The sequence below is a fragment of the Gossypium raimondii genome, chromosome 1, assembly GCF_025698545.1.
Source record: "Gossypium raimondii isolate GPD5lz chromosome 1, ASM2569854v1, whole genome shotgun sequence".
Classification (NCBI taxonomy): domain Eukaryota; kingdom Viridiplantae; phylum Streptophyta; class Magnoliopsida; order Malvales; family Malvaceae; genus Gossypium; species Gossypium raimondii.
In genome coordinates, this window is record NC_068565.1 from 3,735,629 (window position 1) to 3,841,025 (window position 105,397).

Consider the following 105,397-nt stretch of genomic DNA (forward strand, 5'->3'; position numbering starts at 1 on the left):
ATAATTCTTATAATATCTTTCATTGAATCCTTCAATAGTAATCGACTCAAGTCAAGTTATTTAAAGTGATAGCTTTAAGTCCTTCGATATTTAGATTCAAGTCCAGCAATGTACAATTAAAATGAACGAGTCTTCGATCTTATCATCTGCTGCGATTATTATTTATATTTGTAAAATAATTTTTCTTTCAAAAATAATTATTGATGGTATAAAAATAATTTAAGCATAATAGAAAAATTAAAATCAAAATTTCTACTCTCTATTAATATAACCAAATCATTGTTTCGTCATGGTGGTGGGAAGCTTAAAAGATTCCCGCACTGACGTGCAATCATTAAACCAAATGTCAACTGAAGCAGACCTCCTCTTTTATCTTCAACATTGGTTGATATTGAAGAATTTATGCTGTAGAAAAAGGGAAAGGTAACATCGTCTTCCACGGTAGCTAATTTTGAAAAACTTTATAATTATCTGATTTGAATCGCTTTTCTGTTCTTTAGGCTTTGAATCTTACTGGCAGCAAATTGGTAAAATCAGACGCTTTGCAACTTTTGTCAGGTAAGCTTATCTTTCATTTTAAAGGCTACTTGAGATTAATCTGAGTTCATCACTTGTTTCAGCTATGGGTTTTGAGGGAATTTCAAATCTCACTTCACCTCTTTTGAGTTTCCTATCACAACAACCTCAGCTGTTATAGCTTTTGTTTCACCTATTTTGTTGCAGCTATATGGTATTTCACTTGATTTCATAACAATCTTATCAAAATTTTTAAGGCAGTATCAAGATTTCCAGAATCAAAATTTTCATATTTCTAATAGATATAAAATTTCTTAAAAGCATTAGATATTTTAAAATACTGAAATTTATAACATATTAAAATTTTTAAGGGAGATTATTAGATTTATATAAGACGATATTAATGTTGGGATTAATACACGCGGTTCTTGTTGGTGACTTGGTGCCTGTTTTCCCTAATTTTATCTTCAGAATTTTCTTTTTCCTGCTCGTGTGTGTTCCAATCACATGTACCAAATTTTCTAACACTATAATAATATTTTTAATTGCTATAAAAATTTCTAACCATAATCCAAGATTTCTAATGGACTACCAATATTTTTAATCGATATCAAAATTTCTAAGAGTACCTTTCAGTATACCAAAAAATCTAACCAAATACTGAAATATATAAAATGATACTAATATTGCCGATTGAGTCTTAGCTTGATTAGTATAGATATTATTACTAATACGGGAGGATGTGGATTTGAGTATCTTTGAAGTGCATTATCATTATATTTATGGGTTGAGGAGAAGCTATAGATAATTTACATCAAATTTTTATGAGTGTTTTCCCAAATTAATCCGTAGATCTTTAAATATTTTGGTATTAACTTATCCCTTCAAAACTATTGGTATTACTTAAAAATTTGGTACACCTTAAAGAAATTTTGGTACCCTTCAAAGATTTCAGATATTTTAGTTTCCTTTCAGATTTTTGTATAGGATATATGAACCAAAATTTGATCCATACTAACAAATTTTGGTGTTATAATTTTCATAATTTCATTGAAAATAAATTGTGATATAAGAAGATTTCCTAATATGTAAAAAAATTGTAACACATTAAAAATAATAATTTTGGTGCATCAAAAATTTTAATACGTAAAAGAATAAATTTTAGTTTATTGGTAAACAAAATTTTTAATCATATACTAACATTCTATCGTAAACCAATATTTTTAAAGTAATACCAAAATTTTAACATTAAAAATATTAAAATTTTTAAGGGTACCAAACTTTCTATTGTAGTATTAATTTCTAAAGGAATACCAATATTTCTAACACGATATCAATATTTTAAAGGGATACCAAAATTTTAATACGGTACCAAACTTCTAATACGATACCAATATTTTAAACATATACCCAAATTTTAAATGTAGTACCTAACGAAGCACTAAAATATTTAAGGAAATAATTGGATAACCGACAGATTTTATTTTATATGAAAACTTATGGTAAACACTCTCAAGGAAGCATGCTCGGGAATCTTTGGAGTAAAATATTATATCTAAACAAGAAAGTTACTTGTATTATTAATACAACTTTAAAGTTTTTAGACATGTAGTACGTGTTATTTTGATTTAGTTACATAATGAAGACCCGTTATGCTAATGGGATTGTTTTAATTAGATTTACTGCGATATTTTATTCATGTTTCCTCTTTTATATTAGTAGTGAATCTTAACTATATATCTAACCTTTTCTAAAGTCAATTCTTATTGAGAACCGTTAATTATGATGAGATTAAAAAAGTGTGTTATACATGTGTGTATGGCATATATGTACGCACAAAAAAATAAGTGCGACTAATGCATGTACTTATTGTTATTGCATTGCAGAGTATTTGCTCAGTTATGGATCTTGTAGGACCAATTTTTGATGTGCTAAATTGCCTAAGAGATCCAGCATGTACATACATAGATCAACATAGAAATCTTGAGGAAAGGATGAATGATCTTCGAGCAAGAGTAGACCAACTAAATGCTACCAAGAGAGATGTGGGATTGAGAATAAAAGAAGAACTTCGATGGGGAAGACTTTTAAGGGAAGAAGTAGAGAAGTGGATTCTTGATGTGCAAACCATAAATGATACAATGCGGGACATTAATGAAAGAATGCAAAATGTGTCTTGTTTTTCACGTGCAAGCCTTGGAAAACGAGTTTCCCAAACAGTTGAAGAAGTGGATAAAATTATTGAGCGAGGCAAGTTCACTGAAGCTCTAGTAATTAATGATCCATCTACTGTTGGAGTGGCTTTTCAATTGGAACATTTAGAAGGTGAAACCATGGTGAAATCAGACATTTGGAACTATTTGATGAGTGATGAAATTGGAATGATTGGAGTTTGTGGAATGGGCGGCATCGGGAAAACCACTATCATGAAGCATATATACAATCAACTATCGAAGGAGATTAAACCTTTGTTTGATGTGATCATTTGGGTCACTGTTTCCAAGGAACTCAACGTCACCAAACTGCAACAAGACATAGCAAATGGTATGAATATTGGAGCTCTTCCAGAAGTTGAACCAAAGCGTGTATCAGTGTTAATGGAGGAATTGAGACGAAGAAAATATGTATTGATCTTAGACGATGTTTGGGAAAAGTTCTCTCTGGCGGAAGTAGGGATCCCTAAGCCGACATCTAGCAATGGGAGTAAGTTGGTATTAACTAGTAGATCGATTGATGTTTGTAGATCTATGGACTGTAAGATAGTCAAAGTGCATCCACTTTGTAATGAGGAGTCCATGAATTTATTCTTGGTTCATACCGGGCATGGGGTTCTAAAGGTTCCATCTTTGGAACAAATTTTGGGCGATATTGTTCGAGAGTGTAATGGGTTACCCCTTGCCATAGCCGTAACAGCCGGGAGCATGAAGGGAATATATGATATTGCTGAATGGAGGAATGCAGTAAGGGAGTTACGTGACCATGTAAGAAGTGTGAAGGGTACAAATGATGAAATATATAGGCGATTAAAGTTTAGTTTTGATCGTTTAGGAGATTTCAACATCCAAAATTGTTTCCTTTATTGCTCATTATATCCAGAAGACTATATAATTCCAAGGATGGAATTAATAGAATACTGGATAGATGAGGGATTTCTTGAAATCGGGAGTCGAAAACAATCATATGATAGGGGTGATACTATATTAAATAGGTTGGTAAACAATTGTTTGTTGGAAAAAACTATAGGAGGTGTGAAGATGCATGATGTAATGAGAGACACAGCATTGTATATCAAACATTTGGGCTGTTGAAGTTGGTCAGCATGAAGCCAACACTCGATTCCATACAGGCCATGAAGACCAAGCAAAGCTGGAACAGATGCAAGGGCTGCTGATGCAAGCTCATTTTGTTCATTTTGTTATATTTAGTTGATGAAATGAGTGTTAGTTCATTTCTAACTAAGTTAGCTTTCTGATTGATGTAATTAGCTTATGTATGAGCTGTAAACACAGTTTTGTATAAGTTTACAAGCTAAGATTTCAAGTTTCTATGAGTGGAGGTAGGTAATTACTTGTTGATTTTGACAAGCCTTATGCTTGAGTTATGTACTGGCTTCAAGCCATTGTTTTATGTATGAACCAAATCAGTTTTGTTCATCAATATTCTCTCAAATTTCCCCAGCTTATTCTCTTCTTTCTTTAACTCGAAATTGTTTGTTTGCTCAGCAAGTTTCGAGGCTTGCTCGACAAGATACTTGCTGAGTCTGCTTGATTCTGTTGTTGCACCAACAATTGGTATCTAGAGCTTATTTCTTAAGGGACCTGTTATACAAATCCATGGCTTCATCAAGCTTTTCACCAGCTGCACCTCAAGTATTCAATGGAGAAGGCTATCACATATGGGTGGTCAAAATGAAGACTTACCTGCAGGCTTATGATCTGTGGGAGGTGGTCAACTCGGATGTTGAACCAGAACCACTTAGAGGCAATCCAACAGTGGCTCAGATCAGGCAGCATGCTGATGAGAGGACCAAGAGGCACAAGGCCATGTCTTGCATTCAGAACTCAGTGTCAGATGTGATTTTCACAAGGATTATGGCCTGTGAATCACCAAACAGAACTGGGATAAGTTGCAAGAAGAGTTTCAAGGACAGAGAGGACAAGGCGACAAGCCATCTTGAATTTGAGGAGAGATTTCGAGAATTTAAAGATGAAGGAAGAAGAAACTGTCAAGCAATATTCTGACAGGATTATGGCTGTGGTTAATAGCATCAGGCTCCTTGGAGAGCAGTTTAATGAAGCTAGGATAGTGGAGAAAGTAATAGCAACTCTGCCTGAGAGGTATGAGGCAAAAATCTCATCTCTCGAGGACTCAAGGGATCTGTCCACCATTTCCCTGACTGAGTTGATCAATGCTCTATATGCTCAAGAGCAGAGGAGAGCAAGTAGTGGAAGAGCATCAAGAAGGTGCCTTTCGAGCAAGGACAACATCGCCTACAAAGGCAAGAAGGCACGGAGAGACAAGCCAAAGAATGATGTTTGAGAAGAGAAGGTCAAACTTGCAAGCTTTGTAGAAGGGTGGTCATCCGAAGAAAAATCTTGGTTCAATCCAGATCTTGTGTGTCAGCATTGTAAGAAGAAGGGTCATGTTGAGAGAGTTTGCAAGAGCAAGACCAAATCAAGACAGAACCAGTCTCAACAGATGAAAGCTGAGGCTCGAGTAGCTAAGGAGGACAGTGACCAAGAGGAGCAAGTCTTTCTTGTGTCATGCTCACCGCTCAGAAAGGCTCTCATCTGGTTGGCTCCTAGACAGTGGATGCACCAATCACATGACACCTGATGCTGCAATCTTCAAGTCTTTAGACAGAAACTGTAGAACCAAAGTCAAAATTGGTAATGGGCACTTTATTCAAGCTGAAGGCAAAGGTGATGTGCTGATATGCACTCCACAGTGCCAAAATGATCTCAAATGTGCTCCGGTGCTCGAAATTGATGAAACCTACTCAAAGATAGCTCAATTGTTGGAGAAAGGTTACTCTGTGGTGTTCAAGGACAAGCGATGCCAAATCGGTGATCCAAGTGGATCCAAGCGATGGCGATCCCTATGGTGATAAGAGCTTTGTGGTTGATGGACAAAGAAGTCGACATTGCCTACATGACCACATCGATGAATCTAAGTTGTGGCATCAAAGGTGGGACATGCCAACTTCGGATCGATGGCGAATGGTCGAGAAGACTGGCTGAAAACTTCATCAACTCGGTGGACCATGATGATGTGTGTGAAGTGTGTCACTAGGAAAACAGCGATTGCCATTTCCATGAATCAAGCCCGAGAGCCTCGAAAACTCCAACTGGTGCACATCGATGTGTGTGGCCCTATGAGGACGAGTCACTAAGTGGAAACAGTATTTCATCTTGTTTGTTGATGATTTCTCTAGATATTGCTGGCTTTACTTCTTAAAACAGAAATCAGAAGTGGCCACTGTGTTTTGGAAGTTTAAAAGCCGCTGAGATGAAACAGTTGCAAGTGAAGACCATAAGGTCGATAATGGGACCGAGTACACCTCACTCGGCCCAAGCCTTCTGTGATAAGGCAGGCATCAAACACCAGCTTACCAACACTTATACACCTCAACAGAATGGTGTAAGTGAAAGGAAGAATAGGAGCTTAATGGATATGGCCAGGTGCTTAATGATTCAGAAGAATCTGCCTAAAGCACTATGGGCAGAAGCAGTTAACACTGCAACATACATTCAAAATAGACTTCCAACCAAGGCTTTGGATCAGAAGACTCCATTCGAGGCCTGGTTTGGCTTCAAGCCATCACTGGCTCATCTGAAGGTCTTTGGATGCATATGTTACACACATGTACCTGCTGTTAAAAGGGACAAATTGTCTGAAAGGGCTCGACCTGGTCTTCTGGTGGGCTACAGCACTGTTAAGAAGGGCTATAGGATCTTGGATCCTTCAACAAACAAAGTGTCGAAGGCGAGGATGTGGTATTTGATGAAAGGTCATGTTGGGCTGGAAAGGCATGAACACGAGGAAGTTTCAAGAACTTACTGACAAACCAAGTCGAGCGAACAAAGTGTTCTGAAATGGACATTGATGATGAACCGTCGGAGGAACAAGATCAATGACCGAGATTTATGAAAGGGCTCATATAGCCATATTTGAACCAAGTAACTTTGAAGAGGTCAAGCTCAACAAGAGTGGAAGCAGGCAATGGCTGAGGAGATCAGCATGATTGAGAAGAACCAGACCTGGGAATTGGTTGAAAGGCCAGTCAAAAGGAAGGTGATTGGGGTGAAATGGGTGTACAAAGCCAAGCAGAATGCTGATGGAACCTTGAACAAACTGAAAGCAAGGTTGGTTGTCAAGGGGTTCAGTCAGAGGTATGGCTTGGACTACCTGGAGACCTTTGCACCAAGTGGCTGTGCTCGACACCATCGATGCGATTGCCTTAGCACCCAATTTCGAATGGAAAATTCATCAACTCGATGTGAAATCAGCCTTTCTGAATGGTTTTTTAGATGAAGACATCTATGTTGAACAACCACAAGGGTTTGAAATAGCTGGGAGAGAGCATATGGTCTACAAATTGAAGAAGGCCCTATATGGCTTAAAACAGGCTCCAAGGGCCTGGTACAGCAGAATCGATGGCTACTTGAGTGATCTGGGATTCAATCAAGCAAGAGTGAGCCAACATCAGTATGTCAAGAAGCAAGGGACACAAACACAACTCATTGTGTCCCTATATGTTGATGACCTGCTGGTGACAGGAGGAGATCGAGCAGTGCTGGTTAATTTCAAGACCAAGATGCAAGAGGTGTTTGAAATGTCTGATCTTGGGAGATGTCCTATTTTCTTGGAATGGAGGTGACTCAAGCACGAATGGGATATTTTAAGTCGAAGAGCTTTGCCACAAAGATTCGACCAAGTTCTCCATGCAAAACAAAAACCAACTAAAACACTGTTGTTGTTGGAGAAAAACTATCGAGCCAAGGAGATTTTGAGAAGGTATGTGAAACTACCTCTGGAGTCTAGTTGGTTGTTTGCTATACTTGACCGCCACTAGACCGGACATAATGTATGCTGTAGGATTGCTCTCAAGGTTCTTGCATTGTTGCAATGAGAAGCATTTCAGTCGCCAAGAGAGTGCTCGAGATATGTCAAAGGCACTTTGGACTATGGCTTAAGGTACAAGCAGGAAAGGAAATCTAAATCTAGTTGGGTACACCGATAGTGGTAATTTGGATCGATAGATGACATGAAAAGCACCTCGGTATGCTTTCAACCTTGGTTCACTATGTTCTCTGGAGCTCGAAGAAGCAAAGTCTGGTGGCACAATCTCTGCTGAAGCGAGTATGTGGGCAGACAGAAGTCTCATCAACCAAGCCATTTGGCTTAGGAAAATCTGGTGATTTGAATATGGATCAAAGGGAAGCAGAGATCTTCGTGACAATCAATCTATCGTTGCAATTGCCAAAAATCACATGTTCCATGGAAGAACAAAGCATTTTAGCATTAAGCTATATGTTGTTCGAGAAATGGAGCAAGCTCAGAAGTGAAGCTAATTCACGCAATTCAGAGGACCAACTTGCGAGACATTTTGACTAAAGCCCTTAATGTCACAAGGTTTGAGCATTTAAGAAGAAAATTAGGTGTTTGCACCATGCTAACCAAGGAGGAGTGTTGAAGTTGGTCGGCATGAAGCCAACACTCGATTCCATCTGAGCCATGAAGACCAAGCAAAGTGGAGCAGATGCAAGGTCATTGATGCAAGCTCATTTTGTTCATTTTGTTATATTTAGTTGATGAAATGAGTGTTAGTTCATTTCTAACTAAGTTAGCTTTCGATTGATGTAATTAGCTTATGTATGAGTCAAAACACGCTTTGTATAAGTTTACAAGCTAAGATTTCAAGTTTCTATGTAATTAGTGGAGGTAGGTAATTACTTGTTGATTTTGACAAGCCTTATGCTTGAGTTATGTACTGGCTTCAAGCCATTGTTTTATGTATGAACCAAATCAGTTTTGTTCATCAATATTCTCTCAAATTTCCCCAGCTTATTCTCTTCTTTCTTTAACTCGAAATTGTTTGTTTGCTCAGCAAGTTTCGAGGCTTGCTCGACAAGATACTTGCTGAGTCTGCTTGATTCTGTTGTTGCACCAACATGGGCCCTCGTTTTATGGTAAAAGCTGGCATCAGATTGAAAGAATTACCAAGTACGCAAGAGTGGAAAGAAGATTTTGAAAGGGTTTCATTCATGATGAATAAGGTATCAGACATTCCTCCAAGCTTGTCACCCAATTGTGAAAATCTTTTGACATTATTACTGCAGAACAATAAGTCCTTGGGAAGGATTTCAGAATCATTCTTTCAGAACATGCATAGTCTCAGCATTCTTGACCTTTCTTATACCAATATCCAACAATTACCAAATTCAGTGTCAAATTTGGAAAAGCTTAATGCATTGGTGCTTCATGGATGTGAAATGTTGAGATATTTGCCTTCATTAGAAAAGCTTAAGGCTTTGAGAAAGCTGGACCTCCGTGATACAAGTATTGAAAAGGTGCCTGAAGGTTTGGAAATGTTAGTAAATCTAACATATCTTGATTTAGCTACCAAAAGCTTAAAGGATTTGCCAATCGCAATCCTTCCTCGGCTTTCCTATCTGCAATGTTTGATTTTGTACGTTGAATCGTATACTGTAAAAATGGATGGATTGGAAGCAGCAGGTTTAAGGAAACTAGAGATATTTGAAGGGCGGTTCAGTGAGTTGCTAGACTTTAATACATATTGCAAATCTATAAAAGGTCAAAGACTCGCTTCTTACTTGCTTGTTATGGCCCCAGCCGAAGCTAAGTTTGATGTCAACGAGAGACGCCAACTATTAGAGTATGATGGTTGTAGGGTCGAAGCCCCAGAAGTAATGAAAGTGGTTGTGGCAGACAAAGGTACGATCAAATCAAATCCATATTACTCATTTGTGTGTAATGTGTTGGGTTCAAATTTGTGGAGGCACACCTAAGAATAGTACAACTCTCTGTTAATGATCAAGTAGCATAATCTTTAATATTTAAGAATGTTAATTAAAGAAGTGAAACAGCAATGTAATGATTGATTAGTTATGTCTCCACTTGTACATGATAATAATTATAGTTGTCCTATCAAAATTTGAGTTTGACTTTTGTGAGCATGTCGTTTATTTATATACTCATTTTTAATCATTGAAGGTGTGGAATCTGTGTCCTTTGATCTGGAAAAAGTACTAGTGAAAGGGGTTGGTGTGTGGGAAACTGTCGAATTTAAGTTGCGACAACATGGCTATTATGGGGTCATTTCTAAGGCTGAAAGTTCACAGTTTCCAGTTTTTTTACCCAAGAAGGAAGTAATTTTAAGTGGATGCCATATCCAAAAGGAAGATCCAATGGTGCTCCCAACTGATCTTAGGGTTCTGAGAATTTCTAAATGCCACAATGTGAGAAGCTTAAACGATATCTCATTGTTCTTCCTGCAAACAAATGAGTTGAGGTTGTGTTCAGTTGAAGATTGTAAAGGGATGGAATCCGTGCTGGACTTGTCATCATCTTCCTCGCCATGCAGCTCATTTGAGAAGCTTGAGTACTTGTGGCTTAAAAGGTTGGATAACTTGCGTGTGCTTGTTAAAATAGAAGCATCAGTTTCTATTCCCAAGTCACAGCCTCTGCCAGGCATATTTTCCCCTCTTAAATCAATTCTGATCAAAGGATGCTCAAACATAAAGCAGTTGTTCCCATTCGAGTTAGCCCATGACCTCCAAAACCTAGAGAAACTGGTGGTTTGTGAGTGTTGGCAAATGGAAGAAATAATAGGACCTAAGAAAGAGGAAGAAAGGTCTGAAGGAAAAGGAACAAAAGCTCGCACGGAATTCAGTCTTCCCAAACTAAAGAAGTTAGTATTGAAGAACTTACCAATGCTGAAGAGCTTATGCAGTTCAAGTGGGACAATGATATGCAAGTCTCCTATGGAAATTCAGGTACTGGAATGTAGGAATCTGAAAAGGATGCCTCTCTATCCTTCTCCTTTCCATGACACAGACCAATCAACTACTTTCTTTATCGGAGTAATATACATATATCCGAAGGAATGGTGGGAATCAGTAGAGTGGGACCATCCCAATGCTAAGCAGGATCTGCTACCTTACTTGGTAATGCTATAGCGCTACTGGAAGCCTTTGTACTTGATAATAAACTTCAATTTGGAGTTAATAAATCATGTTTGTACTTTGATCATCTTGATTTTAATTAATTTGCATCATTTCATTATTTGATTGTAAGTGTATTTTCTCATCTTGCGAATTGGAATTAATAATCTATAACACTCTAAACATGGCCTAGATGTTTAGCCCAAGTCCGGAGGGTTACATCATCGATACTCAAATACCACATATATATAACACAATAAAACTGAACCATACATCGCATAATGTCCATCACAAAGATTAGTTAAGTAAATAATCTTCCAAAAGTCATATTTCATAGTTTACCAAAATTCCTAAAGTAGTATTTGAACAAAAGATAAAAGCTTGACCGAGCTCCCGCAGCGTCGACCCATTCAAGACTGAGAACCACCTGAAATCCAACCAATAGTAAAGTGATTTGTAAACTCAGTGCATAAAGAAGTTTGTTTAAATAGACACATTTATCATATAGTGTCTTTATTCAAAGATTCGATCTGGTAACAGAAGCATTTCTAGTTCAAATTTGAGGCAAATTAATTACAGATGCAAAAACAATTCCAATTTCTTATACAGAACAGATCAGAGTCAGATGCAGATATTCCTAACCCCCATCCGCTACACACCATCTTCGGTCATCCCAACACACCAATAAAGGCGTTCAATGCCTAGCCAACCCTATACACCATAGATTGTTTGTTTGACATGTTTATAGAAATGCAGCTTAGCTGCTAGATTGTAATGCAACGAAGCGTCAGAATCATAGTTATACTTATGGTGTCTTAGCTACTAGTTTAGAACAAATTACTTCCTTCTTCACAATATCTCAGCCCCTGTAGACACAGAGTACAAATATCCACTATGTATTCAATTATTTCAAATTGTTTCACAAGTAGATAACACAATTCAATATCAGATTAAGTATCACAATGCACATACAGGTATGGAATTCATGCATAAGTCATAAAGTATCATAGAGTTCTTATTCAGTTAAATTCAGACTATTCATACCATGGGGACGTCAATATCAGTCTTAAGTAACATTTACGGCCTCAAAAATGGCTTTCGGGCCTTTTTTATACACCACACTACCTGGACACATGCCTACATGACCAGGGCACACGCCCATGTCCTTGCCCATGTGGTTTTAAAACATAAATAAAGAGTTATACGACCTGGACACACAGCCGTGTCCTTGCCCGTGTGATTCACACGGCCTGGGCACACGTCCATAAGCTATCTCGTGTGGTCCTAAGTCAAAAACAGGGAGTTACGCAGCCTAGACACATACACGTGTCATTTGCCCGTGTAAACCCTATACTAATATTACCAGACATGGTCTGAACACAAGCCCATGTGCGTTACCCATGTGGTTCCAAATTGATGAACAATGAGTTACACAGCCACCCACAGAGCCTGCCACACTGTCATGTGGGGTCAACAACCACTATTTTCGACGACCGAAACTTGCAAAAATTAAGGTTTTCGGCACACACTTGGTCTCGCTTTGACAGAAAAACAATGCAGAGACTACCCGAAACTTAATTAACCATTCGACAGTCAATCAATTGACTAAAACGACTAGATAACACAAACGTTAATACTCAATCAATTATGCCAAATAAATCGACACCAAGAAACTTTCAACAACGAATGCTTTCCGACGATTCAACAGTGCTAAATCGGCACAACACATGAATGGTCACTTCCCTCCGTACTCACGCCTAAGGGAACAAAACAACTAGTTATCAAAAAGTTTAAGTAAAATAATCAAAGCAATCCCAATTTAACAATATAACAAAAAACTAACAAAACTTCTTAAAAGTTGAAGGATTCCGACAGAACTTACACAGAAATCTCCCAATAACGTAAAGGTCTCACTAATTTCCGATATTCACTTGTTGAACACAATCAAAAAGGTGAAGAAGAAGGGGAAAAAAATTTTAATGATGTTTTTGTCTTAACTACCAACGTAACAAAATTTTAATGATGTTTTTGTCTTAACTACCAACGTACTTTCGACAACAAGCAAAAATTCTTCTAATTCTTATAGTGGGATTCAAACTCAAGACCAAACAAAACATAAACAAATGATCTTAATCAGTGAACCAATAGGCTCATTCTTAACATAGATTTGTACAGAATTACACTTAACTATGTACTGCATGGATAAGGGTTGTTCTAAAAGAATTAAACTTTTAACTATGCAACTCGAGCTCCAAACTACAAACACAATAGCAAAACACAGAACCACAGATACAAAATTTTAATTACTACAGATTCTCACAATTAATTTCTCAAAATTTTGGGGCGTTACATAATCTAAGTTGTTTGATTTTCTCTTTTTTAATGATTTTGCCCATTTTGTGAGACTCATATCAATTATATTTTTTTACAAGATAAGTCCCTGAAAAGATTGAAATAGGGTAAAAGGATTGCTGGGATTTCAATTTTATGTGTATGGATCATATTATTCAATTTCTTAGGATTAGAGCTCATTTATTTATTAATACTAGATTTATGGCACACCTAATAATGCAAGTTTGGTTACAATGATAAAGTTAATTCACATCATGCGTGAAGTTTTAAATTCAAATCTCTTTATAGTTCATTTTATTAATTTATATTATATAGAACAAGACAAAAATACTCTCGTAAAAAAACTTAAAATATATATAGAAGTGAATATTTTGATAATTTCATAATTAAATTGATACATAGTTGACTCGTGACACCAATTAAAAAAATATCTAAAATAAGTATATAAATAGATATAGATGATAATTATAATAATAATTTAGGCATTAATTTCAAGGTGTTGTTATATCCAATACTCAGCACCAAGAGGCTTTCAAGCTATGGAGAAGGTCCAAAACACTATCTACTCCTTGCATCTGATGGTGGGTTCATGTTTAGACTGCTTGCTTTATATAATCTTTGTAAAACTTAAATAGTTAAATTGGAGTGCACCTTTAGACTATTTCTTACACATTGTAATTAAGGTAGTGTTTTTATTTTTATTTTTTTAACATAACTACGTGGTGAGTTACGAATAACTTATAAAGATAAATCTTGTGAAGCATATGTAAGTTTTGCATGCAAAAAGAATTTTAAAGAGTTACGAATACATCATAATAATATTTTTAAGATATTCTAATTATTAATTGTCAAAAATAAGATATCAAAAAAAAGTAATGTTGTTAATGCCATTCAGGATAGATTATTCGGAAATTCCAATTCCGTTTTAGTTAGAAGAATCCATCAACGCTTGACAAATTATAAGACATTGGAGACTACAACATATTCCTCGAGAAGAAAATTAAAATCACAAATAATCTCATTAAGATGGTTCATGACAGGAGAACAAGATTATAATTGTTTGGAAGTTAGTTTTAGAAGTGATGATCTAGTGCAAGACGGTCCCACAAAAGTGACGGTTGGCTAGAGTCAGGTTTCTCTAAATCGTAAGTCTAAAATCTAAGTGGAGCTGGTGGTCGTAGGCGTCCTCTTCCACTATAACTGGCTTATTCTATTCAAGAAGGATCACCTAAAAGCATAGGATTGAACCAAGGAGGACCGAGATAACCGGAGGCTGGAATCTCTCAATCAAAAACTCTCTTTTCTCAATTATGTTTCTCTTTACAATTTCAATTTCAATTTATACAATTTCAACCCCTTCATATTTTTAATTCTATTTTTTTGTTTTTTTCCAAATACGTCGCTTTTTCTTGGGCACGACTGTGCTCGGGATCTCGAGGAACAAGACGTTGTGCAAATTCAGTCCCTGAGGATTTGACCCTACATCCCTTATACTATTCTTTTTCGTTATTTCATTGGGATAGGTTATTTTTTGTGCTCTCAACGACACATCAATATTATAACAATAGAGGACCAAATTATGTTACATTAAAAACGTACATAGATTAATTTTTAAATTTCAGCATAATAGAGGGACCAAAACTAAATTTGACTTGTTTACTAATATAATAGGGTAAACTACACTACAGTTCACCAACTATTGTCCTATTTGTTTTTTATCACCCTACTATCTTTTTTTTTAAATTTGGTCATCTAACTATTGCACCTTTTCTTTGTTGGTGACCCAACTATCAAATTTTTTTTTTAATTTGGTCACCCAATTAATCAAGATTTTTTTTTGTCTATTTCCATTAAGTGTCGTTAAATATTTGACGAAAAAATGATATGATAATTAAAAAATTAGTATAATAACAAATTTAACTCTCAATTTACATATTATATTAATTTAGTCATACTTTTAAAAAATTAATCCTCAAATTTTACCTTTCATCTTTCACTTCCCCACCGCTACAACCATAGTTTCCGCCACCTTTCTCCTAAAAGATATTTTAAAAATATATTCAAAATTTACAACTGCATGTGAAAGCACCGTTGAATTTAAAGCTGAACTCAAATGGTTAATTTCATGAAGTTGGTTTGATCCAACAGTTGTACAAAGCTCTTCCAAATGAGTTTTCTGTTCTGTAGAATTTGTGATCAAACATTATTTTGGTTTAACACCCATGTAGGATTCTATATGAAAGACATCTAATAAAAGAATATATTCATATGTTTTTAAAGCACCTTGAAAGCCAACAAGATAACGAGTTAGCACCGTTGTAGGCCTCTATAATGATGAACTAATAATGGAACAAAATCACGGATGAGAGGACAGGTTAGCCAACACTGCCTTGGTTTCTTTTCTTTTTTTCTTTTTTTTTTTTTTGTTTAATCGCTAACTCTTCCTTGGTTGTAAAAGAAAGTTGTTTTTGGTATTAATATCTAACCTATTTAAAATTCCCCTAGTATTAATTAATATTGGTTAATAAGTTGGTGGCAGACAAAGGTCGGTGGAGCTCAGCTAATACCTACTTTCCACCAAAGCTGTCGACAGCTATGTGCAAACTCAGGGAAAACTTTTTTTTTAGAAAAAGTGTAACAATTTAGATCTGGTCTAGACGTTATTGTCGAATTCAAAAATGTCACAAGGAATAGGTTTTGAAAATTGAGTTGTTTCGATAAACCGTTCAACTTTTATTACTCATTTTCATTCATGATTATTACTAAAAATGTCATAAAATTAGTTCATTTGTCAAATCACATATTATAGCAGAGGTTTAATAAAATCGATACATTTTGGAAATCCAGTTTGTATTTTTAGCAAAAAAAAACCTTTATTTGTGTAAACCCGTCTTTTTCATAAAACATTTTATCGAAGCAGCAAATTATCAAACAAACAAAAAATCAACAGTTAAAAATAGGGGTGAGCATTCGATCGAATCAAATTGAATCGAATCGAAAATTTTCGAGTTAATCGAGTTTTCGAATCTCATTTTATCATCCTAACTTTATTTGAAGTTTTCTCGAATCAAGTCGAGTGAGATGGAATTCGAATCGAATCGAATCGAATATATTTATTCGAGTTAAATTTTAAAAAATAATTTTGGGTCCTTGTAACCACTATCACCCATCATAATAAAATTTGTCCACCTTAATCAAATTTTTATTAACTTTCATCACCTCATAATTTTTTTATTAATTTTTTTATATATTGGTTAGCTTCTTTGCTTGCTTTAGTTGTTTAAATTATCTTGAGTCTTGTCACTATGTATTTTGGAATTAAAAATATATTAAATGTAAAAATATGATTTTTTTAATAAAATTTATTTTAAAAATAAAATGTGAAATTGATACCAATATAAAATTTTAACACGAATATTTTATGGTATAATTAATAATTCAATTTTAATATAAATATTCAATATGACTAAACAATTCAATAATATAAATAATATAAAATGTGAAATTTAATTTAATAATATAAATAGTAGATATAAATAAAATTATTACTATTTATGTTTAGTGATTTTTTTTGGATAATTTTGATTTTTTATTTGAGAGTAAAGGGTGAGAAGTAAAAGTTTAGGGAGAAAATAAAAAGTTTGGGGAATAAAAGTTTGAGAGAAAGTAAATAGGGGGGAGTAAAATTTTGGAGGAAAAATATTAAAAAAAATTGGAGCGGGGAGGGTTTGGGGTAGATGAGAGGTGGGATGGGAAGGGAATAAAAGTTTTAGGGGAAAAGTGGGAGGGAGTAAAAATTTTGGGGGAAAATAAAAGGTTTTGAGGGTTTTTGGGAGTAAAATTTTGAGAAAAAGTAAATGGGAGAGTAAAATTTTGGTGGGAAATGGATTTTGGGTAGATTGGGGGTTGAGAGGGGAGGGAAGTAAAAGTTTTGGGGGGAAGTGGGAAGGAGTAAAAGTTTTGAGGGAAAAGTAAAAAGGTTTGAGAGTTTGGGGTAAAAATGTAAAATATTATAGTTTGATATTCAAATTATTCGAATTATTCGAGTTATTCAAATTCGAAAACTCAACTGGATTCGAACTCGAAATTTGAAAAAAAAATTTAAGTTGATTCGAATAACTCGATTAACTCGAATAACTCGATTCGTTTAACTCGAAATTCGAATTTTTTTCTATTTTTTTGAGTCGAATCGAGTTTTGCTCACCCCTAGTTAAAAACATACAGTCCAAAGAGTCCTAGAAATTACAAACTCTCAAATGAATCCAAAATTTTAAATAAACCATAAATTACTAAGTTCAAATAGTTTACAGTCAAATGGTCACCACTGAGTCTCCGCCGCACTGATCCGCCTAAGTCTATGGATTACCTGAACAGAATAGATAAACAGATGTAAGTTTTCGTAAACTTAGTGTGTAACCCAACAGAAATAGGCATACAATTTATACAGAAATCACATATACATTCAGATTTAGATCGGACCTAAGTCCTTTATAGAAACAGATAACAGAATCAGATATACAGAATCCTACTCCCATCCTCTACACACCATCTTTAACCATTCCAACACACTATGTGGGGTTAAAAATACCCACCCATCCCTACACACCGTATTGTGTCATTACGACACGTATCAAATAATATGTAACCAAGCTGCCAGAAAATAGGCGAGGGTCACCATTTAGAACACTTCCTCCATATATACAATCCTACCCCAAAAACAGTTACAAAATACGGATTCAAATACAGATATAGCATACTTATCATGCTTGTGTACAAATATCAAATATACACATATTAGAATAGTCAGACATGCATAAAAAGTGTCCTACTAAGAGTATACAATCAGAATATCAAATCGCATAATCGAGGGTTTGGTTAGCCCTTACCGACCCCACGGTAAGCCCACAGTCGATCGGAACGACCTGAGCGACCCTAGGGAAAATTTTAAAAATTTGGGCTCACATGCTTGTATGGCTTGTCCGTGTAGGCCCACACGCCTAGATTGGCCTTGCTCATGTGGCCAACACGGTATGGCCTAAAACTCATACACCCATGTATCATGCCCGTGTGGTCCACACGCCTAGCTTGGCCTAGGCCATGTGGCCTACATGGCCACACTCACATCATCACACGGTCATGTCTTGCGCACGACCATGCTTTCGTAGAACACAAGGCTGTGTCTCGCACACGGGCAACCACACAGCCAGGCACATGCCCTTATAGCATCAATAGTAAGGTTTCTCGATCTCGATTTTCTACGTTTCAGGTACACACCTGGTACGTTTCTGATGCAAAAACACTTTTAAGGTCCTCGAAACCTAAGAAAAGCACAACTACCGATTTAGCAGTCAATTTACAAATCGAAAAAAAACCCAAAATAACACTGAAGACGTACCGAAAACACGAATAGACCCTAGCGCGATTTAAACTGCTAGAGTAAACCTTCACCGCTCACCACCTTAACCTACACCACGAATTGGCAGAAATCAATCTCCTAACTACTCACCATTTTGCCGGAACAACAGATATAACCCTAACCAGCGTTAGAAAATAAAAGTTACAGAATACTCAAAACTTCACTTACCAATCAAACAGGGAATGACGAAATTCTCAAAACGCAAGGATTCAACAGCAGACTAACATAATAGGAAAAGGAATGAAATACAGAGAAAAAGGGAGAAGAACTGACGTCAAACTTTTCTTTGGAAGAGAGATAAAATTCTTAACAGAAGAAAAATAAAAATAAAAAGATATTCCAAATATCCATTATTTTTCTCCTAGTAACCCACTACTCATAACTCTCAGAATTTCAACTCAACAGAAATTCTATCAGACCTCCAAGCAAAAATTAACACCTTCACTACCACAGGAATTCAAACACAAGACCTCCAACACAACAAGCCCCCTTACCACTCGAACCAACAAGCTCATTCTAATAGAAATTAACAGACAATTTTAAATAAGCCTACTAGGCAAGGGTAAGGCCAGGGTTAGAAAAAAAAAACAAAATTTGGCAAAGGTAAGACTTGAACCCAAGACCTCGTACACCCACCCAAAACACTTAGCCACTAAAGTAGATACACATTTATGTCAAATATTTACAAAAATAGAAATAGCTAATTCAAGGCGTTACAAAAAGGTGGAGGGAGAGATGGAGGCAATAATGGTGGAGGCGATGGGGAAGCGAAAAAGAATAGTAAATTTTGAGTATTAAATTGAGATTATTTTTAAAAATTGAAGTTTAAATTTTTAAATTATAATTAAATTGATATAATATATAAAATTAAGAGTTATATTTATTATTATATTACTTTCTCGTCTAACACTTAACAGAAATATACTAAAAAAACAATCTCATTTGGTTCGATGAGAAAAAAGAAGCAATAGTTAGATGACCTGTAATGCAATTTTCCCATATTATTAAAAGATGTGGGCCTCCTATAATGTTTTATAATGGGGGAATGTAAAATTCCGAGACTGCCCTGCAATCATTTAATCAAGTCAACATAAGTCAAGCTGATCTCCTTTTATTTTTCAACATTGGCTGCTGAAATACCAGTAGATTTCTCATGATTTAGGCAAACAATTCCAGAGTTGATATTAAAGAAAAAAAAAGCAGCAGAGACGGTGAAGCAGCGCCGAGATAACATCCATTTTCCACAGTAGCTAAGTATATTTCTTAACTCTGAATCAATATCGGATTTGAATCGCTTTTCTGTGTAGTAGGTTTTGAATATTACTCGCAACAAATTCGTATAACCAGACGCTGTTCTCGTTTGCTTGATCTGAGTGTAATATTTCAGGTAAGCTTTTCTTTTATTTTAAAAGCTCAGATTTGAGAATAATCTGATTTCTTCTTTGCTTAAGCTATGGGTTTTGGAGGAATTTCAAATCTAACTTCTCAGATTTGAGTTTCGCAACAATCTTAGTTTTTATAGTTTTTTTTTTTAATTTGAAGTCATTCAACAATTTTACATAATATATTTACTCATCCATAATAATTAAGGTTGAGTTTGGATGGACGATTGGTTGCAGTGCGGTGCATTTAATTTACTTTTTGCCTCACGCTACAGTATCGCTAAAGTATCTAATCTCACCGCTACCACTATTTTTACACTAACCGCAGATAAACGCACCGCCCATCCAAACTCACCCTAAACCTCCTCTGCTTTCCGCGCTGTGTTTTGGGTCTTCCGGCCTCTTTGACTTTTTGTCTAGCATTTTTTTTGTACAACTTTTGAGGACTTTGGTCCACTGTGTGTAACTTCTTTTAATGAAAGTCTTTCATAAAAATATATAGGTAAGCTACTTCTTAGTCATTTTTATTTTGATGATTTTTAAAAAAAAATTGTTAATTTAGTTTCAAAATAGAAATTAATTAAATTAATCACTTTACTGTTAAATAGTAACAAAAATTAACGATACATTTTCACATTAATCACTCTAAAAGTAGGATAAACTACCCACCCATCACTCTAAATAAAGGTCATTGCTACTTTGATTTACCCAAATATATATTTAAAAGTGGATAACATCAATCCTTGAATTTTTATTCATGTTAGTTTTGTGATTTGACAACTGTTTTCAATTTTAGTCCTTGCGATGATATTAAATTATGGTATTTTACCACGTTATTACTTAAATTTTAAATAAAAATTATAATTTTTAGGTGAACATGACATAATATTGAGGTGTCATGTTATCATATAAATCAAAATTGTCAAATTTCGAGACTAATGTGAAAAAAATATAGACAATAAATAAAAAAGTTGTCAAATTCAAAGATTAATGTTGTTTTATCCTATTTAAAAGAATCTTAATTTAAGGTTGCGATAGTTTATAACTCATTTTTAAAAATTAGTTTATATAAATTAATTTAAGGTGTGTTTAATAAATAATTAAAATTTTCAATATTTAAGACCTATTTGGACAACACAAAGTATTTGGATGAAAATATAATTATTAGGTAGTAATTACACTATTTTGTAATTACAAAGAAGTATAATTTTCTATCGTGTTTGGCTAATAAAGTGTAATTATTATTTATCAGTCATGTTTGGTAGTACAAGTTGTAATTATAAATTGTAATTACACAATTACATAATTTATCTTTTTAAAAATATTAAATAATATAAAAATTAAACGAGTAAGAGAAACTGAAATCAATTATCATATGTAATATGTTAGTCCAAGAAAGTAGTCGATAATACTATTACTAATAAAAATAACAAGAAAATAAACATAATCGCTCTAGCATTTTATATTTGTTGGGTTATCTCTTTTTAACGTTTAACATTTAACATCATCTAAATCTAAACATGTACCATTAAGATTATTAAGATCTTCTTCCATGTATTCTTAAAATATAGATTATCTTAATTTCACCTATGAGCAGGGCGAAACTAGAAAGTTTTTTTTAAGGGGCGAAATTAAATTGTAATTTTTACGATAGTAAAAATGTAATTTAACAATTTTAATAGTCTATAACTTTAAAATATTTAAAGGATTAAATCAAATTTTTATCATTTTTAGGGGGCAACGTGCAATTTTACCTTTACTAATTTAAAATTTTAAAATCTTAGAAGGCCTAAATGAAAAATTTTCTATTTTAGAGGGGTCGACCCCTACCAACCCCCCCTAAATTCGCCTCTGCCTATGAATGAAGTTGTGTAGCATGCAACAAGCTAATACAATCTAACTTTTTTTTATGCTTTACCAAAGTGATGTTAATATGAGTATTTTTTTTAAGGATAGTAAATGCATTTTCAAATATATTTCGAAGCTTTGAATGTCTAAAACTAAAAGGTCACAAGTTGCCACAAGTGCTTATCTGATTTCATTCTCTCAAATGGTACTATACCCTACAATATGATGCAATAAATTTTTTTGTATTTATATAACTAGCATCTATCACATGATATTTGAATCGAGTTAAAATAACTTTTTTATAATACATAAATTAGGTTAAAATAATAGAAAATTTATAATATATAACTTTTATAGAAAAGGAAGTGTTCGGAAACTTTCAAACCACTTCTTATAAATAATATTTTTTCTGTAGCTTTATAAAACTATTTTATAAATATGACAAAAATTATAACACTTTTTTATAAAAAAAGTATATTATTTTATAATATATAATATGAAAAGTTTTGTCTGTAACCTTTTGTCATAATTTTTATAAATATGTTAATTATAACACTTAAATAAAATCTATATTATATTTTATAATATACTTTTATCATAACTTTAGAAATTTTATAGTAATTAAATCATATAATGTTTTGTTACAATTTTATAAAATATACATAAATCATTTTTATAATATATATATTTTAAAATTTATAATATAACTTTAGAAATTTTTTGTCATAATCACCCCAACACTTATATGTGTTTATATATATAATAATTTTTTATAACTTAAACTTGTATAAATATAATTTTAAATTTAAATCATGAATGAGTGTTTGAAAGTCATAGGGTAATTAAATTTGAGTGTGAATACCTGTGTAATTACTCCAATTCTCACCCGATCCTTAAGAATTGAAAAGTGTAATTAGATGCTCCAATTACATTCAATTTGATAGGACCCATCAATAATAATGGTTATCCAAACATACCATCCTTGTACAATTACAAGTAATTATATTCAAATTCAATTATTAGGTGACTTTTCAAATACTACATTAATATTTTAAACGTGTTTGATAGTCATTTTAATTTTTACTTATTATAAAAATTTCAACAAAAAGTGTTGAATAAAATAAGTAGGGATAATCAATAATGCTTAAAACAATATATATATATATATTATCAAATTAGGAAAACCTACTTGAAAATCTTGAAAAATTAATATTTATCTTATAAAATTCTAAAGAAAAAAGAGAATAAGAAAAATATTGAAGTGATGAATATTAATTTCTTTTATATAAATAAAATATTTTTATAGCAAACAATTTTTTTCTATTTTTATTTTTGAAGCCACTTTGAGTCCACGATCCTTTATTGACATCGCCCACATATTAAAAGTATAATATAAATAAAAAACAAATATATAACCTTTCTCTATTTTAATTATTTTATCTACATAATTTAATTTATTTAAAATATAAATAGTATGATATTTTAATTGATTAAGCTTTAGTTCGATTAATATGAGTATTATTGTCAATGCAATAAAACGATAATTTGAGTGCCCATCCTTAATTTTTATAATTTCAACTAAATTGAACCCAAGCAAGCATAATCTCTTCAATCATGGTTTAGTCAAATTTGAGATTAGTCTTTTAAATTTTAATTTGACATAATTTATCCTCTACTTTTATAATATTATTTGTTAGTCTAAATAATTAATATCGATTAATTATTTCAACTAAAATGCTAATTTAATTGTTTCTCAAAACATTATTTCACACTTGATCAGTTGGAAGTGTGTTTTAAGAAAAAATCTACTTCAATTAATTAGTTATTTGAATTAGCCAGTGATATTATAAAAATAGAGGACCAAATTATGTTACATTAAAAAGTAGATGGATTAAGTTTTAAATTTGAGCGTAATAGAGGAACCAAAATTAACTTTGACTTGTCTATTAATATAATAGGGTAAACTACACCACAAATCACACATTTATTGCTCTATTTCTTTTTGGTCACTCAACTATCATTTTTTTAATTTGATCATCTAACTATTGCACTTTTTTTTTGTCACCCAACTATCATTTTTTTAAAATTTGGTCATACAACTAATTGAAATTATTTTTGTTTGTCCATTTCCATTAAGTATCATTAAATATTTGAGAAGAAAATGACGTGACAGTTAAAAATTAGTATAATAACAAGTTTAACCCCAACTTTGATATATTATATTGATTTATTATTATATCAATTTTAATTTCATGGCACTTGACAAAAATATACCAAAAAAAAATCTAATTTAATTAAATGAAAAAAAGAAGGAGCAATAATGTAGTTTACCTATATAATTATAAGATGTGGGCCGAACCTAACGGCCTATAATGTATTATCAGGAGGGAATGTAAAATTCCGAGACTGCCCTGCAATCATTTAAGCAAGTCAACTGAAGTCAAGCTGATCTCCTTTGATTTTGCAGCATTGGCTGCTGAAATACCGGTATGTTTCTCATCACTTAGGCAAACCATTCCAGAGTTGATATTAAAGAAGAAAACAGGAGACAGGGTGAAGCAACGCCAAGGTAACATATATTTTCCACAGTAGCTAAGTATATTTATTTGTTAACTCTGAATCAACATCTGATTTGAATCCCTTTTCTGTGGAGTAGGTTGCTCGCAACAAATTCGTATACTCAAGACTTTTTCTCGTTTGCTTCATCTGAGTGTAATATTTCAGGTAAGTTTTTCTTTCATTTTAAAAGAAGGAAGACGATGGGTGTGGGCTTGAGAATAATCTGATTTCTTCTTTGTTTTGGAGGAATTTCTAAAATCTGACTTCCCAGTTTCGCAACAATCTTACCTTCTATAGTTTTTTTTTTTTAAATCTTAAAGTCATTGAACAGTACAATATAATGTATAATAAAATATAATATAATAGTTAGAGTAGATTATATAGATCCATAATAATTAGACCTCCTCTGCTTTCTCCGGTCTGTGTTTTCCGGCCCCTTAGACTTTTGTCTAGCATGTTTTTTTTTTGTACAACTTTTGAGAACTGTCCTCCACTGTTTGTAACTTTTTTATAATGAAAGTTTCTTTCATAAAATAATCATAATCATAATTAGAAACACGTATTATTTGTTTGGGTGAGAGAAGAAGACTATATAATATATAATATATTTGAAATTACCACGTGATGCGCTCTTGTTATAGGTTGCATGTCCCACATAATAAGTTGAAGGTGATATTCAAATTTATCTTCAAACAACAATGAGGCTTTGGACTAAGAGTGAGTTTAGATGGGAGGTGCGTTTAACTGCGGTTAGTGTAAAAATAGCGATGGCAGTGAGATTAGATACTGTAGCAATACTGTAGTGTGAGACAAAAAGTAAGCTAAACGCACCGTACCGCACCTAATCGCCCATTCAAACCCACCCTAAATCATGTAAATAACTTTAAGTACTAAGAATATTTTATGTATGAAAATGGAAAAGTAATTATTTTTCTTTTACTCTTAGAATTTTTCTTCAACTTTATAGTTTTTTTTTTAAATTTTATAATTTTTTTATGATTTTATATATTTTTAAATTTTAATTTCCAAATAATGCTCCCACATGTTTTATTCTGACGCGTCATGTGACGGTATACTATTGCCTATGCCAATGAGTTACTCAAGTATGTTTTATTCTGACGCGTCATGTGGCGGTATACTATTGCCTATGCCAATGAGTTACTCAAGTATCTAAAAAAAGAAGTGTAAATTATACTAGTATTCACTCAACTCTTAGACTTTTTTTTTGTCACTTAACTATAAAAAGTTATAAAAATAGTAAATTTTATTTTGGTCATTCAACTATGAAAAATTATAAAATGATCACCAAACTATTCAGTTATGTCTTTTTGGGTCACCAACTGGTTAATGGTGACAACTTTTAAAATTTTCATAATAGTAACTTGAATTCTTAACTTTTATAAATTATGTCAATTCAATCTTGATCCTAAAAGAAATTAACCTTCAATATTTACACATTCTATAATTTGGTCCTTTTTGTTTGCAATTTTACTTTTCTTTAGACCCTTTCATATGAAATACTAAAAAATAAATTTATATGAAATACTAAAAAATAAATTTATATGAAATACTTAAAAATAAATTTATCACTACATTTGATTGAAAATATACAAAAATGGGAACACCAAAAATCTAAGATAATAATTTTCATCTTTTCTCATTCTTTTAAAATTAGCCCCAATATCATAAAGAAAAGTAAAATTACAAAAAGAAAGACCACATTACACAATGTGTAAATGTTGAGAGTTAAATTTACTATTATGTCGGTTTTAAAAGGTGTCAGCATTAGCTAGTTGGTGATTGAAAAACTATTTTGTAACTTTTCATAGTTGGGTGACAAAAAGAAATTTACTAATGGTTGAAAAATCATTTTATAATTTTTATAGTTGAGTAGCTACTAAAATAATTTTACTCAATTCAATTAAGATATTTTTTGTCTACTTATTAACTCGGACAATTTTTTACAATTTTACTTTAGAAGACAATAACACAATGCCACATGGCAGCCTCAAATTACAACATTTGGTAAGCATTAGTTAAAAATAATATAAAATAGAGATAAATTGAATAATAAAATATGAAGAACAAAAGTGTTGTTTTCATTGGTTTCTTTCTATTTTCCAAGTTATTAGCACCTCATAACAAATATCTGTCATACTTTTCTTTGGGTGTAGTAATATTTGTTCTACTTTTGTTCACAGCTTCAACGACTCTGCTTTCAGATTTAGAGTTGGAGCATTCTCTTTGAAGAAAGGAGCACGCCTTTTGAACCTCACATTATAATCTTAATCTTAAGGAGTAACTCTCTAACCTTTTCATAACTTTCCTTTAATTTCATTTATTATTCGCTCAACTGTATTCTCTACCACTTAGCCGATTTGTTATGTGAATTCAGATTAACAACAATGGCTTGGGAGCTCTGTATCGGGACTGCTTCTAGTGTCGTGGCAGCATTGTTGTTAGACTATTTAGTGAAGCCGATCGAACGTCGTATTCGTTACTTATTTCGTGCCAAGCTTCCTAACTTAGACTTGGTCACATCTAAGAATCACGTGGATTCAAAATCTTCGTATGCTGCTTTCAATAAGATCATGGAGGCATTGAAGGATGATAAAGTAAAAAAAAAATAGGGGTGTGGGGGATGGGAGGGGTGGGCAAAACCACCTTAGTAAAAAAGGTGGTTGGTGAAGCCAAAGGATTTGATCGAGTTATAACGGTCACTGTGTCCGAAACTGTAAATATTGAAAAATTACAAAACAAAATTGCAGATGACATAGACTTGAATTTTGAGAAGAACACTGAAGGCGGCAAAGCAACAGAGTTATGGAGTAGATTGAGAAATGGAAAGTTTCTCGTAATCCTCGATGATCTATGGAACGAGTGGGATGATGATGGGGATTTGAGAAAGATAGGTATTCCATTGGTTAAAGATGAAAAGGGTTGCAAAATCATCTTGACAACACGCAACTGTAATGTTTGCCAACATATGGAATGTGAGGAGACAGTTCAAGTGAAGGTTTTGGAAGATGATGAAGCATGGGCTTTGTTCGAAATGAATGCAGGTCTCAAGAACGCTGATTCGCGTGTTATTGGGGAGGCTAAGAAAATTGCAAAAGAATGCAAGGGCTTACCTTTAGCCATTGTAACACTAGCAAAGGCTTTAAAAGGTAAAGCTCTTGAGAGGTGGAAAGATGCACGAAAAAAACTTGAAAGAAGTGGATTAATGGAGATTCCAAGCATTCAAACAGAGAGAGAGAAAAATGCCTACATTTCTCTTCAGATCAGTTATGAGCATTTGAAGGACAAGATGCCCCAAACATGTTTCTTACTGTGTGCATTATATCCTGAAGATCACTCAATTAACGTAGAAGACTTGGTGCGATATGCTTAGGGTTTGGACTTATATGATAAGGCTAATTCCATTGAAGAAATAAGAATTCAAGTCTTGAGCGTCATCGATCACCTTAAAGATTGTTGCTTGTTAGAAGATGGAGATGATGGAAGGTATGATCCCTAAACTCTAGGGCAAAACTAGACATATTAGCCCTTTTTATTAATTGGTATTTGGGTATACTAAGAAGTAGAATTCAGGATAGAGTTTTCTTGCTAAATCCACAAACTTACCCAAATTTAAGAATTTTTAGTTTCGAACATGAAAGTTATTATTTCCCTATAAATAGTATATATCTTAAATTTTAATTTTAAATATTTTTTAACTATTAAAATAGAAGTTAGTATTTGATACATTACTAATGTATTTTTCTTATTATTTCCTTATTGCTAATGATTGAGATATATATATTATAGCTAAATTTCATATTTTCCTTCTTCTTTTTGCTTTATTAGTTCCTTTTCTTCCTAGTGTTCCTTTTCTAGTTTCTTTATATTTTCATCTCCTAAAATTTGTATTGTAATAATAAAATACTGTTAAGCGATATGGAGATGTTAAAAGGTATGATACTGGCAAAGCTGCACATATACATATATCTGTCCAAATTATTACTTTCATGAGTTGACATTTCCGTATCTTGAGAGCTTCTTTTACGGAAAATATCTTTTTTTCTTCATGAAAACTAGATTTATTTTCTGAAAAATGATATCGGCTTTTAATAAATGTAAGTAATTTTTATTAGTAATTTAAGTTTATATAAAATTAATTTAAAAATTCATATATTATTATATTAATAATAAAATTTTATTTTATAAAAACATTAAATTATTAATTTCAAATATTATAATTTTATTATTAAACATACATATTTGTCTTTAACCACATAATAAATTATTAATATAATTGATTCTTTTAGTAAAATTATTTAACATTAAAATTTTATTTTAATGATAAAATAACATTAATAATAATTTTAAAATTTAAGTAATCTTCTTAATAATTTATTGAAAAAAAATATTTTGACAATAAATATTTAGTAATACATATTTTATATTATAAAATATTTTTATTTTAATAAAATAAATACAAATATTTGTTTGAATCCTACTTCATTTCATTTAGCCGGTAAAACAAGAAAATTCTTTTAGGATTACAATTTTATCATTTTAATAGTTTATATCTTTATAATTTTTAAAAAATTAAATTAAATTTTTATTATTTTATGGGACAAAAGTATAATTTTACTTTTTATTAAGTTTAAAAATTTTAAATTGACCAATGAAAAATTTTTTATTTCAAGGAGGATCGGATTCTTGCTAGCCCCCTAATTATGCCCCTAGCCATTATATGTTTTGTTCTCTCTCCACCCTCCCCAATATATAACTTCAAAATAAGTTTTAATTAGAATAAAAGGATTAAAATGCCATTCATATGCAAATATATGTCGAAGGAAAGCAGCTCTCCATGGTCTGTATTCTTTTTTAGTCAACAATAACCCTAACTCATAAAATATTTTCAGGAATCTTGAGATAATTTTCAGACATCACATGATATATATATATATATCAATTTGAATCCTGGTGTTTGAGGGCCATTTGTATTCCTTGTTTCTTTGCTCTGCATTTTCTCATCTCTGTTTAAGATTCCCATTGCAACCGTTCTCACCATCTTTTTTTCTTTTCACGAAAAATTAAAATCTGGTCTTTCCTTTGTTTTCATCTTCTTTAGTTTGATTTCCAGTCTCCTCCTTTTAACAGGAAACGGAAGAAGCTACCTCCTTTTAAGTTCTTCAAATAAAAAATATGAATAGAATATTGACAAGTAAATTGATATAATAGTCATGTTGACAATGAATTATTGATGATGGATCAAATATTAATAAAATTTTAAACATACACAACTTGACATATTTTTTAATCTTTTCATACTATTATATTATTATTTATTTTATGTGACATAAAAATAAAATAAAATAAAATTATAATACAACTGTATTCTCTTTTATTTTGGCTTGACTAGGTACGTTAAGTTACATGACATAGTTCGTGATGTTGCTCTATGGATTGCATCAGAAGAAAAAAGTGGTTTTATGATCAAATCTAGATTGGAGTTGCTAAATAGAAGCTCTGAATCTTGTAAAGCAATCTCATTGTTGGACAGTGAAAAGAAAAATTTTCCTAATAGCTTGATTCTTTCGAAGCTTGAGATCCTATTGCTTAAGAATTGTAATGTACAAGGTACATGTTTTCTAGAAATGGGGGAACTAAAAGTTTTAAGTCTTACAGTTGTAGATGGTTCTACGGGGGTTATTTCTTTATATGCTCTTTCGTCCCTACAAAATCTTCGTGCTCTACATTTGGAGAATTTTGATGACTTTTCGTTCCTTGGAAACTCAAGGAAACTTGAGATTCTAAGTTTGCGTCGTTCAAATGTAAATGGTTTGGCAGATGAATTAGAGAGGTTGAAAGATCTAAAGATGTTGGATCTTACCGATTGTTCATTTTCCTCAAGCTTTTTCCCTAATGTCATTCGAAGGTTATCTCAGCTAGAGGAGTTGTACCTATCAATCATGACAAATGATATCTGTCTCGCGATAAAATCTTTGACCAGATTAACGAGACTAAATCTTTGGGTAACTTCTCTTCATTTTCCTCCAGACTTTGAGTTTCCTAAATTAGAAAATTACAAGATACGCATAAACCATAGCAGCAGCGGGCTTGATAATCGTTTTGAGGAAGCAAGATCCTTGAAAGTTGAGAAAGTGTTTCCTTACAATGCAGATTCCCAATTACTTGGGAAATTAGAGTCTGTTGTAGTGTCAGGTATCAAGGATGAGTATGTAGAATGCTTGACTAATAAAACACAACAAAAGGTGTCGGTATCAATGATCTAACGAAACCTAAAACGAGTGACAATTAAACACTACAGCAATCTAAAAGTGGTATTTCAAATGGAGGAGGTGGAAGAAAATGAAGCTCCGCTCCTTTCAAATTTAAAGATTTTACGTCTTAAACACTTGCCAGGTTTGAGTTGCATATGGGAATTGCCAACCCAACATGTAAGACTTGAAAGCTTAGTTGAATTGACTATACAACACTGCCCACGTTTGAAATCACTCTTTTCACTTTCTCTTGCTCAAAGTCTCGTACTCTTGGAAGTACTTGACATAGGATACTGTGATGAGTTGAAGCAAATAGTGACAGAATTGGAAGGTGACGAAGGAGAAATATCGGCCATCAATTCTCATACTTCTTTGTGTTTCCCAAAGTTAACAGAGCTGTACATATCTACTTGTGATGGTTTGGAGTATATTTTTCCGACATCACTGGCATCACATGGGCTTCAGGGTTTGACTCTTGACATACGTGGTTGCCATAAATTAAAGCAAGTGTTTAGAGTTGCCAATGATAGTATGCTCCAATATCAGCAGTCTTTGAAATTGTTATCGTCCTTTTCAATGTCTGATTGCCCTCTATTAACTGATTCGGTTGTTCATTTAGAAGCTGAGAAAGCTTGCATAGAGGTACATTCTTTTTCTCCCTTTCTAATTACATTATTGAAAATTTTTTCTCATAAAGGATGCATAACTCATATTGATTTTACAACAAAATGTTTAAGATATTTTAACCATACTACAATTAGCACTGTTATGCATGTGGAAGTAAATAATACAAAAATAATAATTATTGGTGGTTCAAAAATATCATTAGTTCTTTTTTTATATAAAAAAATACGATATCAATAATCTTGTTAATATATATTATTTTACCCTTTTTTGGTTGTGAATAATAAAGTAGAATGAATCTCATTCTTTTAACTTTCACTGAAAACAGAGTTAAGCATATCCATATGCACAATTATATATTTATTTGTATTCCACAAATGCATTATTTTATTACACAAAACCATTTTTATGAGTTTGATTACTTTAGCTTTTCATTTTAAGGAAGTTATATTTTTACGTTTTCATTAGATGTACATTACTCTAATTGATATATATATATATATATATATATATATAATTTGTGTTTTAATTAAGGATGATGATTTACGTGAATTACGATCAGGGTGTTCGATTGTCAGCATTCAAGAATTCTTTCAAAACTTCGAAACAACTTCGATTATCAATAATTAAGAATCATAATATGGTTCCAGAAGCTAATGAAGATGGATTAAATGGAGTAACTTCACTTAAACTTTGGGGTTGCAAGGATCTTGAATGCTTGGTTGATACCACCGCTACTGCAACAAAGAATGGGCCAACTTCAGCATTCACTCATTTGGAGACATTATTTATAGCAAAGATGCCTCGGTTGGAAGCCTTATGCAAGGGTCAGCCTCCACAAGGTTTCCTCAAAAACTTGAAACATCTGGGAATTGTAGACTGTTGTAAGTTGAAATCCCTTTTTTCTCCTTCCCTTATTCAAAGCCTAGTGCTTTTAGAACAACTCGAGATACGATGCTGCGACGAATTGAAAACTCTTTTCGCTGATCCGGAAATTGATGGTGAAATAGAATCAAAGACTTCTTCCCTTCCTCTCCGCCTGCCCAAATTGAATACTCTTTACATCAGAGCGTGTGCAAAACTGGAATATGTTGTGCCAATCACCTTGGCTCAAGGTCTTCCTGCTCTTGAATGGCTTTGGGTTTCTGAGTGTGATGCATTAAAGCAAGTATTCGGCATGCCAAATGAACAAAATGAAGTTCATCACCATAGTAGCCTGCTCCTTCCAAGTCTACAAGATCTAGAACTTGATTGGTTACGAAACTTGACTAGTTTTGTCCCAAAAAACTATATTGTCAAAGCACCATCTTTGAAAAGAATGAAAGCTAAGGGTTGTTCTAAAGTGATGAACCTTCCCATTCAACAAGCCAACAATCAGCTGGAGTTAACGTTAGAGGTACACCTTTCTTACTCTTTTTTCCTTTTCTGGATTTTTTTTATTTGATTTTTCTAATTATTAAACTTTTTCATACCATGCCCCTCCCAACCTTAAAATTGAGCTTAAAAAATATATAAAAATAGTTGTATTTGCTGTTTATAATTATCATATATCTTGTTGGTAATTGTTATGCCAATCTGTTGTTATATATATATTTTATGATACCAATATGTTATTATATTAATCTAATATTTAATTTATTCTTTCATTAATTAATTAATGATTTGTTTTCATTTATGTGATGAATTACAATTAGGAAACTGGATTTCGGTATTCAAAGAATTGTTATGCAATACAAACGATCTTATTCTCTACAATATTGGAGATCACAAAAATCTCGTCCCAGATCTTATAGATTTGGAACATTTAGACGGATTAACTTCCCTCTCTATTAACAACTGGCAAGGTGGTGAATGCTTGGTTGATATATCCCAAGCAATGATGGATTTCAAGTACAATGACCAATCTCCCAAGTGTTTCTTGCAAAATCTCAAAATTTTGAGAGTTTTTGATTGTGAAAATTTTTCAAAGATATTTCGAATGGATGATGGAATAGAATCAAATGCATATTACTTGTCAAACTTGGAAATTCTAGAGATTAAAGGATGCTCGAGTTTAGAATATGTCTTCCCACATGCTTCAGTTGGAGTTTTTTCTCATCTACGAAGGATAGAACTTGCTGACTTGAGAAACTTGAGGAGTATTGTTGGAGGAAACAACTTTTTGGAAATTTTATATATCTTTGAAAGTTCAGTGTTTACAAATTTTACTTTTCCTAAAGAAGTTAAGAAGTGTGGTTCCTTAAAGGTACTTTCCTTTTCAGTTTTGTTTTCTTAATTCCTTTGTTTTATTTATTTCTTTCTTTCAAAAAGTTTTGTATTTCATTTTATTAAAATCTAATTTCCTTAGAAAAGTGGAAAGTCTCTAATGCACAATTTGTCAATTCATGTAATTAAAAGTTAAAAGAAAACCAAATATGAGAGTGCCATATTTACTTGGTTGATATTGAAAGAACTTAAAAGAATAACACTTCCATATACTTTTATGCAGGAGTTGGCCTTCATTATGGAAGATATAGACAGTGAAGATGTCAATTTGAGTGATATAGTAAACACTCAGTTGATACAAAAATCACCAGATTTCGAATATATAACTTTGGGGAACTTTGAACAATTGTTTCTGCTTCAGGGTGGATATATCATGTCAAGTCTAGAGAGAATGGATCTTCATAATGTGATTACGTTGCAAGATATATGGAAGGGTCCTATCCATGTTGAAACCAATCTTAGAGAACTAACTGTTCACTATTGCAATAACTTGACATACATCTTTCCAGAGACGCTCATTCCATATTTACCACAATTAAGCATCCTAAACATAGCGTCATGTGAGAACTTGAAGCAAATAAGTGGAAATGATGACATTTTACCATCTTCATCATCATCACAAGGTCCTCAATTGGAGATGAAAATGGTATTCCCTCAGTTACAGAAAATAGAACTTGAAAATTTGTCAAAGATCGAGAGCTTCAGCCCCGTGGGTTATCATCTGGAATTCCCATATTTGCATTCGCTTAACATTAAGAAATGTTCCAAGATGATCACAATTTTCAGTGCAGATTATTTTACATTGACTGTGCATGCTAAAACTGATCAGGTAGTTATCCTCCCAACACTCTTTTACTTGAGTTTTCCACTATTGTTTCTAATATATATGAAATTGAGTAATTTTCATTTTGTTTTTATTTTATTCTCAACGAAATTTAATTTGTTACGGAATGAAGGCATCTCAGCTAAATGATACCAGTCCCTCACGGGAAGATATAATCTGGAAAAGGAGAAGACCTACCTTACTACCTCAGTATAAAGAAAAGAAGAAGACTGAAGAAATTTCACCCTTTAAGTGAAAAATGTTGCAAAAATCATTCTTGAACCTAAATCACGTCAATTGTACCAACAGTCAACACTAGTTAATTAACTAGGTAAATATGGCATGACCATTTACCCTTCTTCTCGCCTTGGTTTTTTGGTTCTTTTTATTTTTCTTTTTAGTTCTAATTATTACTTATTTATTGGTTATGTTTTTCAAAGTCTGATCGATCGAGTTGCTTCTTTTATGGAATATCTACTCGTTCTTTATTTTTTTGTACAGAGTTTGATGCATTTGCACCTTGAAAAGCATTTTTAAAACACCCATTGGTTAATTTTTGTTGCAATGAATAAATTAATTTGTTGATTTTGTTTGACAGAAATAAATGAGCATTTAAAAGCTAAAATCTTGACAGAAATATTTGGTACGTCCAAGGCATAGTTTATTTACTAAGTACTGATTTGTTCGGCTATATATATATTCTTTTTCATTTATTGGGCAGGATTCTACTTTGAGGGATTACACACTATGCCAGCCCTCTAATTTAGGGGACTGCATCATCTCTACCGTAATGGTGGTGTTGCTAATTTGCCTGCAATCAAAGAGAAGTATGGTCAGTACATGGTGAGTAGGTGCTCCATCTTTACTGGGCAAACATTTTTACATCAATGCTATATAGTTAGCTTAAGTTTTTCATAAGAGCTTGATCAGAATTTCAGACCTTGTTCGCTTAAGTTTTTCATAAGTGCTTGATCTGAATTTCAGACCTTGCTTCAAGTGGTGAAGAGTGGGAATGGGCAAGTTCCATTACTGACTATTTATTGAAACCATTAATGTCTTCTCTAGTAACAAAAGTCCTACTGCAAATGTATATTGTCCTGAAATCTGTCATGTTATTGAATTGTGCAAGATTATGTGGAGCTTTAAGTATTATGTGGAGTCTTTGGTTCCATTGGAACCTTTTTGCATGGCAATCGAAAAGTGCTTCAACCGCTCATATCCTAGCATTTTCTGTCTCTTTTATGTAAGATTGGAATGATGTATGACGAACTATTGATAAAGTTCAAGAGCCTGGAGCAGTTTCTGGTGTTGTGGGTTCATGCTGGTCAAAGCCGCCTGTGGAATGGGTGAAGTGCAATATTAATGCCACGTTATTTAGGGAGGAGAATGCTGCAGGCTGGTCTGCTGTAGTCCGTGATGCAAAGGGTCATGTTAATCCAATGATGGCTCCTAAAGTTGCTGAATTATACATGGACATTTACAAGAAAAGCTTTGAATCCATACAAAACCATTTCACTTACCTAACATAAGCACTTTAGTATGGACCCAAATAATTAATGTATCTAGAGGGTAGTACATAACCGCAAGGTAGTAGCCCCACAAGAAATACAATAACAGAACTAATATTTCGAAAATGTATACAAACCTCATACATATAGTTCTTGTCAGGAAGATTTCTAAGTTATCTTATTTCTGTTCTGCTTATAAATATATCATATAATGGATCAATTCAAGAGATAGGACTTAGAATTAGGTGTATGGATTGAGATTTTAGTTATCGTTTTTCTTTTTCTTTTTAATCATTCCTTATATGTGTTTTAAGTTATTAATGAAATATTTCCTTTCAAAATGTATATACCTATTTATTATTTATCATCATTATAATGATTAAGTATTATTAAGAAAGTTGATTTTATATTTTTAATATAATTTTGTCATTCACTAATTAAGTGGATGTACATTATTTATAATATATAAAACAATTTCATACTAAATATTTAAATAATTCCATTTTTAAAGATTAATTCATTTAATAAAATAGTATTAGTATATTTTATATTAAACATTTTATTTATATTTGAATAAAATTAAGTTTACTAAAATTTGATATAAGAAAATGTTATACAACATCTAATTTAATTTATTATTGTTCAATCCATAGACAAACACCTATATCTACCATTTATAAAAAGAATTAAAATTATATCTGTAATGTTATTTAAGCTCTTGATGGAGTTGGTGTCACGAATCAGTTGGGCATCAATTCAGTTAGAAAAAAATAGAAATGTTCTTCTGTAATGAAAATAAATCATATTTGTCGAAACTATTTTTTTGAAAAAGTGGTCGACTTTGATTTTGAAAACGAAAACGAACATGAGAATCGTCACCGATCCTTTTTTTATGAGGTGTGATCGGGTCACCTAAGCGGTTTGATTTACTAAAACAAAGACTTTTGGTCTACAAAATTCAGGAAATGGGTTCGGGAGTCGGTTACACACGAGGAATGATTACTACCCTCGTAACGCCCGACATTAGTAGCTAGTTGATTAATTAAAGTTTTAGTGCCGAAATTTAAAAATTCGAAAGAAGTTTGAAACCGATCCCTCTTTTGCATAACGATATTTTTATTTAAAATCATTTAATTAAATCCAAACTTATATAAGAAGCTTTCTTATTTCGAGTTAACAAAAAGGTCATGTCCCGTAAGTTAGGACATGACATCTCGTATTCTCGAAAATAAAATCGCTCGTCATATAGTTATTGTTTAAATCTCATGTATTTTAGTTTTAAAATGTATGTTCAATTATTTATATTCAAGGAGAAAGTCGAACCCCGTAAGTTAGGGCACGACTTCTCAGATCTCCAAATATTGAACATTGCCTTAATTTTAAAATTTCCTTCATCGAGTAACGACAAATGTAATATCTAAAACGATATGTATCTATCTTATTTGGGCATAATACAACAATGGGTGAATATGTCTAAACATGATTCATGACGTGATTTTAATGAAATAAGATAAAATGGTAATGTAGAAAATGGAACAATGATATACGAATAAAATGTTGCGCTAGTAAATGACAATAATATGAACTAATAAAACAATTCATAATAAATATAATGGCGATAATCACATAATATATACTACTCTAATACTAATATGAATAATCAAAGAAAATAAAATAAATAATAATAATAATGACAAAATATGTGCAAAAAAAAAGGGCAATACTGAGTTTTAAATATAATAAGAACGAGGAAATAAATAAATGAATGAATATAGAGGAAAATAGTTTATAAAATATTGAAAATAACGGACCAAATTAAAATATAAATGAAATTAGGGAGCAATTTGTAATAAAATACATAAATAGATAATGATAATAGATAAATAAATAAAATAAATAAATAGATGCCTGATAAAAATAAAGGAAAGATTTGAATATAACAAAAAGCAAAAAGAAAATACTAAATAAACAGATAAATAAATAAATAAATTATTTGAATAAATAAAGGACCTGATTGTTACCTAAATTAAATTAAAAGGATAAATTAAGATAAAATAAATCAACAAAAGACTAAAATGAAAGGCACGAAAACGAATGAGGACCCAAGGAGCAATTATCCCAATCCCCAGCACACGTGTCCTTTCTCTAGGAGATCAGCGAATTGAGGACTTAATTGAAAGCGGGATAAAATTGAGTGGTAAAATCTTTAAAAATAAAAAAAATAGTGAAATTAGGACTGAATTAAAACAACCAAAAAGGCGGAAGGACAAACACGCAGATCCTGGAGTGGGTCAGGTCTGTTTTTAGGTCGGCCTCAAAACGAAGCCGTTTTGAGGCTCTTGGGGCCTGGGCGAAACGTCTCCGTTTCACTGCTGCTATTTAAGTTAATTTTTTTTCAAAAATCTTATTTCTGCCTATGATATTATTTATTTGAATTAGCCTATGATATTATAAAAATGGAGGACTAAATTATGTTACATTAAAAAGTAGATGAATTAATTTTTAAATTTGAGCATAATAGAGGAACCAAAATTAACTTTAACTTGTCTATAATATAATTGGATAAACTATACCACAGATCACCCATTTATTGCTCTATTTCTTTTTGGTCACTCAACTATTATTTTTTAATTTAATTATTTAACTATTGCACTTTTTTTGTCACCCAACTATCATTTTTTTAAATTTGGTCATACAACTAATTGAAATTGTTTTGTTTGTCCATTTCTATTATGTGTCGCTAAATATTTGACGAAAAAATGATGTGACAGTTAAAAATTAATATAATAATAAATTTAACTCTAACTTTTATATATTATATTGATTTATTATATCAATTTTAATTTCATGGCACTCGACAAAAATATACCCAAAAAATAATAATTTAATTAAATGAAAAAAAGAAGAAGCAATAATGTAGTTTACCTATATTATAAGATGTGGTAGGAAACTAACGGCCTATAATGTTTTATCACGAGGGAATGTAAAATTCCGAGACTGCCCTGCGATCATTTAAGCAAGTCAACTGAAGTCAAGCTGATGTCCTTTGATTTTTCAACGTTGGCCGCAAACCATTCCAGAGTTGATGTAAAAGAAGAAAACAGGAGACAGGGTGAAGCAACGGCAAGGTAACATATATTTTCCACAGTAGCTAAGTATATTTATTTGTTAACTCTGAATCAACATCTGATTTGAATCGCTTTTCTGTGGAGTAGGTTGCTCGCAACAAATTCGTATAATCAGACGCTTTTCTCGTTTGCTTCATCTGAGTGTAATATTTCAGGTAAGTTTTTCTTTCATTTTAAAAGAAGGAAGACGATGGGTGTGGGTTTGAGAATAATCTGATTTCTTCTTTGTTTTGGAGGAATTTCAAAAATCTGACTTCCCAGTTTCGCAACAATCTTACCTTTTAGGTTTTTCTAAGGGTAAATTATAAAAATAATCACTGTTTTTTATTTAGATTACATTTTAATCACCTATGTTTGAAATGTTATGTTTTAGTGACTTACGTTATTATTCTGTTACGAAGTAATCACTCTACCGTTACCTCCCTAACGACAGTCTTACGTGGCAATCCAAATAGATTTTAAATGCCAACTTGAATGTCCAGTTGCTATTTGCTAGGATGAAAATATATTTTTAATTAAATAAACTTAATATGGACTGCCACATAGGACATCCAAGTTGGTATTTAAAACTCATTTAGACTGTCACGTAAGACCACTATTAGAGAGATAACAGAGCTTAACGGTGGAGTGACCACTTCGTAACAAAATGATAACGTAAGTGACTAAAACATAACATTTCAAACATAAACGACTAAAATATAATCTGAGGCAAACAATTAACTATTTTTGTAATTTATCTTTTTTTAATATTACAGTCATTGAACAATTTTGCATCTCATAATATAATAAGTAGAGTAGATGATAGAGAAGATCCATATATAATAATTAGACCTCCTCTGCTTTCCCCATATGTGTTTTCCGGCCTCTTAGACTTTTGTCTAGCAAAATATTACAACTTCTACTTTCCATAAGTAATGGATTAGTATTTATATTTTAATTTGATTAATTTAAGCCATTCTTAATTCCTGTAATTTTAAATTATTAAATATGATTAAATTATTTTATTTAATTAAATCACTTTAATTATATTCAATATAAATATATTTTACTTCATATAATTCATACAAAGTAACATTACTAAAAATAATAGCATAATTAACATATACCAATTATTTTATCATTCAAATATAGTGCTAATATTTTTTAATAATTATTGAAGTCTTCATTATTCAATGTACTATTCATTAAATTTTATATATGAAATATAAAATACTTATTATATAATATAAATTAATTTAATATAAATATTAAATTTTATTTACTATTCTAAATTTTAGCAGAATCAAATTTTTATAAATTTTTTTATTTATAAGTATGATAAATTTTATTATCAAATAAATTTGTTTAACCAAGCATTTTAGTAAATTTAATTTTTTATAAATATAATTAATCTTATAAATAATAAAATATTTAAAATGGTAAATTTAATAACATAACGAACAATAAAAATTATATTGATTAGTTCGAATCTAAACTCGTATTTATATATATTAGTCTTTAACATCATGTGCAATGTTTATATTTTTATTATTCTTTTACAATATTAAAGAAGTACGTATGTTTGTTTAAAAGATGAATATATCTCATATATTGATTTCCTTATCTTTACAAAATTAATTAAAATATTATAATAAAATAATTTAGTATAACATATAAAATAAACTAAATAAATGTGTGATCATAATGAATGAAGATTATAATTTTGCATCATTATCGATTCAAATGATCTTTCATCTCTTTCTTATCCCGTTGTCATTTGACAATCACTTGAAACTTCCTTCAAAACTTATTACTTTAATACACAATATTTTTAGATAATTAAAACTTATCAATCTAACAGTCTTCATTAACTTTTATTGAGATTTTATCTATTACTAGTATACCTATCATACCCATATTCGTGTGAAAATATTTAGAATGCATGTGACCGTATTTTCAAATGAAAAAAAACTTTATTATTTTAAAAAATATTTTAAACTCGTACTTTTATATATATCAAACTCGTACACATCTATATTATTATTATTATTTTGTACAAGAGGGACATGCTACAAAATTGATATGAATAAAATCATAAAAGAATTTAAAATGATAAGATATTACTTATTGACTAAATTGAATAGTTTAAGTAATAATGAAAATATAATTAAAGATGGATTATTTTAACAATTGTTATGATTTAAATAAAGGTAAAATAACAACTCTATCTTAAAATTTATGATTAAATATTAAATTTCAAAAATAAAAAGTATTTAAAAAAATTAGATTAAAGTTTGATTTAATTTATATATGCATACTAATAATATATAAAATTAAGGGTAAACTACACTTATGGTCACTTTTGTTTGATTTAACAATGTCTTTATCATTTCTACGGAGATAATACCAACTCTAACAACCATACTTTTTGCTACAGAGATAATATCAATTTCAAGCCCTAGTGGTCTCGTGTCTTAATCAATTTTTAGCTCAAGCATTGGATAGAGATTGCAGGTAAAGGATATGGCATTTTATATTTCAAAATTTGTCAATTGAATAAAAAAACAAAATAAAAGGTATTTTTGAAAGTAATTTTTTATATAAAATCTTTAAAATGTTTTTTTTTACTTTTAAAATTTTAAAATTTATATTTACTTTTTAAAATTTTAAGAATTTTTAAATATTTTTACAATTTTAAAATTCAAACTAAAATGACAAATTTTGTAAACATTGAGGACTAACTATGTTGAAATTTTAAAATTTAGTATCAAATTAGTAGAATGTGTAAATATTGAAGGGTTAAATTTTTATTAGGCCAATAAAATAAAGTCACGTTAGACTAACTCACGGAAGAATGACTAAAATATTTAATTTCAAAAATTAAATAATTAAAACAATAAAATTAATAGTTGGGTGATTGAAATAGAACAATATAAATAGTTAGATGACTATTCTTGTACTTTACAACTAAAATATTAATTTAATTTAGGTTTAACATATTTCTGTAATTTTGTTAATCAAATTGTAAAAATATTTAGTAATTGTTGGTCTAACCAAAATAATTTAATAGTTTCACAAAAAAAGTTTAATAATGAAAAAAGAAAATAAATTTTTTAAAAATTGTAATAATAAGAAAAATATTTTTTAATAATAAAACACAAAAGAATTTACAAAAATACTGTCATACAAAAGGAAAATTGTAATTAAATATTTTTAATATTATTTTAAAACAATTTATAAAAATAATTAAACATTTTAAAAAGTCAAGATGCTTTTAATTCAATCAAAGTACTTTGCACGTTGTATCGAAAGTATATTATTTAAATTTTATAAGTAAAATATTTTTAAATAAATAAAAAGCACAAAAGAAAATAATTTAAATATAATATGTATTTTTCTTGTAAAAGAGGAAAAATAAAAGAATTCATAAAATGATATGAAAAGGAAAAGTTAAATAAATGCTTTATAATATTATTTTAAAAGAGCTCATAAAATAATTAAATATTTTAGAAGAATATTTTAGTTTTTCTTATTACTTTTTGGAGCTGACGCATAATTTATAGATAGATAGATATATAATCATACCCTAAAAATCTATCCTTTATAAGAGCTAAATGTAGTTGTTATTATTACCTTGCAGAGTGTTTGGTGAATTATGGAATTTGTAGGACCAATTTGTGAAGCGCTAAAGTGCTTAGGAGATCCAACATGTACATACATAGAGCATCACAGAAAACTTGAAGACAGGATGAATGATCTTCTAGCAAAACAACGCCAACTAAAAGCTATGAAGAGAGATGTGGAGCTGAGAAAAAATGCAGAGCTTCGATTGGGAAGATGTATAAGGCAAGAAGTAGAGAACTGGCTTCTAGAAGTGCAAACCGTCAATGGCAAAATACAGAACGTTGATGAAAAAATGCAAAATGTGTCTTGTTTTTCACGTGGGCGCCTTGGGAAACAAGTTTCCCAAACAGTTGAAGAAGTGAAGGAAATTATTGAACAAGGCAGGTTCACTGGAGCTCTAGTAATTGATGATCCATCGACTGCTGGAGTGCCTTTTCAGTTGGAACATTTGGAAGGTGAAACCGCGGTGATTGCAGACATTTGGAAGCATTTGATGAGTGATGAAATTGGAATGGTTGGTGTCTGTGGAATGGGCGGGATCGGGAAAACCACTATAATGAAGCACATACACGATCAACTATTGGAGGAGACTAAATCTAAACCCTTGTTTGAGAAAATCATTTGGGTCACTGTTTCACAGGACTTCAACATCGCCAACTTACAAGAAGACATTGCAGATGCTATGAATATTGAAGATCTTCCGAAATCTGAACAAAAGCGTGCAGCTGTGTTAAGGAACAAATTGCGACAAATAAGGCATGTATTGATCTTAGATGATGTTTGGGAAGGGTTCGTTCTCGAAAAGGTAGGGATCCCTGAACCAATATCCAGCAATCGGAGTAAGTTGGTATTAACTAGTAGATTGAAAGAGTTTTGTAAATCTATAGGCTGTCATGAGATAGTCGAAGTGCCTCTACTTTCCAATGAGGAGTCCATGAATTTATTCTTGGTTCATACCGGACATGAGGTTCTAAAGGTTCCATCTTTGGAAAAAATTTTGGGCGATATTGTTAGAGAGTGTGATAGGTTACCCCTTGCCATAAAAGTAATAGCTAGTAGCATGAAGGGAATAAATGATGTTGTTGAATGGAGGAATGCATTAACAGAGTTACGTAACCATGTAACAAGTGTGAAGGACACAGATAAAAAAATATACGGGCGATTAAAGTTCAGTTTCGACCGTTTGAAAGATTCGAATATCCAAAATTGTTTCCTTTATTGCTCACTGTACCCAGAAGACTATAGAATTCCAAGGGTGGAATTAATAGAATACTGGATAGACGAGGGATTTCTTGAAATGGGGAGTCGACAACAATTGCATGATAGGGGTCATACTATATTAAATAGGTTGATAAACAACTGTTTGTTGGAAAAGGCTGGAGATGATGTTAAGATGCATGATGTGATGAGAGATATGGCATTGTATATCAAACACCTTCATTTTATTGTAAAAGCTGGCACCGGCTTGGAAGAATTACCAAGCAAGCTAGAATGGAAAAAAGATGTTGAAAGGGCTTCATTCATGATGAATAAGGTATCAGAAATCCCTCTGAGCTTGTCACCCAATTGTGGAAACCTTTCGACCTTATTACTGAAAAAGAATATGTCCTTGAAAAGGATTTCCGAATCATTCTTTCAGCACATGCATAGTCTCAGCATTTTTGACCTTTCTTATACCGGTATCGAGCAATTGCCCAATTCCGTATCAAACTTGGAAACGCTCAATGCATTGGTGCTTCGTGGATGCAACAAGTTGAGATATGTGCCTTCACTAGAAAAGCTTGAGGCTCTACGAAAGCTAGACCTCCGGGGTACAGGCATTGAAAAGGTGCCTAAAGGTTTGGAAATGTTAGCAAATCTAACATATCTCAATTTATGTACTGAAAGCTTAAAGGAACTGCCAATTGCAATTCTACCTAGGCTTTCTTGTCTGCAATGTTTGGTATTATATGTTAAATCAACTTGTATAAAAATGAATGGATTGGAACTTGCCAGATTAAGGAAGCTAGAGGTTTTTGAAGGGAGATTTAATGAGTTGATAGACTTTAATGCCTACACCAAGTCTATACAATGTCAACAGCTCACTTCTTACTTGCTTGTCATGGCACCACTTGAAGCCAAGTTTAACGTCAAACAACGTGTAAAAGGCATAAATTGTATTTACCGTTTCAAGTTGTTGAATGTGGACAGCAACAAAGGGAGGCAGAAGGCGATGCTGCTCGCGAGCGGGCTCCAAGGTACGGATGCAATCAAATCCATAAAAATTCAATAGAGTAGGGACCATTTAGAAGGCTGATTAAGGTCAGTGCGGGTAAGTTGGTAGTCCCAACTGTGTTGAATGTCATCGTGTGGCGCTGTGGAGACTGTATCTCCACCCTGCTGCATACCATGTTTTCTGACTGGACCCTTAAAGGTCCAATGCCACTCACCGCACACCCCTTCCCATTATATCTCCTAATGCTTTATTATTATTATTATTATTATTATTATTATTATTATTGGACAAGCCTTTATTTCTCTCCCCCCCCCCCCCCAATCTTCTTGTTGTTTGTTGGTTTTTTTCCCTTTTATTTATTCATGGCTTTTATAGTTAATTATTTAGTTATAAATTAATTTATAAAATTATCACAGTAAAGGTTTAGAGTAAATACTTTACACATATAATTAATTACACAAAATAGCTTTATAATTAATTAATTACATATAAGAGTAAATAGCTTTACACATACTATCGATTTTGGTTTTATTGTGTTATAGTTACTTGTATGTAGAGCAATTAAACTGTCTTTTACAAACCTTTTGAATTTCACTTAAACCAATTATTTAAATTCTAAAAAAATCATATATGAATCTACCAAGTGTATTTTATAAAGTTGTACTAAAAATTATATTATTTAAATTTAAAAATTATAAAATTATGCTAAAAATTATATTGTAAAAATAATTTATATGTTATAAAAAGTCTTACAATCTACTTTTTAATTTTTAAGTTATGAAAAAATTTATATAATTTGTAAGAAATGTTATGAAAGTTATTGAGCACTATATAAATTTTTATAAATATTTTATATTATAAAATTTATATTATTTTTACCTGATTTATTTATTATAAAAATAGTTATAGCATAAATTTTATCCAAATTAAGTTTATTTAAGTTTTATAATCAAAACTAAATTATAAAGTTTGTAGTAATAATAATAATGATTTACTTATTTATTTCAACATTATATATTTACAAATTATGTAGTTTTCATTCTTTATAAGTTTATTTAAGTTGTTATTTATTTGAACACTTAAATTTTACATTCCAACTAAATAAAATAATTTTATATCCACCGTAATTCTATTATGAAACATAATATATTATTCCACGAACTAACTACACCTTTAAATTTTTATTTATTTATGTTCCTGTGCTTTAATACGGTATGGTGGCAGGTGTAGTACCCTTCAAAAAATTGATACAATTGGCAATAGTAACACTAATGATTAATTATATTAGAAATTTAGTTTGATAAGTTATATCATTATTGATTGGTGAAGGTGTAGAAACTATTGGCCTCAAAAGAAATACGATGATTCTGGAAGTGTGTGGTGACTTAGAAATGGAACCCACTGAAATTGCGGCAAAGTGGAAGAAAGGAGGTATAGAAGTGCAGCTCGTGGATGAGCTGTGGGACTTTACCTTTCTACCTATGAAATATGTGATATTAAGCGGGTGTCCGATAGTGTTGGAACAAAGAGACAATAACAGGCTGTTTTGTATCTTGCTTGAATAGCAAGCCTCGAGCCTTGGAGAAGAAACAAACTCGAAGCAAAAACAGAAAATGAAACTAGCTAGTGAATAATGTAAAAGAGAGAAGAAGATTGAATGAAAAATGAGTGATATTTTCATTAACCCACAACAAGACATTAAGCCATTACATATTTAGGTCAACAAGTAAAACAAACAAGTAATCACCTAATCAACTACCTAACTCCACTAATTTGCATTGAAACTTACAAGATTAGCTTGTACAACTTGCATTCTTGACTTTTCACCAATCAATATCAAAACATTTACCTACTTAGTTCAACATGAACTAGATTACAAAACAATCAAAATGGAACTAAAAACGACAAGTGGATTGGCGCTTCAAACTTCATTCTTTGCACACAATGGCACCACCGCTGTCGCTATTTCTTCGAGCATGACCACCTTTGCATGTCGTGCATGGCCACCTTTGCATGGGAACTAAACTTAACACTCCTCCTTAGTTTCCATGCTAGTAACACCTAATTCCCTTTTGAATTTAACAAATTTAGACACATTGAGTGCCTTTGTGAAGATATCAGCAATTTGAACTTCTGAATTGCAATGAATCAGCTCGATTTCATGAGCTTGTTCCATCTCCCTTATAACATGCAACTTAATGTTGAAGTGCTTGGTTCTACCATGAAAAATGGGATTTTTTGCAATTGCAACAGCAGATTTGTTGTCACAATAAATCTCTGTTGCCTCTTTTGGTTTTGGTTTAAATCACTAAGATTTTTCTAAGCCATATGGCTTGATTCACGCAGATGCAAAGAAGAACATATTAAACCTGCATTGTTGATTGTGCCACCGACTTTGTTTCTTAGAACTCCAAGAAACATGCCCGAGCCAAGACTAAATGCATATCCGGATGTGCTCCTCATGTCATCACTCGATCCAGCCGACCACTATCAACATAGCCTATCGACTTCATGTTTTCAAATTTTTGAACAATACACCATGATCAATGGTGCCTTTGATGTACCTTAGCACTCTTTTATCGCTTGAAAGTCTTGATCATTGCAGCAATTCATGTATCTCGATAGCACACTAACAAAGAAACATGATATCGGGTCTTGTTGCGATCAAATACAACAGACTACCAATGAGACTCTTGTACATAGTCTCGCAAATTGGTTCACCACTCCTTGCCTCGAAAGCTTCACTCCAACGACCATTGGTGTGCTTGTTGGCTTGCGTTCTTCATAGAGAACTTATCCGGGATCTTCATAGTAAAAGAACTCGACTAAGAAAGATTCCTTTTCTTTGCTTCACTTCCATTCCAAGGAAGTAGTTCATTCTGCCTAAATCAGACATTTCAAACATTTCCATCATTTTTATTTTGAAATCTTCGAGCATTCTTCTATCTCCTCCAGTTACCAATAAATCATCAACATAGAGTGACAGGATAAGCTGAGTTTCAGCTTGGTTCTTCTTCACATACAGTGTTGGTTCACTGGGACTTCTCTCAAATTCCAAACTGAGCAAGTAAGAGTCAATTCGAGCATACCAGGCTCGAGGAGCCTGTTTCAGGCCATATAAAGCCTTTTTTAGTCTGTACACCATGTGTTCTTTGCCAGTGATCACAAATCCTTGAGGCTGCTCAATGTAGATCTCTTCTTCCAGGAAACCATTGAGAAATGCAGACTTAACATCAAGCTGATGAATGGTCCACTGATGTTGAGCGACCAAGGCAACTATCATTCTAATCGTGTCAAGCACAGCTCTTTGGTGCAAATGTTTCGTGTAGTCCGACCATACCTTTGGCTAAATCCTTTGACAACAAGCCCGGCTTTTAGCTTGTTCGATCGCCATCGCATTATGTTTTACTCGATAGACCCATTTTACTCCAATGGTCTTCTTTCCAGCAGAGTTTATCAACTAGCTCCCATGTCCGGTTCTTCTCAATCATGTTGATTTCATTGACCATAGCTAGTTTCCACCTTCATCCGCCTCACCTCTTCAAAGCGCTAGGTTCGCTATTGTAACTGTGCCCTTTCATAAATATCATCTAGGGCCTTGTGCCTCTCACAGCACATCATCAACATCCATTTTGTGTCCTAGTCGCTCAAGTTCACTTGATTAGGCACTAGGTCTTCAAGCGCTTCGCTCATTTTCTCCCAATTCCAAAGAGCTTTTTCATCAAAGATGACATCTCTCGCTCACTGGACTTTGTTTGTCAAGGGATCCGAACCTGTAGCCCTTCTTGACCGAAATGTAGCCTACTAGAACACTGGTTGAGCCCTTTAGAGAGCTTGTCTCTCTTTGTTCTTGTATTTGTGCATAACACAGCAACCAAACACCTTCAGATGTGCCAAGGAAGGCTTGAATCGAACCAAGCCTCGAAAGGTGTCTCGGATGCAAGAGCTTTGGTAGGAAGCCTGCTCAAGGTAAACAAAGAAGTGTTATTGCCTCACCCACATGGTCTTGGCGTTTCTTTTCAAACAGAGACATCCGCCATATCCATCGCTTCGTTCTTTCTTTCAGCTACCCCATTCTGCTGAGGTGTGTAGACATTTGTAAGTCGATGTTTGATACCAAAGATCATTGCAAATGGCTTGAAATCGAGTGAAGTGTACTCAGATGCCATTGTTCATCTTATCGATTTGACTTGCAACCTTTGTTTACTGTCTCTCTGCTAGCTTTTAAACTTCACAAACACTTGAGCTACCTCGGACTTGTGTTTTAAGAAGAAAATCCAACAAAACCTTGTAAGATCATCAATGAAGAGGATGAAATACCTATTTTTCTTTGAGTGATTCATCCTCATCAGGCCACATACATCGAGTGCACCAGTGCAGTCTTTCAAGAGCTCTCCAAGTGAATTTGTAGGAAATGGCGTCTTGCTGTTTCCCCATCCGCAAACTTCACATACATCATCATGCTCCATCGAGTGGTGAAGTTCTCGCCAAACCCTCTTTGGCCATTCGAGCCATTGATCCGAAGTTGGCATGTCCAAGCCTTTGATGCCAAAGCTTGGAGTCATCAACAGAGGTGTGTATCTTTGAGTTTGAGTCATTTGCCCAGTGAACCTCAAAGCATTTATCAGTCATTTTGATCATCATAAGGCTTGATCCACTTGGATCGAGAATGTGGCATTGTTTGTCCTTGAACACAACAGAATAACCTTTCTCGGCGGTTGAGCTATCTTTGAGAAGGTTTCATCAATCTCGCACCAACAAAGACATTTGGAATGATCTTGTTGCTGTGGGAGTACATATCAAGACTTCTCCTCTTCCTTCAGTCCTTATAAACTGACCATTTCCAACCTTGACCTTGGTTTTATAACTTCTATCCAAGGTTTTAAACAAGGAGGCATCTGGTGACATGTGGTTAGTGCAACCACTGTCCAACAACCAGCCTTTTGAGCATTTCTTCTCATCAGCTAAGCAGGAAACAGCAAAGACTGTTCTTCTTGGTCACTACTGTCCTCAGCTACTCGAGCTTCAACCTTTGACTGCTGAAATTGATTCTGCCTTGGCTTACTCCTGTTTTTACAGACCCTTTCAACATGGCCCTTCTTCTTGCAGTGTTGGCATACTGCATCTGGCCTAAACCAAGATCGACTTGGATGACTGGCCTCTTGCAATGTCTGCAGGCTGGTCATTACTCCTGCGATGTCGTCCTAGGCTGTTTTTCCAAGGCCTTTTGCCTCTTGGAGCTTTGAAGCTCGAGGCTTCTCTGGCCTTGGCATTGAATGCACCTTCCTGGTGATCTTCAGCTCTGCTAGCTCTCCTTTGTTCCTGAGCATAGAAAGTGTTGATTAGCTCAGTCAAAGAGATGGTAGCAAGGTCTCTTGAGTCCTCTAAGGAGGATATCTTGGCCTCATATCTCTCAGGCAAAGTGGAGAGGACCTTTTCCACAATTCTTGCCTCATCAAAGTGCTCACCAAGGAGCCTTATACTGTTAACCACTGCTATGATTCTGTCTGCATACTGCTTCACTGTTTCTTCTTCCTTCATCTTTAGATTCTCAAATCCTTCTTAAATTTAATAGCTCTTTGTTGCCTTGTTCTCTCGGTGCCTTGAAACTCCTCCTTAAGCTTATCCTAGGCTGCTTTTGGAGTCTCACAGGCCATAATTCTAGTGAAGATGACATCTGATACACAGTTCTAGATGCAGGACATGGCTTTATGCCTTTTGGTCCTCTCATCAGCATGCTGCCTTATCTGAGCTACTGTGGGATTAGCCCTCAGTGGTGCTGGCTCAGCATCTGTGTTAACAACTTCCCACAGATCAAAGGCCTGCAGTAAGTCTTCATCTTGACCACCATATGTGGAAGCCATCTCCATTGAAGACTGGTGGGCCGGTGAAAAACTTGAGGAAGACATTCAGCTTTCTTAGTTTAATACAACAGGTCCACTAAGAATGAAGCTCTAGATACCAATTGTTGGAACAAAGAGACAATAACAGGCTGTTTTGTATCTTGCTTGAATAGCAAGCCTCGAGCCTTGGAGAAGAAACAAACTCGAATCAAAAGCAGAAAATGAAACTAGCTAGTGAATAATGTAAAAGAGAGAAGAAGATTGAATGAAAATGAGTGATATTTTCATTAACCCACAACAAGACATTAAGCCATTACATATTTCAGTCAACAAGTAAAACAAACAAGTAATCACCTAATCAACTACCTAACTCCACTAATTTGCATTGAAACTTACAAGATTAGCTTGTACAACTTGCATTGCTGACTTTTCAGTCAATCAATATCAAAACATTTACCTACTTAGTTCAACATGAACTAGAAGATAGGAAGAGAAGATCCAGCAGAGCTCCCAAGTGACGTTAGGACTCTGAAAATTTTTGGGTGCCACAATATCAGAAGCTTAAGTGATATGCCCTTCTTTCAACAAACAACTGAGTTGGGGTTCTGTATGATTCACGATTGTAGAGGGATAGAATCTGTGCTTGATCTGTCGTCACCATCCCAATCATGCACCCCATTTGAGAACCTTGACCTCTTGTGGCTTGAAAATTTAGAGAACCTTCATGTGCTTGTTAAACTAGCAGAAGCATCCGTTGTTTCCACATTGAGTTCGTATCTATTCCAACCATCTTTTCCCATCTTAAATCATTTTATATTGAAGGATGCTCAAACATGAAGCAGCTCTTTCCCTTTGACTTAGTACATGACTTCCAAAACCTAGAGAACCTCATAGTTCGTGGTTGTGGACAAATAGAGGAAATAATAGGACCAAAAGAAGAGGAAGAGAATCACAAGGGAAATGGAAGCAAGCTCCAACAAAGTTCACCTTCCCAAAGTAAAGGAGTTAGAATTGACGTGCTTACCAGAGTGAAGAGCATATGCAGTTCAAATAGGAAATGGTATGCAACTCTCTTAGGAAAATTAAAGTAAGGGACTGTCTGAAGCTAAAAAGGATGCCTCAGATCTTCCTCTTTTCAAGATACACACCAATCAGCTCCTTCGCTCATCCTTTCGAAAGAATCCGCATATGTCCAAAGGAGTGGTGGGAATCAGAGAGTGGGACTATCCGAATGCTAAGGAGGTTCTGCGACCTTGGTTGAACTCAGTATTAGCTACTGGAAGCCTTTGTTGTTCAAATCAAATTCGGATCAAGCTAAACAATGAGTCTTCATTTGTTGCTTTTATTTCTAGAAAATAATTTGAAGATATTTTATTCTACCAAAAGAAAACGGAAGACCTACAAGAAGAGGATTATGATTAGCAAAATAGAAACCAAAGAGAACAAAAATATTACTAGTGTTTAAAACAAATTTCAATAAAGCAGGTCTCATTTGCTTCTTTGTTTGACCCGATGACTAGGCTTGCTCTAGAACCCTTGAGATTCTCATTATGACATTAATGATTTGAATGAATGAACAGCCCCTTTTTCTTCTTTATTTTGTAACAGCAAGCTTTAAGTTGATATAAATATGTTTTCCAATGTAGTATTCTTGTTTGCTTAGATCAATGTCAAAAACCTTGCCTCTAATGCTTCCCTTTCTTCTCCACTTTTTTTTTTTTTTGAATTCTTTGTGGGGTCTTATTAAATACAGGTTGTTTATGCCATTCTAAAGCTAGCAAAGCAGTTGGCTTGACAATCAAATCTTTGAGAAACAAATCAACCCAACTCATCACTGTACCTTCATTCTTTTGTGGTGGTTCTATCTTTGATGTGGTACTTCGTCGGATGCATCCTTCTCTTGTGGTTTTATCTTTAATAAATGAACTTCAATTTGGTTTCAATGTGATTGGATTGTTGATGTTGTAATTCAACTTTGTACTTGATAATCCTGCTTCTAGTTTGCATCATTTTTTACCATGTGGTTGTGTTTCCTGTGGCTTAATTGTCTCATTTAATCTTGGAACTTGCACATTTATAAATATATTGAACCATCCCACAGGTATATACCACTTCCTGAAATGGTGTTTTATTTAGGTGGCCTTTTTGCTATTGTGAACCATCCCAATGCTAAGCAGGATCTGCTACCTTACTTGGTAATGCTATAGCGCTACTGAAAGGCTTTATCCAAAACTCTATCTATTCCTTGCATCTGATGGTGGGTTAATGTTTAGACATAATCTAGATTTGGATTTGATTAAATGAGCGTTTATCTAGATTTGGATTTGATTAAATGAGCATTTATCTAGATTTTTCAAATTAAATTGATTTGGTTTCAGAATTAGAATAAAAAGCTAGTTTTGAAATTTATTTTATTTAAGTTGGAATGTATTTTATTTTGAGTCTAATTTAATTAATAAAATAATTTTAATTTAATATATTAAGTCAAGATTTTAGTTGATTAAGCAATTTATTAGTGATTAATGGAACTAGTTCAAAAATTTATCTTAACTGAAATAATTACATTAAAAAATTAAAATATCATAGAGTGAACATGATATAGTTTACTCTTTTTCATCCTACTTATGAGTCTTCTTGAATAGTTTCATTATCATCACAATTTGCATTCATGTAGTTATATAACTCTACTTTTAGTTATCCATAATTAATTTTTAAATATATATATAACAATGAAAAGTTGAGAAATTTAAAAAAAAACTTTTGTTGAGGCTATAGATCAAATGGTTATATTTGTTAAATGACTACTCCAACCGTTAAAACTATCTTTGTGAAAAAAATAAGCTTGATCAAGATTGTATACAAGAGCTAGAATTGAATTACTCAAATAATTTAAATTGTTTTAAAAAATTAATCAACTTTAATAATTTCTTTTGAGATTAAAAACTTTAATCAATTTTTAAAAATTAAATTTTATCCATCCCTAATCTTTTAAATATAAAGAAAGACTCTAAACAGAGTTTTTTTATTAAAAAATTATAAGATGATAGATAGCTACTTATCATTAAATGTAGAAAATATTAAATTACTTTTATTTTATTAAAAATTAAAATAAATTATTTTTAAAATGAAATAATCAAATTACCCTATGTATCTTTTATCCAAAACAATCTACAATAATATAAAATATTATATTAATAAAATTAAAATTAATAAAACAAATAATCTTTTAAAATCAATATTTACTTTTGTTAAACAATATAATTATATTCGATACTTATATTTATCAAATAATTTTTAATATAAATTTAAAACTTATAAAATTTAAGGGTAAAATTCAATAGTTAAATTTTAATAATTAAAATTTTAATTTATCATTAGATAATGTAATAAACAACAATAATATATAAATAATGAAAGTCAAATATTACGCTCATTGTCTTCCATTAAAGAAAAGTTACACTCACGGTTTTTCAGTGATATTTCAGATTTATTTTTAATTAGTTTTTAATAATACAATTTTTTTATCGTAATCAAGATATCCACAGTTGATGCAGTTATTAATCTCTTTGCGCAGTAAGCAATGTATTTTTAACTACAATAATTAGTATATTCGTTATTTAAATTATTGAAGATAATTAAATTATATTATCTTATTTAAAAATCAAACTTATAATAATAAAAATTTAAATGATAATTAAAGCATTTGTATTATATTTAATGTAGAATATAATTTTACTTCATTTAATTTATACAGAACAACATTACTAAAAATAATAATATAATTAACATATAAAAATTATTTTGTCATTCAAATGCAGTGCTAATAAAAAATTCTTAATAATTATTAAAAATTGTAAAAATTATAATAAAAAGTAATATATCATAGGGTCATATATAAAATCATTTAATAAAAAATTTAATCTTCACAAAATTCCAATCTATCCCAAATAAAGTCATAATAATAATAATAATAATAATAATAATAATAATAATAATAATAATAATAATAAAAGCTTGGCTCATACAACACACAAGTCGAGTAAATCTAAAAAACCTTTAAGAAAAGAAGGCACAGAAAGAAACCCTAGAAACCAAGAGTGCTATCCTTGGGATCGCAGCGGTAACAGTGGCTGCTGCGGCTTGGGATGATGGAGAGTGGTGGTAACGATGGGTTGGGAGGAGACGAGATCTCCCTATTAACAGAGGAGCTTATTCAACTTTCGGTAAAGAATTCGATGGTGGAACCAAACGGGACTTTTTCTCTAATATGCTCTATATGGACTAAGAAATCTTATAATCAGGAGAGCTTCAAAGCACAGATAAGGAGTATTTGGAAAACAAAGAAGAAATTCGAGATTTAAGGGGTAGGACAAAATCTCTTTACGATATCGTTTGAATTAGAAGAGGATATAGAGACGGTCTTGGAAGGTCAACCATGGTTGTTTAGGAAGCAACTAATCCTCTTTGATCGATTGAGTAAAGCAATGGCGAGAGATCAAATTAGGCTTGTTTCATCTCCGTTTTGGATTAAAATCGGGCCTTGCTTACCAGAGTTTGACAAAAAAGATCTGCTACATGTTGTAGGTGTTACTTTTGGAGGGGTGCTCAGATCTGAAATACTGGGTGAGTTTTGCCGTCTTAGAGTGAAATTAAATGTGCAGAGATCCCTTCGTAGGGTATTTTTGTTTCAATAGGGAATGGAAATAAGTTTTGGATTCCATTCAAATATGAAAAGCTGTCGACTTTCTGCTTTGGTGTGGAATGATGGGCCATAGTCTTCATGATTGTACAGAAATCGCACCTGCAGAGAAAAATAGAATTAGAGAGGATTCACCTTTTTCTTTAGCTTTAAAAGCAGAATTAAATCTGGTTGAAAGGGAGAGTCTAAAGCTAAATGCCCTAGCAAAGAAAATACAAGCACAATGTTCGTATGTTGGACAATCTACAAAAAAACAGGAAAAGCCTTTATATAAGGAACAAAGTAGTGGTATGATAAGAGAACTACAAGATGATGCTTGGTTGACAACAAAAGCATCAGATTTAGAGATACAAAAGGAGGAAGGAAGCAACGAAGGGAACAATGAAGATAACCACGCCAATAGATCGACTTCAGCTAGGAAAACCAGTTGGAAACGGATGAAATTAATATGAGTAATGAGGAATAATGAAATAGAACGCCAAGTGCATAAAAGGAAATTGACAGAGATCACACAGGATGAGTACGAAGTAGGAGAGACGCAGGCAGAAATACAAAAAATGGCAAGATATGGCGGACAGGTTCTAACAAATGAGACTGAAACTTATTCGCTAATGGAATATTCTAATCAGAATGGATCGGCGGCTGCCAATGGGCCAGCCGACCGGACGCAATGAAAATCATATGCTGGAATGTCCGTGGATTGGGGAGTCCACGGGCAGTAAGGAGACTTCGGCTTCTACTGAAGCAAAACAATCCCCAAATAGTCTTCTTGATGGAGACTAAAGTTAGTGAAAAACGTATGGAGGTAATTAGGAGGAGGTGTGGATTTACGAATCGGCTTGAAGTAGGAGCTGATGGTACGCGAGGTGGGATTTGCTTAGCATGGAGAGAGGAGGTCCAGGTCAATCTTAAAACCATGTCAACTAGTCATATTGATGTGTAAATAAAATAAGAAGGGGTTCATAAAGAATGGAGATTTATAGGTTTTTATGGATCACCTTACGCACAAAATAAAAATGCCTCATGGGATCTACTAAGGAACTTGGGGCAGGAACGAGAGTATCCATGGTTAGTGAGCGGCGATTTTAATGAAATAGCTTATTCATTTGAAAAAAGAGGAGGTCAGCCTAGTGAGGAAAAGAAGATGGTAGCATTTCGTGAAGTTCTGGAAGACTGCCAACTTATTGACGTGGGATACTCAGGAATATGGTATACATGGGAAAGGGGAAATCTACCAGAGACAAACATCCGGGAAAGATTGGATAGAGGTGTTGCGAATGAAAACTAGATGAAATTATTTCCAACGGGCAATATACATCATTTAACATCTTCACTTTCAGATCATTGTCCTCTTTTAATACACACAACTAATGAAAGTAGACTTATGAGAATTCCGTGTTTCAAATTCGAAGCATGGTGGACCACAGATGAATCAATCGGAGAAGAAATTAGGAGATCATGGGAGTCATCAAATGGATCGGTGTGTGAGAAGATTGAACGATTATAGATCAACTTGTCAAAGTGGGCAAATTCAATAAAAAAGAAACGGAATGGGCTGGTGGATACAATTACAAAAAAACTTGAAGATTTAATGATGAAGGAACCAGATGAAGATACTATGATACAGATTGTTGACGCGAATTCATCTGAGTATGGAGACCGAGAAGGAGGAGATGTATTGGGAATAGAGAGCACGGGCTAACTAGCTGAGGTTAGGGGATAAGAATAAAGCGTTCTTTCACAAATATGCCTCTATGAGGAAAAGAACCAACACCATCAACAGGCTTAATAATGATGAGGGTTAGGGGATCACTGAAGAAGCAGAAATAAATGAAATAGCCACACAGTACTTTCAGAAGTTATTCTCAACTATGGTGTTGGAGATTTTTCCCACCTTTTAACAGGTATTAAAAATAGTATCTCTCCGGAAACCAACACAACCCTTTTAGAATAGTTTACGGCAGAAGAGATTTTTCTTGCAGTAAAGGGAATGGGTGCTACTAAAGCTCCAGGTCATGATGGATTTCTGGCCCTATTTTTTCAAAAATATTGGGGCATTGTTGGAAAAGATATCGGGAATTTCTGTTTGGAGGTTTTAAATAACGGGAAAGGTGTCGAAGAGTTAAATCTAACAAGGATCACTCTTATACCGAAGAACTCAAATCCTACAAATCTGGCTAATTTTGGACCAATTAGTTTATGCACTGTTATTTATAAAATAATTGCCAAAGCCATTGCCAATCGTCTTCAAGGAGTTATCGGAAGTTGCATTGATAGTGCCCAGAGTGCTTTTGTCCCAGGAAGGCTTATTTCGGATAATGTTTTGATTGCACATGAGCTTTTACATGCACTCCGACAAAAAAGGCAGGGGAAAAAAGGATTCATGATGATTAAATTGGACATGAGTAAAGCCTACGATAGAGTCGAATGGATTTTCTTGAAGGAAGTCATGATTCGGTTGGGTTTTGCGAAGGAATGGGTGTCATTAATCATGAGATGTATTTCTACAGTCTCTTATGTTCTGACCACAAATGGGAGAGATGGAAGAATTTTTAAACCTACCAGAGGACTCCGGCAAGGTGACCCACTTAGCCCTTTTCTATTTCTTATTTGTAGTGAAGGACTATCGACCTTAATCAGGATTGCCACGAGATAGGGGCTGATTAAAGGGGTGAGAGCTAGTAGAAGAGGTCTGACAATTTCACACTTTTTATTTGCAGATGACTGCATTTTGTTTGGTAAAGCTACTGACAACAGCGCAAGGAATCTAAAAGCTATTTTACAGGAGTATGAGTTTTGTTCTGGCCAATGTGTCAATTTTAACAAGTCTATGATCTTTTTTAGCTCTAATATAGAGGAAGGTGGCAAAAAGAGGATATTGGTTGAAATGGGAATTAGGTGTTCGAATAATATGGAGAAATATTTAAGATTGCCGAACATGGTTAGAAGAAGGAAAAAAGAATCTTTTCAGAATCTTAAAGACAGAATAAAGCAACGCGGTTTTTATCTCAAGGAGGTAGAGAGGTCTTCATTAAATCCGTATTACAAGAATTCCAACTTATGCCATGACATGTTTTCTATTGCCAAAGTCACTTTGCGGTGAATTCGACAGTTTATTTGCTCGATTTTGGTGGCAAAAAGGTAAAGGTAGGAAAGGGATTCACTGGTGTCAATGGGACTATTTGTGTAGGCCTAAAGAGGAGGGTGGTATGGGTTTTCGAAATATGGCGCAATTTAACATAGCATTACTGGCTAAACAAGGGTGGAGGATTATGAATAATTAGAACGCCCTCGTTACACAAGTATTTAAAGCAAAATATTTTCCGGAAAATCATTTTCTAAACTCCCGGTTAGGAAATTCATGTTCTTATGTGTGGAAAAGCATTTGGGCAGCCAAAGATTTATTAACAAAAGGGCATTGTTGGAGGGTGGGGACGGGAACTAATATATCTATTACTGACGCTTGGATTCGAGATTCAATTAACTTTAGATTATCATCAGAAATTAACTCTTTGCATGAATCTAATGTTGCGGAGTTGATTGACAGTAAAAATAGAAGCTGAAAAGTAGAGTTGATCAATAATACCTTTGCGGAAGAAGATGCTGCAAGAATCCTCAGAATCCCTCTGGCACAAACACCGCACAAAGATTTTCTGTTTTGAGGAGGTGAGATGTCGGGTGAATTTAAGGTCAGAAGCGCCTACAAACTATTACAGAGATCGATTGACAATCCTAGAGCTTACGCTTTACAAACCATCTACAGAAATTTCTACAAAAAACTTTGGAGCCTAAATCTACCAACAAAAATAAAGGTCACAATATGGAGGTTATCGTGGAACTATTTGCCTACAAAGGTGAACCTTCAGCATCGAAAGTTAACAGTTGACCAAAGTTGTCCTCGTTGCGGTGAAGGAGCTGAAACAATAAATCATCTTTTTCGTGATTGTCCTATTACAAATGAGGTATGGAGAGCATTATCATTTCAGAACATTATTATGAATCAATGTGAGGAGTTTATACAGTGGATTACCTGGGTGCTAGAGAAGCTTAACCTTTATCACAGTAGACTCTTCTGTTGTGCACTCTGGGCCATATGGGGAGACAGGAACAAAAGAGTACATGAAGGAAAGGTTAGTACCGGAAAAGGAGTAGCAAACTTTATCAACAGCTATATGGGTGAGATTACTAGCCTTGAAAGAAGGGATCAGAATTTTACCGGGGGAAAATAAGATGGAAGAGGCCACAGGGAGGGTTCATTAAGATCAATTTTGACGGGGCCTTCGATAAAAGCCAGAACCGCTCGGCCTCCAGAGTTGTGGTCAGAGATTCAGAAGGACAAATCCTCTTATCATGTACAGAAATCCATGAAAATATCTCATCGGCATTCGCTGCAGAAGCAATTGCCTGCCGGAAAGCAGTCCAAATAGGAACCGGAAAGGGATGGCAGTTTCTGATTTTTGAAGGAGATTCCCTCGCAGTTATCAAGAAATGTAATATAAAGGGTCAAGATAGATCAATGATAGGGACATACATTCATGATATCAAACAGCAAATATATGGGCTTGAGAAGATAATATTTCAACATGCACCAAGATCGGCAAATAATCTAGCACATATTATAGCAACAGAAACGCTAAAGAGAGGAGAAGAAATATACCTGGATATGGGTGTTCCGGAATACGCTGAGGAGCAAGCTCGATACGATGTGAGAAATGAACCAGACTAGGAAGTTTTCAGGGGAGGAAGGTTGAAGGACTGGTAAGCCTCAGAACAGGAATGAATCGATTTACTGGGCATACATAGAAAATGGAATCGTCGAAATGAATAGACATGACAAAGAGATCAGAGGACAGCAGTTTCTGATTGGGTAATGGATCGGTGCACTTATTGCCGGTTCTAGAATCATCTATTTTAATATTTCGGTTTTTTAAGGCCATATGTTTTGGGCCGTGTTTTTAGGTTTTGATATCAACTTACTTTGTTATAGGCTGGTCTTGTTAAGTTTTTGGTTTTTCTCCGTTTGAACAGTATATATTTATTTGTTTAATAAAGCCCAATCCAGAATTTATATAAAAAAAAGTCATAATAATAAATTTCTTGATATTAATCAATAAAGTTTAAATATATATATATATATTATCAAATTAGGAAAACCTACTTGAAAATCTTGAAAAATTAATATTTATCTTATGAAATTCTAGAGAGAAAAGAGAATAAGAAAAATATTGGAGAAAGTGATGAATATTAAAAGAAAAGAATAAGGAGTTTTGAGATTTTGTGTAGGTTGTGAGTGATATTAATTTTTATATAAATAAAATATTTTTATAACAAACAATTTTTTTGAAGTCACTTTGAGTACAGGATCTTTTATTGACTTCGCCCACATATTAAAAGTATAATATGAATAAAATATATATAATCTTTCTCTATTTTAATTATTTTATCTACATAATGTGATTTATTTAAAATATAAATAGTATAATATTTTAATTGATTAAGTTTTAATTCGATCGGTATAAGTATTATTATCAATGCAATAACACAATGGTTTGAGTGCCCATCCTTAATTTTTATATATAAAAGATTTAATTTATAATTTCAACTAAATTGAACCCAAACAAGCATAATCTCTTCATGGTTTATTCAATTTTATTATCTTTAAATTTGAGATCTAGTCTTTTGAATTTAAATAAAACATAATTTATCCTCTACTTTTATAATATTATTTGTTAGTCTAAATAATTAATATCCATTAATTATTTAAACTAAAATGCTAATTTAATTATTTCTCAAAACATTGTATCACACATGATCAGTTGGAAGTGTGTTTTAAGAAAAATCTACTTCAATTAATTAGTTATTTGAATTAGCATATGATATTATAAAAATAGAGGAACAAATTATGTTACATTAAAAAGTAGATGGATTAATTTTTAAATTTGAGTATAATAGAAGAACCAAAATTAACTTTGACTTGTCTATTAATATAATAGGGTAAAATACACCACAGATCACATATTTATTGCTCTATTTCTTTTTGGTCACTCAACTATCATTTTTTAATTTGATCATTTAACTATTGCACTTTTTCTTTTTGGTCACCTAACTATCATTTTTTAAAATTTGGTCATACAACTAATTGAAATTATTTTTGTTTGTCCATTTTTATTAAGTGTCGTTAAATATTTGTGAAAAAATGACGTGACGGTTAAAAATTGGTATAACAATAAATTTAACTCCAACTTTAATATATTATATTGAATTATTATATCAATTTTAATTTCATGGCACTTGACAAAAATATACCCAAAAAAATCTAATTTAATTAAATGAAAAAAAGAACCAATAATGTAGTTTACCTATATAATTATAAGATGTAGGCCGACGCTAACGGCCTATAATGTTTTACCACGAGGGAATGTAAAATTCCGAGACTGCCCTGCAATCATTTAAGCAAGTCAACAGAAGTCAAGCTGATCTGCTTTTGGCTGCTGAAATACCGGTATATTTCTCATCATTTAGGCAAACCATTCCAGAGTTAATATTAAAGAAAAAAACAGCAGACAAGGTGAAGCAACGCCAAGGTAGCATTTTCCACAGTAGCTAAGTATATTTATTTGTTAACTCTGAATCAATATCTGATTTGAATCGCTTTTCTGTGGAGTAGGTTACTCGCAACAAATTCGTATAATCAGACGCTTTTCTCGGTTGCTTGATCTGAGTGTAATAGTTCAGGTAAGCTTTTCTTTCATTTTAAAAGAATGAAGACGATGGGTGTGGGTTTGAGAATAATCTGATTTCTTCTTTGTTTTGGAGGAATTTAAAAAATCTGACTTCCCAGTTTCGCAACAATCTTACTTTCTATATATATATTTTTTTAATCTTAAAGTCATTGAACAGTAGAATATAATATGTATAATTAGAGTAGATTATATAGATCCATAATAATTAGACCGACCTCCTCTGGTTTCTCCGGTCTGTGTTTTCGGGCCCCTTAGACTTTTGTCTAGCATCTTCTTTTTTGTACAACTTTTGAGAACTGTCGTCCACTGTTTGTAACTTTTTTATAATGAAAGTTTCTTTCATAAAATAATCATAATTAGAAAAACGTATTATTTGATTGGATGAGAGAAAAAGACAATATAGGCAAGCTACTCATATTTTTTTTTTAAATCATTTCAAAAAAAAATTGTTAATTTAGTTATCTGAACATAAAATTAATTAAATTGACCAATAAGTGGTAATAAAAGATTAACTGTACATTTTACCTTAATCACTCTAAAATTTAGATAAATTATTCTTTAGTCACTGCATATAAAAACTATTGCTACATTGGTTTACCCAATATATATTTAAAAGTGGATAACATTTTACCTTACATAAAGATAAATTCCTATTATCACAGCTTTTCTCGTTTGCCTCATCTTTGTATAATATTTCAGGTAAGCTTTTCTTTTATTTTCAAAGATGAAAGACTATGGGTGTGGATTTGAGAATCATCTGATTTCTTCTTTGTTTAAGCTATGGTTTTGGAGGAATTTCAAATCTGACTTCCAGATTTGAGTTTCGCAACAATTTCTAGTTTTTTCTTTTTTAAATTAATTATTCCGTCATTAAATGTAACGAAAGACTAACAACGTATTTTCACATTCATCACACTAAAACAAGGGGTTGTTACTGCTTTGGTTTAACCAAATATATATATTTAAAAGTGGATAACATTTGATCTTATATTTTTGTATACATTAGTTTTGTAATTTGATAACTTTTCTCAATTTTGATAATTGCAATGATATTAAACTATAGTATTCTACCATGTTATCACCTAAATCTTTTTTATAAAATTTATACTTTTTAGATTAATGTGACATAATATTAGAGTGTCATATTATCACATAAATCAAAATTGAGAAATTTGTCCAGTTTCAAGATTATTTTGAAAAAGGAGTATAGAGACTAAGTTAGAAAGTTGTTAAATTCAAAGATTACATGTTGCTTAATCCTATTTAAAAAGAAACTGCAATCATTTATAACTTTTTTAAATTACTTAATATAACTCAATTTAGGATGTGTTTGATAAACCATTTAAAATGAAAATTTTAAATATTCAAAGTCTATTTGGACATCACAAAATATTTAGTTGGATATTTAATTTTAAAAATTGGGTGGCTAAAAAAATTAATAGTTGATTGACCAAGATATATTAAACTAAATAGTTAAATGAATATTCATAAAATATTTATTAATTTAAATTTAATATATTTCTGATAAGCAAATTATAAAAATATTCACTATTCGTCTAACCAAAATAATTTACGTGTTTAACAGAAAATTATATTTTAATTTAAAATTTAATAAGAAAAGCAATTTATTAATGAAAAGGAAATGACAAAAAATTTAAGCTATAATAATAAGAAAATCATATTTTAACAATAAAACACTAAAATAAATTCACAAAAATAATAATAAAAGGAAAAGCTAATTAGACATTTTAGAAAGTTAAAATGTTTTAGTTCAATCAAAGTACTTTGCACGTTGTATCGAAAGTATATTATTTAATTTTTATAAGAAATTTTTTTAAATAAATAAAAAGAACAGAAGGAAAAAATAAATATAATAAGAAAAATTATTTTACAGGAAAAAAATAATTCATAAAAATTATACGAAAAGGAAAATCAATTAAATACTTTATAATATTATTTTAAAAGAACTCATAAAAATTAAATATTTTAAAAGGGTAAAAATGTTTTATTTAAATATTTTATATACGTATTTTAGAAGATTTTATATATTTTGGAAGAATATTTTATTTTTATTACTTTTTGAGCTGACAATTTATATATTGATAGATATATAATCATACATTAAAATCTATCCTTCATAAAGAAGTAAGTGTGACTAATGGACGTAGTTATTATTACTACATTGCAGATTATTTGGTGAATTATGGAACTTGTAGGACCAATTTGTGAAGTGCTAAAGTGCTTAGGAGATCCAACATGTACATACATAGAGCATCACAGAAAACTTAAAGACAGGATGAATGATCTTCAAGAGAGACTAGTCCGACTAAATGCTATGAAGAGAGATGTGGAGCGGAGAATAAACGCAGAGCTTCGATGGGGAAGACTTTTAAGGGAAGAAGTAGAGAAGTGGCTTCTAGATGTGCAAACCGTCAATGATACAATGCGGGACATTGATGAACGAATGCAAAATGTGTCTTGTTTTTCACGTGCACGCCTCGGAAAACGTGTTGCTCAAACAGTTGAACAAGTGGAGGGAATTATTGAACGAGGTAGGTTCCCTGAAGCTCTAGTAATTGATAATCCATCTACTGCTGGAGTGCCTTTCCAATCGGAACATTTAGAAGGTGAAACCATGGTGATAGAAGACATTTGGAACTATTTAATGAGTGATGAAATTGGAATGATTGGAGTATGTGGGATGGGTGGGATCGGGAAAACCACTATCGTGAAGCACATATACTATCAACTATTGAAGGAGACTAAACCTTTGTTTGATAAAATCATTTGGGTCACTGTTTCAAAGGAGCTCAGCATTCCCAAATTACAGCAAAACCTTGCAAATGCTATGAATATTGTAGGTCTTCCAGAATCTGAACCAGAGCGTGTAGCAGTATTAATGGATAAACTGGGACAAAGAAGATATGTATTGATCTTAGATGATGTTTGGAAAGAGTTCTCTCTGGCAGACGTAGGGATTCCTAAACCAACCTCCAGCAATGGGAGTAAGTTGGTATTAACCAGTAGATTGATTGAGGTTTGTAGATCAATGGACTGTAAGGTAGTCAAAGTGCCTCCACTCTCCAATGAGGAGTCCATGAATTTATTCTTGAAGCATGCTGGACGTGGGGTTCTAAAGGTTCCATCTTTGAAAGAAATTTTGGACAACGTTGTTAAGGAGTGTGATGGGTTACCCCTTGCCATTGCTGTAATAGCTGGGAGCATGAAGGGAATATATAACGTTGAAGAATGGAGGAACGCTTTAAGAGAGTTACGAGACCATGTAAGAAGCGTGAAGGACACAGATGTTGAAATATATGAGCGATTGAAGTTCAGTTTCGATCGTTTGGGAGATTTAAAAATCCAAAGTTGTTTTCTTTATTGCTCACTATATCCAGAAGACTATATAATTCCAAGGAAGGAATTAATAGAATGCTGGATAGATGAGGAATTTCTTGGAAATGGGAGTCGACAAGAGTTGCATGATAAGGGTCATACCATATTAAATAGGCTGGAAAATAATTGTTTGTTGGAAAAGGTTGGTAGAGATATTGTGAAGATGCATGATGTAATGAGAGATACAGCATTGTATATCAAAGGTTCTGGCTCCCGTTTTAAGGTACAATCTGGCATCGGACTAAAAGAACTACCAAGCAAGCAAGAATGGGGAGAAGATCTTGAAAAAGTTTCCTTCATGGTGAATAACGTATCTGAGATTCCTCCGCACTTGTCACCCAATTGTGAGGTTCTTTCTACCTTATTATTGCAAAAGAATGAATCATTACAAAGGATTTCAGAATCGTTCTTTCAACATATGCATAGACTCAGCATTCTTGATCTTTCTTATACCAATGTCAAGCAACTGCCAACTTCTGTGTCAAACTTGGAAAAGCTCAAAGCATTGGTGCTTCGTCGATGCTACAACTTGAGATATGTGCCTTCACTAGAAAAGCTTGAGGCTCTAAGAAAGTTGGACCTCAATCGTACAGCTATTGAAAAGGTGCCTAAAGGTTTGGAAATGTTATCAAATCTAACTTATCTTAATTTATGTACTGAAAGCTTAAAGGAGCTGCCAGTTGCAATTCTACCCAGGCTTTCTTGTCTGCAATGTTTGATGTTATACGTTGAATCAAGTCGTATAAGAATGAATGGATTCGATGCTGCCAGATTAACGAAGCTAGAGAGATTTGAAGGGAGATTTACTGAGTTGATAGACTTTAATGCCTACACCAAGTCTATACAATGTCAACAGCTCACTTCTTACTTGCTTGTCATGGCACCACTTGAATTCAAGTTTAACGTCAAACAACGTATAAAAGGCATAAATTGTGTTTACCGTTTCAAGTTGTTGAATGTGGACAGCGACAAAGGGAGGCAGAAGGCGATGATGCTCGCAAGCGGGCTCCAAGGTACGGATGCAATTAAATCCATAAAAATGCAATAGAGTAGGGACCATTTAGAAGGCCGATTAAGGCCAGTGCGGGTAAGTTGGTAGTCCCAACTGTGTTGAATGTCATCGTGTGGCGCTGTGGAGACTGTATCTCCACCCTGCTGCATACCCATGTTTTCTGACTGGACCCTTAAAGGTCCAGTGCCACTCACCGCACTCCCCTTCCCATTATATCTCCTAAAGCTTTATTATTATTATTATTATTATTATTATTATTATTATTGTTGGACAAGCCTCCCCCCCATCCTCTTGTTGTTTGTTGGTTTTTTTCCCTATTCAAGGCTTTTAGTTAATTATTTAGTTATAAATTAATTTATAAAATTATCATAGTTAAGGTTTAGAGTAAATACTTTACACATATAATTAATTACACAAAATAGCTTTATAATTAATTAATTACAAATAAGAGTAAAGAGCCAGAACATAATAAATTCTAAAATATAAGCATAAGAATAATATATATAAATATATAAATAAATCAATAAATAATCGAATAAATTGCCATTAATATATAATCATTTTTAATCTAAAATAATGTGTTAACGATTAAAATTTTAAGATTTTAAATGTTAAATAATGTTATTAGGACAAAAAAAGGTTAAATAATATTAAAATAAATATAAAACAACAAAAAATTTATTTTTAAGTATTAATTAATGTGAATATGTTATTATCAATTTTTTTTATTAATTTCCCATTACTTATAGTAAAACTACTATTTTGCATAAAATATTTTAATAAAATTTATTTATGACATAAATGTCAAATTATTTAAAATTACGTTACACTCAAACTTTAGTTTGCCATTTGTATTTGTTTTGTTAATATAATTTACTCACTGCCACTTGTTTTTATTATCTAACTTCGTATTATCGATTTTGGTTTTACTGTGTTATAGTTATTTGTACATAGAGCAATTAAACTCTCTTTTACAAACCTTTTCAATATCACTTAAACCAATTATATAAATTCTAAAAAATTATATATGACTCTACCGAGTGTATTTTATAAAGTTGTACTAAAATTATATTATTTAAATTAAAAAATTATAAAATTATGCTAAAATTATATTGTAAAAATAATTTATATGTTACAAAAGTCTTACAATCTTTTTTTTTGAAGTTATGACAAAAATTATATAATTTGTAAGAAATGTTATGAAAGTTATTGAACACTATATAATTTTTTATAAATATTTTATATTATAAAATTTATATTATTTTTACCTGATTTATTTATTATAATAATAGTTATAGCATAAATTTTTATCCAAATTAAGTTTAAGTTTTATAATCAAAACTAAATTATAAAGTTTGTAATAATAATGGTTTACTTATTTATTTCAACATCATATATTTACAAATTATGTAGTTTTCATTCTTTATAAGTTTATTTAAGTTATTATTTATTTGAACTATTAAATTAAACCAAATAAATAATCTTATATTCACCCATAATCCCATTATGAAACATAATATAATATTCCACAAACTAACTACACCTTTAAATTTTTATTTATTTATGCTCCTGTGCTTTAATAAGGTATGGTGGCAGGTGTAGTACCCCCCAAAAAATTGATACAATTGGCATTAGTAACACTAATGATTAATTATATTAGAAATTGAGTTTGATGAGTAATATCATTCTTGATTGGTGAAGGTGCGGAATCTGTTTGCTTGATCTCTAAAGACAGGACGATTCTGGAAGTGTCTGGTGACTCAGAAATGGGACCCACTAAAATTGCGGCAAATTGGAAGAAACGAGGTATAGAAGTGCAGCTCATGGATGAGCGGTGGGACCCTACCTCTCTTCCTATGAAATACGTGATATTAAGCGGGTGTCCGATAGGACGAGAAGATCCAGCAGAGCTCCCAAGTGACGTTAGGACTCTGAAAATTTTTGGGTGCCACAATATCAGAAGCTTAAGTGATATGCCCTTCTTTCAACAAACAAATGAGTTGGGGTTCTGTTCGATTCACGATTGTAGAGGGATAGAATCTGTGCTTGATCTGTCGTCACCATCCCAATCATGCACCCCATTTGAGAACCTTGACCTCTTGTGGCTTGAAAATTTAGAGAACCTTCATGTGCTTGTTAAACTAGCAGAAGCATCCGTTGTTTCCACATTGAGTTCGCAGTCTATTCCAGCCATCTTTTCCCATCTTAAATCATTTTATATTGAAGGATGCTCAAACATGAAGCAGCTCTTTCCCTTTGACTTGGTACATGACCTCCAAAACCTAGAGAACCTCATAGTTCGTGGTTGTGGACAAATAGAGGAAATAATAGGACCAAAAGAAGAGGAAGAGAATCACAAGGGAAATGGAACGCAAGCTCCAACAAAGTTCAGCCTTCCCAAATTAAAGGAGTTAGAATTGACGTGCTTACCAGAGCTGAAGAGCATATGCAGTTCAAATAGGGAAATGGTATGCAACTCTCTTAGGAAAATTAAAGTACGGGACTGTACGAAGCTAAAAAGGATGCCTCTGTATCTTCCTCTTTTTCAAGATACACACCAATCAGCTCCTTCTGCTCATCCTTTCGAAAGAATCCGCATATGTCCAAAGGAGTGGTGGGAATCAGTAGAGTGGGACTATCCGAATGCTAAGGAGGTTCTGCGACCTTGGTTGAACTCGTATTAGCGCTGCTGGAAGCCTTTGCTGTTCAAATCAAATTCCGGATCAAGCTAAACAGCGAGTCTTCATTTGTTGCTTTTATTTCTAGAAAATAATTTGAAGATATTTTATTCTACCAAAAAGAAAACGGGAAGACCTACAAGAAGAGGATTATGATTAGCAAAATAGAAACCAAAGAGAACAAAAATATTACTAGTGTTTAAAACAAATTTCAATAAAGCAGGGTCTCATTTGCTTCTTTGTTTAACCCCGATGACTAGGCTTGCTCTAGAACCCTTGAGATTCTCATTATGACATTAATGATTTGAATGAATGAACAGCCCCTTTTTCTTCTTTATTCTGTAACAGCAAGCTTTAAGTTGATATAAATATGTTTTCCAATGTAGTATTCTTGTTTGCTTAGATCAATGTCAAAAACCTTGCCTCTAATGCTTCCCTTTCTTCTCCACTTTTTTTTTTTTTTTTGAATTCTTTGTGGGGTCTTATTAAATACAGGTTGTTTATGCCATTCTAAAGCTAGCAAAGCAGTTGGCTTGACAATCAAATCTTTGAGAAACAAATCAACCCAACTCATCACTGTACCTTCATTCTTCTGTGGTGGTTCTATCTTTGATGTGGTACTTCGTCGGATGCATCCTTCTCTTGTGGTTTTATCTTTAATAAATGAACTTCAATTTGGTTTCAATGTGATTGGATTGTTGATGTTGTAATTCAACTTGGTACTTGATAATCCTGCTTCTAGTTTGCATCATTTTTTACTATGTGGTTGTGTTTCCTGTGGCTTAATAATTGTTTAATTTGATCTTGGAGCTTGCACATTTATATATATATATTGAACCATCCCACAGGTATATACCACTTCTTGAAATGGTGTTTTATTTAGGTGGCCTTTTTGCTATTGTGAACCATCCGAATGCTAAGCAGGATCTGCTACATTACTTGGTAATGCTATAGCGCTACTGAAAGGCTTTGTACTTAGATCATCTTGATTTTAATTAATTTGCGTCATTTCATTATTTGATTGTAAGTGTATCTTCTCATCTTGCGAATTGGAGTTAATAATCTAAGTTGTTTGCTTATCAATTATACCTTTTACAAAACAAGTCCAGGAAAAGATTGCAATTAGGGTTACAGGATTGCTGGGATTTCAATTTTATGTGTATGGATCATATTATTTAGTTTCTTAGGATTAGAGCTCATTTATTTATTTATACTAAATTTATGGCAGACTCAATTGTGTAAATTTTGGTTATAATGATAAAATTAGTTCGCATAAAGTTCTAAATTCAAATCACTTTATAGTAATTTTTATTGATTTATATTATGTAAAAAAAAAGACAAAATCACTTTCATTAAAAAATAATTTAAATTAAATATGGGTGAATATTTTAATAATTCCGTAATTAACTTAATACCTAAGGAATTGATATCCAAATCACTTGTTATATCAATTTAATAAAGTACTTAAAATAAGTATACACAGATGACAACTACAAAATAATTTAGGCACTAATTTCAGTGTTGTTATATCCAATACCCAGCACCTAGAGGCTTTCAAGCTGTAGAAAGGGTCCAAAACTCTATCTATTCCTTGCATCTGATGGCGGGTTCATGTTTAGACATAATCTAGATTTGGATTTGATTAAATGAGCGTTTATCTAGATTTTTCAAATTAAATTGATTTGGTTTCAGAATTAGAATAAAAAGCTAGTTTTGAAATTTATTTTATTTAAGTTGGAATGTATTTTATTTTGAGTCTAATTTAATTAATAAAATAATTTTAATTTAATATATTAAGTCAAGATTTTTAGTTGATTAAGCAATTTATTAGTGATTAATGGAACTAGTTCAAAATTTTATCTTTAACTGAAATAATTAAATTAAAAAATTAAAATATCATAGAGTGAACATGATATAGTTTACTTTTTTTCATCCTACTTATGAGTCTTCTTGAATAGTTTCATTATCATCACAATTTGCGTTCATGTAGTTATATAACTCTACTTTTAGTTATCCATAATTAATTTTTAAAATATATATATAACAATGAAAAGTCAAGAAATTTCAAAAATAAATAAAATAAAATACTTTTTGTTGAGGCTATAGATCAAATGGCTATATTTGTTAAATGACTACTCTAACTGTTGAAAAAAATCAGCTTGATCAAGATTGAATACAGGAGCTAGAATTGAATTACTCAAATAATTTAAATTGTTTTAAAAATTAATTAACTTGAATAATTTCATTTGAGATTACAAAAAATTAAACAATTTTTTAATAAATTAAATTTTACCCATCCCTAATCATTTAAATATAAAGAAAGACTCTAAACAGATTTTTTTTATATACATTTTCAACCAAGTTGAAGCTAAACAAACATAATCTCTTGAATCATGTTTCAGTCAAATTTATTATTTTTAAATTTGGTGAAGTTGGTTTGATCCAGCAGTTGGCAAAGCTCTTCTAGGCAGTAATAAGCCAAATGTGAGGGAATTTAAAATTCCGAGACTCCCCTGCAATCATTTAAACAAGTCAACTCAAGTTAAGCTCATCTCCTTTTATTCTTCAACATTGCCTGCTCAAATACCATTATTTTTCACATCATTTAGGCAATAAAAGAAAAAAACAGCAGACACGGTGAAGCAACGCCAAGGTAACATAAATTTTCCAAGCTAAGCTTATTTATTTGTTAACTCTGAATCCATATCTGATTTGAATCGCTTTTCTGTTTAGTAGGTTTTGAAACAAATTCCTATTATCACACGCTTTCCTCCTTTCCCTCATCTTTGTCTAATATTTCAGGTAAGCTTTTCTTTTATTTTCAAAGATGAAAGACTATGCCTGTGGATTTGAGACTCATCTGATTTCTTCTTTGTTTAAGCTATGGTTTTGGAGGAATTTCAAATCTTACTTCCACATTTGAATTTCCCAACAATCTCTAGTTTTTTTCTTTTAAATAGAAATAATCAAATTACTTATTCTGCCATTAAATGTAACTAAAGACTAACAACGTATTTTCATATTAATCACACTCAAACTAGGAGTTGTTGCTACTTTGGTTTACCCAAATATATATATTTAAAAGTGGATAACGTTTGACCTTATATTTTTGTTCACGTTAGTTTTGTAATTTGATAGCTTTTCTCAATTTTGATCATTGCAATGATATTAAACTATGGTATTCTACCATGTTATCACCTAAATCTTTTATAAAAATTATACTTTTAAATAAATGTGATATAATATCGGAGTGTCATATTATCACATAAATCAAAATTGAAAAATTTGTCCAGAGACTAAGATAGAAAGTTGTCAAATTCAAAGATTACATGTTGCTTAATCCTATTTAAAAGAAACTGCAATCATTAATTATAACTCTTTTTTAATTACTTAATATAACTCAATTTAGGAAGTGTTTGATAAACCATTTAAAATGAAAATTTTAAATATTCAAAGTCTATTTGAACATACAAAATATTTAGTTGGAAATGTAATTACATTAGATTCCGCAATTAACAAAAAAAAAAACTAAAATATTTAATTTTAAAAATTGGGTGGCTAAAACAAAAAATGAATTGTTGATTGACCAAGATATAATAAACTAAATAGTTAAATGAATATTCATAAAATATTTATTAATTTAATTTTAATATCTTTCTGATAACCAAATTATAAAAATATTCACTATTGGTCTAACCAAAATAATTTACGTGTTTAACAGAAAAGTATATTTTAATTTAAAATTTAATAAGAAAAATAATTTATTAATGAAAAGGAAATGACAAAAAATTAATCTATAATAATAAGAAAATCATATTTTAATAATAAAACACTAAAATAAATTCACAAAAATAATAATAAAAGGAAAAGCTAATATTTAGACATTTTGGAAAGTTAAAATGTTTTAGTTCAATCAAAGTACTTTGCACGTAGTATCGAAAGTATATAATTTAAATTTTATAAGAAAAATATTTTTAAATAAATAAAAAGAACAAAAGGAAAAAATAAATATAATAAGAAAAATATTTTACTGGAAAAAAAAGAATTCATAAAAATTATACGAAAAGGAAAATCAATTAAATACTTTATAATCTTATTTTAAAAGAACTCATAAAAAATTAAATATTTTAAAAGGGTAAAAATGTTTTATTTACATATTTTATATACGTATTTTAGAAGATTTTATACATTTTGGAAGAATATTTTATTTTTTAATACTTTTTGGAGCTGACACTTAATTTTGTTGGTGCAAAGAGGCAACAGCAGACTGTTTTCTGTCTTGCTTGTATAGCAAGCCTCGAGCCTTGCTGAAGAAACAAACTCAGAAGCAAGAACAAAAAAAAAATGCAAATGGAAAACAAGATAAAAGAGAGAGTTGTTTGAATGAAAATGAGCTGAAATTTTCATTGACATTTTAAACAAGGCATTAAGCCATTACATATATCAGTCAACAAGTAAAACAAACAAGTAATCACCTAATCAACTACCTAACACCACTAATTTGCATTGAAACTTACAAGATTAGCTTGTACAACTTGCATTACTGACTTTTCAGTCAATCAATATCAAATCATTTACCTACTTAGTTCAACATGAACTAGATTACAAAATAATCAAAATGCAACCAAAAAAAAGATCGGCAGCTTCAAGCTTCAGTTGCTGCACACCATGGCACCACTGCTTGCTGCCATTTCTTCCAGCATGGCCACCTTTGCATGTCGTGCATGGCCACCTTTGCATGGGAACTAAACTCAACACTCCTCCTTAGTTTCCATGCTTGTAACACCTAATTCTCTTCTGAATTTAACAAATTTCGACACATTGAGTGCCTTTGTAAAGATATCATCAATTTGCACTTCTGAATTGCAATGAACCAGCTCGATTTCATGAGCTTGTTCCATCTCTCTTATAACATGCAACTTAATATTGAAGTGCTTGGTTCTACCATGGAAGATGGGATTCTTTGCAATTGCAACAGCAGATTTGTTGTCACAATAAATCTCTGTTGCCTTCTTTTGATTTTGGTTTAAATCAGCCAAGATTTTTCTAAGCCATATGGCTTGATTCACAGCAGATGCAGCAGCAACATATTCAGCTTCTGCTGTTGACTGTGCCACTAGACTTTGCTTCTTTGAACTCCAGCAAAACATGCCAGATCCAAGGTTGAATGCATATCCAGATGTACTTCTCATGTCATCACACGATCCAACCCAGTCACTATCGACATATCCTACTAATTTCATGCTTTCAACCCTTTTAAACATCACACCATGATTAATGGTGCCTTTGATGTACCTCAGCACTCTTTTTGCTACTTGAAAGTGTAGATCTTTGCAGCAATTTATGTATCTGGATAGCACACTAACTGCGAACATAATGTCAGGCCTTGTTGCAGTTAAATACAATAGACTACCTATAAGACTCTTGTACATGGTCTCGCAAACTGGCTCACCATCTTCCTGTCTCGATAGCTTCATTCCAACAGCCATTGGTGTGCTTGTTGGCTTGCAGTTCTTCATTAAGAACTTATTTAAAACTTTCATAGCAAAGGAACTCTGGCTGAGAAAGATCCCATTTGCTGTTTGCTTCACTTCCATTCCTAGGAAGTAGTTCATTCTCCCTAAGTCAGACATCTCAAACATTTCCATCATTCTCTTCTTGAAAACATGCAGCATGTTTTTGTCTCCTCCAGTTACTAACAAATCATCAACATAGAGTGATAGAATAAGCTGAGTTTCAGCTTGATTTTTCTTCACATACAATGTTGGTTCACTGGCACTTCTCTCGAACTCCAAACTGAGCAAGTAGGAATCAATTCGAGCATACCAGGCTCGAGGAGCCTGCTTTAGGCCATACAAGGCCTTTTTCAGCCTGTAAACCATGTGTTCTTTGCCAGTGATCACAAATCCTTGAGGCTGCTCGATATAGATCTCTTCTTCCAGGAAACCATTGAGAAATGCAGACTTAACATCAAGCTGATGGATGGTCCACTGATGTTGAGCAGCCAAGGCAACTATCATTCGATCGTGTCAAGCACAGCTCTTGGTGCAAATGTCTCCAGGTAGTCCAGACCATACCTTTGGCTAAATCCTTTGACAACAAGCCTGGCTTTTAGCTTGTTCAGACTGCCATCTGCATTCTGTTTTGCTCAATATACCCATTTTACCCCAATGGTCTTCTTTTCAGCAGGTTTATCAACAAGTTCCCATGTCTGATTCTTCTCTATCATGTTGATTTCATCGACCATAGCTAGTTTCCAGCCTTCATCTGCCTCAGCCTCTTCAAAACTGCTAGGTTCTGCTATTGCAACTTGTGCCCTATCATAAATATCATCTAGGGGCCTTGTGCCTCTCACAGGCACATCATCAACATTCATTTCAGGTCCTAGCTGCTCAAATTCAGCATGATTTGGCACCAGGTCTTCTGAAACTGCTTCTGGTTCATTTTTCTCCCAATTCCAGCAAGCTCTTTCATCAAAAATGACATCTCTGCTCACCTGGACTTTGCTTGTCAAGGGATCCAGAATCCTATAGCCCTTCCTGACTGAGCTATAACCCACTAGGACACCTGGTTGAGCCCTTTCAGATAGCTTGTCCCTCTTTGCTGCTGGTATTTGTGCATAGCATAGGCAACCAAACACCTTCAGGTGTGCCAAGGAAGGCTTAAAACCAAACCAAGCCTCGAAAGGTGTCTTGGATGCAAGGGCTCTGGTAGGAAGCCTATTCTGAAGGTAGACAGCAGTGTTTACTGCCTCGGCCCACATGGTCTTGGGCAGTTTCTTATCAAACAACAGGCACCTGGCCATATCCATCAAGCTTCTGTTCTTTCTTTCTGATACCCCATTCTGCTGAGGTGAGTAGACATTTGTAAGCTGGTGTTTGATACCAGCATCATTGCAAATGGCTTGAAACTGAGCTGAAGTGTACTCAGTGCCATTGTCTGACCTTATCGATTTTAGCTTGCAACCTGTTTCTGTCTCTACAGCAGTTTTAAACTTCACAAACACTTGAGCTACCTCAGACTTGTGTTTTAAGAAGAAAATCCAGCAAAATCTTGTAAAATCATCAATGAATAGGATGAAATACCTGTTTTTGCTGAGTGATTCAGTCCTCATCGGACCACATACATCAGAGTGCACCAGCTGCAGTCTTTCAGTAGCTCTCCAAGCTGAATTTGTAGGAAATGGCAGTCTTGCCTGTTTTCCCTTCTGACACACTTCACACAGATCATCATCATGCTCCACTGAGCTGGTAAAGTTCTCTGCCAAGTCCTCTTTATCCATTTGAGCCAATGATCTGAAGTTGGCATGCCCAAGCCTTTGATGCCAAAGCTTGGAATCATCAACAGAGGCTGTATATGCTGACTTTGAGTCATTTGGCCAGTGTACCTCAAAGCATTTGTCAGTCATTGTGACTGTCATAAGGCTTGATCCACTTGGATCAGCAATGTGGCACTGTTTGTCCTTGAACACAACAGAATAACCTTTCTCGAGCAATTGAGCTATGCTGAGAAGGTTTCTGTCGATCTCTGGCACTAACAACACATTTGGAATGATCTTGTTGCCTGTGGGAGTACATATACCAGCACCTCTCCTTTTCCTTCAGCCCTTATAAACTGACCATTTCCAACCTTGACCTTGGTTTTGCAACTTCTATCCAAGGTTTTAAACAAGGAGGCATCTGGTGACATGTGGTTAGTGCAACCACTGTCCAATAACCAGCCTTTTGAGCATTTTTCTCAGCAGCTAAGCAAGAAACAGCAAAGACTTGCTCTTCTTGATCACTACTGTCCTCAGCTACTCGAGCTTCAACCTTTGGCTGCTGAAATTGATTCTGCCTTGACTTGTTCCTGTTTTTACAGACCCTTTCAACATGGCCCTTCTTCTTGCAGTGTTGGCATACTGCATCTGGCCTGAACCAGCATCTGTCTTCTGGATGACCAGGCCTCTTGCAATGTCTGCAGGGCTGGTTATTGCTCCTTGCAGCATCAATCTTAGGCCTACTTTTCCAAGGCTTTTTGCCTTTATGAGCATTTATGCTCGAGGCTTCTTTGGCCTTGGCCTGAAATGCACCTTCCTGGTGATCTTCAGCTCTGCTAGCTCTCCTTTGTTCCTGAGCATAGAAGGTGTTGATTAGCTCAGTCAAGGAGATGCTAGCAAGGTCTCTTGAGTCCTCTAGGGAGGATATCTTTGCTTCATATCTCTCAGGCAAAGTGGAGAGGACTTTCTCCACAATTCTTGCCTTATCAAAGTGCTCACCTAGGAGCCTTATGCTGTTAACCACTGCTATGATTCTATCTGCATACTGCTTCACTGTTTCTTCTTCCTTCATCTTCAGATTCTCGAAATCCCTTCTCAAGTTCAACAGCTGTTGTTGCCTTGTCCTTTCAGTGCCTTGAAACTCCTCCTTAAGCTTATCCCATGCCTGTTTTGGAGTCTCACAGGCCATAATTCTGGTGAAGATGACATCAGACACACAATTCTGGATGCAGGACATGGCTTTGTGCCTTTTGGTCCTCTCATCAGCATGTTGTCTGATCGATGCTGCCAGATTAACAAAGCTAGAGATATTTGAAGGGAGATTTACTGAGTTGATAGACTTTAATGCCTACACCAAGTCTATACAAGGTTAGGAGCTCACTTCTTATTTGCTTGTCATGGCGCCACTTAAAGCCAAGTTTAAAGTCAATGAGGTGACCCTAGAATTAACGTTTATGTGTGACGGTGTAAGTGACAGCAGATCAGTCTTGGAACTGGCGAAAATCATAGTGGCAAACAAAGGTACGATCGAATCAAATCCATATTATGTTAATCTACTTCTATGATATTAATTTGGTTAGTGCTGATATCCATATTCATTTTTGTTATAAAATTTTCTATTCACCATGTATCGGGTTAACTACAAATACAGTATTCAAATTAAGGGTGAAAATTGAAATTAAATTATATATTTTAACAATAATAAAAATGTAATTTTATTATTTTGATAATTTTTATTTTTATACTTTAGGGGACACGGCTGGCTTCGCCACTTATTCAAACTGTACTAATATGTGATTTGGTACCAAAATAAAAAATAAAAATTGCATTTAGCCACTTGAGCTTTCAAAATTTTTATTAATCTGGTCCAAACAATAATCAAACCTGCTTATATATGTCGCATCAAAATCAGTTTTCAACATTTCATAATCACATTTTGAGGAAATTGAAACATGAGAAATGCTTTATAAATATAGAATCTATTAAATCCAATATTCAAGTATAATTTATAAATACTCTTTTATGCAGCTAAATATTGAATATGTGTGGAATTTGTGTCATTTGTATATTCGCATTTTATTTATTTTGAGTATATATACCTTTTATTTTTTTCGCATTTTTTAATGGTTGAAGGTGTGGAATCTGTGTACTTTTATCGAAAAAATGATTTAGTGGAAGTGGTTGGTCGGGTGGATCCTGCTGTAATCTTACGTAAGCTGGAAGAATATACCTTTGCTGAGTTAGTGTCTGTGGGTCAAATTAATCCGCCTCATTTACCCAAGAGAGTAATTTTAAGTAGATGCCAGATCCGAAGAGAAGATCCAGTGGTTCTTCCTACTGATCTTATGTCACTGAGAATTTTGGAATGCCACAACGTGAGAAGCTTAAGCGATATCTCCATATTCTTCCAACAAACAAACCAGTTAAGGTCCTGTTCAGTTGAAGATTGTAAAGGGATAGAATCCGTTCTCGACTTGTCGTTGTCGAACTCGCTGTGCACTCCACTTGAGAATCTCGAGGACTTGAGGCTTGAAAGGTTGGATAATTTGCATGTGCTTATTAAATTAGAAGTATCTGTTTCTATTTCTAGGTCACTGCCTCTACTAGGCATCTTTTCTCATCTTAAATCATTCGTGATTAAAGAATGCCTAAACATGAAGCAGCTCTTCCCATTTAAGCTAGCAGATGACCTTCAAAACCTGGAGAAGCTGGTGGTTTGTGATTGCGTACAAATGGAGGAAATAATATCATCAGAGGAAGAGAATCAAGAAATAAACACTCCCAAGGAATTCAGTCTTCCCAAATTAAGGAAGTTGGAATTGAAGAACTTACCAGAGCTAAAGAGCATATGCAGTTCTAATAGGACAATGGTATGCAATTCTCTTCGGAATATTGAAGTATCGAAATGTACGAATCTGAAAAGGATGCCTCTACATATTCCATTTTTCCAAGAAACAGACCCATCAGTTCCTTCTGCTCATTATCTCGAGGCAATCTGCATACATCCAAAGAAGTGGTGGGAATCAGTAGAGTGGGACTATCCAAATGCTAAGGAGGTTCTGCTACCTTGGTTGGTATTGATATAGCACTGCTGGAAGCCTTGGCCGTTCAAATCAAATTCCTGATCAACCTAAACAGTGAGTCTTCATTGTTTTCTTTATATCTAATGGTTAGCCCCCTTTTTCTTCTTTATTTCTAACGGCAAACTTTAAGTTGATTTACATATGTTTTACCAAATTATGCTTGTTGGCTTAGATCAATGTTGATAACCCTGCCTCTAATGCTCCATCTTCCTTCCCCAGTTTTTTTAACTTGTGGTTTAATCTGTTATAGAACTCCAATTTTGCTCTAATATGGTTTGAATGTTAATGTTGTAATTCAACTTTGTACATTATAATCTTGATTTTAGCTTGAATCATTTTTGGCTGTGGTTGCATTTCCTAATCTTATAAGTTGAAGTTAATATAAGTTGCTTGCTGCTGGGTTTTATCCTTCTTCTGTCCTTTTAAGATTGGCCATTAGTGAGACTGAAGTCAATTATATTTTTTGTAAAAGAAGTTAATATAAGTTGTTTGCTGATGGGTTTTAAATTCCCTGGAAATTCAAAAATATTATTTCATGGTACAAAGGCCTGAAAACCTTCTAATTGACAAAATTCCTTAGCCAAAAACCTTTCTCATTCTTTCCTTTGCATGTAAGATAACATTGTGAACTAAGACCCTAGAAGGCCAATAAACATTATTAAATACATACATCAATAAAAGAAAAAGAGAGAAAAACCCAGAAACAGAGAATTGCTTTATGCAACCCTAGAAATTATGACTTACTTTTCTGCATATCTTGGTTCATGTATGATAATATATGTTGTTTCCAATGTGATGATTTCGTAAACCTCAACCAAATCAATCAAAATAGGAGAAAAGCATCTGAAAACCAGAAGAAGAAGATGTCTCTAAGCCCACCTAGAGCAAGGATCAATGGTGCGGCCCCTGGGAGGAACTACCGGCTTTACTGGTGCTACCACTGCCATCAATCTGTCCGGATTGCTTCTACAAATCCATCGGAGATTGTCTGCCCTCGATGTTTTGGGCAGTTTGTTTGCGAGATGGAAATCAACAGGCCTAGGATGGTTGTTGATTTCACTGCTTTTGATCCATCCCCTGAAGCTCGTCTGTTGGAAGCACTCTCTCTTATTATGGATCCTCCTATCAGGCTATTCAGTCTTGGTAATTCTGATAACCAAGAACCTCGGGGCAGGCCTTGGTTGAGACATCGGAACAACTTACTAGAATCCGGAGGTGAAAATCGGCCTCTGGAGCGTCTTCGTAGGCACAGGAGCCGGAGTATAGATGGAACTGATGATAGAGACCAAGGACCTGAATCTCTAGGTCATCCTAGGACTTGGATTATTGTTCCACCGCCGGGTCCTTTTGGCCTAGGCCAAGCTGGACCAACTTTTCCACATGAAATCCCTGGACGCCCTGCTCTGGATCCAAGGAGCTTCTTTTCCGGACCAGGACTGAATGAGTTGATAGACCAACTAACACAAAATGACAGGCCAGGAGTACCCCCAGCTCCGGAGTCAACAATCGACGCAATTCCAACTGTAAAGATCACGAAATCGCATCTACGCAATGATTCGCAATGTCCAGTCTGTAAGGAAGAATTCAAGGTTGGTGAAGAGGCAAGAGAGTTGCCTTGTAACCATATATACCACAGCGATTGTATTGTGCCTTGGTTAAGGCTTCACAATACTTGCCCCGTTTGCCGCCATGAGTTGCCTGTTAGGAGCACCGATGAACAATCCAGCAATGACAGTTTCTCCGAACCCGAGGTTTCTTCCAGCAGAAGAGGTTGGAGGCTTAGGCAACTGGCTAGTAATTTGTGGCCTTTCCATCGGAGGCATCAGAGAATAAACCCAGAGACCTATGGAACCCCTGGTAATTAAAATTTATTCTAATTGATTTCACTTTATACATGCAACATATATTGTATCTAAAGAAGAAGCTTGAATTTGATTTAATTTTGTGCAAACATTCACTTTTGCAAAGATGATCATGAAAATCTTGAAACTGAACATAATCAGACTTTTTATCATGCAGCCATTAATTAGCTTATAGTATTGCTATTAATAGACACTGAAATCCTGTTTGAATATGTTTTCCAGCAGTTGAATCAAGGTCGCATGGGTGCTGTATTCTTTAGGATTTTATATGCAGCTGTTCACTTCAAAATTTGAGTATTTTATTCAATTTCATAATTGTTTGATATCAACTTCTAACTTTACAAAAAAAAGTCATTTTAGCATTTCATTTAATTTTTTTTAACCCTTAAATTTGTGTTTTTTTCAAATCACCCAAAAATACAAGTTTAAGAGATGGAAAATTAAGTGAAAAGTAAAAAAATTATAAAATTGGTGGCCAAAAAATCATTATACCTAATGAATATTACATGACACTTCTCTCATTGAGGCCAATAGCAGCTACCATGGCCTTTTACTATAATCATATTCCTTTGTTAATTAAAAAACCGTCTGTCATTATACTACAGGTTACAATATAACATTGAAATATTGTTTTAATTTTTTAGTTGTTTTAAATTGGAGGGACTATTCTAACCCTATCAAATCAATTTAACCTTCAATCCATTTTTTACCCATTGCTGCTATAATATCCTCCGTTTATTTTGAGCAGCAAAGTACGAAATTGTTTGAGAGATTATAAGTAAATTAAACATATTTGAAGGGTTAAAAGCCAATTTTGGTGCATTAAAATAATTGTACCATTTTTGAGTTAAGGCTATTGCCGGCTCCGTTCGCCACTATTTACTATTGTAAGTCGGCTTGTGTCGGTACAAGTGCATGAGCAGACTAAATGAATACGAGCATCTAGTTTATTTTTCCCATGAACTTTAATCGATATTGAAACAGGTATGAATTCCATGAAAATTCATAATATACCGTAATTAGGGTAAATAAAATTGATTTAATTTGAACAAATAAAAAATTTAAATTTCAAGTTAGTGGAATTAAGTTATTCAATTTTTTTAATCAACTCGAATGGATAATTTGAGTTTCAAGTTCGAGTTAAGTTAAATTTTACCATTTGAATAATTCGAATAATAAATTAGTGTAAATGCCCTTTTGATCGCTGTTAATTTTAAAATGAGCGAATCGATCTCTCTCAACAAAAATTACAAAATAAAATTCAAAATAAACAATCTAAATTTTATATTTTTAAAAATTTTAAAAATTTTAAAAATTCTAAATAATATATAAAGGAAATTACTTTTTTTTTAAAAATTAAATAATAAATTTTAAAACCTAAATAAATAAATTAATCACTCGATTTTATCTAAAGCAGCAAAAGAAAGGAAGACTGCAATGAAAGGGAGAGAGGAAAACTTTTCTTAATAAGGACAATGGAAACATTTGAATCATATATATTTTGTAGCTCCACCCGTAGTTTAATCGATAGTTTTTGTATTGTTAGGGGGAAAATTGCCATATAAACAACAAAACGTTAACTGTGTTCTTAATGTATATAATATATATAATTATGGTTGATATATCGTTTAGCAAAAATTATATATACTTGTAATATTTTTAGAATATAGTTGAATTCATCAAACTCTATTCAATCATTTTAATTAAAAATTTTAAAATTTTAAAAAATATTTTAAAACATCCGATTTAATTGATTTATACTAATTTTTAGCATAACTGATTTAATACTATTCTCCGGATTAGTCCGATCCAATCCAAATGGTTAATTTTAGAATTCTTTAAAATTAAATGCAAACAATTAACTGAGTTTAGGATATGAGCTCTGTTCTGTATAGTAATGATGTGGTTTTGGATTGTAAATCTCCCTTCTCTTGATCTGCTGAACTTTAATTGCTTCTTTCTTCTTTATTTATTCTTGGTTCTAACCAACGCTGTTAATTTATTAAAAAGAAAAAGACACTTTTGTTTGCAGAAGATAAAATAATTTGTAAAGCCAACACATGAATTAGGTGTAATATATAAAATAAATTTTAGTCAACGGACTTAATCGACTTATTACAAGAAATTGGTGTTGCAAACAGTATAAACAAAGTAACCATTCTAGTAGCTTAATTTCATCTACATTTCGACAATGAAAGGAACATTGGTGTTGACTTGGATTCTAATCATCTACCTCTCCCAAATAGCAGTGCAGAGCCAGTACTACTCGGAGATCCTACCCTATGATCCCGAGCCGGTCAAGGTCACCAATCTTCACTTCTATTTGCACGAAACTCTGAACGGTCAAAACCCAACAGCAGTGAACATAGCCCAAGCTAACATTACCAATAATTCATCGGTGCCATTTGCCACCCTAGCTGCCGTTGATGATATTCTCAAGATAGGTCCTGAGGATAACTCTGAGGTGATCGGAAATGCTCAGGGACTTGGACTCTTGCTTGCTGGAAATACAACAACCGGTGTGATGTACTCGGATTTCGGATTTACTGCGGGTAAGTTCAACGGCAGCTCTATAAGCATATTTTCAAGGAATACGATAATAGAGCCAGGGCGTGAGGTTGCGGTGGTCGGAGGAAGAGGAAAATTCAGGATGGCAAAAGGGTTTGCACTACTTACGACTTACTTTCTAAATGCCACCGCTGTCATTATTGAATTTAATGTCACTGTAATCCATTACTAAATGTTATTTATAGATTCAATTCTTTTACATTGTGCAAAAGTCATATGATTCTACTTCATTTTATTAGAATAAATGTATGGAATATATACATATTGATGTGATTAAAAATTAAAAGAAACTAAGTGGACATTGGTGTGTTTCATTCCTTTTGCTCAATATATCATGGAGTGAATTCAATTCCCCATAAAATTATTCAGCAACAAAGAACATATAAAAAGAAATCTAATACTATGAAAGTAAAAATAAAAATAAAACTTCTTCAAATCTCTAAATTTTGGGAAATCTCATCGTACAACAAAATAAAATTTTCATATCATAAATATATATATATATAGATAATTCATATCTTTCTACAAGTTATGGCCACCTTTACCACGATGATAAAAATTGAAAACCACAATTACTCTAGCCACATGGGTCAAAACAAAAATCATTATTTTAAACTAGTGTCGCGGTTGAAATTGGTTTCTAATAGCAAAAAACATGTTGACGTGGCCAATATTTAACCCTTATCGGTAAGACCAAAACATAACATATCAAGAGCAATTTAAAAAATACAGATAAATTAGATAACTCGTAATGTGTCTTAAACATGTACAAAAAATTATTCAATATATTAAAACATAATTCAATAGCATTTTTCTCAAAATATATTCTATATACCAAAAAACACAATTCAATAATGTACTCAAAAATTAATCATGAATAAATAAGCATGAAAATATAAATTCTGATAACAAAAACATAATTGTCGCAATTCAAGAATCATACTTGCATATTTAACCAGATTTTCATAAAACATGAACAAAATTCATATATGTCTGAAGTTGATTTTCGGGAGTTAAAAGCTGGAGGAATATCGATCAATTTCAACTAAAATTTATTTGATTTTCATATAAAATTTTAATAAATATATATATTTACATAAATTTCTTTTATTAACATTATAAGTATGCTATAACCTTGAAGTAGCCGATGTTGTTCTTCAAAAGGTTCTTACAATAATAGAGGTTATCATAGTTTAATGCCGATAATTGAAACACTCTTATCTATAGCCATACAATCGTTGGCTTTTCTTCATAACGATGTTTCCTACAGCACAGAAGTTGGAGCAGACATTGTTGTCTGGTTTAGTTAATTTCAATTGGTGGGTTTATTTGGTAGGGTCAATCAAGGCTTTTCTTCATGACGATGTTTCATTGGCATCCTTTGGATTCTTCAATAATTCCCAAAGAATGTACACCTTATTTTGTCCCTACCAATTGCTTTCACATTGTTCATATCCCCTTAGATTTCAAATACTACATTTTAATGCAATCGCTTTATTCATATATAATAATCTAGAATTAACCCCTAGGATCTAAAGTTTTTTCAATAAATTTTGTGTGGTGGCATGATGGGCAGGGTGTACACTACCCCAAATATGGTTTGGGTTCGAGTTGTGCTAGTTGCGTTGTTGTTAGGTTTTGTCCTCTTCTTGTAATTCACCAAAAAAATTTTAATTAATTATAATGAAATTTAATTTTAAAATAAATATTATTGAATACTATTTTATTTAAAAATAAAATATAAATCTAATTTTCCCTATTGGCATTAGGTTAGCTATAATAAATACTAAATTAATTGGTTAACAAATAGTAATAGGAAAATATCAAGAATTCTGTTAACAGAAATATCAAAAGTGACTAAAATGAAAACAAATAGTAACAGGAGAGCCTAAAATAATAAGAAAACATTTTGAGTGCCTAAAATAAAAATTTATAAAAGTTGAATGGTCATTTGTATAATTTACCTAATTGAATACCATTTTGGCTTCATAATGACTTGGATATAACTTTTATATATGGTTATAGAGAGAATGAATTGTATGAAACTGTGATTCCACGTCATTCTGATCCCTTTCCAATATGAGAATGATAAATCAAATTTTTCCTCTTGATTTTTAGAATTTTAGTCGGATTTGAATATTTTTAGGAGAAAATAGCTGAAAATCAAGAGAAAAAAATCTGATTTGTCATTCTCCTGTTAGAAAAGGGTAGGAATAACGTGGAATCATAATTTCATACAATATATATAATCCAATTGAATAAAAATTAAAGGTTAGAATATTTTGTTAGTCTTGATAAAATTTAAAATATATAACATTATCTATTTAAATATATAAAATATAATTTATATATTCAATTTAAATTTTACAAATAATTAAAATGAATTACTTAAATAATATTCAAAACTTATATTTCATATATAAAAATATTAATAATGAGTTACAATAAATTATTTTTATATTTTATTGAAATATCATAATACTAACGAATTTGAACATTATTCAAATACACATTTTTACCGTACAATATCATTTATAAAATAAACATTTTACTTCTCAAAAATACCTTCATAGCAATATTAAATACTTAAACCTTAAACCAAATTTTTGAAAAGATTAAAAGCTCTATTATTTTTATAAATTAACAAATATTAATACGAGAGTGCTGTTGTTTTATATATATATAAGTAATGGAATTTGAATCATGCCTTTATATATATATATATATATATTTTTTTTTTACATAATAAAAAAAATCACCTTTAATCTAATAACATTTGTGTTTCTTCTTTTATCATAAACTTTCCATAAATAAGTAAAGTTGGTGAAAATGGAGGGGTGATTGGTGAGATTGAGCAACAAGTTGTATGGTTGTGATTCTGAACTTTGTTGAAAGAATAAAAAAAGGAATTGAACGAGGAGATACCAAATTGATAACCCTCTTGATGAGGGCAAAAATGATTGGCTATTTTAAGAGCCTAGAGATTGAAAGGAAGTTTCTACTTTGTTCAACCCATACCAAAAGATTTCATTTGTCTTTAAATTTATTGAATACTTTGAAGGACCAACATGAAAATCTTGGGTCGACACATCATTTTCATTTTCATTTATTTATCATTTTAATATATTTATCATTTTCATTTATTTTCGGCTAATACACTAAAATAGTCCTTAAACTATTATTAAATTACGACACATCCACAAAATAGAATACATTTATAAAAATTGATATAATAGTCCTTCAACTATTATTTTACATTTATTTTATTAAACGAATCAGTTTCTGGTAATTTCCCAATTGGGACCTAATATATTTTTTTTCTATTTATGAAATTTTTTATTTTAAATAATAAAATATAGTAATTTAAGTGGTTCAATTTCCATTTTATTTTTAAAAACAATAAAAATTTGATTGCCTATTGAAAAAATGTAAATTAAAAAGAAATCTTAGATTAACTTGCTTTGTTGAGTAAATTTTAAAATAATTTTAAGAAATTATCATTCCCTATTTAAATAAATATTTTTTTAATATTTTTCATGTCAGTTTCACGATTCATGTTCGGGGTTTTTAGTTGTCCCTTCCAACAATGTCATCTCTAATGTTTGAACTTAGGTCCTCCCATTGGAAATGCGCCCAACTACTCGGTGATTAAATAAATAAGTTTTAATTGGATATAATATACCAAAAATTTCATCCATAACCATTTATGATTAAGTAAAAAGAAAAGTAAATTAATGTTTCTTTAGATAATCTTTTTACCTACTATCCTGTGAATTTTAATTTCCAAAATTAACATTTTATTCAATCATTTTACACAAAGAAAGTTCATTTGAAAAAGGAAAAAGAGTCTACCTAACTTTTATCATCCATGCTATTTTTTTTCACTAATTACAAAATAAAAAAGAATATGCCTTGAAGCAAAAAGGCATCCAAAGGAGAGAGTGTATTAAATATTTGGAAAGTGAAGCATAAAAATATCAAGCTAAAGTAGAGAAGTTTAGAAGCTTTAAGATGCCCTTCCTATCAACAAAATTTCCAAAGTGGTCCATTGCATCAATAAATAATTTTCCACTACCAATAATAATATGCATGATGATTGTACCTCACAAATGGGGCACCCCATTTGAAAGTCACATCAAAGCAACTATATGTACAGTATAGTTCAATATATATCCGTTAATTTTGATTCGAATCTGTAAAATTTATTCCAATAAAGCATATTCATATTTATTTATTTTAAATATAATACAAAAAATAAATGTTTATTGATATATTTAGCCTAATATTTATATTTTATGTCAATTTGGTCTTTATTCCTCTTTTAAGCTAAAAGAAATTGAATTGATGCCTTTTTAATAAAAATACTGACTAAAAAATATTAAATTTTTAAACATGACAATCTGCATGGTAATTCATATGTACTTCATACTCGATTGGCATGTATATTGTTGTCAATGCATGAAGACGTGAGTTCGAATATACTGAAACGTATTATACTCTTATTTATAGGTTGGGAGAAACTATGTACAATTTTATAAAAAATTATACATGCCTCCGCACCATCTTTTTCCTCCCTTTTGCATGATGGGAAAAGGAATGCTTTGCCTTAAAGATGTTGAATGACTAGGACAGCTGAGACCCTTTTAATGCTTTACTTAGCTTTTATTTCCATTACTTCAGAAAGAAAAAAAATATATTAATTCTTTTATGGAAAAAAAACAAAACCATATAAAATCAACAATTATTTGTTTGTTTGTTTGATTGTGTGGAGCATAAAAAGCTTTCTATGTGTGGGGATAATTGGAGGGGATGAGACAAGCTCTTGGACTGGTTACCCTACATTTCTTAACAATTTATTATTTGCACGACATAGATATTTTAAGGGGTTAAAAAACAATAATAATAAAATTTTAGGGAGTTAATGTGCAATTTGAAGAGATTATATAATTAATTTACCTTATTACCCTTCTCTTCTCCTTGATAATATTATTTATATATTTATACTATATTATATAATTTTAAAATTTTTTATATCTCATATATATGATCGTATCTCGATCATTTAATAGAATTTATATGGTTTGATTTTTAGCAATTCAATATTTGGATCAACTTATCGATGGAAAAAGACAGCACAATATGGTGGGGGCAAGACAATTTTGGTTCCTCAGTTTTATGGAAAGTTTCCAATGTTAATGCATATAATGTTTGATATGATATGTGACCTTTCATCAACCATTTTTAATAATGTATGAAAAGAAAACAATAATAATAATAATCCCACTCCTTTTAAGAAAAGAAATTCATGATGAAACTAAAAGGAAAAAAATAAACAAGTGGGTTAATATATAAATTTGCAAAAGTTGGAACCTATTTTAATATATATTTTAGAATGGTACTTTCAAATACAATTAATATATATGTCATGACCTCTCAGACCGTCAATAATATCGATACCAATTAAATTAAGACTAATCTATATTAGTTAACAAATATTGGAAATATAAAATACGTTTAATATTTATTTTTATAATAGAAACATAAAAGTAAAATAAAATAATTTATATGAATTTGAAGCATGATCTAGATATTTAAAGATTATTCAAAAATATTCAAAAACAATTCACCAATTAAATATAATCCATTTTTCAACTTTTCTAATTTTTGCAAAGCATGAAAACAACTGTTGTTTGTTTTTATTTTAAAATTTTCGACAAGACATATTTTCTTTATTGTTTTTTAATTTCTCAACAAAATAACCAATATTTCTCGAAACCAAACAGTTTTCAATTTTATAAGTTCGAGATTTGAATATTAAAAAAATAGAATATAAAAATAATTAAAGAGAACTCGCAGATCATTATCATATGTAAAACAAAACAAAAAAATTTGCACCCTAGGTACATGTTATTATCGGTTGTTTTCTTTTTGATCCCTTTTAACTTTTTCGAACCATTTGCTCCCATTGTGGCTGGTCACTAATAGACCACGACTCCTTTAAAATGGTAAAATTTTAATTTAAGTCTTTTATAATTTATAAAATTTTATATTAATAATAGTAAATTTTATTCGACCTCTTAAAATGATAAAAATTTAATCTAACTCTTTAAAAATTATAAAGAAATAAACTATTAAAATGATAAAATTATATTTTTATTATTATAAAAATATAAAATTTAATTTCAATCTCCAAAATTTTTTCTGACTCCCATCCACTATTTGCAGCACGAAATATATTAGAAACTTGTACCACATTTATATATTATTGACATAATTTTCCCACACTCGTCATCTGCCATAATCTAATATGTATAATAACAAGATTGAAGGATGTTCTTGAACCTCCATGGAGTTTCCTAATTAAAGCTATAATGAATTTGATTGGTAGAAGGCGGTTGACCATGAAACACTTTGAAAGATACAATCCTACCGTTAAGGATCATGACATTCCATCCATATTTATTGTTCTTTAATTAGTGGCCTAAATCTCACCTGTTCCTTCTAATGTTTTAATTATTTTATTTTGTTTTGTTTTGGTTTAAGCATACTGTCGGTTGGCCATAAAAATATATACTGTCGGTTTTGTATATTTTGATTAAAAAATTCAAGATTTAGTCACACTACTTAAAATAAATTATTTTTATTTTTATTTTTAAAATTTAAATTCAATTATTAAAATGATTTTTTGTCAAATTTTGTCAACATGACAGGCTAATTAGGTTATGACATGTTAAAACTTTTTAATCAACAATGTTATCCATTGAACTAATTTTTTTAAATGAAAAATAATTACAAAGTTTAATTTTTAACTTTTCTTAAGTATAATGATTAAAATAAAAATTTATCACAGAGGCAGATAACATAATTTAACTTTTATGTAGATTTATTAAGTTTTATTTTTCATATTTTGACCAATGAAAATAGGGTGTAAAAATTAAAGTAGTTTTACACACTTTTGTAACTATTTATATGATTAATATTTTAATGACCCAACCGTTATATTTCATGGTATATTCATGTAGATCATGAATGTCAAATTTGATGTAAATTTAAAACTTCTAACTAACTATTTGTTTTACGTAAAAAAAATTTAACCGTTAAATATATATTAATATATATAGAGAGAGAGTATTTTAAATCAATATGATAGAGATATCGATTGGTTTGAAAATTTATATGCATGACAAGTACAATTATATTGAGAAATTCAACAGTTGAATCGTTAAAATATTAATCATATAAATAATTACGAAAATATGTAAATTTACTTTAATTTTTATACATTGTAAGTGAATTCTTTCCTACGAAAATATATTATAATATTTTGAAATTTGATTATCTATTTAAAGATGAGCAACAACTAAATTTTGATAATCAAGAGTGATAAGTTAGAATTGTATTTTGATCTTAGTATTATATTATTGCGGGAAAAAAGAATAGAAAGAACAAATCTAAGTTTGTTTGACGATTTATATCATATATTTTTGTTTGTTGTAATTCAAATTGAGTTTGATTAACTAAAAGTCTGCCACCTACCTCTTTCTTGTACAAATTTTATAATGAATTAAGCTCATTTAGAAAAAAAAATAGTGATGAATTTTTTATTTTATTTTCCATATACTATGAATAGGTTAAATCGGTCAAAAACGTCCATTTAAAAAAAATTGGAGAGAATAGGTCGATTTTATGATATTTATCGGAATGGGGTAACTTTAAAGAGAGAAGGTAAAATTGGGCATGTTTTCATTTGATTGTGCAAGAAAACGAGCACAGCAAAATGCGTTTTTTAGTGCCTAGTCAGAAATATCGATATCTTAAAGAAAATATTCATACTTTTCACCATGTATCGATACCCTTCTCTTCCGTCTCCTCCTTGATAATATGGTGTTGTAATTGGTAAGCTTTGATGATGGGGGAGTCTAGTATGGTATAAGGGTCAGCAGAAGCGACAACAACGGTGGTGGGTTTTTGAATTCAGCTTTTAGTTTCATCAATGTTTTTGGCTACTTTTTTTTAAGAGTATCGATACTTCTGACTAGGCAATTAAAAACGCGTCTTATTGAGAGTGTTTTCCTACATGATCAATAAAACGCGTCTAACTAAACATGATTTCACATTTTCTCTCAAAAATCGACCTATTCTAATAAATACGCCAAAAATCTAACCAATAGTGATGAAAATTACTTATGTTAGTTCTTAGAAAGATATCAATAGTAACTATATTAATTATTTGTATGTATAATCCGAACAATTTTAACCATATATTTAAAAACTGAAACTTTAAGTTGCACTTTCTAAGAAAGGGTTACGAAACAGATCACTCAATTAATTAACCTTTATAGCTCTAAAATTAAGCAGTAACTATTTGACTTCTATAGTTGTATTAATTTGACCTTTTACCAGTCAACGATTAAAATATGAATTGTTACCCGGTAAAATTTTACACACGTTTCAGTTTGTAAATTCAGACATATGTTTTAAACGTTTTATTATATTTTAAATTTCATATTTTACATTTTCTTTAAAAACTGTTAAAAAACTAATTTTCGTTAATTTAATATTTATTTCGACAATCAATTAATTTAACTAATAAACATAGCCAATTTAACTTTGTTTCAATCATATTCTGGATAAAATAACAAAGATTTTTTGTTTTAAATTTGAACTTTATCTTTTGTTAAAAATTATGTTTTAGTTGATAAAAAAACAAAATTACTGATGAATATTAGGTTTAGAATAAACTAATTAATATTAGAATATTCAAAATTTAACTAATTTTTATCACAAAAGAATTCTTTTTAATAATAAGATAATGAAAGAGTTAGAATATTTATGAATTATTGGTTTTTTATTTTATAAGATAAAGTTTTCCTTTTCAAAAATATATTTTTTAATTTTAAAATGTTAAATTCTAGAATTTTAAAAAAGGGAAATAAATTATCAGAAAAGGGAAAAACCAGCTTGGCAAGTTGCCTTGTGAAACAAAGTAGCAAACCCGTAAAAAAAAAAAAACGGGTAAAAAATAGTTGATATTAAAATCAGTGGATATAACGATTTCTTTCCATATAAAATAAAGAAAAAAAAACCAACCAAAATCACAATTTCTTTTTTTAAATTTTATAATTTTCATACACCGCCGATCTTCATATTTCTCTCATCATCATCATCTCGCTTTCGTTGATATCCAAAGGAAACCCATTTGAGTTCTCTTTTTACTGTATCTACCAGATCTTGTAGATTTTTAAAAGACCCAGAATTCTGGAACTTCTAAAACATCCATTTGAAGAGGAAAACAAAAGGTTTAGCCTTGCGTGGTTGGTGACAACAAGTAGGTCCAGGTGGGAGGCAAATGTGGTCGATTTTCTCTTTCTAGTCTGCTTGTGTTTGGCTGCCGAGAAAATTTCTGTTCTTCCTGTTTCTCGGTCTCTTTTTGTTTACTGAAGGGGAACTAGAAAAGGAAGCAGAGATCTTTTTGGTGTTTCCTTCATCTTGGGTTGAAGAGAAGATGCAGCCAAATCAGTTGAAGAAGGTTAGTTTCTTCTTCTTCTTCATCATCATCTTCTTCTTTTTTGTTTAGAATTTATTACTACTTCTTTTTTGAACTTCAAAGTTTAGATTTTTAGGAATTATAGGATCTGGGTTTTGTGTATCAAAGTGTAAAAGGTTTAACCTTTTGATTTTTTTTGAACATGGTTTGAAGATAAAACTTTCAAGGTTGTTCTTTATTGATGTTTTCTTGTAGGAAAAATGATGTGGCTTAGGTGCTATGATTTCAAGCTAATAAACCTGTTTAGATTTTATTAAAAATTTGAATTAATAATTTTTTATCAAATAATTTGGAAAAAAAAAAGAAAAAGAAAAAGAAAAAAAGGTTAGAGGTGTCATGTGAGGTGATAAGTTGAGATTCTGAAGTTTGGGTTAGATTCTTTTTAACCAAAATGAAATTGTTTAGTTTTGGCTTTAATTTTCACTGAGATTGAAGAGGATTAATTTTGGAACTGAATAGAGGAAATATAAAACTTAATTCACACACTTGTTTATAAAAGAAATCAATATTGATGAAGGAAGAAAAATGAAGCTTGGTTTGTGCTTAAAATTCAGGTTTTAAAATCAACTTGAAGCTTAAAAAATTTTCTAAACATGTTTGGCATTTGTAGCCTGTGGTGTGAATTACAATCCTACATATTTCACTTTACAGGTTTTGTATTGAATGATTATTGTTATCATATTATTTGATTTCTTGTCTTAAAAATATTACCTTTTTTGGTATGGAATTAACTTTAAAATAAGTGGTGGCCAATAATCCGCTGGGTTGCTTCAATCAAGCTAGTGCTTAATGTTGAAAATGTTTCTTGAAGAATGAAGATTATTCTATTTTTACTGTTTTTGATTCCTTTATGTATGTTGAAAATTATTCTATTTTCAACAAATGTTGAAAATGTTTCTTGAAGAATGAGGATTATTCTATTTTTACTGTTTTTGATTCCTTTATGTATGTTTTCACTTTTTCATAGCATGATAAAGATGGCTACTAATATTTTTGGATTTCTTTCTATATTGCTTTCTTTATCAAAAGTGGTATTGGTTTCCTTTTTAGTTATATGGAGAGCATTCCAATAAATGAATCGATTTCAATAGATTCTGTGTTTGATTTTTGACTAATAGAAATTGCCAAGCTAAGTGCAACATCTAGAACCTAATTCTGTTTCCTCAAAGCAATGACTTTTGGATGTCTATATTTAAATTTTTTAGTTTTGCATCTTTAAAGGCTATTAAAGCTGTTTTTGGCTTCATTCAAGCACCTTCGGGTTTATCTTATCCAGTTAATCCACGTAAAGACTTGCATACATCTCTGACATCTTAAACCTGGTTCAATTTTGCAGTACTGAGTTCCAAATGGTGACATGCTCATGTTTTTGGGTCAAATTTGATTTCTAACTTCAAGTCTACTTAAATGTATGGTTTTGAATGGGTGCATGTTGTGGTTGTTTGTTGTTTATACAACTATGTTGTATTTATTGCTTTGGATAATTTACTTTGTCCTCTTCTTTTGAACCTGTGGAAAATTTACTTATGGCACTTCCTGTAGGACTCAACTATGCTTGATTCTGTTGTTTTTGCCGTTGTTATTTTTCCTTTTCTTGAAGAATATATAATTTACTTATGGACCAACCATTCTGATATTTTTTTTTTCTCTTTTTCATTTTTTCAGGACCTAAAAGAGATGGACTTTTTCACTGAATATGGGGATGCAAACAGGTATAGGATTCTTGAAGTTATTGGGAAGGGAAGCTATGGAGTTGTTTGTGCAGCACTTGACACGCATACTGGGGAGAAAGTGGCAATAAAGAAAATACAAGATGTATTTGAGCATGCATCTGATGCTATAAGGATTTTACGAGAAGTCAAGCTGCTTAGACTTCTTAGACATCCTGATATAGTAGAAATTAAGCGAATAATGTTGCCACCATCAAAGAGGGAATTCAAAGACATATTTGTTGTTTTTGAGCTCATGGAATCTGATCTTCACCAAGTCATAAAAGCTAATGATGATTTAACACGTGAACACCACCAGTTTTTCCTTTACCAAATGCTTCGTGCGATGAAATACATGCATACAGGTAAAACATTGGGCTTCTTATGTGTTTATGATATCATGATAGATTTTTCAATAGCTTTTGGGTTGTTAGCCATATATTATCAACATTTTATTTTTACCATTCTTGAAGGAAATTCTCTTTGCCTGAGTTTTTATTACCTAGCATTGATATTCTTACATGTGTTAATAGATCAGAAATTAGCTTTGATCGGGAGCTTAATGTAATTGCAAACTTACACTGATTGCTACAAATTGGTTTGCAGCTAATGTGTACCATCGTGACCTTAAACCGAAGAATATACTGGCAAACGCAAATTGTAAACTTAAAATTTGTGACTTTGGGCTAGCAAGAGTTGCATTCAGTGACACCCCGACTACAGTCTTCTGGACAGTATGTAGTTTTCTACCCTTCATTTTTTCTTTTCCACTTAAAGAGTGAACATGCATGTTTATATGTTATTTATTGTTCCTTACAGGACTATGTTGCTACACGATGGTATAGGGCTCCCGAGCTGTGTGGATCTTTTTCTTCTAAGGTATGGAATTTGTCCTATACGGCCTTTAGTTCTTTTCTTCCAATGTAAATAGTAGCATGGTGAAGCAAGATATGTGGTATCATGGACCAAAAGCTTGGCACAGATTTGTTGTTTGCCTATCTGCTACTTGAAGTCAACTAGTCAAGGTTGAACCTTGTAGCATCTTCTAGTTTTCACTTCCGAGTTCATTATGTTGCATTTTATTGGTTTTTTTATGAACCTTCCATTTTCGTTGTATGGTTTCAGTGTTTTTATTAAAATTCAATTATGAATATATTGTTTGACATTGGGGTTTGCTCATCGAGGTACTCTAATCTTGTTTGAGCTATACCATACTTGGCAATTCAAAACGTTTTTATTACATAAAGAATGCTTAAGTGCTTCTTAATAAGCAGTAATGCTAGATAAAATAATTGTTGTTCAGGGAGGACTTTGAACTCTCCTGGAAGTTGAAATATCTGTCATTCAGGTAAATGTGTCGGGTTTTGTCTGTTTCTATGGAGTGCTTTACTTGGGGTGTGACTTTTAAATTTACGTTTTCAAGGGTTTGATTTTTGTTGGTAACTGTCTGCAGTATACACCTGCTATCGATACTTGGAGCATCGGCTGCATCTTTGCTGAGGTGTTGACAGGGAAGCCCCTGTTTCCTGGAAAAAGCGTTGTTCATCAATTAGAATTGATCACCGATCTTTTGGGGACACCTTCAACAGAAACCATATCTGGAGTACGGCTTCTTGCTCTCTCTTTTTTTGGTGTGGGTGTGTGTGTGCATCTGTCTTGTTACCTTGGGGGCTATTTTCCTTTTCCTTTCTAGAGAGTGAATTAGGAAAATTTGTCTCTCATCAATTGCAGGTTCGAAATGAGAAAGCAAGAAAATACTTGTCAGAAATGCCAAAAAAACATCCTGTTCAATTTTCAAAGAAATTCCCTAATGCAGACCCATTAGCAGTGCAGCTATTGCAGAGGCTGTTAGCATTTGATCCCAAGGACCGGCCAACTGCTGCGGAGGTGTGTTTTCCTTATCTTTTGTGCCATAAATATGGCATCCTTCAGATTCAATCCAATAAATCGTAAATGGATCTTTCTTGTGCATGTCTATGACTTGTCTGAAAGTTTTCGTGATTTTTAGGTTCATCATAGTGAAACTTTTTCTGTATTAATGTAACAGGCATTAGCTGATCCTTACTTCAAAGGCTTGGCTAAAATCGAGAGGGAACCTTCTTGTCAGCCAATCTCGAAATTAGAGTTTGAGTTTGAGAGGCGAAGGTTGACAAAGGACGACATTAGAGAATTGCTTTACCGGGAGATACTAGAATATCATCCTCAGCTGCTCAAAGACTATATAAATGGAAACGAAGGACCCAATTTTCTCTATCCAAGGTCTGAATGCTTTCAAATTTTAATGCTTCTCGGCTTGTATTTTTTCGCCCTTGATCCACATGATAATATTGTGTGTTTGTGTTTGTGTTCTATAAATTGCAGTGCCATTGGTCAATTCAGAAAGCAGTTTGCATACCTTGAGGAAAACGGTGGTAGAAGCGCACCAGTTTTCCCTCTGGAGAGGAAGCACGTGTCCCTCCCAAGGTATTACTTGTTTCGGAATTTGGACAATCTGTGTTCTAAAAATGCATACTGATGTATTATAGAGCCATAATTACATAGCATAAACATGACAAATGTATTTCTTTATTATGTATGAATTTTCTCCCCCTCTGGAGATGAAATTTTTTTAATTTGTGTTCTGTTCAATTGCAGGTCTACAGTTCATTCGAACACTAATACGCAGTCAACTTCGGTTTTGTGTGAGAACCAACGAGTTAAAGATGAGGTTCCCAGAAGGGAAACAGATACTATTGCTGGTTATCCAAAGACTGCTGCACGGCCACCACCTAGGGTGCCATCAGGTAGAATCAACTCTTATGCTTTTACTAAAAACTACTGAACCGTTAGGTATGCATGCCCGTTTGTTACGCCATTTAGCTGATGCCGGATTTTTTCTTAAACCTCTTGTTTTGTACAGCTAAACCAGGGAGAATCGTTGGATCTGTCGTACCATACGAGAATGGGAAAAACACTAAAGATGGTTTCGATTCTAAAATCATTTACAGACATGCAGTACTTCCTCCGCAGAACATCTCCCCCCATTGTTTCTACCGAACCACCACCAAACATCAAGAGAAATCCGGAATACAACCTCAGTTTACTATGGTGGCAAAACCAGCCCCAGGAATGGTTGTCGACATTAACAACCACCTCTATTACCATCCGCAAACCAAGTCTGACCAATTAACCGATAGATTACCGATTGATGCAAAACTTCTACACGCACAAACCCAGTTTGGTGCAGTCGGTGCTGCTGCGGTGGCTGTAGCCGCCCACATGAATGTAGGGACAGTTCAATACGGATTGTCTTAAAAACTGATATTTGCACCTCAGATGAGGGTAGATAGGGGATAAATATTTGTGGAGAGGGGCTGAGCTTATGAATGCCATTTTTGGCGATTGCTCTTTCCCATTCTCTTCTAATTTATTCCCTTTTGTAATTATAGGTTGTATCATTGGATTCTATAAAAAATCAAATAAATTGGCTCAAGTTGTTAGGAGGAGTCTCAGTACCACTACTTGCATTCACACCCAGATTTTTGCCTAGTTGGACAAAGCATTATAAAATATTGTTCAATCATTTTATTTTGTTTTCAAATTTCAATTTGTATTACAGAAAAGAAAAAGGGAAAATAAAAGGAGAAATAACAGGCACACATATTGACTTCTTTTGTAGGCTTTGTTGCATGTACACAATATTGGAAGAATGGTAAAATATTTTGAAATATGATCTAATTAACAAGGTTTTTTCAATGTAAATTTTATTAATTTGACTTAAATTTAATAAATTTAACTGTAGAATTTACACATAATATAAAGCTTGTTAATAATTGAGTGACTAGTGACGTAGTTCACTCATAAATTTTTGTACTTATGAAAATAAAAATATTAATATAAATGTAGAGTTTACTGGTAATGAAAAATAAAACATTTATAAAAATAATAGATATGATAAATAATATATAAATACAAGCATAAGCATAATTTTTCCTAATCTTATTTTTATTTATGATCACCACAATTTTGTGTTATACAATTAAAATATTTTTTGGTGGGAATTAGGAAATAAATAAAATTATTCATAAATTCATAATATTTGTAAATATTTCTTTTAAAGCCTTCAAATTTGGGCTTTAGGCCATCTAAAACCAATTTCTCTTCCAAAATCCAAACCCACACAGCGGCTTATCCTTCTCTTCCAAATCCCACAATTTTTCTCTGTTATTCTCTCTGCTTTGAGACTCAGTGGACGGCCATAGTCACCAAGGTCAGTCTTGCTCTTTCTTTCATTTTGCCTTTTTAAATCAATTTCATTATGATAATTTCGTATTCAAAGATTGGCATTGTTAGTTACATAAAGCTAAAAGCTTTTGTTTTTCCCCTTTTTTTCTTTTTAAAATAGGAAACAGAACACTGTTAATGGCTTCAAGGACTTTCCTTTGCTTCTACCATGGGAAATTCTTGCTACCCTTTACTACAACCAAGTTTATTCCTGCTTCTAGAAGACCCATAAAAAGTTTGAGCTTTTCTTCCGTAAGTTGCAGCCTAAACACTCCTCAGCCAACCGTTGAACCGAAATTTCAAATGGGTAGCACCCCAAATGTTGTCAAAATACTTGAAGAAAGAGGATTGCTTGAATCCATAACCAATGAAAATCTCAGGTTGGTTTGTTCAGACCAAACTGCTGGTCCTCTCAAAGTTTATTGTGGTTTTGACCCAACTGCTGAGAGCTTACACTTGGGTAACCTTTTGGGGCTCATTGTTCTCTCTTGGTTCCAAAGATGTGGTCACAGAGCTGTTGCCTTGATTGGTGGAGCTACTGGTAGAATTGGTGACCCTTCTGGGAAAAGCCAAGAAAGACCTGAACTTGATTTGGAATCATTGGAAAAAAACATTGCTGGGATCATGGAGATTGTAAATAAGATTCTTAGTAAAAATGCAAATTTAGGTTCTGAACAAAACTCTAACTTTGTGATTTTAAACAATTATGATTGGTGGAAAGAGGTCAGGTTGCTCGATTTTCTTAAACAAGTCGGTCGATATGCGAGGGTGGGGAGTATGATGAGTAAGGAGAGTGTTAAAAAGAGGCTGGAATCTGAACAAGGGATGAGCTATACTGAGTTTACTTATCAGTTGTTGCAAGGTTATGATTTTTTATACCTTTTTAAGAATGAAGGTGTGAATGTACAAATCGGTGGGAGTGATCAGTGGGGTAATATTACTGCTGGGACTGAGTTGATAAGGAAGATTTTACAAGCTGAAGGAGCTTATGGATTGACATTTCCACTTTTGTTAAAGAGTGATGGCACCAAGTTTGGAAAATCGGAAGACGGTGCAATTTGGCTTTCACCGTCTATGTTGTCTCCATATAAGTTTTATCAGTATTTCTTCTCTGTTCCAGATGCAGATGTGGTGAGGTTTCTCAAAATTCTTACGTTCTTGAATATGGAAGAGATAAATGAGTTGGAAAGTGCAATGAAAAAACCTGGCTATGTGCCAAATACAGCTCAGCGGAAGCTTGCTGAGGAAATTACTCGTTTTGTTCATGGTGAAGATGGTTTAACTGAGGCTCTTAAGGCAACTGAAGCTTTGAGACCAGGATCCGAGACGAAATTGGATTGGGAAACTATTGAAGGGATTGCTGAGGATGTTCCATCTCGCTCCTTGCCTTACACCGAAGTGTTGAATCTTTCGATTGTTGATCTTTCTGTCTCGTCTGGTTTGTTTGAGAGCAAATCAGCTGCACGTCGTCTTTTGAAGCAAGGGGGTATCTACTTGAACAACAATAGAGTGGATAATGAAAGTAAAAGAATAGAGGCTGAAGACATTGTGGATGGCAAAGTTCTTCTTTTATCTGCAGGCAAGAAGAACAAAGTGGTTGTAAGAATATCTTGATTGCTTGTAGCAGTGGCTGATTATTTCTTAGAAACTGTGTTGCCACATTCTTGTATGTTAAACAAAGTTTCGAATTTAATGGTATATGAACAAATCAAGGTAATTTTTTCTTGTTTGTTGTTATAGTGGTTGCAAGAGTTCCTATTTCTAGCCTTTAGACATGATCATTTTTCTTTCATATATATATATAGTTTCTCTTCTTTGTCTTGTTTACAAATCCATATCCTTTGAATTATATAGATGAACAAGGCATATTTTGATTTTCCGAGGAAAGACGGACCATCTTGTGTGAAGTGGTCTTCACATGTATGTTTTAAACCATGGAATGCCATATTCTTTTCAAGTGTACATACTGTGTGAATGCTTGATAACAGAAAGGGGCCTCTGGCATTGCAGTTAAGTGCCGAAAAGAATGTAAATACCAAAGAACCTTTGAGGCTAACATCTAAAGCAGGACGCTTAGGGAAATGGTGATATCTTTGTGCATGGATCAACTCATGCTTGAATTTAAAATTAATGCTTTTGGCAGGCTGTTTGCGATTAAATTCTGGAAGTTAAGGGTCAGTCATAAACCTCGTTACTTCATGGACATGCCTGGAAACTCGAGCAATGCCTTTGTTTTTCTGAATTGGGTTTTTATGCAGATTGCTGATCCTCACAGATGATCTATGTCTTTTGCTTTATCTAATGCTTTTGGAGCATTTTTGAAGACAATGGATTTAAGGTAACTCATAAAGCTACTAGTTTGCAGAAATGGTTTTGGACTATCTTCGGCTTGAGCTCAGCTTTAATGGTGGCATGCTACTCAGTTTGTTACATCTCAAGTGAGAAAGGTTGCCCGAACTTTTACAAGGGTAGCGCTTGACCATCTCAATTTGTGCAAGTTCTTTATGTTATTATTTGCTTTTATTATCTTCACTGGAAAGTGGTGTATGAAATGTGCATATCATCATAATTCAACTTCTACTAATAAAATGTAAATGCATTGACCGTGAGCACGTAGGTCTATTTACATTTTTAAAATACTTTAGAAGGGTCATTCAGATTTATTTTCACCCTAGGATTCACAATTTTTCAGGAAAGTTTCCCTCAAATATTGTAGCTGTGCATTGGTAGCAAATTCCATAAATCTTTTAAGTTTGCATCTAATTCATGGTGTATTCTTGCTTAGAAGATAGTTTCGAACCTTTAAGAGTTGATATCAGACAGGTTTCTAGTTTGAATCTCAGCTTCTATAACATTTGCCTTATTTCCAAGTCACGGATTTTTTTTTTTTTTACTAAAAAGAAAAGATGATTTATATATTTGCAAGTTTATGCAAGTATACTTGCTTTGGGTTTCTATAAGGTTCAATGATAGCATATACATACATGCTTATATATGTACATATACATGCAGTTTTATTCTAAAGACTTGGTCCATAATATTTAGGATCGCTTTGCTTCAATTGTTGCATTATATCTACTAGAAAATCAACTGATTTCGTTCTTAATCATGTTGTATTCTCATGAAATCCAGATACGATTTTCCCTGAAGCTTACGAGCAAATAGGCCTTTGTAGTATTCTTTGACTTTCACTCTCCTAAACATTGCAGGTCTTTGTTCAGAGATCAAGCTTTGCGCAGGGCCTATTTCGCCATCATTCCTTGGGCCACAGAATGTGGCAAATGAGAGCCTTTCCCTTTCGGAGTTCACGGTGGCACGATGTTCGATGCTACGGTACGTTCCGTTTGTTATAATCTGCCATATAAGAGTTCACATGAGCATCACATACACACACAGATGAAAAGGAACTTATTCTAGACTTGGTTTGTAACACGTTTCCGAACACTACGTCATAATTATCACCTCCAAAAGGTCTCCGATGTTTACGATGAAGGCATTCGGAAGGGGTTTAACAGTAACCCACTTCCCATCTTTCCTTATTTGTAGACCTTCCACTTCATTGAGCTGAAGCAAAATAGTTATGATGGAAGCATCGGAATGAGGGGTGAGGCCGATGACCTGCTTGGGTAAATGACAAGGTGGGTAATAGTTCACCCTAATTGCTTGCCTTCCCTCTCCAATAAACTCCTCCATTTCCTCAGTTTTCATACTAAGAGCTTCTACCATCTTTGCAAGGATAGCCTTGAAGAGATTGTTCAACTCAGATGAGTAAGACTCCAATGTATCTCTACATCAAAAGCATTAAAAAAAATTAGGGTTAATGCAATTTTCGCCCCCTCAACTTGGTAATTAGGTTCATTTTGGCACTTATACTTTTTTCTAGTCTATTTTAGTACTCAAATTTGGCGACTAGGTCTATGTTGTTTCTTAAACTTTAAAAATGTAAAAAGTTTGATAGCGTAGCACTTTAAGATCGTGTCTCGTCATTTGGTCTACTTTTTCAGGTGATATTGTGTCATGTCATTTTTCTACGTTCAAAGATCAAAATGGAAAAGAGTAATGTATAGGTGCTAATTGATAAGTTCAGGGCCAAAAATTATTTTAATACCTTAATAATTCATGATTGTGTATTCATATCGTGTTACATTTTAGTTAGTTTTTTGGTATCACGTGACTATCGTGTTCCAAGTTACCGGGTTTACCTCAAAGGAAGAGGGAGGTTGTGGAATAAGTGAGGCTTTCTAAGATGGAGTGGAAGAGTGAGCATGTAAAAGATGTCAGCCCAATCAAGCTTTTGATCTTCAGACACGACAAAACTTTGCCTAAATCCTTCAACTTGTCCTGGATACTGCCAAAATTTGTTCTTCTCTTCCTTTGGGAGGTTGAAGAAGTCCTGAATCTGGGTATTTACTTTCTCCAACAAAGTTAAGCTCACTCCATGGTTCACTAGCTGCAGATGAATTCAACAAATAAATTGTGATAATAAAATGTGGCATATTTGCAAACAGATCCATACTTCTAAGTACAACATTGTTTAATGTTCAGATACTAAATTGAACATTTTCCATTCATAAAGGATCATTTCTGAAGTTTACTAAAAAAAATAAAGGACCAATGGCAGGGTTGAGTTTACAATTAAACCATACGTAATCTTAAAAGCGAGAGTATGGAGTTTATCAAGAAGTATTTTGAATTATTATTACATTTTTACCTGGAAGAAACCCCATTCTTTACAAGCAAAATCAAGCTTATCGAGTTCGGAATTTATTGATTCTTCAGAGACCAATTTCTGCATATCAATAACCGGGATTTCTAACACCGGACCACCGCTGTCGGCAACCACATCTTGTGTAACACCCCTTACCCGTATCCAACACCGGAATAGGGTACGAGGCATTACCAAAACACATACACTTGTAAACGTATTTAACCGAGTTATAAAATTTCATTAATATATAAAACTTTCAAAATAATTAACATGTTTCTATAACTTTTCACAAGATATCCTCAAAATATTATAATCATAATAATTAGGGCCTGCGAGACCCGATACATACTCATGCAATTTAATGCTTCATTTCCATTTCATTCAATTCGCAATTTCTCATGCTCATAATTTAAATCATATCACTAGCAATTTTCATTTAATTCACGTACAATTCAATGACATCAAATTCAAAACTAATACGTATTTACCATTTAACTCAATGTTTATTGATTATACCATTCAATAACACATTTATGAAATTCTCAATTTAGCAATGAAAATATCACTTTAGTTTGAATAACAACATCGTCCTGATATAAATACACTACCACTTATCCATTTACTTTAATTCTTTTGGGCCCATTTGTCACTTACCATCCTTAATCAAATTAGGGAACGGTCACGGAAAATTGAGTACTTCACTTTCACTTTGCCATAGTATAACTATGGTCTTACGTATGATCACTTATCACTTGTCCCTGATCAGATAAGTGTAGCCACCTATCACTTTATTTCTTGATCAGATAAGTGTAGCCACTTATCACTTTGTTTCTTGATCAGATAAGTGTAGCCACTTATCACTTTGTCTCTTGATCAGATAAGTGTAGCTAAAGCTATCACTTATCACTTTGTCTCTTGATCAGATAAGTATAGCCGAAGCTATCACTTATCACTTTTCACTTGTCACTTGATCGATAAGTGTAGCCAAGCTATCACTTATCACTTTCCACTTGTCACTTGATCAGATAAGTGTAGCTGAAGCTATCACTTATCACTTTGTCACTTGATCAGATAAGTATAGCCGAAGCTATCACTTATCACTTTGTCACCGATCGAAGTACTCAAATCGCGTTGCGCTCAATTTGATCATTTATTCATATATCGGGCTTACCAACATGTGTTAATTCATAAACCATTCATGGTATTATTTCATGCCAAATCATATACTGAATATACCATACACACATACTATGAAACTTTATTTTCACACATGAGCTTAAACCATGACCAATAATGCACAAAATAAGCATCATTCATATTTCATCGTTTA

The 105,397-nt window shown here is 32.5% G+C and overlaps 11 protein-coding genes and 1 pseudogene across 20 annotated transcripts; 10 read left to right on the forward strand and 2 right to left on the reverse strand.

Annotated features, from left to right (window-relative positions):
- Positions 1 to 273: 273 nt before the first annotated feature.
- LOC105786662 (putative disease resistance protein At4g10780) lies at positions 274 to 10,718 on the forward strand. The gene is made up of 5 exons (XM_052628566.1): positions 274 to 423; positions 501 to 558; positions 2,403 to 3,807; positions 8,698 to 9,510; positions 9,793 to 10,718. Exons 3-5 carry the CDS (start codon positions 2,418 to 2,420, stop codon positions 10,716 to 10,718), a joined length of 3,129 nt encoding a protein of 1,042 aa, XP_052484526.1. The 5' UTR covers positions 274 to 423; positions 501 to 558; positions 2,403 to 2,417.
- Positions 10,719 to 19,551: 8,833 nt separating this feature from the next.
- Positions 19,552 to 69,498, forward strand: LOC105786666 (putative disease resistance protein At4g10780). 3 transcript variants are annotated; one of them, XM_052629920.1, is made up of 5 exons: positions 19,552 to 19,858; positions 24,086 to 24,270; positions 61,908 to 61,975; positions 64,172 to 66,392; positions 68,093 to 69,498. In XM_052629920.1, the coding sequence occupies exons 4-5, from the start codon at positions 64,187 to 64,189 to the stop codon at positions 69,073 to 69,075; spliced, it is 3,189 nt and encodes a 1,062-aa protein (XP_052485880.1). In that variant the 5' UTR covers positions 19,552 to 19,858; positions 24,086 to 24,270; positions 61,908 to 61,975; positions 64,172 to 64,186; the 3' UTR covers positions 69,076 to 69,498. The 3 variants fall into 3 exon arrangements, with proteins under 3 accessions (XP_052485880.1, XP_052485885.1, XP_052485887.1); XM_052629925.1 differs by having other exon boundaries at positions 24,169 to 24,270; XM_052629927.1 differs by lacking the exons at positions 19,552 to 19,858; positions 24,086 to 24,270 and adding an exon at positions 61,665 to 61,824.
- Positions 26,902 to 30,544, forward strand: LOC105786664 (probable disease resistance protein At5g43730). The gene is made up of 2 exons (XM_052628572.1): positions 26,902 to 27,590; positions 29,671 to 30,544. Exons 1-2 carry the CDS (start codon positions 26,902 to 26,904, stop codon positions 30,542 to 30,544), a joined length of 1,563 nt encoding a protein of 520 aa, XP_052484532.1.
- On the forward strand, positions 30,602 to 35,996 carry LOC105776510 (uncharacterized). Its single transcript, XM_052629928.1, has 6 exons — positions 30,602 to 31,174; positions 31,719 to 32,552; positions 33,645 to 34,250; positions 34,378 to 34,575; positions 34,966 to 35,087; positions 35,493 to 35,996. Exons 1-4 carry the CDS (start codon positions 30,602 to 30,604, stop codon positions 34,498 to 34,500), a joined length of 2,136 nt encoding a protein of 711 aa, XP_052485888.1. The 3' UTR covers positions 34,501 to 34,575; positions 34,966 to 35,087; positions 35,493 to 35,996.
- Positions 38,792 to 46,263, forward strand: LOC105776499 (disease resistance protein At4g27190). The gene is made up of 4 exons (XM_052628577.1): positions 38,792 to 38,880; positions 38,968 to 39,035; positions 42,528 to 44,720; positions 46,028 to 46,263. Exons 1-4 carry the CDS (start codon positions 38,792 to 38,794, stop codon positions 46,261 to 46,263), a joined length of 2,586 nt encoding a protein of 861 aa, XP_052484537.1.
- Positions 49,829 to 50,239, reverse strand: LOC128039857 (uncharacterized). Its single transcript, XM_052628581.1, has one exon. It carries the CDS (start codon positions 50,237 to 50,239, stop codon positions 49,829 to 49,831), a length of 411 nt encoding a protein of 136 aa, XP_052484541.1.
- Positions 50,813 to 51,900, forward strand: LOC128039858 (uncharacterized; annotated as a pseudogene).
- Positions 69,499 to 71,598: 2,100 nt separating the features above from the next.
- On the forward strand, positions 71,599 to 81,662 carry LOC105776518 (E3 ubiquitin-protein ligase RZF1). Of its 7 annotated transcripts, none has more exons than XM_052629933.1 (5): positions 71,599 to 71,722; positions 71,806 to 71,871; positions 77,406 to 77,848; positions 78,461 to 81,267; positions 81,495 to 81,662. In XM_052629933.1, exons 4-5 carry the CDS (start codon positions 80,175 to 80,177, stop codon positions 81,530 to 81,532), a joined length of 1,131 nt encoding a protein of 376 aa, XP_052485893.1. In that variant the 5' UTR covers positions 71,599 to 71,722; positions 71,806 to 71,871; positions 77,406 to 77,848; positions 78,461 to 80,174; the 3' UTR covers positions 81,533 to 81,662. The 7 variants fall into 7 exon arrangements, with proteins under 7 accessions (XP_052485893.1, XP_052485896.1, XP_052485898.1 ...); XM_052629936.1 differs by having other exon boundaries at positions 77,512 to 77,848; XM_052629938.1 differs by lacking the exon at positions 77,406 to 77,848.
- Positions 81,663 to 83,414: 1,752 nt separating this feature from the next.
- On the forward strand, positions 83,415 to 84,051 carry LOC105787156 (dirigent protein 4). Its single transcript, XM_012613600.2, has one exon. It carries the CDS (start codon positions 83,464 to 83,466, stop codon positions 84,010 to 84,012), a length of 549 nt encoding a protein of 182 aa, XP_012469054.1. The 5' UTR covers positions 83,415 to 83,463; the 3' UTR covers positions 84,013 to 84,051.
- Positions 84,052 to 92,924: 8,873 nt separating this feature from the next.
- On the forward strand, positions 92,925 to 98,593 carry LOC105776544 (mitogen-activated protein kinase 19). Of its 2 annotated transcripts, none has more exons than XM_012599260.2 (10): positions 92,925 to 93,369; positions 95,053 to 95,461; positions 95,703 to 95,830; positions 95,916 to 95,975; positions 96,550 to 96,699; positions 96,828 to 96,983; positions 97,144 to 97,355; positions 97,458 to 97,559; positions 97,731 to 97,879; positions 97,996 to 98,593. In XM_012599260.2, the coding sequence occupies exons 1-10, from the start codon at positions 93,346 to 93,348 to the stop codon at positions 98,388 to 98,390; spliced, it is 1,785 nt and encodes a 594-aa protein (XP_012454714.1). In that variant the 5' UTR covers positions 92,925 to 93,345; the 3' UTR covers positions 98,391 to 98,593. The 2 variants fall into 2 exon arrangements, with proteins under 2 accessions (XP_012454714.1, XP_052485903.1); XM_052629943.1 differs by lacking the exon at positions 92,925 to 93,369 and adding an exon at positions 94,571 to 94,796.
- Positions 98,594 to 99,213: 620 nt separating this feature from the next.
- LOC105776553 (tyrosine--tRNA ligase, chloroplastic/mitochondrial) lies at positions 99,214 to 101,096 on the forward strand. The gene is made up of 2 exons (XM_012599273.2): positions 99,214 to 99,345; positions 99,481 to 101,096. The coding sequence occupies exon 2, from the start codon at positions 99,498 to 99,500 to the stop codon at positions 100,971 to 100,973; it is 1,476 nt and encodes a 491-aa protein (XP_012454727.1). The 5' UTR covers positions 99,214 to 99,345; positions 99,481 to 99,497; the 3' UTR covers positions 100,974 to 101,096.
- A 1,335-nt stretch (positions 101,097 to 102,431) lies between these two features.
- Positions 102,432 to 105,024, reverse strand: LOC105776581 (protein SRG1). The gene is made up of 5 exons (XM_052629944.1): positions 104,885 to 105,024; positions 104,071 to 104,847; positions 103,562 to 103,809; positions 102,822 to 103,146; positions 102,432 to 102,713 (listed from the first exon to the last, which is right to left on the reverse strand). The coding sequence occupies exons 2-5, from the start codon at positions 104,254 to 104,256 to the stop codon at positions 102,462 to 102,464; spliced, it is 1,011 nt and encodes a 336-aa protein (XP_052485904.1). The 5' UTR covers positions 104,257 to 104,847; positions 104,885 to 105,024; the 3' UTR covers positions 102,432 to 102,461.
- Positions 105,025 to 105,397: the final 373 nt, after the last annotated feature.

Excerpts from the sequence above, each read along its gene's own strand:
- LOC105776544 (XM_012599260.2), top strand. The coding sequence starts at position 93,346 with ATGCAGCCAAATCAGTTGAAGAAG. Across the intron at positions 95,831-95,915 it reads CGACTACAGTCTTCTGGACA|GACTATGTTGCTACACGATG; the intron begins GTATGTAGTTTT and ends TGTTCCTTACAG. Across the intron at positions 96,700-96,827 it reads CAACAGAAACCATATCTGGA|GTTCGAAATGAGAAAGCAAG; the intron begins GTACGGCTTCTT and ends CATCAATTGCAG.
- LOC105776553 (XM_012599273.2), top strand. The coding sequence starts at position 99,498 with ATGGCTTCAAGGACTTTCCTTTGCTTCTACCATGGGAAATTCTTGCTA.
- LOC105776581 (XM_052629944.1), bottom strand. The coding sequence starts at position 104,256 with ATGCCTCGTACCCTATTCCGGTGTTGGATACGGGTAAGGGGTGTTACA. Across the intron at positions 103,810-104,070 it reads AAGAATGGGGTTTCTTCCAG|CTAGTGAACCATGGAGTGAG; the intron begins GTAAAAATGTAA and ends ATTCATCTGCAG. Across the intron at positions 102,714-102,821 it reads ACATCGGAGACCTTTTGGAG|ATTATAACAAACGGAACGTA; the intron begins GTGATAATTATG and ends CTTATATGGCAG.
- LOC105786666 (XM_052629920.1), top strand. The coding sequence starts at position 64,187 with ATGGAACTTGTAGGACCAATTTGTGAAGTGCTAAAGTGCTTAGGAGAT. Across the intron at positions 66,393-68,092 it reads GCTCGCAAGCGGGCTCCAAG|GTGCGGAATCTGTTTGCTTG; the intron begins GTACGGATGCAA and ends TGATTGGTGAAG.
- LOC105786662 (XM_052628566.1), top strand. The coding sequence starts at position 2,418 with ATGGATCTTGTAGGACCAATTTTTGATGTGCTAAATTGCCTAAGAGAT. Across the intron at positions 3,808-8,697 it reads AGACACAGCATTGTATATCA|CTCGTTTTATGGTAAAAGCT; the intron begins AACATTTGGGCT and ends CCAACATGGGCC. Across the intron at positions 9,511-9,792 it reads TCCATATTACTCATTTGTGT|TGAAAGGGGTTGGTGTGTGG; the intron begins GTAATGTGTTGG and ends AAAAAGTACTAG.
- LOC105776510 (XM_052629928.1), top strand. The coding sequence starts at position 30,602 with ATGGAGGAGGTGGAAGAAAATGAAGCTCCGCTCCTTTCAAATTTAAAG. Across the intron at positions 31,175-31,718 it reads CTGAGAAAGCTTGCATAGAG|GGTGTTCGATTGTCAGCATT; the intron begins GTACATTCTTTT and ends AATTACGATCAG. Across the intron at positions 32,553-33,644 it reads AGCTGGAGTTAACGTTAGAG|GAGTTGGCCTTCATTATGGA; the intron begins GTACACCTTTCT and ends ACTTTTATGCAG.
- LOC105786664 (XM_052628572.1), top strand. The coding sequence starts at position 26,902 with ATGGGAGGGGTGGGCAAAACCACCTTAGTAAAAAAGGTGGTTGGTGAA. Across the intron at positions 27,591-29,670 it reads CCCCAAACATGTTTCTTACT|GTACGTTAAGTTACATGACA; the intron begins GTGTGCATTATA and ends TGGCTTGACTAG.
- LOC105787156 (XM_012613600.2), top strand. The coding sequence starts at position 83,464 with ATGAAAGGAACATTGGTGTTGACTTGGATTCTAATCATCTACCTCTCC.
- LOC105776518 (XM_052629933.1), top strand. The coding sequence starts at position 80,175 with ATGTATGATAATATATGTTGTTTCCAATGTGATGATTTCGTAAACCTC. Across the intron at positions 81,268-81,494 it reads AGAGACCTATGGAACCCCTG|CAGTTGAATCAAGGTCGCAT; the intron begins GTAATTAAAATT and ends TATGTTTTCCAG.
- LOC105776499 (XM_052628577.1), top strand. The coding sequence starts at position 38,792 with ATGTCCTTTGATTTTTCAACGTTGGCCGCAAACCATTCCAGAGTTGAT. Across the intron at positions 38,881-38,967 it reads CAGGGTGAAGCAACGGCAAG|GTTGCTCGCAACAAATTCGT; the intron begins GTAACATATATT and ends TCTGTGGAGTAG. Across the intron at positions 44,721-46,027 it reads GCTCGCGAGCGGGCTCCAAG|GTGTAGAAACTATTGGCCTC; the intron begins GTACGGATGCAA and ends TGATTGGTGAAG.
- LOC128039857 (XM_052628581.1), bottom strand. The coding sequence starts at position 50,239 with ATGAAGGAAGAAGAAACAGTGAAGCAGTATGCAGACAGAATCATAGCA.